The 144179-nt window shown below is 32.7% G+C and overlaps 13 protein-coding genes and 2 long non-coding RNA genes across 29 annotated transcripts in view; 13 read left to right on the top strand and 2 right to left on the bottom strand.

The window, feature by feature from the left end:
• The first annotated feature begins 10790 nt into the window (after positions 1–10790).
• LOC108471463 (protein CROWDED NUCLEI 2-like) lies at positions 10791–11615 on the top strand. The gene has a single exon (XM_017773077.1). It carries the CDS (start codon positions 10791–10793, stop codon positions 11613–11615), a length of 825 nt encoding a protein of 274 aa, XP_017628566.1.
• Positions 11616–13335: 1720 nt separating this feature from the next.
• Positions 13336–15882, top strand: LOC128283470 (uncharacterized). The gene is made up of 3 exons (XR_008273825.1): positions 13336–13442; positions 13915–14001; positions 15626–15882. It is a non-coding gene; the product is annotated as an uncharacterized LOC128283470 (long non-coding RNA).
• Positions 15883–22565: 6683 nt separating this feature from the next.
• LOC128283604 (uncharacterized) lies at positions 22566–25057 on the top strand. The gene is made up of 3 exons (XR_008273990.1): positions 22566–22618; positions 23090–23176; positions 24801–25057. It is a non-coding gene; the product is annotated as an uncharacterized LOC128283604 (long non-coding RNA).
• Positions 25058–45351: 20294 nt separating this feature from the next.
• LOC108473864 (uncharacterized) lies at positions 45352–49892 on the top strand. Of its 2 annotated transcripts, none has more exons than XM_017775658.2 (5): positions 45352–45966; positions 46385–46565; positions 47143–47539; positions 48522–48599; positions 49099–49892. In XM_017775658.2, the coding sequence occupies exons 1-5, from the start codon at positions 45874–45876 to the stop codon at positions 49598–49600; spliced, it is 1251 nt and encodes a 416-aa protein (XP_017631147.1). In that variant the 5' UTR covers positions 45352–45873; the 3' UTR covers positions 49601–49892. The 2 variants fall into 2 exon arrangements, with proteins under 2 accessions (XP_017631147.1, XP_052877527.1); XM_053021567.1 differs by having other exon boundaries at positions 46382–46565.
• Positions 49893–51170: 1278 nt separating this feature from the next.
• On the top strand, positions 51171–59175 carry LOC108470884 (E3 ubiquitin-protein ligase SP1-like). 10 transcript variants are annotated; one of them, XR_008274510.1, is made up of 14 exons: positions 51171–51492; positions 51692–51744; positions 52366–52490; positions 52584–52679; positions 52867–53004; positions 53090–53155; positions 54506–54618; positions 54719–54829; positions 54963–55006; positions 55097–55202; positions 56102–56278; positions 56419–56605; positions 56693–56772; positions 56900–59175. XR_008274510.1 is itself a non-coding variant. In XM_017772389.2 (11 exons), the coding sequence occupies exons 1-11, from the start codon at positions 51419–51421 to the stop codon at positions 56202–56204; spliced, it is 1029 nt and encodes a 342-aa protein (XP_017627878.1). In that variant the 5' UTR covers positions 51171–51418; the 3' UTR covers positions 56205–59175. The 10 variants fall into 10 exon arrangements, 1 of the variants encoding a protein (XP_017627878.1); XR_008274512.1 differs by having other exon boundaries at positions 56419–56598; positions 56900–57685; XR_008274511.1 differs by having other exon boundaries at positions 56102–56598.
• An 8961-nt stretch (positions 59176–68136) lies between these two features.
• LOC108470626 (RNA demethylase ALKBH10B-like) lies at positions 68137–73521 on the top strand. The gene is made up of 7 exons (XM_017771990.2): positions 68137–68921; positions 70769–70899; positions 71012–71129; positions 71585–71692; positions 71833–71948; positions 72081–72235; positions 72695–73521. The coding sequence occupies exons 1-7, from the start codon at positions 68369–68371 to the stop codon at positions 73185–73187; spliced, it is 1674 nt and encodes a 557-aa protein (XP_017627479.1). The 5' UTR covers positions 68137–68368; the 3' UTR covers positions 73188–73521.
• A 218-nt stretch (positions 73522–73739) lies between these two features.
• LOC108471462 (probable galacturonosyltransferase-like 4) lies at positions 73740–75353 on the bottom strand. The gene has a single exon (XM_017773076.2). It carries the CDS (start codon positions 75093–75095, stop codon positions 74049–74051), a length of 1047 nt encoding a protein of 348 aa, XP_017628565.1. The 5' UTR covers positions 75096–75353; the 3' UTR covers positions 73740–74048.
• Positions 75354–75833: 480 nt separating this feature from the next.
• On the top strand, positions 75834–93194 carry LOC108474267 (piezo-type mechanosensitive ion channel homolog). Its single transcript, XM_017776218.2, has 22 exons — positions 75834–76216; positions 76345–77215; positions 77986–78066; positions 78452–78611; positions 78702–78859; positions 79994–80150; positions 80270–80456; positions 81039–81154; positions 81808–81892; positions 82001–82216; positions 82320–82494; positions 82895–83023; positions 83148–83321; positions 83443–83676; positions 84175–85716; positions 86091–88573; positions 88720–89115; positions 90324–90482; positions 91402–91893; positions 92109–92265; positions 92350–92494; positions 92604–93194. The coding sequence occupies exons 2-22, from the start codon at positions 77167–77169 to the stop codon at positions 92737–92739; spliced, it is 7431 nt and encodes a 2476-aa protein (XP_017631707.1). The 5' UTR covers positions 75834–76216; positions 76345–77166; the 3' UTR covers positions 92740–93194.
• Positions 93195–99916: 6722 nt separating this feature from the next.
• LOC108471461 (uncharacterized) lies at positions 99917–103345 on the top strand. Its single transcript, XM_017773075.1, has 6 exons — positions 99917–100354; positions 100977–101079; positions 101712–101896; positions 102071–102344; positions 102396–102767; positions 103014–103345. Exons 1-6 carry the CDS (start codon positions 99917–99919, stop codon positions 103343–103345), a joined length of 1704 nt encoding a protein of 567 aa, XP_017628564.1.
• Positions 103346–113962: 10617 nt separating this feature from the next.
• Positions 113963–116188, top strand: LOC108473102 (putative E3 ubiquitin-protein ligase RF298). Its single transcript, XM_017774663.2, has 2 exons — positions 113963–114763; positions 115415–116188. The coding sequence occupies exons 1-2, from the start codon at positions 114554–114556 to the stop codon at positions 115583–115585; spliced, it is 381 nt and encodes a 126-aa protein (XP_017630152.1). The 5' UTR covers positions 113963–114553; the 3' UTR covers positions 115586–116188.
• Positions 116189–118757: 2569 nt separating this feature from the next.
• On the top strand, positions 118758–121830 carry LOC108472634 (uncharacterized). Of its 2 annotated transcripts, none has more exons than XM_017774183.2 (4): positions 118758–119960; positions 120821–121028; positions 121105–121234; positions 121340–121830. In XM_017774183.2, exons 1-4 carry the CDS (start codon positions 119002–119004, stop codon positions 121612–121614), a joined length of 1572 nt encoding a protein of 523 aa, XP_017629672.1. In that variant the 5' UTR covers positions 118758–119001; the 3' UTR covers positions 121615–121830. The 2 variants fall into 2 exon arrangements, with proteins under 2 accessions (XP_017629672.1, XP_017629673.1); XM_017774184.2 differs by having other exon boundaries at positions 121105–121241; positions 121340–121493.
• Positions 121831–123140: 1310 nt separating this feature from the next.
• On the bottom strand, positions 123141–125407 carry LOC108472705 (probable LRR receptor-like serine/threonine-protein kinase RKF3). The gene has a single exon (XM_017774260.2). The coding sequence runs from the start codon at positions 125333–125335 to the stop codon at positions 123428–123430; it is 1908 nt and encodes a 635-aa protein (XP_017629749.1). The 5' UTR covers positions 125336–125407; the 3' UTR covers positions 123141–123427.
• A 7190-nt stretch (positions 125408–132597) lies between these two features.
• LOC108474214 (receptor-like cytosolic serine/threonine-protein kinase RBK2) lies at positions 132598–135272 on the top strand. The gene is made up of 7 exons (XM_017776147.2): positions 132598–133423; positions 133504–133755; positions 133836–133990; positions 134084–134163; positions 134253–134388; positions 134466–134615; positions 134714–135272. Exons 1-7 carry the CDS (start codon positions 133054–133056, stop codon positions 134840–134842), a joined length of 1272 nt encoding a protein of 423 aa, XP_017631636.1. The 5' UTR covers positions 132598–133053; the 3' UTR covers positions 134843–135272.
• A 598-nt stretch (positions 135273–135870) lies between these two features.
• On the top strand, positions 135871–137061 carry LOC108474215 (uncharacterized). 4 transcript variants are annotated; one of them, XR_008274449.1, is made up of 4 exons: positions 135897–136087; positions 136424–136493; positions 136657–136714; positions 136797–137061. XR_008274449.1 is itself a non-coding variant. In XM_053021730.1 (3 exons), the coding sequence occupies exons 1-3, from the start codon at positions 135886–135888 to the stop codon at positions 136660–136662; spliced, it is 375 nt and encodes a 124-aa protein (XP_052877690.1). In that variant the 5' UTR covers positions 135871–135885; the 3' UTR covers positions 136663–136719. The 4 variants fall into 4 exon arrangements, 1 of the variants encoding a protein (XP_052877690.1); XR_008274450.1 differs by having other exon boundaries at positions 135903–136087; positions 136368–136493; positions 136802–137061; XR_001869877.2 differs by having other exon boundaries at positions 135914–136087; positions 136368–136493.
• A 5161-nt stretch (positions 137062–142222) lies between these two features.
• LOC108472456 (histidine-containing phosphotransfer protein 5-like) overlaps positions 142223–144179 on the top strand; it is a 2537-nt gene continuing 580 nt past the window's right edge. The window contains exons 1-4 of the mRNA XM_017773982.2: positions 142223–142495; positions 142858–142988; positions 143108–143179; positions 143362–143433. Coding sequence (XP_017629471.1) covers positions 142433–142495; positions 142858–142988; positions 143108–143179; positions 143362–143433 — 338 coding nt within the window. The 5' untranslated portion in view covers positions 142223–142432. The remainder of the gene's footprint in view (positions 142496–142857; positions 142989–143107; positions 143180–143361; positions 143434–144179) is intronic.

Here is a 144179-nt window from a genome sequence, read left to right as displayed (position 1 = left end):
CACCTATTTTTTTAGATAAGTTAGGAAAGAAGTTTCGTCCATAATTAACTATTCCTAAAAATTGTTGAAATTGTTTTTGATCTTTAATTTCTTCAGAAATTCTTTTATTTTTACTATAATATGATCTTGTAGTTTAAGACCGTCAGTAGATAAATTTAATCCTAAAATTATATTTCTGTTTTTCTAATTCTATTTTCTTAGGACTCAAAATAATTCCATGTTTTATGAATTATTGAGAGATAATATTTAAATATTTTCTATGTTTTTCGAGTTTCGAAAATATTAAAATATCATCTATATAAACTACACAAAATTTTTATATTTATTAAATATAGAATCCATCCATATTTAGAAGATTTGAGGTGCATTACATAACCCGAATGGCATTACTTTCCATTGATAATGACCATTAGGTGCACTAAAGGCTGTTAATGATTTAGATTCATCAGTTAGTATTATTTGTCAAAATCCTGATTTACAATCAAATTTACTAAAGTATTTTGCTTGTTTAGCTTGATTAATCAAAACATCTTTTCGTGGGATAAAGTATCCATCAAAAATAGTATTTTGATTTAGTCTTTTATAATTAATTACCATCCTAGCTTTTCCCCTTTTTATTTCTGCATGGTTTCTTACCATAAAAGCTGGGCTTGAATGTGGACTATTAGTTTTTTCTATTAATCCTTTTTCCAATAATTCCTTGATTTGTGTATCAAATTCATCTATATCTTGTTTAGTATAGATCATGGGTTTAATTCTAATAATTTTATTGGGATTTTTTAATTTTATTTCACAATATCTTGGACTATTTTCCCATAATTTTAATGGTTCTTCACTAAAATTATTTTCTAGAATTTTAAACAACCAATGATTTGTTTCTAGTTGTTTAATTTGTTCCTTTCTTATTGGTCTAAATCCTTTATTACATACAAATTTATAATTTTCTATTAAAGGTATGTCTATAGAAGTTTTTTCTGTTGACAATATTACTAAATTTTTATCTATAGAAAACGGTAAATGATGATATATAAAATTATTTCCTAATAATATGTCTCCATGCATTTCAGGAAAACACAATATTTTAAGAATTACAAATCTTACATTATTTATGTAAATTGGTATATTTTTAGCCTTAAATTGGATTATGGTTTCTTTACCATCTATTCCTATGGCTCTAATTGGGTTTTTCATTAATTCCCATTTTTCTACAGGGATGGCATTCTCTCTACAGCTACTCGTGGTAGCTCCAGTATCTAATAAGGCATGCAAAAAAATATGTTTTATATTCTCTAAATTGAAATGTAATTTCTATATATGTATAATATTTCCTAGGTTGGAAATTTGAAAATGTAATAATATCATTTTTTTCCCATTTTCATTTGTTGAATAATAGTAGTAGCTTATATTTCTTCCATTCTAGTATTTCTAGAATTTCTACTAGGTTCAGTGGGGAAAATAGGTATTTGAACTGTTTTCATACCTATTGGTGTTGTTGAATTTGTACTCATATTATCTTCTTCTTCCTCTATCTGAGAATTAGAGGGTAAAACTAAATTATCATTTGTATTTGTTATAGGATTATTTTTAAAATATAATCTATCTCCAGATGACATATATTCTATAGTACTTACTGGTTTTGAAGTACTAGCACCACTTATTCTATCAATCATCCAATCTTTTGGTATTGACAGATTTTTTAGATGTAATAATTTTGGTTGTATTTCTGTAGTAAAATTATTGGGTTCAAATAATTCAATTATTTTATTATTAATTTCTTTAATTTCTACTTCTGATGTGTTGGTATATTCATTAATAGAAGTCCAACTTATTGCTAGATCTTCTGCTAAATCACTAATTTCAGAATTTTTTGTCTGAATTCTTAAATATAAACATTCTTCTATTAGAGGATCTGTAATGGATATAAAATAGTTTGGTTTAACCTTAAATCCTATTACACTAGTATGTAAATTAGACTGAATACCACCAATAAGTGCTTTTATCGGGTTTTCAAATCTTTTATCTAATAAAACTACTATTATAGGTATATCATGTCCTTTTCTAAATAAGGCTCTTATTGTTATCATAATTATACCTAAATGTATATAGGGTATTTCTTTTAATTCTCTTAATTTTTTCTTTAGTAAATAATGGGATTTCATTAATCCTCCTCTAGTATCCTTAGCAACTATATTGCCACTAATTTTTCTATATGTCTTTGACTCCATATTTTAAACTTAGATATTTTATATATTTCTTCTTTAGAAATATGATTTTTATTTATTTTTCTATCATTTCATCATAAAAGTCTTTTTCTTCTTCAATCAAATTTCCTAATTTTATATCTTGTTGTTCAGACTTAGAGATTTCTTCTAATTGATTTTTAGAACTACTACCTACATTAAACATAAATATATATTCTTCTTCATTTGAATCGAATCTGCTTCGATATTAAGTCATATAATATTTATTCGTGATTTATTTCCTCTTCATAATGATTTCTAAATCTTATTCTTCAATACTTTTAATCATCTTTTAGCACTTTTTCCTTTATTAGGACAGTTTGGTGCTATATGACCTTCTTCATCACATATAAAACATTTACATATTTATTTTTAGATTTTTAGAAGTTTTCTTCTAACAAATTTTTCTTTTTCTTATTACCGTATATTTTTATTTCCTGTTTCCATCTAATAAATTTAAATTTTCTATTTTTCTTTCTATGTTTTTTATAAGTATTAGGACGTATTGTTTTACATCCAAATTCCCATTCATTTTCTAGAATTTTTGTACAATGACTATAACTTAATTTATTTTTTACTTGTTTAGCGACTTTAGTCTGTTAACAATGTAAAGTTATTCTTTCATTTGCAAAATTAATTCTATTTCCTATAGAATCTATATTTTCTTTTGCTATGCCTGCTTCTTTACTATGTTTATCTAAATAGGACACATATTTCTTTATACATATTTCGTCCTATGGTGGGGGTAATTTATGAAAGTATTGGTTTTTCCAAAATTCTATATTTTCATTTTTTAACTTTTGATATTCATGAAGAAATTTTTTAGAAAATTCTTTTAAATATCTTATATCACATAGTTTAATTTTTGAAAAAGTATAACTGGCTATACTATCTTGATCTTTTTTATCAAAATAGCCACAAAATTCTGTTTTTAGAATATTTTTTAATCCTTTTAAAAGATCTTTAGGAGTACCTATTTGATTAATTAGTTGTCCTTTTTGGACTTTTTCTACTTCTGATTCTTCCTATCGCCTTAAAAATTGTAAAACATCTCATTGAAAAGTTCCTACAAAATAATTTAAGAATTTTTCTTTTGACCAAGTACCGTTGTTGTTTACAATGATTGTCATTGACTGTGCCCAATCTTCTATAGTTTTTTTCATAGTCTGACATTGAAATATTAGTTAAGTCTAAATATATTCCACCTTGAGCCACATTTCTTTTATTTAAATCATCTATCCTATGTGGTATAGGTATAGTTTGACTTGATTGTTGATTAGAAGATTCTCCTGTATATTCGGTTTTAATTTCATTAGTAGCTATATTTTTGGTTTGATTACCAAAAATTCTAGTTGTATTTTCAACTGTCTCAAAGTCTTTGTTTAAAGCTCTCAGATAATCATCTGTTTGATCATCTGATTCTAGTTTTCTTTTACCATAAGGATCTGTTTGATCAGTATCCATTGGTTCTGGAACATTTATATTTTCATCCTCATCTGTTGAAGTATTTTCTTCATCAAATTTATAACTGGTTACATTTAAATCTTCTTGATTGTCTGAATTACTAGAACTATTACTTTCTGTAGTATCATAATTTAACATATAATAGTAATTAAACCGAGTAAATAGATCTTTATGTTTTTCATAAAGTTCTTCTATTAATTTTAAATATTCTATTCTTTTATTTTTATCAAGTACTTTTAGTAAATTTGATTTTCCAATGTTCTATTAATTCTTTATAAGATTGAAAATCATATTTTTATTGAGTTATTATTATATATTTATTATTTATTATTAAATAATAATAATTCAATAAAACTTTCAAAGATTTGGAGAGGGTGTACAATTCCTTTGCGCTACCGATTGTTGGATAAATTTGTCAATTTTAGGTTTTTAAACATCTTAGCATTCCTAATATTTGCAACAGAGTTTTGTACTCATCTAAACATTATTATGATATTTAATTCGATCTAATTAATCGTTGAGTCTAGTAAGATAAGTTTTGTTCTAGTTAAGATATCAACAATGATATTATCACAATAAAAGTATTATGAAGGTCTTTGTATTAGAGGATTCTATTTTACATCCTCTATTTAAAATGGGTCTCAGCATTAGATCAAAAAGTAAATTAGTCTTTCTATTAAAAATTTTATTATTTTTTATTGTTAAAACATGATCCCTACCTTGCCATATATCAACATAAGATACACATGGCATTGTCTAATTATTCTGGCATTCACACTAATTTTTAACACTATAAATAGATAAATTTTTTAATAAAAATGATCGAAGATTAATTTATCCAGAAAATTAACTCATAATATAGAGAGTTTGATGACACTTTTACCCATTATCTCCTATAAATTAACTACTGTTTAACATATTTATGTTTGAGTCAATGGGGGTATTAAAAATGCCAACGATCTCGTACTTTCATATCCAGAAAAAAGTAGAAAATTTATATTGGTTAGTTAGATATTGAATCTACTTATAAATGAGCTTGTCGTCAGTAGATATTGACTATTCAATTTTGTTGTAGCTTTTTTTCTTATCCTTTTGTATTTTGAAGATTGTATCATCAGTAGATGTTGACTGTTCAATGTTCATTTACTATGTTTCTTTTACATTGATATCATAAGCAAACTAGGTTTTTAAAAATGTTTTATGTTTTTATTTTATATTTTAAAAATTAAAATTATATTTGATATATAAAAATAAAATTTATGAGAAATAAAATTTAAAAATCACTACATTTATTAGATTTTAATGAGGTAAAAATTTAAAATTTAAAATTTAAAACTTGTTAGGAAAAATAAGTTAAAATAGGTCATATTATTTGAAAATTTAGAATTTAGTCATTGTATTTTTATTTTTCAAGAATTTAATATTTTATATTTCAACTTTTAAAATTTAGTTCTAATTGTTAATATTATTAATTTTTTCGTTAAATTTAAGTTCATTACAATGTTATCTTTTAATTACATAGCTACTAAGTGAATTTTTTCCTAAAATATCACACTAGCAAATTTAACAAAAATTTAACAGGGACTTAAATTTTAAAAGTTAAAATTTTTGTTTTCAAAAAATTTAACCATTTGTGTTTTCTTAGATATTAATAAAATGAAAGTTCCTCAACTTTTGAAATCAAGTGATTTTCAGTAATGACAACGTGTTTGATACTTATTTTCATTTTAGAAAAAAACAAATTTATTTTTTATTTTCTGAAAATATTTTTAAATTTATTTTCAAAAACAGTATTCATTTTCTATTTATTAAAATTGAAAAATAAATTTGTAAATAGATATAAAATATTGTTTTAAACAATTTTGATATCTATTTTCTATAATAAAAACATAATTAATGAAATAAATTACATATATATGAAATCGAACCAGAGTTAATATTTGAAAATTTATTAAAAAATATTTTACGTTGTCAATTCATTTAATTTCTATTTTACAAAGCATTTTATAGTGAAAATAAACGAAAACAACTTTTATTATTTTTTACTTTTCACATATTTTCACTTTTTAAATATCATTTTTAAAAATTCAACTAAATACATTTTCTTGAATGCTTTTCATTTTCATGAAAAAGAAAATAACATTTGCTTCTCGAGACCAAATAAAACTTAATTTCTTCTTCTTCTGTTTTTATTTTATTTTTTCTTTTGGCACACAAAACTTCCTTCTCATTCCTACAATATATTGATTACACTAAAACACATAAAAAAAATAGCAATATTGTTAGTCCTTAATAAATTATCTCCATGTTCAATTTTAATTTTTATTAAATTATGTTTTTACATAATTATTTATATAAGTCTAATTCAAAAAAATTAAATTATTTCTGCTATAATTTAAATTTCTAAAACTATTGAATAATTTGAGAAAACTCAAAATCGAAACTGAAATCAAACTTTTTTTTATTAAAAAGTAAGCTTAATCAAATGAAATAAATAAATAAACTAATTTTATCTTAAAAATCTGAAAATAAAATTCAAATAAAATAAAATAGAATTTTAAAGCTTGAGTTCTGAATTGAACTCAAACTTTATGCTACTTGTGCAAACTATTTTACGAGTGACAAGAAGAAAATATTAATAATCTTTCTATTTATCTTAACATATCTAGAAAGTATCAAGGTCTCGTATATAAATAGAAAGTTCCATTAATACAAGATAATATAATTATAAGTATAGGATGTAATATATATTGCAAGTATAAGAATCAATAAAAGTTCGATCAACTATAATAATATATAGAATCAACTAATACAATATACAATAAACGAAATTGTACACACAATCTCCTTTTTCTAAATAGAATGTTGAGAAAGAAATTGAAATAAATAATAATAATAATAACGACATCTTCATTTGTTTTAATGTTTGGAAAATATATTAATGAAAAGGAAAATTCAATTGTTAAAAAGAGAAATTGAAATTTTTTAATGTTTTATTATGAATGAAAACTAGAAAAGAGATATTTGCATATGAATATGCATGTGATGCCTATGGGTTTTGCACTTTTTTGTCCTAGTGTGATGTATTCAAGTTTTTATTGTAACTGTTAAGCCCAATTTCTGCCCGGGCCCAATCAAATCAGCCCAAATTAAACACCCCACTAAACCGACCACTACCTCCATCACCTTACTAAACCATCCACTACCTCCATTACCCCCCTAACTCCATCGCCCTACTTGTTATAAGTTGTAAAATTTGGCTATAAAAGCCATGGAAAAAACTATTGTAAAGGAGAGGATTTTTTTTGAGAGAATACACATATGAAATCAAAGAGAATACAAATCAGATTTTTAAGGTAACTTTTTATATTATTCAATTTTGTTTACTTTAGTGTTCACATTTTTTCTTTACACAAACGAAAGAAGGGAAAAGAGAAGGAGTTTACCTCTGATTTTATTTTCTTTCTGATTTGGCCCCAAAGTTTTTATTTTTAATTCAATTTAACCTATTTTTTATTTTTGTTATTTTATTGTTAAATTAATTAATTTGAGCTTTATTCGCATTATTTTTATATTTGTTTTTATTATTTTCTATTAATTTAATTAATTTGAGTTATGTTTCATATTATTATATTATTTATTTATTATTATATATTTATTATGTAAATATATATATATTTTAAGCTAAGTTAATTATTTTAAATATAAATTTCTATTATACATAGACTTATTATATTATTTTTTATACCATTGTTTATTATCAATTACCATTTTATATCAAATTATTATTATTTACTATTTCTCACTATTACTAATTTAACATTGTTATTCCAATTTTTTTATATTACTATTATTCCTCATATTTAATGTTATCGTCAACATATTTTTTGTTATTATCATCATGTTTTTAATATTATTATTAATACTATTAGCACAATGTTTATTACATTATTGTATTTATTATTACTGTTGTTTTATTAATCATTTCTATTAATTACTATTATTATTATTTTTATTATTTATATATGGTTAGCATTATTCTCATATTATTATTTTCATGTTGTCTATTATCATCATTTTCAAAAAAATCTATGTCCTTAATTCATTTATCCATTAATCTTCTCTCAAAATTTTTTAAAATAAAGGTAATGTTCGGTATTTAAAGAATTCGAAGAATCATGCCTAACGTACTGGGTTTCGCTTTCTTTGTTTGTCTTGAATATTCGAATATCCTCTTACCAGTTCACTTTAAAAAATTTTCAAAATAAAGGCAATGTTCGGTATTTAAAGAATTCGAAGAATCGTGCCCTAACGTACTGGGTTTCGCTTTCTTTGTTTGTTTTGAATATTCGAATATCCTTTTAAGGCTAAAACGCACGTTTTAAAGGCAAGCTCACAATTAAAGGTAAAAAATGTTGTGTCCAAACGTACTGGATGTAATGTTTTACCTTGAGGTGAGATGGTTTTTAATACACATTTGACTTACCTAAATGTTTTAAAAGCCAATAAAAGGAGGATCGCGTTTTGAACTCTGTCAAAATCTTTAATTTTCGACATTAAGACACTAAATAATCAATCAAGTACCAATTTTGGGCGTGTCGAGGGTGCTAATCCTTCCTTGTACGTAACTGACTCCCGAACCGGTTTTCTATTTTCGCAGACCAAAATCGTCATTTTGAAAATTTTATTTATTTATTAAAAACGACCGTGTTTTGAGGTGATCCAATCACACTCTATTAAAAACGATTGGTGGCGACTCCCAACTTTTCGTTTTCAAAAGTCGATTTCCCGTTTTCAAAAAAATGGTTTTGACAGCTTGGCGACTCCGCTGGGGACCAATAAGAGGGTCGACCTGTAAATTGATTTTTTTTTGTCTTATTGTCAAAAGTTAGAAATTCGGTTTTTCTAAAAATACACGATCCTCGCTTTGCATTTTCTGTCCTTGTTGAGTTTGTTTTTTCGTTGAATTTCTTTATATACTCTCGCATCATATCGCATGACTGTTGTGGTCACACCTTTTAAGTAGGAGTGAGAAACTATGCTTTCGTGAGGTTTTCACCTCCGCATGGGCTAAGGGATCGCTTCCGAAATACATCCGTACTTATGTCTTCGTGAGGTTTTCACCTCTGCACGGGCATAAGTAGAGTGATCATGGTTGGTTGCCTGCCCTACCAAGGCCCGCCTAAAAATAGGAGGGTTTGGGTAAAATATAGGCCCAAAAATGGGCTTGGGCAAAAAACGAGGCTCGTTTAAAAATGGGCCGACCTCGGTAGGAGTTTTTGGCCTGGGCCCTGCCCAATTATATATTAATATATTTTTATTTTATTTTTAATTATTTTAAATTTTAATATAACTATTTTTATTATATTGTTAATTTGTGTATTGTTTTAAGAATTATTTTAGTATTATTTTTATTTGTTTTAATATTTATTTTTATGTTTTTAAATATATTTGATTTATTATATTTTTAAATTTTTTTATTTAATGAAATAAGGAAAAAAATTAATATGGGCCGGGCTGGGCTTAGTAATTTTATTTCGAGCCGGGCTTGGACAAAATTTTAGGCCCATATTTCGGGTCGGGCCGGGCCTGGGCCTAGTAGACGGGCCTAAAATTTTATTTGGGCCCGGCCCGAACTCGGCCCGACCCGGCCCATGATCACCTCTAGGCATAAGGAAATGTATTCCCCTGAACTTAATTGATCCATATGAACCTATAATGGGCGAGGATCGAGGAATATGCTGGTTCAGGTACCTTTACTTTAGAACTAAACCACATATAGTAAGCTGTAGGAACCCGCCTTAGGTAGAATTACACCTAGCCCTAGTGGTTTCCCGAATAGGCGTTTGATAATTTCTTGATTGCTTTGATTTCTATTCTTATGCATAATTCTGACTTGTGTTTTACCTTCTTTCTTTAATAGTGATTGCATAACATTTTCATCATAAAAGGAAGTGTCGATATACGGTTCGGTTACTAATAGAAAGTTTTGCCATGAAGGATGAATTCCTTGATAAAGTGAAAGACAACGTGTTTGTCCAAAGATGGTCGAAAAATGCACAATTAGAGAAAGGTGACAGTTTGACAAAGGAGTACACGTCGGAGTTATGGGACTTTACCTGTATTAGTGTGGTTCAGAATGATCTTCAGGAATTGAAAGAATTATGGAGTCGCTGGGATGGGGAGATGAAGCAGCTACTCTACTGTAATTATGGTGATACTCCTTATCTCCTCGATGTTAAGGTAGATAGGTATTTGTTCCGCGCCATGGCTCAATTTTGGAATTCCGCCTACAGTTGTTTTTCTTTCGGAAAGGTGGATCTAGCATCTACTGTCGAAGAATATACAGCCTTGCTTCGTTGTCCGAGGTTTCAAGTTGATAAGATTTATTCTAGAGCTGTCAATACCCCAACCTTTGTAAAGAGGTTGATGAACATCACTGGGATAAGTGAACAGTGGGTTGCGGCTCGAGTCTAGCAGAAAGGCAATAGAAAGTGTATCCATTGGGAAAATTTGAGAGATTTGATCCTAACACACCCTGATATGAAGAAAAGAGTTGATGTCTTCGCCTTGAGCGTCTATAGTTTGGTTATTTTCCCTAAGGCTTTAAGGCATGTAGATGAAGCAGTCGCCGATCTATTTGACCGATTTGGTAAAGGAGTCACTCCTGTTCCTGCAATCTTGGCTGAGACTTTCAGATCTTTGAGTGCATGTCGGAGGGAAGGTGAAGGCAGATTTATTGTGTGTGCATAACTCTTGTTAGTATGGTTTTATAGCCACTTTTGGAAGGTAGAAAAGGCCTCTTACCGACCTTTTCTCGGAGATTACTCACCTTTGAAGGAGATAGTGACCATATCGAGAAGAGATGACATAACAGAGGAAAAATGGATGGCGATACTTCAAAATCTCCAAGAGGAGGATATCGAATAGAAAGCCCCTTGGATGGTTTCTGATGAGATTCTTTACCGATGTAGGAGTTATGATTGAGTCCCTTTGTTGGGGATTTGGGGAGCCATTGGATACGCCCCTCTGCTTGTATTGAGGCAATATAGATCGAGACAATATAGATCGAGACAATTTATACCGATGACGCATGGGCTAGCTCAGAGTGAGTTCTCGTATGGGGAGAAAGACTCTAAGAAAAAGAGCCGCGAGATTTATAATGCATGGAACCAAACCTGCCGGATAAAGGGAGTTGCTGTGAATCCAATGGTAACTCCTGAGTATAATGAATGGTGGAGTAGAAGGGTTAACGATAATATCCCGAGGCCAAATTTAGAAGAAGCTCGACCGATAGAGGAATATCTGCGAGTGGTCCCCTCCGAATTGGAAATTATAAAGCAAGACTTCGAAAAGAGGACCTCAGAGTTAGAAAAGAAAATAGAGCAGTTGGAGGAGGAAAAAGTGTACTTGAAGCTGGATGTTGATGTTCAAAAATCCGAGGCTGAGAATTTGAGAAAGAGAAAGAGAGAGGTTGAGGAAGACCTGGACAGTCTGAAGACTGATTACAAGCAGCTGCATAAGTCAATTAGAAATGCTGGCTTGGGTAAAACGTTTGAACAGTGGAGGCAAGAAATCCAAGAGGAAAAGGCTAGGGCTGATTGGTGGGAGAAAAAGTTTCATGATGCTCAAGCTCGAGAAGTCACTTGTAAAAAGAGTTTGGATGATAGCCAGAATGAAAAACAGATGTTAAGAGCTCGGGTGGCAGAGTTAGGAACAGCACTACAGCAACATCGGAGTCATAACTCAGTGATTGAATTAATGGCTAGCTTAAGTAAGATCGAGAATTTGAAGGAGAAAGGAGAAGAACTTGAGACTACACTTCAGAACTATGAGAATCAAATTAATTTATTAGAAGCAAATAATGAGCAACTAAGGGAGCAGCTTCACCGATCTCAGGATCAGGTCTGAGATAGGGATTACCTCATGGGCGAAGCTATAGCTCAGATACGAGAGGTGGCTGATTATTTGTAGACTTTGGCGGTCCAAGCAGATGTGCTAGGAGTTAAATATGAGTTAAAGTCAGATCGAGGGCGAGAGTTAGCCTGCCTTCTTAGGAAAATAAAAGTTTTGGGTGTTAGGGCAAGATCGTATATGTAATTCATTTTATGTAAAAGATTTTGTTTTTCAGTGAAGTTTTCTAAATGGAATTGAATTCGAATCGATGTCTCCTTTTTGCATCCATGTCATGCATTTGCATTGCATAGCATCATAAACATTAAGTTGCACAAAAGAACCCTATTAATTAGAGATTTTTAAGTTACCCTGGAACATTACTACTATACACGGAGGAAAACAAGGGATATGGATCAGAGGTTAGAGAAATTAGAACAAATGCAAAAAAAGATGCAGGAGCAACTACAAGCTCAGAAGCAAGAACAGCTGGCTAAGATCCAGCAAGAGATGAGGGATCAAATGCTGGAGTCCCAGAAAAACATGCTGGAGTCACAAAACAACATGATAAGCCAGCTGACACAGCTGCTGAAGGGAGGGTCTGACAAAGGAAAAGGCCCTATGGATGATACTGGGAATGACAACGGTGACTCTGCTTATCCTACAAGCTTTGCCCCAGTAAACATTCAAACACAGCCACCAAGGGTGTCTGTTAATGTTAAACCTCTGTATCAAGCCGACACTTTGGCACTGGTAAACTTCCCAACTGGCTCGTGCTTTAACCCTAGAGACAATATGGCAAATCCCACGATCCCTGACTTCGATGAGGTTGAAGAGGAAAAAGTAAGGGCGGAGCTCCCAAAGCAGCTCGAGGATCGGTGCAAATGGATAGAGGAGAAGTTCAAGGAGTTAGAAAGTGCTGAGCATTATTACGTAGTTGACGCAAAGGAACTCAGTTTGGTCCTGGACTTAGTACTTCCTCCGAAGTTCAAGATGCTAGAATTTGAAAGATATAATGGAACCAGCTGCCCTGAGGCTCACATTATAATGTTCTGTCGGAGAATGACGGGATATGTTAACAATGACCAATTGTTGATTCACTGTTTTCAGGATAGTTTGACTGGGGCCGCAGCCAAATGGTACAATCAATTGAGTCGGGCTCAGGTCAAATCATGGAAGGATTTAACGCAAGCCTTCATGAAACAGTATGGCTATGTGACCGATATAGCGCGTGACAAGATTACGTTACAGAACATGGAGAAAAGGTCAGGTGAAAGCTTCAAGAAATACACCCAGAGGTGGAGGGAAGTCGCTACGCAAGTCCAACCACCACTGCTGGAAAAAGAAACGACTATGCTGTTTATTAATACCTTGAATTTAACAGGCCGATTTTGGGCCTAGTCGGAATAGTAGTTTCGGGACCACTATTTCGAGGCCAGAAAAAATTATTTTAGTATTATTTTGTGTTATAATATAATTTTATAAGTGCATGTAAATTTTGGTAAGTTAATTTTAGCGATTTCTAGTCCAATTTCGAAAAAGGACTAAATCGCGTAAAAGGTAAAACTTGAGTTTTAATACCTAAAGGTGTTAAATTGCCTTGTATTTTAAATTGGGGGTCTTTAAAGTGAAATTAGGCCATTTAAAGAGTGATGGCCGGCCATGAGACAAGGAATGAAATGGCCAAACATGTTAGGTAAGTGTTGGATGACTTATTTGACAAATAAGTAATAAAATAAAGAAAAGAAAATATCATCTTTTCTTCATCTTCTCTCCACCGAAAAAAATGGCAGCAAAGAAAGGGTTTAGAAGCTGGAAACTTTCAGCAAAGAAACTCCCTTTATAGTAAGTGATTTTAATGCTTTTTCTTGATGATTTTTACATTTTTGGAACCCCTAAAGCATGAGCTTTCATATGAGGGGTCTATTTTGAAAAATTATGAAGAGTCTAGGGTTTTGCCATGAGAGTAAATGTGTTGTTTCCTGTGTTTTTATGGAAGATTATGAGTCCTAGTTGTCTAATAAACAACTTTTGTGAAAGAAATTGCATGAAAACACCTTAAAAAGGGCTAGATTGCTAAGTTGTAAAATAAGTTGTAAATGTGTGAAATAGTTGAAATTATGAGTTGCTATAGTTATGAAAATGGTTCATCTAGACTCAAGGAGTAAAGAAATATGATAAAAATTATTTTACGAGCCTAGGGGTAATTTGGTAATTTTGGCAAAATATAGGGGCAAAATTGTAAAAATTGCCCAAGTGTGTCAATGGACTAATTTGATCAGTACATTGCTTTAATAAGTTGAATGTGATATTTTAGATGATGAAAATCGAGATTTGGACCTAGAACGGAAAGAAATCGATTAAGGGATAATTACATCTTTTTTTTCACCTTTGTGATATCGAGGTAAGTTCATGTGTAAATAATGTAGCATAATTGTTATTTTTAAGTTATTGATGTTAAATATATGATATGCTGATTTTTATCAAGAAATATATGCTTTGTGGTTATTTTCGAATAAAATGCAAGTTATGTGTATTATCTGTTAAATATAAAGTGCTACCGAGTATTGGTTTCGGTATTTTACGGAAGATGGCAAGGATATGTGTTCGAGGAAAATCCCATTTGAACCTTAGGAATAGATTAGGATACAAGTGACATGTCACTAGGATGGTTGAGCATCCGAACTCGTTGAGTTGAGTCCGAGTTCACTTATGGATGCAAATGTTCGAACTCGTTGAGTTGAGTCCGAGTTCGTGAGATGTAACTAGGCATCCGAGCTCGTTGAGTTAAGTCCGAGTTCACTTATGGATGCGAACGCCCGAGCTTGTTGAGTTGAGTCCGAGTTCACTTATGGGCGGGTTACATGGTAGCTTGGCTACATATGTGGCACTTATGTGCAAACTTTCCATATATCCGAATTATATTCCGATGTGATCAACGGGTAAAATTCTACTCAAATGGAGGAATACTCGAGATGAAAGGGACGTATTGGTAAATGTTATGAAATGGATACTTTGAACAGGTATGTACTTAACCCTCGGATTGAAAACTCGACATAACAACAATATGGTAAGATGGTAAATGAAAATGTGATATGAATGTCTCGGTGATGATTATACAAATGATGTTGTATTAATTTTGTGAACAATGATCATGAATGAGTAATTTAGCCTTGACAGATTTGAGTTACTGCAGTAGTGTAACTTTGAAAATATACTAAAAATAGTGAAAAATGAGTTAGAGACAGAATAAAGTACGAGATTAAAGCTTAATGAGTCTATTTTCACATGAAAGAAACAGGGGAAGAAAAAGAATTCCATATTGTGTGATATTTGAATTCTTGTGAAACAGGGTCTGAATGAATTCGAGATCCCCTGTTCTGACTTTAGAAATTCACCAAAAATTGTACAAAAATTATTAAGAGTCATACCTTACATGCATGGATTCCTTATTGAGTCTATTTTTAGGTGAAAAAAAACGCAATGGTCGTTGGAATTTTGTACAGGGATAAATTCGGTTTGTAGTGCACAGGGGTCAGAGTGGTCATACCCTGAAACAGGGGAGACTTTAACTAATAAACTGTACTAATTGGCCCAACCAAAAATTCTAGGAAAAAATTAGTAAGTAGGCATATGAGTCTAATTTCAAGAGAAATAGACGAGAACATTATTCGAGTCTTGTACTATGAGATAATTGAACTTTAGTACAGAAGGGTCGGAACTGTCAGACAGTGAATCAGGGGTAACTTTGAGGAATAAACTGTACTATTTGGCTTAACCAAAAATTCTGAAAATTTTATGAAAGAAATTAAAATAAGTCTAGTTTCAGGGAAAATTAACGGAACTTAATTTGGAGTTTCTTACCTTCAGATATAAATAATTTAGTGACCGTTGCTCAGAAAGACAGCTTGTAGTGAACTTGAGAATATGTTGTAAACATTGATAAAACAAGTTAATGAGTGCTTATTGTTTTCATATGAACTTACTAAGCGAAAGCTTACCCCCCTCTTCTTTCCCATGTTTTCTAGAGTTTCCAGGTTAGCTCGGGTTGGAGGCCGTCAGAGATATTATCACACTGTCAAGCTAACGCTATTGGTGTAGTGATTTCAAGTACTTTGAGCCTATGACCTGTATAGGAGTTTAAATATTAGAGTATGTGATATGGCTTTAACCATATGTGTTGGCTTATTTTGATTATGGGGTTGTAAATCTATTTTAATTATGCATGCATGTGCTATGGTATTATGTGATGAGTTTATAATGATTATAGTATGAATGTGGTAAAGATGTGAGTAAAATCTATGGTATCTATTGCATGTGAAATTGCCATAATCATGACATGTTAGGAATGTTTAAGTACCTAATTTTGCCATGTTGTTTGCTATTGTATAAGTATGCATGTATCTATTGTGAGTGTAACAAAATGGCTTGGAAAATAGCCTTGTATTTGTCCAGGTTTTTGGACACGGGTTTGGGACACGGGCGTGTCCCTAGCAGACGGGCGTGTGCTCTATACCCACACGGGTGTATGAAGCCTTGATGCAAGAGATTTTCTAAGTTTTTCATGAGTTCTCGGTTGGGTCCCGAACCACTCCGGATGTATGTTTTGGGCCTCGTAAGCCCGTATATGGGACAGATTGTATGTGAAAATAAAAGTTTTTAATTATTTGAGATTTCATGGCCCTGTTTAGTATGGAAGTGCTAGTAAAAGTCAGGTAGCACCTCGAACCCCGTCTCGGCGTCGGATGTGGGCAAGGGGTGTTACATTTAGTGGTATCAGAGCATGGTTTAGTCGGTTCTCGGACTAACCTAGCGTAAGAGAGTCTAGCTATACATGCCATAGTATTACTCGTGATAGTGTGATATCTCTCGGCCTTAATAAAACTGTTGATTAAGACAGGAATGAGTTCCAACCGAGCAAATCTTGATAGAGGTAAGAGTAAAGTTGAGATTATTGAATCATGCTTATGATATGCTGAAAATTGGGAAAGGTATGAAAAGAAATCCATGTTTTTTTTATATGAACTAGTATTCATTATGTGATACTCTTGAGATAAAGAATATGAAATAGTGGAGTAAAACACAGTTTGTAACACTCTCTAACCCCAAACCGTCCCCGGAATAGGGTTACAGGGCATTACCGAAAACAGACAAACTTTATTATTACAAATCGAAAATAACCACAAAATTATACTCAAAATAAGGTTAATTACCCTTATCGAGGTTCTACGGACCTAATATGAACCTTTCGTGGGGTTAGGATTCGAATCCTAACTCTACAGGCCTCCCTGAAACACTAAACACAATTATACAAACCAATCCAATTCACTTCCACATAACATGTAACTATATACCATTCATTTCATAAACTTAGGAATCGTCCCTTTATACGTCAAACTCCTTAAAGTTTATACACCATCTTTTACATTCAAAACATTAAATATATACAAATGACCACCTAAAACCTAGTACATGCCACATTACCAAAAGATAAGATTTTTACCACAAAATGAGCTGGAGTCGGAGATGATTTTGAATGCAGAACCGGACTCTATTTTACCTAACTCACATACGGAAAACAACAATCAGACACTGAGTATTGAAAATACTCAGTGGTATTATCATAATTCAATTCATAACATCAAATCAAGTTCAAAACATAAATGCACAAGTAGTCAATTGAATATGCCAATTCATGTCATATTAATGTCATTCAAATGATTATAAAATTTTCACCGACATGTAAACACTTAATTCATAACACTTTCATGTATACATAATTCATAAACATAAAGTTCATGCTTTCAACTTCACAACACAATTTCTTTTCACATTTCATATCATCATTTTCTTCCACCTTTCATTCGATAATTCAGATAATCAGATTTAGATAATTTTGCTCATTTCACTTATAGGCCCTATTAACCTGACTCGGACCAAGGTGGATACTCGGATCCAACCAAACACACCAGAGTGGCGACCAACGCCTCATCGGATAGTTTGAAGTAAATCAGATCTATGGCACACCAAGTACCTCATCGGCCAAGCCGAAGCAATGTGGCTACCAAAGCCTCATCGAAACTATCCAAAGTAAATCTATGGCACACCTAGTGCCTCATCGACTCGAGGTCGAAGAATCCCTGAATACTTCCAATCCTATGGCATGTCAATTATATCCACTAAGCCCGACTAGTTAATAGGGTTTCGATCATATTTCCATTTCCGAAACATTTTCACATTTCAATCAATTCTCTTATATTTCTCAATGTAATCACAACTAATCATCAATTCACATTCAAGTCATTTTCACGCACATTCATATATATATATATATATATATTACAATTAAATATGCAATAATAAATACTTTGAATTATGATAATACAAACCGATTTTCCCCGAGCTATTCCTCGACTACTTTCTCTTTCCCCTTTGTATTGGATGCCTCGGTTCCTTTGTTTGCTACGAAAATTAGCATAATTATAATTAATTAATATAATACAATCCAATTTAATTCATGAGTATAAACATGCAAATTTGAACATTTTTTTTAAGATATATAATTTTACCAATAAGCTGTCTATTTGAGTCATTGTTACTAAATTATTTATATCTTGATCTACGAAACTCCAAATTAATATCCGTAAATTTTCCTTGAAACTAGACTCATATATATTCTCACCATTAAATTTTCAGAATTTTTGGTCTAGCCAATTAGTACAGTTTATTCATTAAATACTCCCCTGTTACTCCATTCGACGGTTCTGACCTCTCTCTACTAAAAATCAATTATCTCATTGTATAGAACTCGAATAAGGTTCTTATTTATTTATTTTAAAACTAGATTCATTAAGGAGTTCACACATTTAAATTATACTCCATAATAATTTTTTTACAATTTTTAATGGTTTTCCAAAGTCAAAACAGAGTGTCTCGAAATCACCCTGACCCAGTCTTACAAAATTTCAAATATCTCTTGATTCATAAATTCATTGCTTACACTGTTTCCACTATAAGAAACTAGACCCAATAAGATTTAATTTCATATCTTATTCATCCTATAATTCAATTCCTACAATTTTTAGTGAATTTTCAAAGTCAGACCATTGCTACTTCCCAAAACTGTTTTGATGTAAAATGCTAATAACCAAGTTTATAACACAAATTCACACCTTATTTCTATTCAATTTCCATCAAAATATTCATATAACTATCAAATTTTCATCATTTTTCTATAATTCCGAATTTCTTTCAATTTAATTCCTAAAACTCAAAACTTATGGCTTGTTTTACAATTAAGTCCTTAATTCAATTCAAATTCAAAATTTTATCAAATTAATCCCTAATTTCATCATTTCTTCAACATAAACCCTAATCAAACCTTCATTAATTTTCAATATTTTCTCACGAATTCAAGAAAATCTTTCTCTAAAGCTTCAAAAATACCAAAATTAGAAAGGAAAGGGCTTAATTAACTTACCAATTTAACTTTCAAGCTTCAATTCTCCAATTTTTCCCTTTTTTTTTTCTTCCTTTCCTTTCTTTCTCTGTTTCGTGAGCTTCTCTGTTCTTTTCTATCTTACTTTTTCTTTTATTTCCTTTTTATTTACTTTACTTTTAATAATAATAATTTAATATATATTTTAACACATAAAAATCTCACATTTTTATGGTTGTGCCGCCTCACTTAGGACAAATGACATAATTACCATTTTGGTCCTTTTTATTTTCTTTTAATCTATAATTTAACTTTCACACTTTATTCAATTTGGTCCTTTTACTTAGTCACTCTTAATTAAATTAAATTCACTTAATTAAACTCTAATTTAACTCATAATTATCCTCATAAATATTTTTAATAAATATTTACGGACTTAATTTCCTAAGACGGAGGCCCTACGACTTGTTTTTCCGGTGCCCGGAAATTTGGGTCATTACACAGTTAAGTTGTGAAAAATGCTTTTATGCATGTTAGTATTCATACGATGTTAAATGTCCAACTTGATTTGGCCAAGTGTTTAGGAAAAGAAAGAAATTTGCTTGAAATGATAGAATGTATGTATGAATGCTTTTATTGCATGATTAATAATCAGTATTTACATGAGGTTGACATTTATGTCTAGATTGATAAAGTCAAGATGCAGTAATGTTATGCTTTATAATCTCAGTTACAGAATCATAAATGTCACAATAGCATGAAAGTTGTAATGAAAGATCAAATTGGGTGGAACGCAGGGAATGAGTACGATCGTTCACTAATGAATTAACGGAAAAGACTATGGTTGGACCATAGCAATACATGAGATTTGTGTGCCAGTGTAAGACCATGTCTGGGACATGGCATCGGCATTGAGACGAGGGCTAGTGTAAGACATGTCTGGGACATGCATCAGCCATATTATGAGAGCCAGTGTAAGACATGTCTGGGACATGCATCGGCACGGTTACATGTGTCAGTGTAAGATCTGTCTGGGACACGGCATCGACACAGATAGACGAAAGCTAGTACAAGACCATAGTTGGACTATGGCATCAAGTAAACGATGTACTCAAAACCGTAAGACGTTCTCCAATTTGATAAATATTGGCAAGTGATTAAGATTAGATATGGAAACTTGATAAGACATTAAGGGTAATTTGAGAAAAAAGAAATGAAAGTTTGAGTTATGATAAATTCACTTATGTTTAGCTAATATTCACATGAAATAAAGTTACATGTATTACTGAGATATGTGAAAATGTGTTTATAACAAGTTGGAAATTTGAAATGTTTGAATCAATATGCGTAAAGCTATGCTGTTGTTGAATATGTATTTGCTTGAGAGTCAAAAGTTTAGAGGCTTTACAATCTTCGCCCCCTTACCAGAATAGAGTTATACGATGAGATTCTCGAGAGATATGTTGCATAAGCTTGCAAAAGTGAAACTGAAGAGTACAAAAATGGAATAGTATGAGATTAGCGAAGACAGAATTAGTTAGAGGAATAATGTCGGACTTGCACAGATGTCTGAGTATGACGAATTCAATTAAACAAAAGTGATGGTTATCTTTCTCTTTTGAGTATTCTATGTTTTCCTCTATTCTGGGGAATACGTATGGTTATCCCTTTCGAGTGGGAATTCTATTGTGTGAGGATGCTGGAGACTGTGATATTAGATGAAAAGTTCTATTGGTCCAGTTAGTTATGATCTACATTTCCCCATCTCTTCAGATTTTTATTCTGATATATTGGAATGAAGTTGACATTAAAAATCTATGTAAGATTATTCTGATGTTCTATTGATTATGGTTTATATATGCGAGAATTATATTATCTCAGTTACGAGAAATTCTAGAGCGTCTGCATGTAGTTTCTTACGGTTTTCTCCGAGGATTTTCTGGATCATCTTTATTATTTTCTTTTGGATTATATTCTCGAATTTCTGGTATAGTCTTTATATCTTGGAATTTCTTATATTGGCTTTTCTCTCGTTCTTGTTTCGAGAATTATCGAGCTTAGCTTATCTTTACGAGTAATCTTTGACTTGCGATATTAAAATCTATTATGATTATGCTTCTGACTCAACTATAAAAGTGTGGGGATTTCGGTTTAGAGATTTCTTTAAAATTCACAGGGTAAAGAATGGTTATTCGCAAAAGTAAATCTAAGTTATGTGCATTTAAGTTTATTTTACGGTTTGAGAATCTTTATTACGTGTTCTTTGGTAAGTAGTCGATCTGATCGAAATGATGGGGTTTTATTCTTGAAAGTATGTTATGGAAACATATTAGTTGGATTTCTCTTGTTCGAGAGATGTTATAAGTATAGTTATCCTGATTAATAAAGAGACTATATCTATGAAGTTGGAATCATTTGATTCATGTTAGTAAAGTTTCTAAACAGTTGATGATCAGAGTATAGAAATGTGGCTATAAGTGGTAAATTAAACAAGTACAGCATGATTCGACTTTTAATTTGGAATTGCAAGGAAGATTTGATTTCTGGTTTCTGTTACTATTATTTCAGAGTAAGATTAGTGTACTGAGAAATTTCAGGCTATGCAGAGAATTGTGTACAGAATTCACAGCAGTCTTTTGTTTATTCTTCCAAAGGATGTTAAATTGACTACCGGGTAAAGCCGATTATCAGATATATTCAAGATTATAATTGTCAGTTCTGACATTGAAAGAGAAAATTGAGAAATGATTAGTATGAATTTCGTATCGAGATGTCTCTCTTCTCCGGGAAATAAGAGATACCATATTGGATTTTGATAGATTGATGATAGTAGTCTTCATGACTATTCTGGTATATACAGAGGTATTGTTAGTTGGGTTTGGACAAGTTCTGCTTCTAAGCTTATAGTTCTTAAAATATCAGTTTTCAGTATTTCAAATTGAGCCGAGAATTTTATGGTAATTGTGGAAAGATTACGGAAATCATGAGTATGAGTTTCAGCTGAGTTGTTTTGTAAGTTCTGAGAGAAAAATATAAGTCACTCGTGAAAGTAGAGAGCAATTTTTTTTTCTGGTAAGATTTTCGGGGACGAAAATCCCTAAAGGGGGGAAGAAATGTAACAGGCCGATTTTGGGCCTAGTCAGAACAGTAGTTTCGGGACCACTATTCGAGGCCAGAGAAAATTATTTTAGTATTATTTTGTGTTATAATATAATTTTATAAGTGCATGTAAATTTTGGTAAGTTAATTTTAGCGATTTCTAGTCCAATTTCGAAAAAGGACTAGATCGCGTAAAAGGTAAAAGTTGAGTTTTAATACCTAAAGGTGTTAAATTGCCTTGTATTTTAAATTGAGGGTCTTTAAAGTGAAATTAGGCCATTTAAAGAGTGATGGCCGGCCATGAGATAAGGAATGAAATGGTCAAACATGTTAGGTAAGTGTTGGATGACTTATTTGACAAATAAGTAATAAAATAAGGAAAAGAAAATACCATCTTTTCTTCATCTTCTCTCCATCGAAAAAAAATCGCAGAAAAGAAAGGGTTTAGAAGCTGGAAACTTTCAGCAAAGAATCTCCCTTTATAGTAAGTGATTTTAATGCTTTTTCTTGATGATTTTTACATTTTTGAAACCCCTAAAGCATGAGCTTTCATATGAGGGGTCTATTTTGCAAAATGGTGAAGAGTCTAGGGTTTTGCCATGAGAGTAAATATGTTGTTTCCTGTGTTTTTATGGAAGATTATGAGTCCTAGTTGTCTAATAAACAACTTTTGTGAAAGAAATTGCATGAAAACACCTTAAAAAGGGCTAGATTGCTAAGTTGTAAAATGAGTTGTAAATGTGTGAAATAGTTGAAATTATGAGTTGCTATAGTTATGAAAATGGTTCATCTAGACTCAAGGAGTAAATAAATGTGATAAAAATTATTTTACGAGACTAGGGGTAATTTGGTAATTTTGGCAAAATATAGGGGCAAAATTGTAAAAATTGCCCAAGTGTTCAATGGACTAATTTGATCAGTACATTGTTTTAATAAGTTGAATGTGATATTTTAGATGATGAAAATCGAGATTTGGACCTAGAACAGAAAGAAATCGATTAAGGGATAATTACGTCTTTTTTTTCACCTTTGTGGTATCGAGGTTAGTTCATGTGTAAATAATGTAGCATAATTGTTATTTTTATGTTATTGATGTTAAATATATGATATGCTGATTTTTATCATGAAATATATGCTTTGTGGTTATTTTCGAATAAAATGCAAGTTATATGTATTATCTATTAAATATAAAGTGCTACCGAGTATTGGTTTCGGTATTTTACGGAAGATGGCAAGGATATGTGTTCGAGGAAAATCCCATTTGAACCTTAGGAATAGATTAGGATACAAGTGACATGTCACTAGGATGGTTGAGCATCCGAACTCGTTGAGTTTAGTCCGAGTTCACTTATGGATGCGAATGTTCGAACTCGTTGAGTTGAGTCCGAGTTCGTGAGATGTAACTAGGCATCCGAGCTCGTTGAGTTAAGTCTGAGTTCACTTATGGATGCGAACGCCCGAGCTTGTTGAGTTGAGTCCGAGTTTACTTATGGGCGGGTTACATGGTAGCTTGGCTACATATGTGGCACTTATGTGCAAACTTTCCATGTATCCGAATTATATTCCGATGTGTTCAACGGGTAAAATTCTACTCAAATGGAGGAATACTCGAGATGAAAGGGACGTATTGGTAAATGTTATGAAATGGATACTTTGAACAGGTATGTACTTAACCCTCGGGTTGAAAACTCGACATAACAACAATATGGTAAGATGGTAAATGAAAATGTGATATGAATGTCTCGGTGATGATTATACAAATGATGTTGTATTAATTTTGTGAACAATGATCATGAATGAGTAATTTAGCCTTGACAGATTTGAGTTACTGTAGTAATGTAACTTTGAAAATACACTAAAAATAGTGGAAAATGAGTCTGAGACAGAATAAAATATGAGATTAAAGCTTAATGAGTCTATTTTCACATGAAAGAATCAGGGGAAGAAAAAGAATTCCATATTGTGTGATATTTGAATTCTTGTGAAACAGGGTCTAAATGAATTTGAGATCCCCTGTTCTGACTTTAGAAATTCACGAAATATTGTAAAAAAATTATTAAGAGTCGTACCTTACATGCATGGATTCCTTATTTAGTCTATTTTTAGGTGAAAAAAAAGTCATGGTCGTTGGAATTTTGTACAGGGAGAAATTCGGTTTGTAGTGCACAGGGGTCAGAGTGGTCATACCCTGAAACATGGGAGACTTTAATTAATAAACTGTATTAATTGGCCCAACCAAAAATTCTAGAAAAAAATTATTAAGTAGACATATGATTCTAGTTTCAAGAGAAATAGACAAAAACATTATTGGAGTCTTGTACTATGAGATAATTGAACTTTAGTACAGAAGGGTCGGAACTGTCAGACAGTGAATCAGGGGTAACTTTGAGGAATAAACTGTACTATTTGGCTTAACCAAAAATTTTGAAAATTTTATGGAAGAAAGGGAAATAAGTCTAGTTTCAGGTAAAATTAGCGGAACTTAATTTGGAGTTTCTTAGCTCCAGATATAAATAATTTAGTGACTGTTGCTCAGAAAGACAGCTTGTAGTGAACTTGAGAATATGTTGTAAACATTGATAAAACAAGTTAATGAGTGCTTATTGTTTTCATATGAACTTACTAAGCGAAAGCTTACCCCCTCTCTTCTTTCCCATGTTTTCTAGAGTTTCCAGGTTAGCTCGAGTTGGAGGCCGTCAGAGATATTATCACACTGTCAAGCTAACGCTATTGGTGTAGTGATTTCAAGTACTTTGAGCCTATGGCCTGTATAGGAGTTTAAATATTAGAGTATGTGATATGGCTTTAACCATATGTGTTGGCCTATTTTTATTATGGGGTTGTAAATCTATTTTAATTATGCATGCATGTGCTATGGTATTATGTGATGAGTTTATAATGATTATAGTATGAATGTGGTAAAGATGTGAGTAAAATCTATGATATCTATTGCATGTGAAATTGCCATAATCATGACATGTTAGGAATGTTTGAGTACCTAATTTTTCCATGTTGTATGTTATTGTATAAGTATGCGTGTATCTATTGTGAGTGTGGCAAAATGGCTTGAAAAATAGCCTTGTATTTGTCCAGGTTTTTGGACACGGGTTTGGGACACGGGCGTATGCTCTATACCCACACGGGCGTATGAAGCCTTGATGCAAGAGATTTTCTAAGTTTTTTATGAGTTCTTGGTTGGGTCTCGAACCACTCCGGATGTATGTTTTGGGCCTCGTAAGCCCGTATATGGGACAGATTGTATGTGAAAATAAAAGTTTTTAATTATTTGAGATTTCATGGCCCTGTTTAGTATGGAAGTGTTAGTAAAAGTCAGGTAGCACATCGAACCCCGTCCCGGAGTCGGATGCGGGCGAGGGGTGTTACATTGAAGGCACCTTTCATTAATCATATGTTGGGGAGCGAGACTAAGTGTTTCGCAGACATAGTGATGTCTGGTGAAATGATAGAAAATGCAATAAGGTGCGGGAAGATAGAAACGGGGGAAAGCACGAGAAAGTCAGCCCCAAAGAAAAAGGAAAGTGAGGTAAGCAATGTGAGCTCAGGCTATTCAAAACCTGTCATCGTCAATCAATCGAGAACGGTAGTCACAGGCCAACAAGCTTCACCAAGGCAAGAGCCCAGCACCAGGAGAGATACGGAGAGGATACAGTTTACCCCTATCCCAGTGACATATAAAGAGCTATACAAAAGATTATTTGATGCTCATGTTGTAGCACCGTTATACTCAAAACCCGTGCAACCTCCATACCCTAAGTTGTACAATGAAAACGCCCAATGCGAATACCACGCGGAAATCACGGGGCAGTCGATAGAAAATTGCATCCCTTTTAAGAAGTTAGTCGAAAGGCTCGCTGAAATGGGTATTGTGAAGTTCGACAACAGGTCTGGCGTAGAAAATCTGTTACCCAACCATGCTGATGAGGGGGTAAACGCAATAATCGATGATGCGGAGAAAAGAATTTGACAGGCATTCACCTTTGCATACTTGGGAGTGTTTTAAACGATGGGACGGTGGAAGAGATCCCTGTATTTTTTTGGGCTAATCTAGAGTCATATTCAAAACACACTTGTTACTTTAAGCCTAGAGGCAATAAGAATCATTTTGTGAAATAGGCTTATGTCTAGCGTCTTTATTTCAATGAAATACATTCTTTTGTTTCTTATTTCAAACATCTGTTCTTTACCATTTCATTCATGATCATACCACACGAGTAAATATTCTTGGTTTCTCTTGTTCTTCAAATTTTCTTTTATCCTTATAACAGGTCTCCAGATATCAATGATATGAGTGACACTGTTGCTAACTTAGAATCTCCTTTTGAGCGAGATATGTGTTTAGTGGGACCTCAAGACTTTGAAGATGACTAGGATTGTAGCTTATCTCATGATCTGTTGATGACGGTGAACAAGATGAGAAGCAAACCTCATGTTGCAAAGAATCAGTGAAACCCATAATCTTCTTCTATATGGGGCATGTGTGCCGTCAGGCTGATTTCGCCAAAAGCCTCTGACGAGTATCGATTCTTTTTGTAGTCGTTGATTATGTTGCCAAGTGGACAGAAGCTGCCTCATATGTCAATGATGCGAGGTCAATAGCCAGCATTTTCTATGTTAGTATGGAGTACCGAAAGGGACCATATCTGACGATGTACTAAATTTAAATAGCAGTACGATATCTAAAGCATCCGGGCTGTTCAATATTAAATAGCATATCACCCGAAAATGAACGGTGCAAAAAAAAAAAAAGGATCATGGGAGCCTCTATCAGAACCTCCACCGGGGTAACGTTTTTCATTGATTTATGGAATGAATGCAATTTTGGCAAGGTCTCTTCTCCACAAGTTTCGTCAGAGTTGAGTAAATCCAATTCCGATGATCAAGTGAACTTGATTGAAAAAGGAGGTCGAAAATTATCCGTTACGGTCAAATGATACGAAGTGATGACGGAAAAATCATTCCAAAAAATTTCATTAAGGAAACTTAGTTTTGAGAAGGATCCTTCCTATAAAAAAGGATCTCAGTGAAAATGGATGTCAAATTGGGAATGACCTTATCCCTGGTGGGGGCATTGATGTTGATTAAGATAAATGAAAAGAACTTGCCTGACCATGTGAACTTGGATTTAATCGAAGAATACTTCACTTTCAAAAACAAAAAAAAAAAGAGAAAAAGGAAAGAGAAAAAAGGAAAAACAAAAAGAAGAGAAAAACAAAAAAGAGAAAGAAAAGAAAAGCAAATGAGAGGCCAAGGCGAAAACTCGCAAAGGACGCTTTGAGACCAAAGGGGATTTGAGTTGAAAACCTGAAAGGGCGGCTCAAATTTGGATCGAAAGTGGGGCTTACAGTAGTCTTACTATGCCTGAGTTAACAATGAGGAAGTATGCTACATCTTGGGGCATTGACAAAGTACTTCGGATCACCTAAACACATGTTGAGCTCAAATGGTCATCAAGAAGTTTGTACAGAGAAGCTCAGGCTGCGATATCTAGGGCACTTAATTTTCTATCTTACCCATGTTTACTATCATTGGTTGCCTTATTCTTTTCGAGATACGCCCCAATTATTTTTATTTTATTACCTTAGATATCTCCGATTACTTTAATTGTTGCGAGCTATGCTCTTAATTAATTTCATTCTTATCCCTTGCCATGATCTCTTTCAAGCATTTCGCATTGAAATATAGATTAAAATATTTCCACAAAGGAGATTTTGCTTATGACTCTAGAAGTTTCTAAATAATACGGGAATCTGAAACATGACTGTTGTTTAGAATTTACCGAGCCTAAGGGTTGGAATTGTCTAAGGGACTACCCCTTAAGATTTTCTGTCAAATATATCAGAGACAAATATTGCATCGAAGGTACAATCTTGACGAATAGCAAGCAATGTCAACCCAAGCTTTAAAAGGGGATCATTCTCGAGAGAAAGATGGTATTTTGCATCCATGCAAATATCGAGCATATACATCTGGTCATGACACCCAAGGAATGGTGTAGCAGACCAAATTAATGGAAGAAGAGTCAAATCATGTACCCTTAAAATTACAGGGGGAATGAATTGAAGAGGAATTAGATTATATTCCCTCGAGTTGCAGTAGGAGAGTTTGAAGATGGTGCAAGCCTTATATCCCATGAAGTACAGTGGACTGGACCTTGAAATTATAGTGGGGCAAACCAGTTGAAGAAAATGGATTGTTTCTATGAGTTTTCTATCGGAAAGTAGCAGCTGAACAAGAAAGACTCATGTCAGTGAAGCGATAGCCTTAACAGACAGCGAGTTATGGGAGCCCAAGCATTAAAATGGGATTATTTTCATGACATTCTGCATTCGTACAAATGTCATTCATAATACATTTAGTTAGGGGCATTTGATTCATATTGATCATAGCATCCTAATCATTTAGCATAAGCATAAACCACAGAAAATCACTTCTACAGATGGATTCCCCAGTGGACAGTGTAGCAAGATTGATTAAAATTACAGATTTCAGCAAGCCTTATCCCACTGAGCAGGAGTGGAACAGGCTAAATATAGCAGATCTCATCCTACTGGAAGGAGTGGAATAGATCAAATTTCGACAGATCTTATCTTCGCTGATTAGGAGCGGAGCAGATCAAATTTTGGCGAATCTTACCTCCATGTATCGGCAATGGAGCAGATTTCAGCCACCAGCCTTATCTTCACTGAGGAGTGAAGCAGGCTAAATAGAGCAGATCTCATCCCACTGGCTGGAGTGGAACAGATCAAATTTTGACAGATCTTATCTTCGCTAAGCAGGAGCGGAGCAGATCAAATTTTGGCGAATCTTATCTCCATGTATCGGTAATGGAGCAGATTTCAGCCACAAGCCTTATCCCACTGAGCAGGAGTGGAACAGGCTAAATATAGCAGATCTCATCCCACTGGCAGGAGTGGAACAGATCAAATTTCAGCGAATCTTGTCTCCATGTATCGGCAATAGAGCAGATTTCAGCCACCAGCCTTATCTTCACTGAGCAGGAGTGGAGCAGGCTAAACTCTAGATCTTATCTTCGCTGAGCAGGAGTGGAGCAGATCAAATTTTGACGAATCTTATCTCCATGTATCGGCAATGGAGCAGATTCAAACCACCAGCGTTATCCCACTGAGCAGGAGTGGAACAGGCTAAATATAGCAGATCTCATCCCACTGGCAGGAGTGGAACATATCAAATTTTAGCGGATCTTATCTCAATGTATCGGCAATAGAGCAGATTCAAACCACCAGTCTTAACCCCCTAAGCAGTAGGGTAACAGGCTAAAGTTTACAAACTTGGGCTCGCCGAGTAGTGGCAGAGCAGATCAAAGATACACGCCTTAACCCCCTAAGCAGTAGGGTAACAGGCTAAAATTTACAGATCTAGGCTCGCCGAGCAGTGGCGGAGCAGGTCGAAGACTCGCCTTAACCCCCTAAGCAGTAGGGTAACAGGCTAAAGTTTACAGACTCAGGCTCGCCGAGCAGTGGTGGAGCAGGTCAAAGACTCACTTTAGCCCCCTAAGCAATAGGGTAACAGGCTAAAATTTACAGATCCTAGCTCTCCGAGCAGTGGTGGAGCAGGTCGAAGACTCGCCTTAACCCCCTAAGCAGTAGGGTAACAGGCTAAAATTACAGATCTTATTTTCGTTGAGCAAGAGCGGATCAGATAAAGTTCCAACAAATCGTATCTTCATTTAGAAGCAATAGGATGCAGTGGGTTGCGATAAGGTTACACCAAGAAGCCAAGATCTAACAGGACCGGGCAAAATTGGCTTTTGTAATCTTTGCTTCGTTCCTATTACATGACAACAAGCAAAGAGGGGCAGCTGTTAAGCCCAATTTCTGCCCGGGCCCAATCAAACCAGCCCAAATTAAACACCCCACTAAACCGACCACTAACTCCATCACCCTACTAAACCATCCACTATCTCCATCACCCCCATACCTTACTAAACCATCCACTACCTCCATCACCCCACTAACTCCATCACCCTACTTGTTATAAGTTGTAAAATTTGGCTATAAAAGCCATGGAAAAAACTATTGTAAAGGGGAGGATTTTTTTGAGAGAATACACATATGAAATCAAAGAGAATACAAATCAGATTTTTAAGGTAACTTTTATATTATTCAATTTTGTTTACTTTATGCGTTCACATTTTTCTTTACACAAACGAAAGAAGGGAAAAGAGAGGAGTTTACCTCGACTTTATTTCCGATTCGATTTCGCCAAAGTTTTCATTTTAATTCAATTTAACCCTTTTTATTTTTGTTATTTTACTTATAAATTAATTAATTTGAGCTTTATTCGCATTAGTTTTATATTTGTTTTTATTATTTTCTATTAATTTAATTAATTTGAGTTATGTTTCATATTATTATATTATATTATTTATTATTATATATTTATTATGTAAATATATATATTTTAAGCTAAGTTAATTATTTTAAATATAAATTTCTATTATACATAGACTTATTATATTATATTTTTATACCATTGTTTATTATCGGTTACCATTTTTATATCAAATTATTATTATTTACTATTTCTCACTATTACTAATTTAACATTGTTATTCCAATTTTTTTATATTACTATTATCCCTCATATTTAATGTTATCGTCAACATATTTTTTGTTATTATCATCATGTTTTTAATATTATTATTAATACTATTAGCACAATGTTTATTACATTATTGTATTTATTATTACTGTTTTTTTATTAATTATTTCTATTAATTACTATTATTATTATTATTTTTATTATTTATATATGGTTAGCATTATTCTCATATTATTATTTTCATGTTGTCTATTATCATCATTTTCAAAAAAATCTATGTCCTTAATTCATTTATCCATTGATCTTCTCTCAAAATTTTTCAAAATAAAGGTAATGTTCGGTATTTAAAGAATTTGAAGAATCATGCCCTAAAGTACTGGGTTTCGCTTTCTTTGTTTGTCTTGAATATTCGAATATCTTCTTACCAGTTCACTCTCAAAATTTTTTAAAATAAAGGCAATGTTCGGTATTTAAAGAATTCGAAGAATCGTGCCCTAACGTACTGGGTTTCACTTTCTTTGTTTGTTTTGAATATTCGAATATACTCTTAAGGCTAAAACGCACGTTTTAAAGGCAAACTCACAATTGAGGTTCAAAAATGTTGTGTCCTAACGTACTGGATGTAATGTTTTACCTTGAGGTGAGATGGTCTTTAATACACATTTGACTTACCTAAATGTTTTAAAAGCCAATAAAAGGAGGATCGCGTTTCGAATTCTGTCCAAATATTTAATTTTCGATATTAAGACACTAAATAATCAATCAAGTACCAATTTTGGGCGTGTCGAGGGTGCTAATCCTTCCTTGTACGTAACTGACTCTCGAACCGGTTTTCTATTTTCGCAGACCAAAATTGTTGTTTTGAAAAATTTATTTATTTATCAAAAACGACCGTGTTTTGAGGTGATCCAATCACACCCTATTAAAAACGATTGGTGGCGACTCCCAACTTTTCATTTTCAAAAGTCGATTTCCCGTTTTCAAAAAAATGGTTTCGACAGTAACAGCCTAAAATTTCAGTGGTGTCGGAACAGTGATTCAAGATCACTAAATCCGACGACTGGATTAGAAAATTAAAATAAAATAAAATTTATAAGTGAGAGAGATGTTAGAAATATTTTAAATAGGTGAAATTAAAATTTAAAGAGAAATTATTAAATAAATTAAGTTGAAAATGAGGTATCGAGACCTCGATCTCTTAAAAACGAGCCAAAAATATTTTTATAAATATTTTTAGAGTGTTAGTAATATGATGTTAAAATTTTGTTAGAAAATTTTATCGTTTGGGTGGTTAATTAAATAAAAAGAACTAAATTGTAAAGGTGTAAAACTTGTGAAAGTGATTAAATAGCTTAAGTGTCTAATGAGGAAGGACCTAAAGAGAAAATTTGCCTAAGGGAGATATTTTGGCCGGCAATAGCTGAGAAAAAGTCAGGAAATTAGTGAAAAAAGGGAAAAATTGGAATATTGCCAAGACTAACTAAATAAAGTTAGGACTAAATTGAAATTATCTAGGTTTTTCTTTATTTTTCTTCTTTCTCATCAGCTAAAAACACCATAGGAGGCCTGGAATAAGCTGGCTTTTCAAATTTTTGCATCATGTGAGTTTAATTCTTGCTTTTTATTTGTAATTTTTGCGTTTTTAAGACTTTTACAACTAGGTCCTACTATTAAATTCATTTGTTTTTGATTCTATGAGTGAAATTGAAAATTTCCATGAATAATTTCTGTAATTTTATGATGATTTAGCATGGATTTGAAATTTTAATCTTATTATATGATGATTTTATTAAGCAATTTTAGTGGAAATTGATCTTTAGGACCTAATTGTGAAAAAGTTTAGAATTAAGGTCTAATGCTGAAATTATGATATAAAATGTTATGAAGTAGTTTAAAGTAATAGAATAAAGTGTTAATTGAAAAAATAGTTCAATTGGAGGGTTAATTGAGCGGGAACTAAATTGTAAAAAGTGTAAAATTTGGGGTAAAAGTGAAATTTCAAAAATTAAAGTGCTTAAGCTGTAAATTAGAGTATAATTTGAATAAATACTAATGAATAAATGGAGAAATTTTATATTATAGATCAAGTAATCGAAGATAAATGAGGAAAAGAGAAAATTTGAATATTTCTAAAATCTCTACAATCACGCAAATTGTTCCGGTAAGTTAAATGCAGTTAAATTATTAAATTTCAATATTATTTTATGAATGGTGATTAATATTTATGTATGTTAATTGTTGAAAATAGGTCAATTATGTACAAAAGTTACGTAATTGAACTGAGTATTTCGGAGGAACAGAACGTAGGTAATGAGTATGATCGTTCAGTGAAAAAGATGAATTGACGGTAAATTACCCAAGTAAATCGAGATTCAGCATTTGTTGCGAATTCTCGTGATTGCTTTCCGTTTAGCTCTTACGAGCTTCCATTAACTCATATGAGTTTCAGTTAACCCTTTTGGGGTTTAAGTTCAGCTCTGATGAGCTTCAGTTAGCATTCGGGCTTCCATTTAGCACTTGTGTGCTTCAGTTAGCCTTCGGGCTTCCGTTTAACACTTGTTTGCTTTAGTTAGACTTTGGGCTTCAGATCACGATGTACTCAAATCCGTAAGTTGTTCCTTGAATGGACAAGTTGGTAAGTCGTAAATGTAACGTGTGGAAAAAAAATGTAAGTAATGTTATCATTATTATTATTGAGCTCAATTAAGTAAATTTTTTTTAAATGAGATTATGACTTACAGGATGAAAGTAACTTACTTGAAATGTCCATATGATTTGAATTTTGGAAAACTAATATTTGGTAAGATTTATAGTTAAAGCCGACGAACTTACTAAGCTATAGTTAGCTTACTTGTAATGTTTATTGCTCTTTGTAGAGTAATGGGAGGGTCAGAGGATCAGATCATCAGGCTCAAGTCACACTATCTCGATTTTCCGGTAGATTTTGTTATAAATACTTTAAATGGTTTATATGGCATGTATTGGAGCTTATATGACTATGTTTTGTATTAACTCATGAATATATTAGTTAAACTAATATAAGTTAATATATGATATGAATGGAAATTCACTAAGATGGTTAAATACTACTTGAAAGTATGAATGGATATAATGTTAGATAAAATAAGGATTAGTGATATTGTTATGAAACGAATGCGATTTGGATGAAGATTGTATTTATTGAGTTGTTGTTTGTGTTGAATTGGTTGCAAATTTGAAATTGCTGGGAAGGTTAGATGTTTCTAAAGGGGTTATATTGAGTTTTTTTTCTAAATAATAATAATAATAAAAAAATAAATAAACACAAAAAAATAATAATAAAAGTAATTATATTACGAAAAAAAATTTCGGAGTACTTGAATAAGTTCCTATTCATTTATAATACGTGATTTAGGCCTCGAGGGTTCATAAAAGAGACTTAATGATTTAATTTTAATATGTTTGTTGTTTATTCATGAATTGTTCGTAAATTAACCAATATGTTCAGTAATGCCTCGAAACCCTATTCCAGCGACGGTTTGGGGTTAGGGGGTGTTACACTTATGAACTACTTGGTATGGTGTAGTTAACCTATGTATCTGGGTCTATTTTATTAGGGTTTCATTGAGCAAAACATTATAATTGAAATTGGAAACTTGAAAATATAATAAAATAAATTGATTGATCAATTAGATACAATATTGAAATTAATAATATGTAATTGGTGTAAACTTATAGATTGATAATAGAATGTGACACTGAAATGAAATAGGTGAAATTTGTATAATCTTATAAATTAATGATAGAATGAAATTAATATGAGTTATGTGGAAGTGGTATAAATCGATTATGTTTTTAGTTTTGTTTTGATGTTTAATGAGTATGAACACTTATGCTCACCTCGTTGCTATTTTAAGTGTCATGTTCTAGCCAAAATTTATGCTAAAACTATGGTAGCTAACATGCTTAGGTATGATCAAGGTAAACATACTATTTTTCATTTGAATCTACTAACCATTTGTATGCTTACTTTAGTTGCTTCTCCTATTTATAAATGATCGACTTGCAGAACTCTCAAAATCGGATCTTTACGAACATCACACTATCAACAAAACGGTATAAATATATTCATTTTCTTGTTCTTAATGTTGTGGCATGTATTTAGGATCATTTTTTCATGTAGATGGTCAATTTAATTCGTGTGCCAAAGATGTAATTTGTGACTAAGTTTGTGTCACTTAAAGAGCTTGGTATATGGTTGAATTGATGCTTAGTTTTATCATGCTAAATGCCATTTTAAACTTAATATTTTATGCTTACTTAGGCTTTATATGTCATAATTTTCTAAATGAGATGCCTTGGCTTGTTAATGTGGGAATATGACTTGGAATATCTAAGTTTGAGAATGTGGTTGTGTTTTGTGCTCCATGAATGAAAAAGTGCTATAATTAAGATTTGGCATAATTTGATATGATAGTATGCATCGGTAAAATGGGAAAATTGATGTTTGTTTAAAACAAGTAAGTGTACATGGTTGCACATATGTGTTTTATAGGGTAAAACTAAAGAAGGATTTGAGTTGATAGTGGACTATCGGTAAAGTCGCAACACTATCTTTTGGATGTTGCAACGCCAGCCTTAACGTCGCAACGTTGAAACCCTTGATGTCGTGACTTTAGATGAAAGATAGGATGAACCATAGTATATTATCTTTAGGGTCACAACACCACCACTTAATGTCACGACGCCAACCTTTGAAGTCGCTACATTCAACCCTAAGGTTACGACGTCCAATCGGTATAGTTTGGAAAACTTTGCAATTTGGTTCTCAATGAGTGAAGCTTGTTTAATGTCTTGGAGGTCGCGACATCAACCTTAAATCTTTTGAAAATGTTGCAATTTCGTCCTTAAATGGTCTAGGTTAACAAAAGAGATTTCGTAAGCTCATATAAACCTGATTTGGAATATGTATTGGAAAATATGTTTTGTTTAAATGAAGTTGCTCCAGCAATGAATGTAGCTGTAATGGCTCAATTTTTAATGGTACCAAAGCGATTTCGGAACCCTATTTTTATAAACCAAGTTCGTAAATATTAAATATTAATATTTACATGTAAAATATTAAAAATTGGTCTAGTATTTTTTCCCGTATTAATAGTTAATTAAGACTTAGAGACTAAATTGTAAAAGTTCAATCGTTATAAAGTTTTAATTGCCAAAAGGCTTGATGACTCAAATAGCAATTAACCAAAGATCCAAAATGGTAAATAAATTATTTTATAGCATAGGATAATGGATGATGATGTTATTTTCCACTAATAAGGTTACTGGTGATTAGTGTAAAATAGTTAAAGGTTTAGTTAATTAATTAAGGTTAATTAAAGTATAAAATGTTAAATTGGTGGGGAAAAATGTCATATTCCTCATTTCTTTTCTTCTTGTCGTCCATGGAAGGAAAAATCTAAGGAAATTCTACAAAATTTCGACCATTATTTGGTAAGCAAATTCAAGTCATTTTCTTGTGATCTTTATGAATTTGAAGTCATGAGAGCTTATATTTTGAAAAGAACTAGCTTGTAAAGTTAATTTAGCTTATTGTTAACCTTGTTATATTAGAGACCAAATTAAATAAATGTAAAACTTGACATGAAATTGTGTTAGAACTAGAAAGTATAAGGTCCTTAATGAAAATGTATGAAATCGGATTTTAATTTGAAGCTAGAAATCAAAAGCTAAGCTTATCCGAAGTTTAAGTACTAAATTGAATAAAATGAACATTTTGGAGGAAATTGAAAAGTAAATTTCTATAGGATCATGCATATCATAGTATAGTATAAGAATGTTTGGTATTGATTTGGGATATAAATAATTGTTTAGGTCAAAAATTGGATTGAAGTGGAGTTAGTTGGGGAAAAACTAAAATTGTGGATTCCTGAAGTATCTACTCTTTTCACATTTTGGACATGTAAATTCATATGAAACTTACTATCTTATTTTATATTACGTGCGAATTGTATTTGATTTCATTTATATATTTAGATATAATTAAAATTTAGTGAAATTTATATATGTGGCTTATATGGACTGAATTGAAAAATTATATGAATGTTAGCTATAATGAAATAGTACATGGTGCAAATGTGAATGCTCATTGATTACGGGACTTGTAAATGAAACACGTGTTGGAAAAAATCCGGTTTAAAAACGATTTTCTTACACAACGAAAAATTAAAATTTTGAAAATTGACCAGGTTTGTAATATTTATAGCAATAAACTTTAACTGAATTCATACATATGTTTTTAGATAAGCGAATCCTTGATGTTTTCTAGCTTTCAACTAAATAATATTTTTTGCTATTCTCGTTCAACAAACTGCTTCAAGTGTGGACTCGAACCAATTGAATCAAAACACAGAATTAAAAAAAGTTTTCCTTTTGGAGTGAAAACGAAAATTCTCTCTTGTATAATAGAAATCGGTAAAATTGTTATTTTGAAACATATATTTATAAGTTGAGAATAAATTTTCTTTATTTTTCGATAGAATAACAATCTCTCAAAAGTTGTGTAAATAACTCTACCTGTGTAACCGGTATCATCTATTTATAGGAAGAGTCGAAAATATTGTAAAGAAACCCAAATTAGAAGAGAACCTAAATTGGAATGGTTGTTGCGAAAAAAAAAAATAACGAATCAGAGAAACTAGGCATACACAATAACCATCATGATATATATCAGTGATATACAGAGGGAACGAACGTAACTCTATTTCTTCCCAATCATTAAAATGCATCAATGGTGATATTTGCTAGAACACTAGATAAACCTTTGCTAAATAATTTATTCATCTGAACCTCAATAGAATTTGAAATAACAACAATAATAATTAGTAAGATTAATGAAATATGACAATTTAAGGATTTAGCATATGCTTCAGACTCATGCTTGTAGAATTTGGGAAATCGAAATAATTATTTGGCTTGAAGTTCAAATGTAAAATGTCAAAATGCATACAGACCTAAATCGAAAGCAACACTGTATTCCTCCCACCAGTCATGGGTAGAAAATAATGATTACAGAATGAACTTGAAACATTCCCATTTCCCACACAACAAGTTAACTAACAATAACGATGTAAAGAATTAACAGAACAAGATGGCGTTGGTCAACAACATCGAGAACTAAATTCAATGAACTTAAAGGAAATCAAAAGGAGACCCTAACACGTAAAAATTACCTATGCCAGAAGTATGGATGGATTGACATCACACTTCTTGATTTGTCAAATGCTTTTATATACAGTGATAAATTTTTCTCTCGCCTTCGACAAAGTGACAAATGTTTTGCTTGTTTTCGACAGACACATCAGTAATAAGAAAAATCATAGGAATTGAACCTCGAATGTTTGATAGCATGTTAGTTGCTTGTTAATGACAACTTTTGTAACTTAAAAGCAAATAAATGTCTTTGTTCATTATTGTTTCTAAAGCTGCTGCAATACTTCCACACTTGGGGTTTTTTGGTCATGCTTTGAAATCTAAATAATTAAAAAATAAAACTAAAAATACCTAAACTTATTGAAAAATCTAAAAAAAAAAATAGATGTAAAATCTTCACAAACGACTTCTACATATAGTTGATAAAGTATCGACTTCCAAGTCATATTTGCTTTTGTCAAATGATCCACACACACCTTACAGACTACCAAAACTAGTGAAATTGGTTAATCTTGGCAGATAATGTCATTTCTTTTATTTCGTGAGTATTTATGCAAACCGATCCAATTTCAATGGTTTGGAATTGTATAGCGAACGAATTACTACCAGATTCCTCAAACAATACCAAAGTATTCTCACCGTCTTTAAGAAATGGTCGAGGAACATGATACCTATAAAACAACAAAATTATAATAATAATAAATACTAAAATATAAATTTATATATTTATATATGTAAGAAAATTAGTATTACCATCTTTGGGTAAGTTCACCACACTCAAAGACACATTTATTATCACTATATCTACCTCGATAATCACAAGTTCCAGTCTTACAAAGCTGCTTATCAACTATATAAGATGGCTAATATCTACCAAGGCTATGACCATTCACCCAAGCCATGCCCTTTCCTAAACCTAGTAAATCCACAACAGTTGGTTTATTCCCTAATGGAACTTTGAATGTTGTCTGCAATTTCGGAAAAACTAAACATAAATATTAATAATGTAACATTTATATACAAGTAAATGTATTGGTTTTAATTACCTTGTACCAAGTGAAGTCCTATCAATCAGAATAGGGTCTGAAACCCATTTGGATGATGATTTTGAAGCACAATCTATATCAAAAATCTTGTTCGAAATCCCATTCAAACCAAATTTATATGTTCATTTATTTGAAGACAAATCATTGACGACATTTTTATTCAAAACCAACTAAATTGGTGATATAATTCAAGCTCCAACCAAATCAAACAATGGACCATAGTTATGCATTATTTTGATTCAAATTCTATGTTAAAATTCTAGGGGGGTTTATTTGTTGTATGTATATATATACACCTCGAATCCAACAGTGACACTGAATAAAGTTTTTCTCAAAGGATAGTTTGATGTTCCTCTCGAAAACTTATCACATTGTTGCTATCATATTTTGACCATTGATAACCTACGAAAACAAATACATATACATTTAAATAAATATGTTTTGAATTCAATATAATATATATAAAATACATTTCATAATTACTAATATATTCTCCATTGAAAAGAATATGAAGAACATGACCAATATCACTGTTCCATTCAACATGGGATCATCTTTTGCAACATCAATACTGTCCAAAAATTTAATTAATTAATTAATTAATTGAAACATATATAATTTATATTAAATGAATTGAATATAATGTAATTTAAATAATTTACCTTGTCATATACCACTAATAATCATTAGCATCATTTGCCAGATCCTTTTTTATCAACAATCTTGTTAACAAAAACATCTCCCTTCCTTGAACAGAAGCCGATTCGATCAACTCGGGTCACCATGTCCATTTCAAAGAACTCAATTCATCTTCAGCTTTGTTCAATTTCTTAACCATCAATGAAGAAGTTTGAGCAGAAACCTAATTTATTTAAAAAAACACACATACACAAAAACCCATTTCTAATCATATCATATTTATTGTAATTAAAATAACTCGAAACACGAAAATAGAATCTAGCTTAACGGTATTGTATGCTTCTTCCTTGCAATTTGGAAGGATACTAATAGATCATGTTGGAACAAAATAATTAATGCCTCTTAATTTGACATTTGCATCTATTTTGGCATTTGTATTGCTCAAAAAGCAACTTGATTTCTCATTTGTTTGATAAAAGTAACCTAAATCATATATATAATCAATAACAATAATTAGAATAAAATGATAAATATTTATAATTTTTTCAAATAAATTTATATATAAATTAATTTTGTTACCATGACTAGATTGTTGAGTTTTTCATTTTTAACGTCCCCATTTGTAAGAGTATACTCAATAGAATGTAGAACATCATGAAGCTACTTCAAATGTCCTCATTTTGGTTGGTTCAAATTTCTTAATAAAATTAATAATTAATTAGAATAATTAAAATTTATAAAAATTATAAATATATATTCAAAGGCATGAAATTACCATATTCATCAAGAGGTACATTATAGTCATATGTAGTAGTAATACATGGACCAGTGGAAGTTTTACTAAAATTGGTACTACCATGATACTAAAAAATGAAAAAAGGTTAATTAATAAAATTAAATTATTATTTTATTAAATTTAAGAATTTAATTTCAAAAATTAAAAAATCATAGACCATATAATAATTTTGTAGTGTACCACCCTTTTTGGAAAAATCAAACAATAAAGTAAGCAAGATCTTCTGCTATTCTAAGAGAGTCTGCACCACCCCAACTCTTAAACCTAAAATAATGTAATATAAATATTATAAATTTAAATTAAATTAACAACAATTTTAAGATGAAAATAAAAGAAAAACTCACCAACCAGTCCAATTTTCAGTCCACATTTTAGTGGTATTAGGGTCTTTTGGTTTGCATTCATCACAATACCAACCATTGCATGTCTCCCGCTACCATTATAATTAAACAGAACAAAATCAAAATTCAATTATCATAAAAAAAATGTATTTCTAAATAAAATAATAGAGTAAAAAATAAATTAAGTACAATACTATAGGCTTTGGAGCAGTAGCTTGTTGAGTATTGACATATGGGACACCAATATCAGGAGAATTAACCATTTGAGCACACTAATTAATATATGATTTTCCATCATCTCTTTGATTAAGTCCCTGATTGTTCTCGAATTGATTTTTAAGCTTTGTAGGCTGGATATAAGGCCAATAATTGTTTATATACTATGAAATATGATCGGGTTTGAATATTTGATATTTAAATTAGTAAATGAATGGTTTTATGATGTAAATTGTTTCGATATGTGTCGTAATACTCCTTAACCCTAATTTTGTGACAGAGATGGGTTAGGGATGTTACATTTCACTTTTGTTTCTATCATATTTCCTTAGTTTTAGGTTAAGTTTAGGGTTAGGGGTTTTTTCTTATTCTTTTCATTCTTAGTTTAGTTTTTCTCTTTTCTTTTTACGTTAGATTTTAGTTTTATTGTTTACTTTCTTATTGTTAAAGATTTTGTAAACAATGATGGACAAATTCTTGGGCTCTAATGGAACTTCATCAATTGAATAAGCATTTTCTTAAACCCTTTGCTTTCATTTTATGCCTACAATATGTTTAATAAAATTCTTGTTTGGGATTTGAGTTTGAATATGTGTTAAATTTGTTGGATGGTTGATTGTTTGCTTGTTTGTTAGCTTAAGTTGATGTCTATTATTGATTGATTGATTATTCTATTATAGCAAAATGCTTAATACTTAATACGTTAGAATTGACGTCTCTAGTGGAAAACCTAGATAAACGAGACCGAGATGAGAGTTTATCCTTAGATAATTCGATATGATTGTGCTGAGTAATGAGACCCAGAGGTAACCTTAGGTGGTATCTTTTAGTCTAGGATGAGACCGAGAGGAGATTCTTAACTAAAAGTGGCAACCAATATAATTAGTATAGGTTCATTAGTTTAAACATCACTCAACTAATCAATCGACCATCGTTTAATCATTTACATTTTCTAAAACATTAGGAAGAAAGTTTAGCTTAGTTAGTTTAATCAATAGTTTAATTTTAGTTTATAAACAATTTTATTTGGACTTGTACTAATAATTTCCTACTTGATTAGATTAGTAATTGCTTAACTTGTAATTAACTTGATAAACGCATTTACCCACTTGGCAATCCTTTGGGTTCGACCCTTTGATATACTTAGTGTTCCATAGGAACTATAAATATTACAACTAACTTGTACACTTGCAGTAAAACTGCACCTTAAAATTACTTTATAAATCCGTTTGTTTTATGCGCATATGGTCAACTGCTATCACAGTGTCATCCTAAAGGACATTTTTCACATATAACATTGATGCTCAAACACTGAAGTGTCCCTTTTGCAAGGCTCAAAGCTTTACACATCACGGTTTTCTCCAACAACCCCAGATGGTAAAATCTTAATGGAATTCCAATTTCTCTATTCCTTTGCCCATTCCTCCATTATGTCATTCCTAACTTTGATACTCGAACACCATAGTGTCCCCTCTACAAGGCCCGGAGCGTCGCACATCACGGGTGCACTCAAGAACACCATATGACGGTATCTAGCAGAATCACACTTTTTCCAATCCTAACCCCATTTATCTCATCAATAATTTCCCCTACATCAGACATACAATACACAAGCATATCATGTAATTTATTATTTAACATACATCACACCAATTTACTTGTCATCAACTATCTTTCATTCCGGATGTAAGGTATAAAAACTCACCTTATTTCATTATCCTTAATAGCTTAGCTTTGTCCAAATGGCAGAGCCTCATTTGTCCTAACAACTAAGCATAACAATATTTTATCGGTTATCTTGAAGACATTCATACCTTAAAACCTAAAATTCATAATTATATCAAAGCTTATAGGATTATTACTCTACTCATTTTTTTCAATCCACAAGTTCAGAGGAACAAGGAAACTTACCAGTTCCCAATCTTTCTACTTTTAGACTCCAAATCATACGATGACTATAATATGCAGAGCTTCATTCAGCTACATCCTCTTTTTCTTCAAAGCGGTTAAGGAAGATTATGCTTAGAGAGAAAGATTTTGGGAAGTAGAACTGAGAGGAATTTTGTTTCCACACAGACAGATATGTATACTCCACCGACATGGTTTCCACAGACCATTACTGCCACAAATCATAATCATTTTATCTCTCATTAAAGAACCAGTCGGTTCTAATCTAACTAAACTAGGATTAAAATATAATCATTCCCAACAAGCTAATCAAGTTTCTAAATATCTCATTAGAGTCCACAAATTTCTGTTTCTAAATAATTGGCTGCTGGACTTTTCTTTAAGTTTGGGTCCTTAGGAGAATCGAGTGTGGCAGTCTCGGTATGGTAATACCTAGGCTCTAGTATCGCAATATCAAAGTAGTTGGCCTCAAATTTCCTCACTGTAACATTGTTAGGGGTATCACAAGTTTCATGTTTTGATATCGCGATATCCCCCTTCAAGTGATGTTTTCTTCAAGTTCAGGCCATTATTGACTCACTCAAGCACATTGTTAGGTTCTTCATGACACGTTTGGCCAACTTGGGTTTCAAAAGAGCATAAAACTCACAAAAAATATTTTATTAACAACAAAAACTAAAAATTGCCAAAAGCAAATAAAAGACACTTAAATTGCTTAAGAATAAGCTCTTAAAGTGTAATGGAGAGCTTAATTTAACGTATCAAATTATAGCAGATTAGTAAGACTCCTATGGAATAAATATAAGGTTACCAAATTATGTTTTCTATCTATCAGTAGAGCTAATTGTTCTTACATTTGAAGTTCTCTTATTAAAGCTTGGATTTTATTTCTTAATAATGTTTGTTGGAGTATAAGAGATGGGAGAACTGTTAGTTTCTTATGTGATAATTGGATTCCATGCTTGGGGCTGTTGATTAATCACGTGAAAGACATTTCAATTAATCTGATGGAACTCAAAGTTGTAGGTTTAGTAGATTAAGATGGTTAGTGGAATTGTAACCTTTTAAGCCAATACTTTGATAGGGAAATTTTGGAGTACATTGCAACGTGTCCTCCACCAAAAGGTGGTCTTGTAAAGGACAGGTGGGATTGAAGTACCAATGCATCAGACAAATTTTTAGTTAGAGAAGCTTATAAGATTTTGGTTCAACCAAACATCTCTTTAAATGCATTTTTATAGAAAGATGTTTGGGAGAATGAGTTGCCTTCAAGAATAAAGCATTTTTTATGGTTGGTCTTGAGACGACTATTGTTAACAAACCAAGAAAAAAACTAGGAGGGGGCTAATTGAAGATAGCGACTATTATATTTGTGGTGGGTGCCAAGAATCTATTATCCGTATCTTGCGAGATTGTCCATATACGACAGGTATGTGCTCAAAATTGATTTTTTTTATAGTTATTTATCTCAATTATTTGGCCTAGATCTAGAAGATTGGATGATTGTAAATATGAGGAATATGGTTGTTGTACATATTGAAAGAGTAGACAGGAGGTGTACTTTTTGCTGTTATATGTTGGTATTTATGGAAAAGCAGGAACAAAGCCATATTCCAACAAGACAACTTGAATTCGGACGAGATACTTGGAAAGGCTAAAAGTCTTGCTATCAATATATGCATCACAACAAGAATCGAGGGGTTTAAACTCGACCATTTGAAGTGTTCATGTAAAATGAAGTCCCCCAAGCCATGGTTGAGTTAAAATCAATACAAATAGGGTGTTTAGCGTGAACGGGAACTACTCCGCTATAGGAGCGGTACTACGTGATTCTTATGGTAAATTGATGACAGGTTTTCATAAATTTATTAGTAAAGTCTCAATTCTCATGGCTGAAGTACATGCAATCTTCCATGGCCTACAAGTAGCTTGCCATAGAAATTATTCTAAGTTAATTCTTGAATGTGATAGAAAGACTGCGATTGACATACTCAGTGATAATTCAGAGGAAATATTGTTTACATCTCTTGTTTGTAGAATTAAAGAAGAATGTCGACATTTCTCGACTATCAAATTCCAACATGTCATAGTAGTTCACTGGTTAGCCAAAAATTGTCCCACTAATGATCTTGAGCTAGTTAGTTTCGAATTCCCTTTATTTGTTATTAGGAAATTATTGTTAAAATATAAACAGGGAGAAACTCATGTAAAGACTATTAGATTCTAAGACTGCTGATTACCTTATTTATCTATAAAAAACTTAGAAAATATGTGTTTTAATTTCATTCTTAAATTAATTTTGATCTAATCGCGTAATGTCCTAACGTAAAATAAAAATATTTAATCACCAACCAACATGAAAAGAGGTCTTAAATTAAATACAACCGTAAAAATTCCTTCCCAACAATTTTATTTAATTAAAAAAAACCAGAAAGTCTCGGTTGATGGGATATAATCTTAACCACTCATTCAAATGACCTAACTTAGTCAATCCTTCTGAAGCGGGTTTTATGGTCCCCGGCAGATTTTTACAACGGCTGGGGTCTAGCGTAACGTATTCCACCACACGCTCTCTGATTAAAGAAAAATCATAACGCAAGAACATCTCATCAAACCCATCTCATTCCGATCGGACGGTCAAGAATAAAACTCAAAAGGGGGTGGTCTGACTCCGTGAATAATCCAATAAAAGACAGCTACATGTTTTTGTTGTACATTTCAGGGTCCCCTACCTGGATTCTCAAGGCTTCGCCTGCCACAGATACCAAACCTAGAAAAATTTCTCCAATCCTTACGATCAAATCACATAAATCTTGTTATCAAATCTTAATACTTTCTATTCGTTTTTTTAATTGTTACCGCTGAAGTGAAAGATTTGAATTGGGAGGAAAATCCAAGATTTTGAGGTTTTGAGATGGATAAGTGTTTGGTTCTGTGTTAAAAAATAGAGGTCAGAAAATAAGAGGAGAGAATTTTGGGGATTTAAGATCTTGGATTCTCTCCATAGATAGAAAAAATGTTGAAACTTTGTTTAATGGCTTCTCATGGGTACACTCCCAGCCCGGGACTTGTTTTTCACCGGGAAAAAGGTGTTAGCAGGATGATCAAGGTAATTTTTTTTTGGTTTGTTTTGTACAGTTTGATGATTTGGGTTTCTTGGTTACTATTTCGATTGTGAGCTACTACTGGCAGTCTATGATTGCTAATTCTATTTTGATTAATTGTTTGGGTGACATGAATATTATGGAGTTATTGGATTCTTCTCTAGCGCTTTAATGAAGACAAATCGATTTTTATTAGGATTTTGTGCCTGCATATATATATATATATATATATATATGTATATATTTTATAATTAAATTATATAAATTTTCGATATTTGATCATCAATAATCAGTAATTTGCAGCCCCCTCCCCCCTCTTATTTTTCTACTAGTACTTTTATTTATTAACTTTATTTAAAAATTATATTGCATATAATTTATGAGTTTTTTGTTATTGAATTTTTATTGTTTCCATAAAAGCAGGAATGTCAAACCTTGTTGCCAAGTAAAGCAATAAAAAATGACATGGTACAAACGGGTCCCTTTGATCTGAAGTGCAATGGAATCAAAGAGCAGCCAAAACCAGTTACCCTTCTTTGTGAGCCTAAACTGATTGTAGATGTCGATCCAAAAGCACAAAAGCCTATGGCTATTGATAAACCAGGTCTGCAACTTCTTGTTGCTTGTTCTTTGCATGTGCTAGTTATTTCTTTTGCTATGTACTTAGGGAAAGCGACTCAAACCAATTATTTTTCTTAGAATCTATAAAAATATATAATTCTCAAAACACCGTAAAGATTGGGTGTTTGTGGTATTAAGTTTAACTAACAATGCGATTAAATATTTTGTTTCTCCTTGGACAGAGGTTGTGTATTGGAATTTGGATGTAAACTCAAATCTTTGCTATAATTCTCTTTTACAATCCCATCCACACTTCTTGCCGCTCCCAACATGATTGAAAAGAGTAATGAGATATACTAAAATAAGTTATAGCATAGATATGAAAGGTGATTCTTGAAGGGATATAAAAGTGTTAGCAGCTAGATCAGGTTATTCCAATCGATAATGTATTACAACAATTTAGTAGCACACTTGAAGGCAGAAAACATATTTGTGGGTGATTATAGGTTAGACTATTCATTTGTGACGTCAATTTCTTTTATATTTCTTCCCAAGTCCCCTTGGTTAATCATTGTCTAATGGTTATTCTAATCCTGTTTTATTCGCTGTTGCTCATCTAGACACAGCTCTCTTTGGCTCTGGGATAGCTGAGAAGTGCACAAGACATGAAAAACTCTTAAAGTTTCTTGTGTCTGGATCAAAGGATGTGGATAAAGGGGAACTTGATTTATCATTGCTATCAGATTTGATTGAACCGTTGATGTTTGGTGTGCATCAGCAGCCTTATGCTTCTCTAATTTATCCAAGTAGTGAGTTTGATGACCAGAAGCCGCTTCCAGACATTGTAGGAGAGATGGTACAAGATTCAAAACTTATTGCTAATTCAGATGGTCTAGTTGTATTTACAAGTAGTGGGACCGAGATGAAAGACATTCTTTCAATCGTTGCTGAATTTCACTTATCAAGCAACTCAACTAAATGGAGAAGGCAGTCGGGACTGGTCCCATACTTCAACAGGTATGGATACTACTACTTACACCCCCTTGATTTGAATTAAAGGTTAAATACTCATTTGGCCCTTATACTATGGACATTTCTGTCACTTTGAGGGCTTAAAGAATTAAAATTCATATGAAGTACTTAAACTTATATTTTGTCAGCCATTTGACTCCAAAGCTAGGTCTGTTATAATTGTCTTGTCATCATATTGTCGCTGGTGAATCTACTGCCACGCCAACATGAAGGGTAAAATAAAATATTTCTTATGCTGATATGGTATTTACATGCTAAATGAGTCACCATTTTTTTGAGAAGTGGTAGATTTTTTTTGACTGTTTTTGTCATTTTAGCCAATTGACTTGCTGTGTTAGTCGAAAGGGTCAAAACATCTGTGGGTAACATGGTTGAGTATTCTATTGCAAATTTTTATTCTCTTAATACTAATGTGACAAAATTGTGATAGTTCAAGGCCACAATCTGTTTTCAAACTCTTAAATTAAATGAGAACCATGCAGCAAACAATCATATTGTGTTATGTACGGACCCTATTGTGGTGTTTTGACTGTTATTGAAAATTTGTTGCTAATAAACAATCATATAAGATGTAAAATGAATAGTAGATTTCATTGTTGTTTGAAAGTAATGTGACCATAAAGTCTTCTGATTAAACAGGACCCGGAACAAAAAAGTGCATGCTAGTACTAGGGGTCAAAACATCTGTGGGTAACATGGTTGAGTATTCTATTGCAAATTTTTATTCTCTGAATACTAATGTGACAAAATTGTCATAGTTCAAGGCCAAAATCTGTTTTTAAACTCTTAAATTAAATGAGAACCATGCAGCAAACAATCATATTGTGTTATGTACGGACCATATTGTGGTGTTTTGACTGTTATTGAAAATTTGTTGCTAATAAACAATCGTATAAGATGTAAAATGAATAGTAGATTTCATTGTTGTTTGAAAGGAATGTGACCATACAGTCTTCTGATTAAACAGGACCCGGAGCAAAAAAGTGCATGCTAGTACTAGTCTCGCTCCAAAATATGAAGTTGCGAGTGTTGCACCTCCAAAGAGGTCTGTGACTGATCATCTGTCTCATTGTGCCCTCTCTCTCTCTCTCTCTCTCTCTCTGTTTTCTTTTTTAATTTATAAATACCCTTGCCATTGCCATAATTCTTCTAGATGATATAATGGAAACTGTCAACTTGAAATAATTGGATTTACCTTGTTTAGGGATCTTGATATCTAGTCCTAGAATTTCTGTAACAAACCGATAATGATTTGTGAGTTGTAACACTTCATTTATGTTGATTGCATGTAAGACCGTAGTATGGAATGGACATAGATAGATATATTTATTAAATATTGTAAATATGGCAGGTAGGTTTAACCTATATTTTAATAAGGTTTCTTCCAACTTGGCTATTGTCCGCTGGATCTGGACCTAAAATATGGTCTGTTTTTATAGATACATGGTTAAAATATGAACTTCTGCAAAAAACTATAATTTTTGTTGCTTTCTTTCAACTGTTTTTGTTTAAAATGTGTTTTTTATGCAACTCGTTTTTGACAGTCCGGAGAAAATCAAGCCCAAGCCATCACCAAAAAGGAAGATGTCTAAGAAGTCAACCAGGGAGAGAAATCTTTACAAAGCAAATTATTTCCATGCATGTGAGAGTCTTCTTTCTTTGATGGTAAATAAGCACCGGCATGGCAAAATGGCAATTCTTTCCCTGAAGAAGTCTGGCCCTGAACTTCCTCAACTTTTGACCCAATTCTCTGCTGGCATTGCCGGGACTGGTCTTGCTGTTGTCTTGTCTGTTTTCTGTAAGGTAGCGTATGCGAGAGCCCCATTGTGTACATCTAACCTCTTTAGCACTAGCCTTGGTTTCGGGCTAGTTTGGCTCTCCTGGGCAGTTAACAGACTGAGGGACACGATCGAAAATATCAGCAAGAATACTGGCAAGTTGGATATGAAGGAAAAAGAGATGATTAAGAGAGTTGAGAAAAGTGTTGATGACATCTACATCAGAGCTGCAACGTTGATGGCTGCAGCGATGTTAAGGTTTGTATGAATTCTGAAGATATAACTCATTTGGATAACCATCTGGACTGGCTGAATATTTCAACAACAGAAAACATTGACATCTATGGTCTTGTGATGACCTTGAGCTCATATGAGCAGGACCTCAGCATCTGCCAGCTTGTATATATATAATAATCATTAAGCGCTATGAATGGAGAAGAGGGTGAAAACCTTTCATATATTTTAAAATACGAATTGTCATTGCCGGACATAAATGGGTGGGAGCGGATTAGTAGAACTGGTACTAATCATTAATATATTCTTCTTCATGCAAAGAAAAATGACTGGTTATGGTGTTCAGGTTCCAAGAGGGCTACAATTTTTAAATGTCTTGAAATGCTGTTCGATTGTGCTTTTTTATTTAGTTATGTACAAGGAATGAAAGGATATGCTGGCTAGTTATGCACCACTGGAAACCGAATAAAAAATAATTCAGTCCTTAAAATTCATCATTATCGCTCACTAACAATCTCTTTAATACTTGTGCAACTGATCGGTCCCCCATTTATCGATTCATTGCAGCCACCAACAAAGTTCTTTCTCTTACAGGTAAAAGATTACAAACCTTAAACCGACGTCCACATAACCATAACTTATTGTTGTTCAAATCCTAAAGAATTTGTTTGTCTTAGAGTCTCTTTGGTTGAGCGTTTACTTCTATTATTGTGTGTTTAGTTTGTTTTTTATTTTATATTATAATATTGCTATAATATCTAATTTTATTGTTATCATTGTTTTTACATTAACCGTAAATGCATCTCTCATCCAAAGGAACTCTTAATCTCTTACACTCATTGGTTGAATAATGAAGAAAGAAAAATATTTTAGCTCTACATGGTACTTTTTTTAAATTAGTTCATTTTTAATGTCTCTCGTCATAAATGCTTATCAAAATCGATAAATAATAAAACTACACATTAACTTTATTTTAATTTGTAATTCAATACATGAATTTTGATTTGATGCAATTATCTATATGAAACTTTGGCTGCGGTTTAAATGTACACGTTAAATTTTAATTTTGATTTAATTGTATACATTTAAAAAATAAATATATCTATTTATTTTCATGTTTGATTAATATAATTATTTGTACATGCAATATACACCCATAATAGTACTAGTGATTTGTAAAAATTGAATCAAAGTAATATTTTATGTATATAATTGTATAAAACTGAAGTTCATATATAGCATTAAGATATTATAAAAAAATGTATAGTATTATACATTGGACCAAAATTTGTGTATAATTTTTATATATATCTTTAATATTAAAGAAAATGTCACATCAATATATTAATGGAATTTTTTTGATACTCAATTATTTGGGTTGATTATTCCTTAATGATAATGGGATCGAATGTAATAATAATAAAAAAAAAAGAGGGTTTTTCTTAGTGGAATCAAAGCTTATTTAGATTTTGGGATAACATGGTTTGCTTTTTTGAAATGCAATAAAAACTTGGGATGATAAAATAACAATAAGATAATCGAAATGTGCCAGATAGGCAGACACTAATCTCTCATTTAGTGATAATAGAGGGACTAAAACCAGAAATGTACCTATTTCAATGTTAGAGTGGCAGTGAGTGATGAATCTTGCGTGCCTTGGATGATAAAAGCTCCTTTCCTTTCTAAATCCTAATGTCCTTCACTTGACTGCTGGCGTATCTAATTCGGTAATTCTAGAATCAAATTAGCTTCCGTTTCTCCTAAAATGTGATCCTTGTTTGCGAGGAATAAATGCTGTAACCCAAGGTGTTTAGAAGTAAGGGTTCGTTTGTTCCCAGTTTCTTACGTTAAGATGGTTCCATGGGGCGGTCTCAGTTGCTGCTTGAGTGCAGCCGCTCTCTATCTTCTTGGTAGGAGCAGTGGAAGGTTAGATTTCTATCAACTTTCTTACAAATAAGGGCTTCGCTGATGATTTGCTCATACTATCAATCCTTTGCAAAGCATTGGATGAAGATGTTATGATAGATAATAACCTTTAGTAAGATCCTGTAAATAAAGCTAATTTCTTCATTATTTGCCAGAAATAATTGTTAATCATGTTCTATGCTTAATAATGGTGGAACAGGGATGCAGAGGTTCTCAAGACAGTAACTCGAGTCAATCAGCTCAAAGAATTGGGTATATATTCCTAATTGTCAACTCCTTTTTTCCTTTTATGTGATACTGGACTCTTTTATAGCTTCTAGACATTTATAGTGTCGGGTATTGTTCCCCGTGCATTTTATAAAGCTTAGAAGATCATGTGAGAAACGTGCCGAGTACGATAGTTTAAGTTGTTGGCCTAGTCCAGCTTATAATTAATGCAAACTTATAGCATATCAACGTTGAAGAGGATTGCTTTTGCATTTGTTAATTATTTAAGAATTTATTGAGTATTTTGTAAATTAGTGGCACGGGAACATCCTAGGTAAATGTGAATTCGCTTGGTCTTTATTGTTGCAGCAAGGTTGTTCCAATGTTAATATTGAGGATAAGTTAGCATTTCATGTTAAAAAGTCTGATGCCATTGGGAAAAAAAAAAGTGTCCCATCCACCTTAAACATTTACTGATTAAAAATGGGTGTGGGTCTGTGGGACACAGTATTTGATTGGTGGCCTACATTTTCATTTTTTATGACTCTAAAATTGTTCAACATAAAATTAATGCTAGGTGATACACTTACTGGAGACTGATTTGATTAATCGGCATCATTAGCATGTGCTAAGACATATATCTTGATGATACCACATTTTTTTCAGCTCAATTGCTTGACCTTGAAAGTAAAATGATACCTATAATTGTTACAATCTCTGGAAGAGTTGGTTCCGAGACACCAATAAATTGTCAGCACAGTGGATTAAGAGGTGTCATAGTAGAGGAAACGGTAATATGTTTTTAATTAAACGAGCATTGACTGTGCTACTTATTTTATCCTTTTTCTACTTGCATATGTAAATTCTTGTTTATATTTCCTTAGGCGGAACAACATTTTCTAAAGCACAATGATGCCGGTTCTTGGATACAAGATTCTGCTTTGATGCTTTCTATGTGTAAAGAGGTCCCATGGTACCTGGTTAGAACTTATTTCTCGCTGCCCGTTTACTTTGACTTTTATGCTGAAATTATTTATGTATGATTGCTCAGGTTCTTAAGATGGTTGTATTTTGGGGTCATTCTTGAGGGATTATGTTGTACTGCACAAGAACTAAAGTAGTTAATATAGCAGATTTTCTGACAACATCTTTAATCGTTAATTATAGGATGATGGTACTGGTCGTGTATATGTAGTTGGTGCTCGTGGTGCAGCAGGTTTTGCACTAACAGTTGGAAGTGAAGTATTTGAAGAGTCAGGTCGGTCAATTGTACGTGGAACATTAGACTATCTCCAAGGTCTCAAGGTATATTTTCCCCGGCCTAGAAGTGTTTATTTTATGGTGGCATGTTTTCAGTTAAAGCTGATTTGATGGCCAAATTTCCTTTTAGATGCTTGGAGTCAAGCGAATTGAGCAGGTGCTTCCCACTGGTTCTTCTTTGACTGTTGTCGGAGAGGTACGTTTTTTATTAATGTTTTTAGCAAATCATGCAGAAAGATCAATGCAGAGTCAAATATACAGAAGTGTCATTATCAATATACTACAAAATATACTTGGTGTAGCTTGCTATATAATGTGCTCTGAAGTATCTTATGAATATTTTATGGTCGGAAATCCTTTTTTTTTTCTTTTGCTAGAATGTTCCCTAGTAAATTGGATTACTTAGGTTTCACTTATGGTCCTTCCTGGTGTGTAATCATAAACGGTCCTAAGCTAAGAGAAGGCTATATGTGTAAAGTCTTATGTTAAAACATGAAAAGCTGGGTGCTGAAGCAGCTTGTTTATAGTTTGAATGGATATGACCTGGTGCTAGTATTTGAAGGCCCAAGGTCTCATTTCTTGCCTATAAGTTTAAGCTGCAGCTCCTACAAAATACCAATAACTTTTTTATCAACAATTGTCAAAGCTTAAGCTGATCCGTGATGGCAGAAAGAATTTTGTTTTCTAATATTATTTCTTTCATCTTTAATACTACTTTCAAATTACAGATCTTCCATTGATCTGCCAGATTTCCATCAATACATTTTTCCATGGGCAACTTCAAGCAGGTTTTTTTTTTTAGCATGTTTAGGGTATCGAGCTTTCCTTTGAAGGTTTACCATTCCAGCTTTTAGTTCTTTCTTTCAAGAAGCATCCACCAAGATAGCAGGTTCTCTTAACTTGTGTAATATTCTCCCTTGTATCTTTGAAGGGGCAATTATGGACATCAAAAGAATAACGGATGCGAACATTGTTGGAGAATTAACAGATCTTGCATGCCTAAACCATCCAAATAATGAATTTAAGTAATGCATAGGGCGTCTTGAGTTAATGAATTCAGATAATGTATACAGAGCATTTTAATTCAAAGCTGTGTCATGCAGATGTGTTCTAACACCATGGCTTACATTTGACAAATCCCTCATGGCTTTGGATGAGTGCCTGACAGTTACCTTGTATCATTGAAAAATACATAACACAAGTTATTATTCAAAGGCTGTGCTGCACTTTAATATGTTTATAACAAAAGGAATTGCTTGCCGTCTTTGTATCTTTGCTTAATCACCATGGACCATTATGCCGCGCTAAATCTATAACTTGGCCCTGTACATCACTTCCCGTTGGAGTATTTCATTGGAAGCATCACATAATTAACAGTGTTATTCTTCTTTAATGTCTAAATATAATGGAATTTTTATTAGAACTTTTTGAGTTTGAGATGTTTTCATGGCTTAGAACGCTGCAGTTCTTAAGCTCACTATCCATATTTGGGTTACATTGTTGGTTTATTTACTATTTCTCATTCTCTCTCTCCTATACATGGCAGGCTGTCAAGGATGACATTGGAACAATTCGGATTCAGAAGCCACAAAAAGGGCCTTTTTATGTGTCCCCAAAATCTATTGATCAAGTCGTTTCCAACCTTGGGAAGTGGGCAAGGTTGTAAATATTTCAGTCGCAATTGTTCCTTTATATAACATGCATTAGTTTTGGTGATTATTTCAAAAAATGAAGAAAATAACATTGAGTTATTTATTAGGTGGTACAAGTATGCATCATTTGGACTGACCATCTTTGGTGTCTTTCTAATCACCAAGCATACAATCCATTATGTTTTGGAGAGAAGACGCCGTTGGGAATTGCGGCGAAGGTATGCTTGATGATTGTCTGTTGCGAAACATTATATAAATTGACCAAGCTCTTTGTAACAGGCATGTATTTATGTGTCCGCTTTTGTTATGTTCTGTAATAACAAACTGAATTGTGAAATTTTGTTCATTCAGGGTTCTTGCTGCTGCAGCTAAGAGAGCAGGATCAGATAATGAAGGTAATTCTCTAGCTTTCTAAACGTCTCCAAAATTTTGTTCTTTCATGGTTTTGTCTGTATAATGTGTTGGCATCTCAATAATTTCTGTAGATTCAACTTTGAAAGCTGAAAATGGAACAGAGACCAATCAAGACTGCGTAATGCCAGATCTATGTGTAATATGCCTTGAGCAAGAGTACAATGCTGTTTTCATACAGTAAGTCCACTATTTATATTTTCTTAATTAAAGCATACAAGTAGTTAAATTGCCTTCCTAGCCGTGATTTCTATGCTTGTTGGTTCCTTAGTACTAAATTTAATGGGATACTAGTTGCTGTGAGAATAAAGGCTGTTTGTCTGACTTTAGTTTATGCATCTGTGTCCATAATGAACCCTGTTAGCAATGCTTATGCTGACATTAGAAAAAAAAAGCTATTATCTACCAAATTAATTCTATCAATATCCACTCTACTACATGAACTAATACTGAACCAGTCGCTTCTTCTGCATAAGATTTGTGTTGCCTCTGTTTCATACTGTGAGTTGCAAGTAAGATGTTTACCTTGGTCTGGAACTAGATGGTCTTCTTGATTTTCTTAAAGTCTTATCAAGTAGAAAGCAGTAACATCTTTATTTTGCATAAATTCATAGTTATTCTTTCTCTACGAAGGATTGGTGTTTACTTCAATGTGAAATGCACAAATAATGTTGTTCCAACTCATCATCTTTACCATTCTTTTTCTTTTTCCCTCCCTTGTTTCTGGGTTGTGACTGGAATCAGCTAGGAGGGGCTCTGGTAACACTTGAATTCCCTTTTCCCCTTGCTCAAGCCCGAGCTTGAGGCATTATGCCAATGGCATTTGAAAGCTTTCTTGGGAATGTTAATATTTATATTGTGACCTATACATAAAGTGTTTGTAGATTCTTTCTTTCATCTTGTTTTAGCATGTGAGATAATAGACACTGTCAACATACAAATTTTGGCTTCTGAAGTTTTGTTTCTTCATTTCCAACTTTAAACTCAGACACATTACATACTTGGTTCTGTTTAAAGTTTCGCTCCTTTGGAATTGTTCACTCATAATGAATGAATGACCTATTGCTTATGATATGCAGGTGTGGTCACATGTGCTGTTGTATGGCATGCTCTTTACACTTAACCAACTGTCTGCTTTGCCGGAGACGAATTGAGCAGGTTGTAAAAGTCTTCCGCCATTGAAACTCTGCTTATGAAATTTATTTAAGTTGTGATCATACCAGCTGGGAAATCAGGGTATTCATTTTTGGTCAGAGGTAAGCTTTCAATAGTTCAGAATCCTATAAACTAGTAATCACTTCTTTCTGTAAAATAATAAGCTTAAGGCCCTTTCAAATATTTAGATTTATCATTCAAACATTATTTCAAATGATAAATGGTTGCAATTGAATGACAGATGCAGAGGGTTTATATTTTCCCAACCCTGAAATTTAAGTATAAATATTGTTTGTTACTCGTATTAAGGAGGAAATAGATGAGATCTGTATAAACTGTTCAGCTCCCTCAACTATTGTCCCTCTGGAGCTCTGTTGATCTTATTAGGGACAGCTCTCGGTCGTGCTTTCCTACATTAGAGGTTTGAGGTTTGGTTTCACGCATCAGGAAATTTCCATGAAACGTTGGAGGTAGAAGCTTAATTGAAACTTGAAAATTTGTATATTGTTTTCCAGATGCTGTGTGAAACTAGAAGCTTAAGCTGTCTTCCTTGGAATGAAGTGTTTAAAGGAATTGCAGGTGGAACAAGTCTGAGGTAGAAGCTGATTCAGTATTTAAGTTTCTTACAGGCAATGAACAATTATTGTCCAGCCTGAGAAATTTAGTTGAGGAGATTACAGTTCTGTCTTTTTACGTCTATTTGTTTTGATCATGTATTGCAGACCGGTAACAATCTGGTCCATCATCTTGCTTATTTCACTTCTCTTAGTACTGATGGTAAGATCTATCCGATTGTATTGCTCAATGGATTTGTAAGGAAAATGAGATTATGAAAGAATGAGCAGTTAGTGCTCTTTCTTTTTCACCCTTTGAAACTCCAACATGACTTTCCATTAATGATTTTTTTAATGAAGCATCTTCCATAAAAATAAAATAACCCAGTGAAGAAAGAGCTGATTAACACAGAACACGGGAAACATGAGATGCAGCGTGCAACGTGCAACGTGTGCCAGGTGCTGTGCTAGTTTTGGGAAACGAATAATGGAAGTTGCAAGAAGTCAAATTTTAACAAAGTCAAAAGGCTGTCCAAAATCCAACGTCACCAACACTCTTTCTTCCAATCCAAGGTAACTTTCACACTGTAATATTCCACTTTTTTCTAGAATTTTCCAGGAAAACAGAGTGGTTTCTGCTTGTGAAATGGACCAGTAGGTTTTGGGACGTAAGAAAGAAGAGCATGAGCAGCGTCACCCACTGGTGACGCCATTGCCCTGAATGTTGTTGTCAACCTCATCAATAGTTTTAACTCACATGTCCATTTTTCAATTTAAACCTAGATACTGAATCCGATACCCTCTCCATTTCTCATCACAAATTCATCAACCTTTTGTCTCTTTCTCACTTCTTTCATTGCATTGTCAAAAAGGAAGATACTCACTTCCTAAGTTGTACACATTTAGTTAGATTGTGGTTCATAGTTGGAGCTGAGAAATTGAAGCATAGAAAAAGAGGAGAATATGATCCCCTCATTTCCCATCTATCACATCAGTACCAAAATTTACGATAGCTAGTTAGCTTCCTAGATTTTGTTTTTACACCATGCAATAGTTTTATTGTTTTGGGGGTTTAATTATGCCCTCTATCCTTCTACTTTTCATGCTTTTGAAATTTATTCTCCTATTTGTCTTATTTAAAATTTAAAATCTAATTGATAAACACTATTAATCAACTTCTGTTAAATTTGAATATGTTGCATTTTAATATTCAAAGATGGGATTAAAAGTAAGTTCAATTGATGGCAGTCAAATTTAATAGAAGTCAATTAACAATGATATAAATTACTTTAATTTTTAAATCAAACAAGTAGATATTAAAATTTGGAATTAAAAGCAAAATGACTAAATTTCAAAAGTCTGAAAAGTATAGGGACTGAGGGCAAAATTAGACCTTGTTTTTTCACTTTGTAAATGTGTGATTCCTTAATCTCACTGGTCTCTATACAAGACCTTATTAGTAAGTATAAAACTGGTTTGTGGGTTGGCCATGTTAAGTAGATATCTGCCCTCCGGTACCTGCTTGTTCCTCCACCAAAAACAAAACTTATCCAATTTCCCTTTCAATTCATATTACCGTCAATGGATTCCTCCCCCGAGGGTGTGTGTGAGAAACTATTTAGAGCAATCACTTTGGGTCCTGCTTTCCGCACAACCCATCGTATCACAATCCCCCAACAACAATCAACCATCAGCCATGCTCGAACTCCACCATTACAAAACCCTGTCAAAACCCAAATGGCATCTCCACAATACCCAAAACCTACAACCACCGAAGAAGCAGCGGCGATTCCCATCAAGTTTGACTATACTTCTACTGAGAAACCAAAGCCAATAGCAACCACCTTGAATGCTTCAACCCGCCAATCACCACTTGGCCGGATGGGTCAACAGTTGGAAACACAAAAGCCCTCCACTCATAATGGTGAGCAGCCACGGAATAAGTCCAAGCCTAATAGGTCGCCAATCCAAATCCGAGATGAACAACATCAAACCACCAAGGTGGAGGGAGCCAAGAAACCAACCAAAAATTACAAAACTTTCGATGAATTTATCGAACAAACGAAGAAAAAGTTGTCATTTGTTGATGAGGAGGAGCAGGATTTGGGCAAGGTTGTGGTGGAATATGGTAAGAATCATCACTTTTCCGCTTAGAGTTACCTCAAGTATCGAGGATAGAAAAGTGATGATGAGTCCTTTATAAACAATGAATAAACTGGAGATTCTATACATACTTCTGCTTAATAGGTTCGATGAATAATTATGGATTTTTATTTTCTGCGGGCGTTTCGTATTCCATAATGTCGGGTGATGTCTATGTTGTCAAATATATTTGGAACATGCATATATATATATATATATATATATGTGTGTGTGTTTTCCAATAAACACTTAATATGCTTTTGTACTCTACCCATTATTGATTTAATAAATTTTTTATATAATGTTTTACCACTTTCTAACAAGCATAACCTAAAGAATTGTATACAACAATGGGAACTAAGAAAAGGAAATACTACATGCCTTTCGATCTGTGACAACAAAAGCAAGATAAGCTACAGAAAGCATATCTAACTTACAGAAACTAGCTCTCAAAATCAAATAGATGAATTCTCATATTAATAACAAAAAACATTATCAATTCATATATACTCGAAAGAAATCTCATTCTTAAACGTTATGTATGAAAGTAATAAACCCTAGGGACAATAGTTGACATTTTCATTAGCATAAAAGAGGCCTAAGCAACAACTAGTGTTTTATAGTCGCCTAAGCAACAACTAGTATTTTATAGTCAATCACTCGGGTGATGCTATCAAGTCAAACATTTTGTCTTCTGCAGAATTGTTCTCATATAATTGATAGAGTTTAATCCCTCAAGCAACAAAGTCATATCAAATAAACTAACTATAATTTATCACCTATCCACAAGATGCTTAAATAACCAATGTATCGTATCCTATAAGCAACTTGATGCAAATCTTTGCCAAATCATTTTACAATCTATCTCCGACCTAAAGGTCGAAATTGCCACACCAAAATATTAGTCATGATGGTTGTCAAACATCAATGAGGCCATCCTATGGTTAAAAATCAACCCACTATGTTAGGATATTTGGAGATCGAGAATAAATAAGAGATAGCCTTAGACTAAAGGGGTAAGATACAAGTATTATCCCTTCAGAGAGGGTTCTCTCTTCTTCTTCTTCTACTTCTTTTTATCTCATCTTCTTTCTTTACCATCATTTTTCTTTACAATCTTATTTCTCTTTTTTTTCAATTGCAAAAATCTTTGAATTAACTTAAGTATTGGAGAACATTTCGGAGCGCAAGTTTTAATCATCAAACTTACTTTCATCTTTTAAAAACTTAAAAGTATTTAAGTTCTTCTCTAAATCCGATCCATCATCAAATATGAATTAAAATTTATACATTTAACTGGAATGTCATCGAACTAGAAAAAATATAAAAATAAAGAAAAAAAAACAAGACTAGAAAACCAGTAAAAAAACCAATAAAGTAGGAGATGAGAAAATTTTGATTAACTCTTGAAGATTGGGATTTAAATTTAAATCAAAAATTAATGGTATATTTGAAATGTATTATGTGAAATAAGAAGATTTTGTAAGTGTTATCAATAAAGTGTAATAAAAGGTAGTTAAATAAAATATATTATAGCTGTATTTTTTGAACTATTAACTGATTCAACTGAGAATTTCAGTGTTACCGGTATTGTTGACTATCTAGTTTTAAAAATATTAAATTACATACCAAAATCATTACAATGAATTAGCAAAAGTAAGAGGCGGGAGGGAAAACAAAAACTGTGCGAGAGAAAGCCCACTAGCTTGGATTTGTCAACAGTCCTTTTGAGTACTCTCACACTATCTTGGCCCAAACTGCATTCAAGGCATTTATCCCTTGCTTGTTAAGCTCAAACCCCATCTTTTTTTTCCATTCATCAGCTCACCTGGGCTGTTCCTCTAACTGGTATATTAAGCATCTCATTAGCACATGACTTTTTCTCAAGGGGTAAACGGTAGTTGTGAGATTGAATCCCAGACTGTTTTGATTAAGTATTTGAACACAAATAATTTACAATTCCACTTGTGGTTCAGTCAACATTTTATGTGCTCTTTAATCTCAATGAAAACAGCTTCCAGCTTCATGAATATTGCAGGCAAGGAACAGTCAAGTAATTTTTAAAAGCATACAAGAAAAGACCTTTGGGTGGCCTGAGGGAGCAAAGTCCATGCGTTTGCCTTTGCCCTCTCACCACCCTTATCCCTATCTCTAATTAAAATAAGGTTTGACCTTCTTAAACAACTATGACGCAGCTCCTGACCCGACACTGCACCATTTTTTGTTTTTTTTTTTTCTCTCGGCCAAAACCTGAACAAAGTACATCTAAATCTAACATAATTCAACTACTGCTTAATCCAAAATTCATGATTAATGTGTAGGAAGCAGCTCTGATAACATGACACTAATAAATTAAGCTTTGATTAATATTATATATGTCAGTTGAAAAGGAATTAGTATTAATTATATAGGCTGAAATGAAACCCTGAATCGAAAGTCAGATGCTAGCAAACTAGATGTAGTTAATTATAAAGAAAGAAAAGTGCTGCCAAAACTGGTAATGCCGGTGGTCCTATACATGCAATTTTTCATTAATTATATAGAAAAAGGGTTCTATTTGCATATAACTTTTATAACCAAACATAAAGCTTTTTTTTCTTAAATATACATTAATTATTGGTTGAATCAAATATATATATATATATATATATATATATATACTTTCTGTTTTTTAAACAAAAAGTATGGTGCTGGCTGTTGTTGCAGCATAAATTATCTTTATTATAAATAATAGAAAACCACCCATTTTGTTGATTTTATTATCAATAGAAGTCAGGCCTCAGGCGTTTTTCTCTTTTTTGGTTTATTTAAATAAATGCGAATCGGTTAGTTGATGACATGTTACTGCATGCAACCCAGATTCTGCAATTTTCTTCTTCAATCTTCTCTTTTCTTTAAAAAAACAAAAGTGGTTAAAGCTTGCTTAAAGTCAAACATGTCAAACGTGGGTTTGAATGTAAAGTGTATTTAGTTGTGATTAGTGTAAAAATAGTACGATAAGATTAAATATTGTAATAATATTATAATGTGAAACAAAAATAAATTAAATGCACTGTACTAGACACAATTACTCATTTAAACTCATCTTAAGTAATTTAATAATTATATTCAATTTTGAATCGAATTTGCTTAGACTTTTAAACACATTTTTATTAAAAAAATTTAAATCCTAAATTTTATTTAAAACAACATAAATTATTACTCAAGTTTATTTTATATATATATATATATGGTTGGTGTCTGTGGGCCCTTTGCAAGTTCTAAAAGCTTCTTGTTTGGGAAAACAAGAATGGACCTTTAGGCAGCCCCCTTTAGGAAAACAAATAGTTATTATTTGTTCAAAAATTAAATTAGATGGTCCTTCATCAGATTTTCTTTCTTTCTTTCTTCTGCCCCTTTCTTGCTTCGACTCTGAAAATTAAAAGATTATAGATTTCTAGGAGTATGGAAATTGGAATCTTTTTTTCCCTTATAGAAATTTGTGCTATAACTGTAAATACTAAAAAAAAGACCCTAACTTGTAATGTTCGATACTGAAAATGTATGCCATAATTGTTGTATAATTATGTTCTAGAATTCACGTATGATGTGTGTGGGTTTAAGAGACATACCTGTTTTTTTCGTTGAAATAAATAAATTAATTTTTTATTACGGTTTAAACATGTTTTATTTTAGATTGATATGGTAAATTTGATTCCCTTTTTTTTCTATTAAAATGGAAAAAAATAGGGAGAATGGGAGGCAGGCAGCCATCCTTTTTTACTTACCACTCCATATTTGAATATTTTACTTTGTTTTTTTATTGGGGCTTCCAAAATTGAGCCATAAGTCCACAACCATTCTTTTAGTATTATTATTTCCCCGGGATTCTTGATGTAAACTGAGAATCTAATATAAAGCTGTAAAGAGGAGGAAATTCCCTTATAGGAAATAAATAAAAGATAGGTTTTGTCATGTTTAAAAACCAGCCACCCATTTATTCTTTTATTGCAAAAAAGAGTAAAGAAAGTGACATTACGGATAGATTCTGAGGAGGCTTCTCTTCCCCAATATGATATTCTTCTTTTAAAAGAGGAGGATTTCTACTAATTAGAAACGCATTTAATGGCATGGTTGTCCAGCTTAGTTGTACAAATAATGAAATTTGAGCTGTTAAATCTATAATTAAATCACGATATTGTGTGTTTTTGGAATGTTTAAGCCGATTTCATTATTTTTATATGTACAAATAATTGATATTTCGAGGTTTGGATTAATTGGTTTTTTTCTTTTATCAACCTAGCATAAAAACCATTAAATTGTAAATAATTTTAATTTAAAGTGTTAAATACTGACTCTTTCATAAATTTTAATGACATTATCTTTTCTTTTTCTTAAACATGACATGGGAAGACACGATATGTTTTATATTATATCAAATTACGTTGTAAACTTAGTCATACTACTCTAATTTAGTCACTTTTAGTTATTATAATTTTTGAATTTTAAAATATTAATCCTAATCCAAATGAAAATAGTTAAATCTGTAAGTTACAGCTTTTTTTAAGTATTAAATTAAAATAATAAAATTACATTATTAAGCATATAATAATATATTTATTACATAATATTTTAAAATATTTTAATTTAATTTAATAAATTTAATAACTACAATCACAATCGAGATTTTAAAACGTAAATAATACAACTATTAAAATTTAAATTTACAAACATACGGATGATATAAACAAAGTCCGTCAAAATAAAAGGAAAGTTGTGGGCCAAATCATCACGAAGAGAGACGCAAAGCCGGACGCTGAACAATGGGCAGTGGAAGAATCCGGCTCGTACACTTTTCCCTTCCGTCGAGTATTAAGGCAAGAACGGAATTGGAATGGAGGTTTCCCTTTGTCCAAGGACCAGGTCACCAAAAAACGAACCCTCCTCCTTTCCCTAGCTGGATGATGGAACTTGGTCCCACACACCGCTTGCCATCTTCTTTTGTCGTCCATGTCATTTGTTAGTATTTTGACTTCTATATAACCCCATATCATAATAATATATAACTTTGTAATTTAAAAATAAAGGATCAACAAAACAAACATAAACATAGTATAAATTTATTTGTCCATATGTAAAGAATTATTATTGGGTATAATATAAATTTTACCTATACAATTTGAAATTGAAAATTATGTTCCTCAAAAAGAAATTAAAGAAAAAAGTATGAAATGTATTTAAACTATATTTAAAAGAATAAACAAAAAGAATACCAGAACGTCATAAAAGATCAAGTTGAGATAAGGTTCAATATGGTTAGAATAGATAAAATGTGCAAACGGACAAATCAATCCTGAGACACCTTTGACCTCAAAATTAAAAAAAAATTATCACGAGAATGGACGAATAATAAGAGAGAGGTAAATATAAAAGACATATGAGTATTCTCTTGAATTTAATTTAATTTTTAAAATTATAAAGATATAAACTATTAAAATAATAAAATTATATTTTTATTATTATAAAAATTATAATTTAATTTTAGTCTCTAACTTTGCCTCTAACTTGAAGTACCAACTTGGATACCTCATACCCCACCTGTTTTTCCTTCTTGCAAGCTTTCTTGCTTCCACATTCCGAGCACAAGTCCCGAATTCACATGAATGAATTTGTGAAAAAATCTACCTTCAATTTTCTTGGCAAATTTTATGAAAGGCAATGAGGATTAAATTACATTTATTAACAATACCGAATATAATTGCTTGATTTATCAAAGTATTATTAATAATTAAGGTCATGCATTAGCCAGGGACCTCAACTCATGTTTTACCCATGCGTTTGTCTCCTTAGCCTTCACATTTACATTAAATTAATATTTACTTCATGATATGCATTTATTTAATAAGCTACCGCTTTTAGGGGGGAAAAATCAACCCACAATGAATTCCACTAACTTTTTTTTTTCATTTTTTAAAATTGACCCTTCAAATTTATATTATTATATAAATGCATCTTTCAAAACTTAGGGTGTTTTTTACTTCATATAGTAATTACAAGCAAGTGTAAAGAATTATTGTATAATTATAAGAAATTTTAATTTTTATGCGTGTTTGATTATCCACTAATTTTTCATATCATGTTTATTAATGCAAAATATATTTATACAATTGTATAACTAAAAATAAAAATAAAAAATTATTTTTCAGTTTAATTTCAAAATAATAAATTAAAAATAAATAAAATATATGCTATTTAGAATATCTTTTACATATGATAAATTAAAATAATCATTGCCGTTGCCTCCAAAATCTGGTTTAATTTGCAACGATTTGAAGGAGTTCCATTGTGAGAAAAAAAATTATGGAGGTCATTGTATTAGAACTTAGTTGCATGTTACCTTATTTATTCAAAAAAATAAGTAAATTATTCTTTGTACATTAGATTAAAGAAGATATTGATCTTTTTTATTAAAAATTTTATCAATTTCTATTATTAAAAATTGGTGTAGCTAACAAAACAATCAAACAGTTATATGTGGTATGCCATGTGTATCTCATTTTGACGTAAACAGATAAATTTTTAACAGTGAAAATGAATGAATTTTTTAACATGAAGATCAATTTACTTTTTGATCTAATATGTAAGGACTACTTTCTTCATTTTTTTAATAAAAATGACAAAATATAATCTAATTCCTAATACAATAATATTCATGGTACTTTTTGCTCTCCCTTGCGCTATTTTAGGTCATCGATGAAGCGTTACTAAAGAGTAGATGCAATGTATTGCTAAATTAGGAGAAACCACCACGAGCTTGGTGTAAGCTAAATGTTAATAGAAGTTGGGATCTGGCACATGAGATAGTTGGGGAAGATGGCGTAATTCGGGATTATTATATATGGAACCTGGATTATTAATTTTTGAATTAATATGTGGGGGAGGTAATTCAATATGGTAATTTGTATTTATTTAGTATCTAAATTTGGGAATTATAAATTAATTTAATATTTTTTTTGATATTTGATTAACACTGTCAAAATACGATGATATAGTATTAATGGCCAATAGTACTGTTTAAGTGGTGGCCTCACATCTAACTACATGACAAAAATAAGAATAAAAAATTAAATTATTTATCTTTTACAACGTGTCAAACCATGTGTCATTAAGGGTGTTCAAATGGTTAACCAAACTGAATTAGAATTAATCGATTTTTTTAATCTTTTAACCGTTAAATAAATCGAAATATTTCGATTAATCTGATCGGTTAACCGAATTTTATATAGTTTTATTTTTTAAGTTAAAATAAGTATAAAACATATAAAATAAATAAATTGATAATATTCATTTGACTGCATTAATTAAATTAAAACTAAATATAATTTGTATTATTAACTATTAAGTTCAGTTAATTCGGTTAATTACTTGATTTCAAACCGAATTAACCGATAACCGAACTTCTAAAAAATCATTAACCAACCTTTGATCGAATTGGATCGGTTAATCAACCGAGTAACCTAATTAGATTGGTTTGAACGGTTAATTTGATTTTAACCGAAATTTGAACATCCTTATGTGTCACCGTAATATTGGTCGGTAATGTCACATCAGCACGTCAATTTTTTGACGGTGTTAGACAGGTATCTAAAAAAATATCAATTTAACTTACTGTTTCTAAATTTAAATACCAGTTAAATCTAAAAAAAAATCAGATACGAAGTAGGTAACATTTAAGGATAGTCTTTCTTTAGATGATGTTGTTTGTATTAGAAGTACCTACCATAGGGTGTCATCATCTTGTAAATGGTTGATGTCGTTGGTATCACTTTTCTAGACTTGATATTAGTTAATATGAATGATTATTATACAAAATTAATTTTATTGTGTTATATATATATGTATAAGATTTTAGTATTTCCATAATTCATTTAAAGAAAAAAGGAAGATAATAAAACATATTCCTTAATAAAAAGGTTCATGTATTATCATTTAACATGAGTTTTCATGTTTCCATATAATTCGTTTGAAAAAAGTATATATTATTTTTATTTACACGTATTTATTATTTTAAATATTTCCATACGATTCATTTAAAAAATTCATACAATTAATAAACAAATTTATAGTCATACAATTGATACACAGCATTGAATTAATTAAATGATTATTGCATACAAAATAATTCCATATAAAGAAAACTATAAAGTAAACCAGTTAAATGTGAAAGTAAATAAATACATAAATTTTATTATATGCCATCATATAGGATTTTTTTTCTGAGAAGCTTTACTTTTAAATATTATATCTAAGATTAGTTTTCTTTATTTATAGTTTTTCGGGAATAATATGATTAACAAATTAAAACACAATAATATATACATTTAATTTTAAAATACTGATAATTAATATTAGAATAATTTTTATTCTATGATAATTTAATTTTTACCGAAATAATAACAAAAACAGATGAAAAAAATAAAACGATACATCATATATTTAAAATCTACAAATTATAAAAATAGTAAAAATTAGACATTATAAATGTAAATAAAAATAACTTTAATAGAATTAGTTTCAAAATAAAAAAATAATTCATTGCAAAATTAAATTAATTCTAAAATTAGATGAAAATATTATTTATAGCAATTAATAGTTACTGAAAGGTAAATAAAAAGTGTGTAAGTGAATCAAAATAAAGTATTTGTTGAGTGGTAAATTTAAAATTTTTCCAATGTGATTGATATATGTCTAAATCCCACAATACACATATTTTTATTCTAAGTAATATATCCTCTAATAATATAATTTATTTTAAATACATAAGGTTATTTTATAATTTTATAATTGAATTAATACCTGATTAACTCGTGACAAAATTCAATTAAAGAGTTTATTAATGGTACAAATAATATATTAGTGAAGTCATAAATTATTAAAAAGAAAATTGAAGCCTAACTTTAGAGTATTTCCCATTAAATACCTAAATTATTTTTGACCAAAAAGTGATCCTTAAATTTTAATTCCGATAATTAAAAAAACTTTTTTACTTTTTCTATAAAACTATTAATATTTCAATAAAATATTACATCATCGATTCATCGTATTAGGAAATCAAATAAAATGAATGAATTAACTAACTAATTAGCGTAAAACTTAACAAATTCGTTGATTTTGGTATGCCACGTCATCTGTTCACAGAGATCTCCACGTCACCCTTTCCCGTGGTCCCCATAAGTACGGACATGTCACTCTTGAAATTTCCAAACATGTTATAAACCAACCTCGGCTGCAACACCAACCAAACCAAAAGCCACCCCACCATTTTGCTTTTAAGCTCTTTTTTTTCTTCACTCTCTCAACGAAACAGCTGAAATATCGGTTGACTGGTAATTCTCCAAAAACCCAATAGTTCGGAGCATCCGAAACGAAAAAGAGTTGCGGGTTTTTCCCTATATTTGGTTAGAGTGGTGATTAGTTAAGCGGAAAGGGTAGAGTTAGTAGAAAAAAAAGTGAGAGATGCCAATGGCGGCGGGGCCAGCATCGCCGAGGGAACGGGCCCAAGCGGTGGGGTCTGCCATAGTGCCGCTGGTGCAAGCTGTGCCGGCGGTTTCTGACGTGTTGGCTAAGGACACCATCATTTCTTGGTTCCGAGGAGAATTCGCGGCGGCCAATGCCATCATCGATGCTCTTTGCGCTCACTTGGCGCTACTTCAAGGAGGTCGTGGTGGAGGGTCGGAGTACGAAGCGGTGTTCACGGCGATCCACAGGAGGAGGCTGAACTGGATCCCGGTGCTGCAGATGCAGAAGTACCACTCCATTGCTGATGTGGCGGAGGAGCTGAAAAAGGTGGCTGACAAAAAGACCGTAGGAGGGGACGGATTCGGCAAGGAGGACGTGAAACGTGGCGGTGGAGGAGGAGGAAAAGGAGAAGGAGAAGCAGAAGGAGAAGGCTGTTGTTTGGATGACGAGAAAGAGAAAGTTGCCCAGAAAATCATGGATAATGAAGGAAATGGAGAACTTGGCGGTGAAGAAGAAGAAGATTCCCCTGACAGTGATATTACTGATTCAGGTAAATTCATAATCAAAAGAAAAACAAATATCATTTCGATCGTAAAGGTTGATTCTTTTATATATATATTCATTACGTGTTCTTTGTCTGTCTGATTGTCAAGTTTGATCGTTAGGTAAAGCTTTTACCTTTCGTGCGCGTTTGTGTAATTTTGGAGTTGTCTTGTTGGAAATCGTGACGTAATTTCGGGCCGAGTTACTGGGATTTTTCTTATCACAGTCACTGTTCTAATTTTTTTTTACGAAAATAGCTTGATTTCCTTCAATAAATGCCATGCCACACAATCCGATCCGATCCGATCCTTCTCTATTTCATTACTTGAATTCTTGAAATTTCCTTCCTTTTTTTATCAAAAGATTACCTTTTTTTTTGGCATCTTCTCTGGCTACGTGAAAGGCAGAGAGGCCTCAGGCGTTGAATCTCGAATCTCATGTGTTTGGTAAAGCGAGAAAGTGAAAGCTTATGTTGGTATACAGCAAACGCATTCAACCTTATTTTTCCTCCATTTTCCGAGGAACCAAACAAAAACTCATATTTTTCCACGGATAAATTATTCAACGTTTCCAAAGCCTTTCCAAAATTTCCCCTGACTTTGAAATCAACGAAGGGGGTAGGTTAGAATTTAGAATTTTGTTTTATGTTGTTATTGGACGATTGGGGGTCCAATGATGATGATGGATGTCGTTTTACCCTATTCCATCTGCATAAAATTTGCCCCTTTAACAAAGGTTTTTCAAGCTCACGCTTTTCTTGAAAAGAAATGCCGTACCATTCACGAGCTCAATATATACAAGCATATAGTTCTAAACAAAGTTGAAATCTTTTATTAAAATTTTCGGCTTTTAGACGGTAGTAGTAATAATAGATGGGTATTTATGGTTGATATGTTTCCCGTGTGGTTTAAGTGGGGTTTTTGAGGATTTCGAGGTGAAGGCATGGAAAAAGAGAGAGATGAAAAAAAAAAAAGGTTCAGCTGCAGCAGCACTCCATGTTACAGTGTTATTCTCAGTACGTTGATCTTCGGAGGGTCGTTGCCTTAAGATGCGTGCAATGATTTTAATGGTAGGCGGCTTCTGATCCTAACCGTCCGATCTTTATGGTTGACATCACCGCTGCCGTTCGCTGATTTCACGTGGGCCTTGCTTGGGGTGGTGGCTGGGGTTGTTGTTGGGTCTCTTGCTTTTTTTTTTTTTTGTTTGACATTTTTGGTTGTAATAAAAGTAGCTGTAGAGTTTTCAGACAAGTCTATTCCCAATTCCCAAACTGAGTTTCTGAGTCCAGCTGAGTCAACTCATTTTTGGTGTGTCAGGGGAAACAAAAAAGACAACCAGTGGTGTTTGGATATCCGGTTCTGCTATCCGACATGGGGCAAGTTGGAGTTTCTGTCTTTACATGGTTGTTAGCTTAGCCTCTAAAAGACTAAAACTAGAGTGATAAAAATTAGAAACCAATATGGTAATAAAGATAACAACTCAGCTCCACCTCTGAAATGACAGATTAGGAGTTGCCAAGCTTACCTAATTTAATTGTTTCAATTATTGCCTAGTATAACATTAACTTGCCTTTCAAATATCATGCTGTTTAACAATTAACTTTTTGTTAATACTAGATTAATAATTTAGGTAGCAAGCTTTTATAGAAGGTTAGTTTATTGAAAAAGAATGAAAGAAGGGAAAATGTGGTTGGTCTTTTACTATGACAGAACAGGCTACTTTGTCTGAGAGATTGGTGTTTTTCATATGCTGTTTTGTCTATGATCTGACAAATGTGACAATAAATTCAAATTTGACCCTATCATTCCTTTCATTCTATAATTATAGTTGAATTCACTTATTCTGGCAATGCAGGATCTCAGGAAGTTCAACATGTTGAGGAAAACAATGACATTTGTTCTAACCATGAAGAATGCGATGCACGCCCGTCTCAGATCAAGTTGACGAAAGGTTTTTCTGCCAAGGAGCATGTAAAAGGCCACATGGTGAGTTCACCTTTCACAATATAGTGAAGAAACATAATTAGATTTAGAGGGAAAACATATATATAAAATGGATTCTGGTAGTTTTGCTTATCTATTAATTACTGCAATGCAGGTGAATGTTGTTAAAGGACTGAAGCTGTATGAGGAAGTGTTCACGGATATAGAGCTGGCTAAGCTCAGTGACTTCGTGAGTGAGCTTAGATCTGCCGGCCATAATGGGGAGCTGTCAGGTGCACAATCCCACTTTAAAGCCTTGCCGAATTGAGCCTGTTTTTGAATATTTAAATGAAGACTTGAAATAGTTAATCCCTTCTGTTGTAGCTTTGTTTCGGAAAGGTATAAGCTTTCATGTATCCTGCTTGATCAATTTAATAATTATCAGAAGTTATACAGGGAATTTGATGTTAATCAGTAGTACTGGTTGAAGAGTTTTCAGAAGGTATAATATAGGGGATTTAACAATCATCAGTTTTACCCTTTTTTTTTCATCAATTTGCAATTGTTTATCTCATCTGTAGTTTCCAGCATTACCTGCACCTTTTGATTGCCTTGACTTAGCATCTTTTTTTAAACTAATATTGAAGAATTTGTTTAGAAAATAAATGATGGCTACTGCAATTTGTTGGTCAAGTCCTTGTTTCCGAACTTCTTCCTGATTCGTTTTCGCTTTTCTGGATAACTGCAGGTGAGACTTTCATTTTATTCAACAAACAAATTAAAGGCAACAAGCGAGAGCTGATTCAGCTTGGTCTTCCAATTTTCAGACACGTTAGAGAGGAGTCCAATCCGACAAGTAAGACCTACCAGTATGAATTAATGATATGGTTTGCATTCTATAGTGTCTTCATTTTTTATCCTTAAGAGGAGATGACTGGCGCAATGAACCGCTCTCAGCTTGACTTTTTCTTTTTATTCTTTAAAATGTTTTTCCAGTCAATAGAGAACCAATCCCGGCTCTTCTGCAAGGTGTTATAAAACATCTGGTCCAGTGGCAACTTATACCTGAATATAAGAAACCAAATGGTTGCATCATTAACTTCTTTGACGAGGTATACTTTTTTGCTGCTTTATTCTTCCCATTTCCCCATCATTTGTTGTAGTAGATATGCCATCTTGGTTCTGGTCTTAAATTAAAATTGGAGTGAGGACAGAATTGATATAGTTATGTGTCTTTAATGCAGGGTGAATATTCACAGCCATTTCTTAAACCGCCACATTTGGACCAACCCATCTCCACTCTTCTCCTCTCTGAATCAGCAATGGCTTTTGGCCACACACTTGTGAGTGATAGTGAAGGGAAGTATAGGGGGGCACTCCAACTTCCATTGAAAGAAGGGTATGCTTTTATATTTGATTTGCACTGGTGGAAATAGTTTAAATATTTGTTTGATATGAAGTCATAATATCAGACTCAAAATGAAACCACCAATGGTAAACCATGATAAAAGATGATACTGATGAAACTGCTTAGGATTGCTGGAAGTTCTGTTTCAGAGCTCACTCCTTATTGAATATGGGGCAAACTTTGAGTGTCGGAGTGACATTGTGTTATTCTAGATTGGTTAGAGTGACGTTCCATTTCTGATTATATCTCTAGCTAGCATTAGACTTTGAAAAACTAACATTAAACGGAGCAGCTTCTCATTTATGTACGTTAGCACTTCCATGATGTTTTGATTGCAACAAAATCTTAGAATGATCATGTTTATCTTCAAAATGTGTTTCCGGCTCTCTGTATGTGTTCTTTATGGTAATAACTCTTACTTGACGAGCAAGTTTGTAACATATTCTGCAGATCCCTTTTAGTAATGAGAGGAAACAGTTCTGACATGGCAAGACATGTCATGTGCCCATCTCCACGCAAGAGGGTTAGCATTACATTCTTCAGAGTTCGGCCTGATACCAACCAAGGCCATTCACCACCAACTGTTCCCCAGGCTGGTGCAATGCCACTATGGCAACCAAGTGTGCCAGTTCCATATGAAATGTCCAACGGAGCTCTTAATGGCTATGAAGCATTGGATATGATGCCAAAACTGGGAGTTCTCCGAGGTCCTGTTGTCATGCTAACTCCTGTGAGTCCAATGGTAATGAGCCCCAAAAAACTTCCCCGTGGCGGTACTGGGGTCTTCTTGCCCTGGAATATGCGATCGAGAAAGCCTACCAAGCACCTTCCACCACGTGCCCAGAAAGGAAACATGTTTGCATTGCCTCCTGCTGAGACACATATAGCAGAATCAACTTCTGAACCAGGTATCAACATTGAAGGGAAATTCGGTATAAGTTAAGATTGAGACAGCCCTAAGGCGAAAGCAATATAACTTGTTGAATGCATTGTTCATGCGGCTGAAGTACTGTAAGAGTTGGTTTGTTTTTCCCCTCCATTTTTTCTTTTCACAGCAAACTTAGGGTCAATCAATTCGTGAAGAACTTGTTGAATGTCATGGTAGGGCTTTTCTAGAGGTAGCTAAGCTTTTTAAGTTGGAGTGTGAATTAGCTGGCATTAATTTTGTATTAAGTTATCAGTCATTTATAATTAATCTTGTTTTACAGATTCTGGTTATCTATTTTATATCTTGACCTGGATAGACAAATGCACATAAATGACTTGATTTTGACCAATCTGTCATTAACTTTTGCTAGAAATTGAAATGCCAGATTTTACTGAGATCCACCATATAACAAAATCCATGACAACCAGTGTTACTGACAAATAATGAAAATTGGTTTCTTAGTTGATTTCTAATAGATAATACAATGAAATGCTTAACAGATAAAAAGGAAAAAGAAAAAGAAAAAAGCAACAAATTGTTGAATTCGGAGATACATGGGAACTCTGGTAGAGGCTAAATCTAAAATGTATAATATTAACATTCATTCATGCACTATAATACAATAAACGCATTTGATTTTTTTAAGCATCTTTCAAGGAACCATGATGTTAAAACAATAAGTAAATAATATACAAATCCTCACTCACTCTTTCCCCCTCTCATTTTTATTTATTTATTTATTATCGAAACATAATCTTATCCCTTTCCTACTGAGACTTCAAAGTTATGGTTCTGGGAATATATGTAGAATGAAAAGTTAAAGGGCTTGTTGTGGCCATGGTTAAAAGCAGACTGGATTGGTGTACTCAGTTTCCCTTATTCCTCCAAAGAGTGATCTGATGAGCCATAAAGATCATAGGGTGCCCAAAGATGATCAACAACGCAGGGTTTCCTCGAGTCCAGCCTCAACCAAGGCTTCCCTTTACCACTCCAATGCAACAAACTAATAGGCCCGGGATGCAAACTCCTACACTTACCCTCAAGGTTGTCACCCCCTAGTCCATGTTGGTTCCACCTATGATGAACAGCTTTTATATTACCAGCTAACACCAACAAAAATGGTGGCAATGAACCCAAGGTGTATATCCTCTTCTGTTTTTGCAGCGCCATCCATTCCTCCACTTTCGGCGTATATCCGCCTTGTCTCCACTTATCAACATCTACCACCATGACTCCAGTGTTGAAATAACATGGCTTTCTTCCATTAAATGTACTAGACAACTCCTTGTCCGACCAGAACAAGTCCGTGAAATACTTGGTGAAATTGGCATGGCAATATTCTGGTGCCGCCAACACTTTGCCTTCCAAATCAACTTCCCAGAGTTTCACGATATCGTCCACCACGACAAGGTCGGAATCCAAGTATAAAACACGTTTAACATCTGGTGGTAACATGTCGGCAAGGTAAATCCTGGCGTAGTTCAAAGGCTGGTCCAATGCTTGGCGAATAGACCTTGATATCTTGCCACGAACACGGTTGGAGTCGAAGCGGTAAAGTCTGAAGTTGAGGTAAGGGAAGGTTGAATTGATGCTAACGAGCACCTCGGGCTCGTATTTTCCCCACAGGAAATGGAACTCCGTGTTTTCGGGGCAGGTTGAATGCATGAGGACGGAGAGAACAGCGGCCATGGTGCCCCTGAGGTAGTTTACATCCAATGTCATGGCAATGTGGATTCTTTCAGAAGCATTAGTCCCACAAACGTCCCCGTTGCGAAACTCAGGGGCCTCCCTAAAGTTTGGAACGCCCGAAGAAGGTTTCCGGATGATGCTGCCATGGTGGATTCCGATGGCAAAGGCAGTGGTTGTAGTGGTGGCAATGAGGAGGAGGAAAGACAGACGGCCGAGGAAAGGGAGAGCGACCATCCTGCCTTAGATGGATGGAGAGGGTGCGGTAGGGAAGGGAATCAGGGGCAAAGAGGGGAGAGAATATCAACCATTGTTGAATGTACGACAGCAATGAACTGATGTTTGAAAACCTGGTTTGTTTTTTTGTTTACATTTTAAGACATGGGAAGGAGGGAATTTGGTAGACAATGTGAGGAAAAGAAGAATCCTCGGACTCTATAGGAAACAACAGAGGTGTAAATCAAACCAAATAAATGATAAAATAAAATAAAACCCATTTTCTGATTTTTGTATTTCTTTGGTGGATAAAATTTTATAGTTGTTTGCATATTTTTCCTTAAAGTCACTTTATTCAAAACTAAAAAGCATTTTCCAAATAAGGAAAAATATAAATTAAGATCATATAAGATTATGCATATTATATACAGAAACAAAACATAAATATTAGTTTTATTAGGTGAAAATGTTTAAACAAATTAATAGAAACATCACCATAGCAAGCTAGGGTTGGCCTGTAATGAACTGGAAATGAGCATTATTATTTACATTTAAGAAAAAACCTATGTTCAAGACAATCAAATCATAGCTGAAACTCTACTCTTTTATTTTATTTTTACTTCTTTTCTTTCTAAAATGAGAACATGTTGCTACAATACTTTCAATCAAGAAACTTGTAATGTGATTTGAGTCTTACAGGAACGAAATATCTTTGTCAATAACATGCATAGAAGCTTTAAGTGATTTTTTACTAGGCAAAAGTCTGTTCATTTTATGCTTAATATAGAAAGAGAGAAAAAAGAAGAAGTTAATTATAATAGCAAATTGTCCGTATCATATTTAGTCACAATAAGCAATTATTAGGCCTAAATAAAGGAAGGTCATCTTTCTTTTCTTTGTCCTGTAAATTCTTCCACTGTTTTAGACATAGAACTTCAAAATTTAAATTAATTTTACGCAAGTCGATAGCTATGTATGTAAACTTGTATTACATGGTGTTTTATCCAACAACATAAGGTTTGCAGGGATTATTCTTTGAGAAAAATGTGAAAAGAAAAAGTAGAGTAAGATGTAAAATGTCCAGCAAGTGGTGACTGACGAGCCACAGGTGACCAAGCTGTCCAAGCCAGAACATTGCAGAGGTTAACCATTAGCTGTAGTTGGCTGCATTGTGGCCATGGTTGCATTCCATTTTCTCCTTCCACTTCCATTCTTTCGAGTGTTATTTACCACTGACATAGCTCCTCCTTTGTTTCTTTTTCAACCTTAGCATCAACGCATGTTATTGCGATTCTCTGATGTACTGTTTAGAGGTCAGTTTCTTCTGCACTCAAATATGAAACATCAACGTAAGCTGAAGCTACTCACTCAAATTCTAACAAAATCCTATGCAGCATAAATGATGTTCAGTTGATCATGTTCTTCTGATGTTTTAGTGAATTCTGTTTCATTTGATGTGTATTTGCTGAGGAAATTGGGGATTGTTGCTGTTTAAGAAATTGAAAGAAGAAGAGGATAAAGGGAACTTTGAAACGCCATGGGTGCAAAGAGGCGTTGACCTGGACGAGTACATCTTGAATGATCAACAATTTTCACTGAAAAATGCAGAAATTCTCAAACTGTTAAACGACATCGTTGGCTTTTGTACTGCATAGCTCTGACCAACCCGGCTCAGTTTGCCTTAAAACCCGCTTCAAACTACGTTATGTTTCCTCGTATGAATGCGAGATATTATTCTGTTAGGATCAGTAGTTGGCCGTTAGTAGTTTCCCATGTTTATGGAGCTTTAGGGCATAAGAAAATCATTTTTTTATATATTTATAAATATAAATATTTATATTTTTTTGGATGAGATTTTCACGTTTTGATTTTTACTCATAATGTTTGAAACTCAATTAACTAATTTCCGTTTCTTCACGCGACTTGAACTTTCTTGGGTGTCAATTCAAAAATCCAATTTTTCTTCCCGGAAAATTTTGATTTGGAGCGAAATGGGTTTTCGTAGATTTTAATGGAACTGCAAAACCCTTGAACGGATTTTGGCTTTGTTTTGATGTGATCTGGTATTGGTGGTATTAAAGAGAGAAATCTCATGGGAAATTTTCTTGCTGGGTTTCTCTTGCCTCTGCTGCTTCTAACGGGTATGTATGCTTTGTTACTTATTCTCATTACCTAAATTTCCTTTTTTTTCCTTTAGAATTGATTATCTTTATATCTAAGAGAATGAAAGTTTCTTTCTAATTTATTATATTTTTTCTCCTTTTAAGATCACTTCGTTTTTGAATGTTGTTTCCGTGTTGGAATCCATTATGTGTATGCATTTATGTGAGCTACTTCTATGAATTTGTGTCTATTGTTATAATTCAGTAACCTGGATAAGTTTCAAGTTTTGAGATCAGTGAAACCTTATGGATACTTGAACCCAGTCTAAAACTAGCTTGTGACCCAGCAAATCAACCAGTCTTCTTTTACAATTCCGCATATTATTTATCAGCTGATTTTCTTCACTAGAAACCTTAAAAGATGACAAGTGTAGAAGTGTTCTATTAGTTTAAAGTCACTCGAAAGTAATTACTTCATTGTTACTCTTGTTGCCAAGGTGCGGGTTGGTTATTAATGGGGTCTGAGACCTGGTTTTAAGCAAAGTTACCATATAGAGTTTACTTTAGTTGATAGAAGCTCAGAGAGCTGTAAATGGAGAACTTACTGATAAAAGGGTCTGCATAGAAGACTCACATGGAGAAAAATCTTAACCCACTGTTGAGTTTATCAATTGTAATCTTTTCTGAGTTTCTGTCTAGAAACTTCAATTTTTTTTAGCATAGGCCCATACAGATATATATATATATCTATATATGTGCTATGCCATCTAAGTAATTAATGGTTTTGACCTGTTTTTCCTTTCTTGAAGCTGCATTGAGCAATTGGAGTTTGATCTCTCTTGTTGATTTGGTAGCTTTCCTTCTCATTCAGTATACTGCACCCAAAATAGGTAACGATGGAAATTTGCTGTAAAGTTTTGCTTTATTGTTGCAGTTCCACTGTTCTAATAGTCCATAATTCAGCAGGGTCATACTTATTTGACATTTTTGCTTTAGATTTATATTTGGTTGGTGCTTTCGGTTTGCTGAAGTTTATTTCTAATGAACTTTTCAAAGGTCACAATTGAAGTTTCAGTGGCAACAATCTTCGATGCTAACGTAATCCCGAGACTTTATGATACATATTTTAAGAAAATTAGAAACTGGGTTTGAGATATTTTGTAGACTTCTTGCACTTTAAAAGCTTAGTTTCTGTTTCTGATCATTGTTCGTTTAATGCTTTATTTGAAGTTGTCATTGGTTCATAAAAAGTAACATGGGACTAATTTCTTGTAGGATTCCGTTTCCGGAGGCAATATTTGTTACTTTGGCCTGTTATCATCTTTTCCCTACTTGTTTTTTCCTCACAAGCTGTATATCTTGTTGTATGGGCGGTTGAAGGTTATAAACAGAGTGTAGGAGAGGCTTGGTGGATGAAACTAATTGGTTTTATGATGTAAGAATATATTTTGTTTTCTCTAACTCCTTTGTCCCTTCAATGCCTCTGCATATTTGTCAATTTGTCTCTTTGGGGATGCTTTTGCAGAATCCAATCTTGGAAATCTCCTACTGTGATTTATTTCTTGGCTGTACAACTGCTAGTGGTGATCGTTGCTGTGCTTGATATACATGATAACAGATTTGGTCTTGTCCAATGGCGGTGTTCTTGTTGGAGTCATTTCTTAACAGCTATCGAACGTTTAGGTTTGTAAGTATATCCTTACGTTTCTAATTGTTTTTCATGTAATTATATTGTTGCACTATGTACTCTCCCCACGCCAGAAAAGGATCCATTTAACCAATCCATATGCATGTTTTGTGATTCGCTTATCATGCAGAGGATGTTAGCAAGAGATGATTTTATTCACGTTGTTAGTGATTCAATCATGTTCAACACCCCTCCTCCCAATCACTCCCTTCTAAAGCAGCTGCAAAGTCTTGTTTTCATTATGGATCAATGGTAGTACATTTTTGTGACCTTAGGAATATATCTCTTTTGCCTTCTGGACTGGGGGTGAAATTATTGAGCTGTGTAGCCTACTTGAATGCTTATGAATTAGCTACTAGAACCTTTAAAACAACAATTTGTCTCATATGATAGTGTCAGATGTTAAGTTTTCATATGGTAATAAATACTATGTTGAGTTTCCCTTAAGCACAAATGCTTTGTATTTTATGCATTACAGCTCTGCTATATCTGAAAACAGATTTGAAAGAAACAATCCAGGATGTTTTTATTCACTGTGGCAGAATTACATTTATATAAGCTGGATGCTGACTTATGATAACAATCAAGACTGCTTTTTATTTAAAAAATAAATCTAATCCTAATATAAACAACCAAATAAGGAGAGTTTGAATATTTCTAATTAAGTCAAACTCTTCCAAACTGATTTGTCTGGATTAAATCATTTTTGTCTAATCTGCCAACAATATCTATGAGTTACATCCTTGAAAAATTGGTGATATCAATGTATTTTCAGAATGACCTAAATAATACATAAGGTGTCAGCCTGATAGGTGCTATTTCATGGGTTAGACAACTGAAATCATCTTCCTGCTTAGCTGAATTCAGTCAGCTTTATACTTCTTACATATAAATCTCAGTGCCCGTTAAGCCTTCTTTTTTGTAAAGGAATTGGTACTTGTGTGGGTCTCTTACAGTAAGGAAAAAGATAAAAAAGTTGAATTTAAATAATTTCTTTCCTAATGTTTTGTTTTCTCTTCAGTTTCTAAAAATCACAGTTGTAGTTGTTATTTTATTTTTGCTTATTACCCTACATATTTATATTTAAATTAGAACTGATAGAATTATTTCCGTGGTTTTCTTCTTGAAAGGTTCCCATCTTAGAGTTACTTCCTGTTTGCTTCTACCTCCTATTCAGCTGGTTGCGGGAATTAGCCATCCCTCTTGGATTTCTTTGCCTTTTTTTGTTAGTAGTTGTGTTGGGCTAGTGGATTGGTCTTTGACAAGCAATTTTCTAGGACTATTCAGGTGATTGCCTCATGACTACACTACCGACCAGTGTTCCATCTACTATCTTCTTCAATGAATTTGCTTTTACCATTTGTTAATACCTTAAGTAGCTTACGTTCTGGTAGTTTCTTCTCTAGGTTCTGGAAGGCTCTCCAGCTTTATGCAGGTTTCAACATCGTCTTGCTTTACGTGTATCAGATCCCTTTAGAGTTTTCAGATATGTTACAGAGGATTGCTGATTTTGTTGGTCTATTCAAAATATCTTCAACATCTGAGTGGCCTGAAATATGCTCTGCTGTTTCTCTTGTACTTTTTTACATCATGGTATGTGTGAGTTGTATTACTATAGATTTGATTCCGTAAGGTTCTATCTGAACCTTTAAATGAAGTGCAAAACACTCTTCCCTCTTCTTAGAATCTTGGATTCTGCAAGCTACTTCATTGTAGTCTATCTTGTGTCTGACATTTATCCTTATGGTATAGTATTTTCTTGATATTACAAATTTAATATGTTTTGAAGTGTTCTTTTTCCTTTTCCTTTAATTTCTCAATATACATATGAATTATGCATATATGTTGAAAACTGTTAAGCGGTTTTATCTCACATCTATTGAATATTGGGTTCTTAAAGCCAAGTCTTTCCATCTACCACCATTTGGTTAGGTTGGATGCTTAACATGGTATCAGAGCCTTGATGAGCTTTGGTGAGTTTGTCTACATTTAGGCCCTGTGAGCTACACGTGAAGGGAGAGTGTCACTTAAGTGGTGTTATCCCACATCTGCTAAGTTTTGGGTTTCCTATATGTGGTCTTACATTAAAAGTGTTGTTTAACTTTTATATATTTATTGACTGTTTTGGTCTGGGTGTATAATTCTTCTATTTAAGCATTCTGACTTGTAGTGCAGCTATCCTATGTCAAATATGATTTGGAGGAAATGGATTTTATCATGTCCATGCAAGAAAGTAACTTGACAGAGCAACTACTTCCGTCAAAGCATTCATTCTTCATTCGTCAATCAAGGTAACACACACATACAGAAATACATAAATATATATTATTTCTGATTATTCCTGTGTTATCTGCTTCGAATTCTTAAAAGGACAGAGAAAAGATTTATGCATACACCATAAATCTCAAACTCAAGGGTACTTCTTCTATTCATAGATTTATTCCTTTCTTGCATCTTTAATCTAGAAGTAGCTTTTTAATTCAAACAACCATTTGTACTGCTATATCTGTTCTGGAAATTCTCCTATCCTCAACCTAAAAGTGTATATCTATGCTTTACCATATTGAGCAAGCTTTTCTATGTTGAACAGAGTTGTCCCGAAAAGAAGATGCTGGCGTGAGTGATAGCATATCAAGAAAAGAAAAAGGACAACTTTTCTGTTTCAAAATTATGAATTGGATCACAATTATATTTGAGAAGCCATCATTTTGAATAATTTGAAATTTTGAATTTCCAGCATTCATTTAATTCCAATTTTCTTTTTGGCTAGCTTTATTTGCTGATTTTTTACCAACATCTGTGTTTTCATTTTGATAAACTACACCACACAAGATGTTCATGCACTGTTTGTGCTTCTGCTTCTTTGTTTTGAGAAAAAGGAAAAGTTCGTGCTCTAAACAGTCGGTTCTTTTGAGTTCTATAATGAGTATAGCTAATTCTCCAGATCTGGTGTACGGCATACCAATGTTTTACTACGAAAGGCAGCTTTCCGGACTTTCACCATCAACTTTTTCACTTATGGTTTTCCAGTATGATTGCTACCTTTTACTAGATGTTGCTAAACGCTCCTAGGTCTTTATTTGATTTTATCAATATTAAGGTTTATATGTAATTTGTCAGTGGAAAATATTTTACAGGTATCCTTGTTTGCCCTTTCCTTTTGGAGTTTTCATTTTGCAAGTATATGTGCTTTTGGGCTACTTGCATATGTTGGCTACATTCTGTATGCCCTTCCTTCACTGTTTCGTTTACACCGGTTAAATGGGCTCCTTCTTGTCTTCATTCTCTCGTGGGCTGTTAGTACCTATATATTCAATGTAGCATTTGCATTCTTGAATAGGAATTTTGGGAAGGTACTCCTCTCCTTTGGAGGTTTCCAAATTCTTCATTATCATACATTTAAATAGTTCAAATTTCATTTTTCTTATGTTTTTATCAATGTTTGGGCACATGCAGGATATGGGAATTTGGGAGATGGTTGGATTTTGGCATTATCCCATACCAGGGTTTTTCTTGCTTGCACAATTTTGTCTAGGAATTTTGGTTGCTTTGGGTAATCTTGTAAATAACTCTGTTTTCGTCTACTTATCTGATAAGGATGCACTATCATCAAACAACTCTCCTGGGGAAGGTATGAAGATCTATATTCTGAGTGCCATTGAATTCTGTTTTCGAGAATATTTGCATGAGAGGACCATTATTAGGTTGGCTTTAGGAATCCGAATATATCTTTAGAATTCTGAAGTTGTGCATTTACAGAGTGAGATTTCTATTTTACAACAGCGAGCTTGAAGAGTTGTTAATTTTTCTGTTAAGATATCATTCGAAAATTTTGTTTTCATGTCCTCACTTCCTGACAGCAGATAAAACTCATTATGTTCTAAGATTTTATTTAATTATGTCTAGTACTCTGGTATAGTCTTTAGACTGCGTCCTTCCTAATTCTTATCTATTTTGAGATTACTTATGGATACAAAAGGATGACAATTATATTTTAATCTATATAATCACTTCCTTATATCTCTTTTCAGTGGATGGAGAGACCAAGGTATTCATTGTGGCTACAATTGCATGGGGATTGCGAAAATGTTCTCGAGCTATCATGCTTGCTCTGATATTTATCATAGCAATGAAATCCGGATTTATCCATGCTATATATAGTATGTTTTATTAAACCTTGTCAGTTCTAGTTCTTAGTTAAGAATAATAATTTAGCACAAGGATTTTTTCCAATGTTCTTATAGGAGCTTTCTAATTGGTTTTATGTTCTTACCTCTGCTTCAGTAATTTTCTTTTTGATCTATCTTTTGAGCCACAACATCAGCAGAAATATACGCCGGTCTCTGATTCTTCTTTGTGAAGCTCACTTCGCATTATTGTACCTTCTTCAGATTGATTTGATCTCTAATGTTTTGGAGCAAAAATGCTCCTCAATTTTTGAAATCATGTCGCAGTTAGGTATGCTTTTGTTTAGGTCAGTTAATTTGATTATTGGCTATTAATTAGCTTTCTTCAGGGCATTTTGTTGTTGACCCAAGAAAGAGAAACGGACTAAACTATCTTCTCTAAATTGATGCAGGTGTCCTTAAACATCACAGCTCGTGGAACTTTCTGGAAATAGCTTTGCTCGGTTGCTTCTGTGCGATACATAACCATGGGTTTGAGGTGCTTTTTTCATTCTCAGCAATTGTGCAGCACACCCCTTGTCCTCCTGTTGGGTTCAGCATCTTGAGAGCTGGTTTAAACAAATCTGTCCTCTTGTCAGTATATGTATCCCCAAACACATCCTTCTGCTATGATAATCCTTCTTACGGTATAATCTCCTGTATGCTAAAAGAAATTTACCCAATAGTCCTTTGTTTTAGCTTATGTGAAATGAATATGTGAATGTTATGTTCATAATGTGTCAGAAACTTAGTAATAAGATTGACAATGTTATTTGCATATCTGTGATCATTCTCTGGATAAAGTACTTGGTAGATCGCATTATTGACAACATGCTCAAAGGTTATAGCAAAAGGAAACTAAAAGAAGTTGGTATGACCTAAGATTAGCAGGTTTTATGGATCTAAACATGATAGAGAATGTTTTTAGATTGCTCTGTAGCTGGTTCTTATCCTGATTTTGATATGACTGCTTTCTCATGAAATTGTACTTCTAGAAATCTTCAATAAGACTCTATCTAAGCCCTTTTATTTGTTTTAATGTGTTGGTGTTTTTACTGATTTGTAAACCAATATTTCCAGTACCCTTTTAGCACTACAGCTTTATTGACAGCATCGTGTATGTATTTTTTTTTATGTTATTTCAGAGAGAACGATAGCATCATTCCTTAGTGGAATTGGGCAGAAATTTTTATCAATATATCGATCATGTGGAACCTACATCGCTTTGCTGACTATTCTTCTTACAGTTTTCATGGTGACACCCAACTATATATCATTTGGATACATCTTCCTTCTTCTTGTTTGGATTATCGGAAGACAACTTGGTGAGAGAACAAAAAGGCACTTATGGTTTCCATTAAAAACATATGCTGTCATGGTGTTCATTTTTGTCTATAGCGTAAGCAGTTTTACCAGCTTTAGGATTTGGTTGTCTGGATTTATGGATCTGTACTTTTATTTGGGTTATGAATCTGAGGCTTCATTGTTGGATAATATTTGGCAATCTCTAGCAGTTTTAATTGTGATGCAACTTTATAGCTATGAAAGGAGGAAGAACAAGAACTACAGGACTAGTTTTTCCAATCCTTTAGATTCTGGGGTACTTGGCTTTGCCAAGCGATTTCTGATTTGGCACAGCCAGAAGATCCTGTTTGTCTCATTATTCTATGCGTCTTTGTCTCCAATTTGTGCTTTTGGATTCTTGTATCTACTTGGCCTTGTCATATGTTCAACTTTACCTAAGGCTTCTCGGATCCCATCCAAATCATGCTTAGTTTATACTGGATTTCTGGTCACAACAGAGTATCTTTTTCAGATGTGGGGTAAACAAGCTGGAATGTTTCCAGGGCAAAAACATTCTTATCTGTCACTCATTTTGGGTCTCCGAGTATATGAGCTGGGATTTTGGGGTGTAGAATCGGGCTTGAGGGGAAAGGTGCTGGTAATTACTGCATGTGTCCTTCAGTACAATGTCTTCTTTTGGTTGGATAATATGCCAACCTGTATTTCAAATAAAGGCAAGTGGGAAGAACCTTGTCCTTTATTTTTGTCAGCAGAGGATGCCTTCACCAATGGCTTCATGTCTAATGGGGAAGATAAACCATCTACTATTGGAACGGTACCTATAAGACAAGTCAGACCAGCAAACAGTTCATGGGCATCTTTGAGCCTTGCTTTATCTCAAGCGCTTCGTCCTGCATCCTCGAAAGCAGGAGGCTCTGAGGTTAGCAGCAGGAGAAAATTTTCATTTGGATATTTTTGGGGAAGTACCAAGGAGAGTCACAAGTGGAACAGGAAGAGGATCCTTGCACTAAGAGAAGAAAGATTCGAGACTCAGAAGGCTCTCTTAAAAATATATTTGAAATTCTGGATAGAAAACATGTTTAACCTTCTTGGTCTTGAGATTAATATGATTGCTTTGCTTCTTGCAAGTTTCGCTTTGTTGAATGCCATTTCTATGCTATATATTGCATTAGTTGCTGCTTGTGTTCTTTTGAATCGCTGGATAATACGTAAATTATGGCCAGTGCTTGTATTCTTGTTTGCTTCCATTCTCATCCTTGAGTATATCGCCATCTGGAAGAGTATGTTTCCTCCGAATCAACGGAGTCAGACTGAAATCCGCTGCCATGACTGCTGGAAAAACTCAGCTTCATATTTCCGGTATTGTAGGAGCTGTTGGCTGGGTATTGCTCTCTTAATCGATTTATAATTGCACCTTAAATGGGGTAGACAAGCAAAGAACAGTTTATACTTTTCTTTTTACTATTAGGAGAAAATTTGACTTGTTTTAATAATTTTGGTTTTATTATTATCCTATAATCTACTTGCTCATGTCTTAATCTTTTTTTTTTTTCTTTTTTTTTTTGGTCAGAAAGAAGTATGGTATATGTATTTCATGTGGGGTTTCTAAATTAGGTTTTTCACTTCTGCTTGGAAGAGGTGGTGTTATTCCTGTCAAGTGTCAATAATCCAAGTTTATCTATCAGTTTTAATTTTGGACTAATTGCACTTCAAATAAAGTTCTATCATCTGCTAATGATTTCCCCTTTACCTGTAGGACTGATCATTGATGATCCCCGAATGCTTATCAGCTACTTTTTGGTCTTTCTGCTGGCTAGTTTCAAACTTCATGCAGATCACTCATCCTATTTCTCTCAGTCAACCTATCAGAAAATGATGTCTCAGCATAAAAATTTATTTGTTTGGCGAGATCTCTCTTTTGAAATGAAAAGCATGTGGACTTTTCTTGACTACATAAGACTTTATTGTTATTGCCATCTATTGGACCTTGTCCTGGTACTGATTTTGATTACTGGAACTCTTGAGTATGATATTCTGCACCTTGGTTATCTTGCTTTTGCTCTTGTTTTTTTTCGGATGAGGCTTGAAATTCTCAAGAAGAAGAATAAAATGTTCAAGTTCTTGCGTATCTACAACTTCGTGGTCATTGTTCTTTCTCTTGCCTATCAATCTCCTTTTGTAGGGGAGTTTAGTTCTGGGAAGTGCAACTCTGTGAACTACATATACGATGTCATTGGATTTTATAAGTATGACTATGGGTTTCGAATTAATACCAGATCTGTACTCGTTGAGATTATCATTTTTATGTTGGTATCCCTTCAGTCATATATGTTTTCCTCCCAAGAGTCTGATTATGTGTCACGATATCTTGAAGCAGAGCAAATTGGTGCCATTGTACGCGAGCAAGAGAAAAAAGCTGCATGGAAAACTGCACAGTTACAACAGAGTCGTGAATCTGAGGAGAAGAAACATCAGCGCAACGTGCAAGTGGAGAAGATGAAATCTGAGATGCTTAACTTGCAAATACAGCTTCATAACATGAACTCAATTGCAAGTCTGAGTGATGTTTCTCCTGATGATGAAAGCCTACAGAGGAGTGTTTCTCTTACTTCAAATAGGGATATTGGGCCTCCTGACAAAGAGGAAAGCACTCTTTGGGAGCGAGAGCAAACAATTAAGGAGGATATTGTATCCCCTCCTGAAGCACATGCATGTGCTGCTTGTATTAAAGGAGAAAATCCTGAAGTAGTGGAATCTCCGAAGAATTCCATGGAACATAGGCCCTGTGAGATCACCGAAATTGAGCATGATGCTGATCATGCTATTTTTGATACAGAGAAAAGGGGGAAAAGCCAATCAAAGGACAATCCTTTAATTTCTGCTGTACACCTCTTAGGTGATGGTGTTTCTCAGGTACAGTCCATTGGAAATCAGGCTGTTAATAACCTTGTCAATTTCTTGAACATTAAACCTGATGATTCAGTTATGAATGAGCACTCGTCTGTCAAGGGTGAGGCATATGATGAGACTGAGAGCCAAAAGATGCAGAATATGAATTTGAATCGTTCTTCTTCTCTGCAATCTGATAAAATTTCCAATACTACAAGTTTGCAGCTGGGAAGGATCTTATGCCATATATGGTCCCAAATGCAGTCTAATAACAATGTTGTGTGCTACTGCCTATTCGTCGTTGTCTTTCTGTGGAACTTCGGTTTGCTTTCTATGGTGTATCTTGCAGCTCTTTTCTTGTATGCTCTATGTGTGAATAACGGACCAACTTATATCTTCTGGGTTATTATGCTCATTTACACTGAGGCTTACATTTTGTTTCAGTACATGTACCAAATTGCAATCCAGCATTGTGGTTTGAGTATTAATTCTGACCTACTTCGTAACATAGGATTTCCTACTTGTGAAATCAAGTCATCTTTTGTTGTGTGTTCGTTGCCTCTATTTCTTGTCTACTTATTTACCCTCATACAGAGCTCTATAAGTGCAAAAGATGGCGAATGGATGTTCTCTACTGACTTTAACTTCCATAGGAGGAGTTCTCATTATAGAAAAGAGGTTCTTGTGAACTACAGCTGGAGCAAAAGGGTGTCAAAGTTGCTCCAATATGTAATAAATAGGGTGAAACAGGTAACTAGAAGATTCTTCTGGTACTGGAAATCATTGATACAGGGGGCAGAAACTCCTCCTTATTTTGTTCAACTGTCAATGGATGTTCACTTATGGCCAGATGATGGGGTACAGCCAGAAAGGGTCGAGTCTGGTATAAACCGACTACTCGAGATAGTTCATGATGAAAGATGTACTAAAAAAATCTCTGGTCATTGTCCATTTGCTAGTAGGGTTCAGGTTCAAAGCATTAAAAGAAGTCAAGAAAACCAAAATGTAGCTTTGATTGTTTTTGAGGTGGTTTATGCATCTCGCTTGACAGGATGCACGTCAGCAGATTGGTACAAGTCTCTAACTCCAGCAGCTGATGTGGCAAAAGAAATTCGCAAGGCAAAGCATGCTGGGCTTGTTGAAGAGATGGGATTCCCTTACCAAATACTCTCTGCAGTTGGTGGTGGAAAACGGGAATTTGATCTCTACGCTTACATTTTTGTTGCTGATCTTACTGTTTTTTTCTTAGTCGCAATGTTCTACCAATCTCTCATAAAGAACAACAGTGAAATTTTAAATGTTTATCAGCTAGAAGATCAATTTCCTATAGAGTTCGTAATTATCTTAATGGTAAGTCTATTTCTTCTTTCTATACTTACCTGAATTACATTAGTATTTCTCATGGCTAATTTATCGTTTTCTTCGCATGCTCTCTTGGCTATTGTACCTAATATCTTGTGATCTAAATCCTAATTGGGTCAAATCCTTCCATGCAGATCATCTTTTTCTTGATCGTTGTTGATCGTGTACTTTATCTATGTTCATTCGCAGCAGGAAAAGTTATTTTCTACCTTTTCAACCTCGTTCTCTTCACATATTCGATTACAAGGTATGCTTGGCGGATGAAACCTTCAGACCAGCATGCTGGAAAACTAGCACTCCGTGCGATCTTTCTTGCTAAAGCAATTTCTTTAGCACTTCAGGGTGTACAAATTCGACATGGAATTCCTCAGAAAGCCACCTTGTATTGGCAGTTTTTGACCAGCAAGGTTTCAAGAATTAATTACTTGGGCTATAGGCTTTATCGGGCTCTACCATTTCTTTATGAATTACGATGTGTACTCGATTGGTCATGCACGACGACATCTTTGACCATGTATGACTGGCTCAAAGTAAGTCTGTAGCCTTTTTTTAAAGCTGTGTGCTAAAATTCAAGTTGATTTAGTTGCCTGCCCTTCTGGAAATTATACACCAACTGTAATATATCAGCTTAGAGTCGAGAAATTTAATTTTTTAGGGTAGGGAAAGGGCTAAGCTTTATAGACTAAAGGGGCAGAAACATACAGATTTAGGACCATTTTGGTTTCTGGAAACAGCGTTTTAGTTCCAGAAAATTCTAACAGTGATTATTTCTTAAGTATGTGCACTTTGGTTATTGACTCAATCTAGGTTTGTTTCTTGGGTTACAAAACTGGCTTTTGGAGGCTCCAAGGAGAAACAATTTTTTTGTTTTTTTTTTTTAAAAAAAGAAAATTATCAGAAGAAAATTGGTTTTAGTTGTGATTAATTTGAAGAATAATGAAGATGCCTGCTCACTTGTGTGTGTGAGAGAGAAAGATAGTTACTATGCCTTCAATAAACCAAAGGAGTCAGCAGGTTGTTTATTTAATCAAAATCCTAGAATTTTATTTTCTTGCAAGGACTATGACTCTCTACAAACAAGCTATTAACTTAGGTTGGATGCCTGACATATAATACGAAGCTAGGTCGTTGCCCCATTATTTATTTGCTATTCATTATTCTGTCACTTTGTTGCCCTGGTAGTTGGTACATTTGTTTCTGCTGTAATTTTTGTTACCCCACATCAGTTAAATGGGGGTTTGTCGTTGTGCCCTTATTTTCATGTTAAACCTCTAAACCATAGGCAGAATCCTTGACAGAAAAACTTTTAGACAAAACTAGAAAATATTGCCCAATTCTCCAAGGGCAGAGAACGTGAAGAAAGTTCGATTCTGCTCTTCAACAATACATACTGAACTTCCCAAAATAACAATTGCGGGACTAAGAAAAGAGCTTGTTGCATGGCTTCATTCAACTGAGTATGCTATTACTACCATAAACTGATTACTTTTCCTGGCCCAAAAATGAAACAGAAACAAATGAGTTAATGGACTCGGAAAAATATTCTGAAAACAAAGAAGTATCATTGTCAATTGCTATGACCTTATTGCAGCAATAATTATATATACTAGCTTTTACCTGAGAATGATTTTTGTTTTACTTACTTTTACAGAAAAGTTGTTTTGAGCTAAGCAAGCAACCTTTCATTGAATTGATTTCTTGCTGATATTTGCAAGCTGACATGTTGCTTTCTTCTTAGCTGGAAGACATAAATGCAAGTCTGTACCTTGCCAAATGCGATGCAGTGTTGAATAGAGCTACGCACAGACAAGGAGAGAAGCAAAAAAAAATGACCAAGTGCTGCAATGGGATCTGTCTGTTCTTTATATTAATTTGTGTTATCTGGACTCCTATGCTGGTAAGGGACTTCATAACTAGATATACTATTTACATAATATGCTTTTATGTGTAGTACCTCCTACCTTGAAACCATTTGAGAAACTTTCTTGGGAGGGGCTCCTTTTGTTTTTTAGCTTCTTAGTCCTTTACATTCCTGGTCTGCTAGAATCTGTTTTTTGTTTCTGAACCTTATGAATTTGCGTGCCCATATTCTCGGTGTCCGGCACCACTGAATATGTAAATCAAATACTTGACTTAACAATCTTCTGCTTGAAACCTTATAAACATTCCATGTTCTCAGATGTATTAGTTACTAATTTTCTTTAAAAGTGCACGTATTGTTGTGCCCGGAGAACCAAAGAGAAGCTTCAGTTTTTATATTTTATGGATGTGCTAATATAGAAATGAGGAAAATTTAATGTGAAGATATATTGTAAAGGATGTGAAGAACTTTTAATATATTGATTCGACCCATCACCAATAATTCATGCCCCCTTCTTTTAAAGAAAAAAAAAATCTAGATCATTACCTATTCCTTTCGTTTACATTTCTTCTTAGCTTGAATGTGTCATGCATACCTCATACGCTCACAGTTCTTTTTATCTTCACTTGGAAGTTTGTAGTTCTGTCAGAGCTGTTTTCTATTTGCTGTTTACTGTGGCCCGATGTGAATAAAGCATAGAATAAATCATAACTTTAAAATAGTAGAAAAATCTTGGGTGATATTACACTTATTAATATGATAATATAACACGTTGCAATTTTTTTGCTGAAAGTGATGACATTGATATTATACTAAGGTGCCTATGGGCATCAGTAAGCTGTTACTACAAGTCATACGACTATGAATGTCTAGGTCTATTGTTACTTATGATTAGACGGAAGTAGCATCTATATATTGATCAGTCAATAAGTTTTATTTTCGTCTGTTCGGCCAGATGTACAGCAGTGGTAATCCGACAAATATTGCAAATCCCATTAATGATGCAAGTTTTCAACTGGATATTAGTACTGGTGGTGGAAGGTTGACCTTGTATCAGACAACACTTTGTGAAAAGCTCCAATGGGATAATCTCAATTCTGATGTTAATTTTGATGCCTACAATAAGAATGATATACAATTGATATGCTGCCAAGCTGATGCAACTATTTTGTGGCTCGTCTCTGATGTAGTTCAGAGAAGGTTTATTGAGTTCCTTGACTGGGATATGGACATGGTTATAACTTCTACATGGCTGCTTACAAGAGAACGACCAAAGGGCAAGGAAGTCGTGAAATATGAGAAACCTGTTGATTCCAAGGATCTTCCAGAACCTTCAGATGTCCAAAAGGTCTTCAATGGTTCTACAATCAGCTTTAGGATATATAATCTTTATCCAAGATACTTCCGTGTCACTGGTTCCGGTGAAGTCAGATCTTTTGAGCAAGAGGTACAAAGGACTCTTCATTTGGTTTTCTTTTCCTGTTTTCCAGTGGTAACGTTTCTTCATTTTTAGTGACTTACTATTAAAATCGCTAGACACTATATTATTGCAACTTTTAAGATATTGATCTTTCAGTCAATGAGGAAAAAGGACCCTAAATCAATGGTAGTTGTAAAAGGTTTATAATCATGATTTTTTTTTGACACAACCAAAATTTACAGGTTACTTCAGGACCTATTTCAGTGAGTGCAGATCTTGTTATCAATCGCGCAGCTTCTGAGTGGTGGTCATTCCATGATCTCGATTCATCTCATATAAGGGGCTGCGGAGGTTTGACAGGACCTACAGCCGTCATAGTATCCGAAGAAACACCACCACGTTAAGTTCTGGAAAACCATTTTTTTTTATGTTCTATGACTATTCTAATAACATACTGATTAATATTGCATTGTATGACATCAGAGGGTATACTTGGAGACACGCTAAGCAAGTTCAGCATTTGGGGTCTCTACATTACTTTTGTGCTTGCTGTTGGCCGCTTTATCAGGCTTCAATGTTCCGATTTAAGAATGAGGATACCGTTTGAAAACCTGCCTTCCTGTGACAGGTAATGTTTCGTATTCTTACTTGTAGACAGGTAGAGAGGATGAAGACACGAAGTGCTATTTCACTCATTTCTTATTTCCTTGATATCCATTTATCTGGTTCTGGTTTAGGTTGATAGCCATCTGTGAAAATATATATGCTGCAAGAGCAGAAGGTGAGCTTGGAGTTGAAGAGGTCCTTTACTGGACCCTTGTGAAGATTTATAGGTCACCTCACATGCTGCTTGAGTATACCAAACCCGACTAGGTTGTTAATGTCGAATCCCTAGAGTTTTCTGTGAAACAAAATTTGACTATAACAGCCTGACGTACTGCAACAAATTGAAATGGTTGGTGAATCTTGTTTGTCAGCCACGAAAATCTCTGGTGGTCATAGTTTCTTTTGCCATGTTGATTGTTGAAGAAACGCAAAATGCTACACTACAAAACATGAAGAAACAGCCTTCTTGTGGGTTACCGACGATAATTCAGGGTCTTGCTATATGCCATTTTCTTACTTTCAAGTTTTTCTGGCCATGTACATAAATTGTACAGTATTAGATCCTCTTCTACAAATGTTGAATACAAGGAGGCCATTGCTTTACTAATGTTGAAAACCCTATCTTGTGTGGACAAATATTATTTTATAACTTTAGGCCTCATGGAAAATACCAAGAAAAATAAATGAAATCTTTTGAATTTCGCTTTTTGTGTTTGGTATAATCATTGTCCCCTTATTTTCTATTAAAAGAAAAGTGAGAAAATTTTACTCAATTCAAAATTTTAATCATTTGATTTGATATGGAAAATTAATTGTCAAATTTATTTAATTTAAACTCAAAATAACTTGAATATATAATTAAAATTATCCAAATTTAAATTAAATATAATTTTTAAAAATAAATTTAATTCTTATAATCTAAATTATTAATTTGTTTTAATTTGAAGCTTGCAAATTGTAATTATCATGGTCTATTGTCATAAAATATGCAATATCAACTTATATCATATGATCTTGATAACTAATTACAAATGTGGATTTTTTACCTAATAATATAAAAATAAAATAAAATACCAAAATAGATTGTTTCAAAGATTAAGTACCAAAATGGTACATTTTACTTGGTGGAGGGTGGGGCATAGGCGGCACCACCCTGAATTTCTGACCCAAAACAGTAAAAATAATAATAATGATGATGATTTAAAAGATTTAGGGACCTGTTATGTAATTTTTTCATTTTTGAATGGCTGCTGAAAAGGAAGGGAAAGGGGGCGCCTGTGTGGCTGCACCAAACTTTAAATTTAGATAATTACCTTGTAAGCCCTCCTTATTTATTATTTTCTTTTTATTCCCCTTCAACTCACTATATTGTGTTTAAACAAATCATTAACCTATTTTTGTAGTTAAATAAGCCCTTTACTTATGGTTTTTACTCCTAAAAGCCCTATATTTTAATATTAAATTAAATATATATTTTGAATTTCAAGCTCTTATCTTAATTTTTGTTGATGCAATAAAAATTATACATTTTAACGTCAACAAAAATCTAAAAAGTAATCAAAATTTTCAAAATAGTAGTTAAGAATATCATGTATACAAGCACTCTCAAGAAATTTAAAAATTTTATTATATTATTTAATAAATTATTCTCATCAAATTTACATCAACATAAGATGTGAATTAGTTTATATTTTTAAATAGTTTTACTTTGGGTAAAATATATTTACTTTAATATTAAAATATAGGGCTTTTATGAGTAAAAACCATAAGTAAAGGGCTTAATTAACTACAAAAATAGGTTAATGGTTTGTTTAAACACAATATAGTGAGTTGAAGAGGAATAAAAATAAAATAACAAATAAGGAGGGCTTACAAGGCAATTATCCAAATTTAACGTTTGGTGTCGCCACACTGCATGGTGGCAGTCTTTCCCTTCCTTTTCAGCAGCCATTCAAGAATGAAAAAATTCCATAACAGGTCCCTAAATCTTTTAAATTATTATTTTTTTACTTTTTTGGGTCAGAAATTCAAAGTGGTGCCTCCTATGCATCACCCTCCACCAAGTGAAATGTACCATTTTGGTACTTAATCTTTGAAACAACCTATTTTGGTATTTTATTTTATTTTTTATATTAGTAGGGTAAAAAAACCCTACAAATGTAATAAATACTTGATAAAAAAATTATTCATTATCCATAAATCCTTAGCATTGGTAGGGTCCTAGGGCTTTTGAGTATCCATGTTTGAATCCTACCATACACAATTGTTATGGGTGGGTCTCTAGTCATGCCATACATTGTTGTTATGTGTGAGCTTTAATCCTTGAGTCATTTTTAGTTCGAGTTATTTCAATTCTTAATTTATGTTTTGTATTGGTTTGATTTAACTTTATAGTTGATTGGACATGTATTTGTGATTGTTTTACGATATATTGTATTTATACTTGTAAATTCTCAAAAATAAAAAACATATATTATCTCTTTATTCGCAAATTAATTAGTAAATGAAGAGAAATTATCGAAATACAATGTAAAATCTCAAAAAAGATATTTATTTAATAAACTAAATAATAACTATTTTCATCAATTCCAAATTTTGTTATCATTATCATTATCATTATCATTATCATTATAAAAATAACAATATTGACCTAATAAAAGAGTAGGGAATTTTTAAAAAAAAATCTCATAAACATTAGATTTTAATGGGTCGATATTGTTATTCTTTAATAAAAAAATTTATAATTTATTTATATATTATAAATTTTGTTTATAATTTTTATGATTTTCAATAATTTTAAATTTTAAAAGGGTTTAATTGATTTTTTAAATTTGTTACTAAGGCTTTTTTTGCCTTTAGCTTTATTAATTTAAAAATTTCTAATTTACTTCTAATAGAAAAGTAGGGTTCAAATTGAATAAATGTGTAAAGGTTGAGGGTTAAATTTACTATTATACTTTATATACAAACACCAAAACAAATATTTAAGGAGAAAATTTTAATGGAGGGTTGTTTTGCTTACTTATCTAATGTACGAGATTAATTTATTATTTTTTTAATAAAAGGAGTTAAAATGTGTTATAGTTTTACAAACATTATCACTAATTGTTTATTTATTACCAAATTTTGATTCCTAATACCCCATAGATAGTTCGAACTCTATGAGAGTAATACTCAATTTTCGCTCCGATGGTTTGTAAAGGAACCCTACCTTCTTGGATCCATTCAACACGTGCGATTTCTTTTCCATCGATACGCCCTACAATTTGTATTTGAATTTCTTTTGTATCTGCTTGCTCAGTTAATTCAATAGCCTTTTTCATTGCCTTTCGAAATGAAACTCGATTCTTTAATTGTCCGGCTATAAATTCAACAAAAATATTAAGGTGCCCATAAGAATTTCAAATTCTTGTAATAGTAATGTTGAGTTTTCAGTTCATACAATTAAGTTCTTTTTGCACATTCATCGTCTTCCAATAAAATAACGTCAACAAATCTCATGTTAAAAATATTTGTTCCTTTTACTCTATATAAAAATCTTAACAGGTTGTTAATTGATCTTCAAAGTAATTTTTAAAGTTAATTTATTACTAATAACAGTATTTTGTTAATTTATTACTAATAACAGTATTTTGTTAATTTATTTATTATTTTTAAATTTAATTAAATCTGAAATTTTAAGGGTTTAATATAGGCATTAATCTCAAAATTATAGGGTTGAGTAAAATACAATTCAATTCAAAAAACTCGATAAAAAATTTACAATTTGAATTAATAGTTCGAGTTATTTGAGTTAATCAAGTTATTCAGATCAACTCGAATAAAAAATTAAGTTTTTTTTCGGTTTAACTTGAATATGAATTACACAATTCAAGTTATCGTTAAAAGTCAAAACCAGTAAATTAAAAGGTAAAATTATGTCGTTTTGATAAATGTTTACCTGTAAAGTTAAAAGGCAAAAGCATTATATTGTTTATGCAGTTAAATAATCTTGTATTTCGTCTACTAGTTAAATAATCGGTTCATATAAATGCAACATTGAGTATAAATAATAAGATTCGTTAACTTGACTCTACTTGATTCGAAATTTTTTGACTCGATTCGATTTAATTCGAAAAAATTCAAATTGAGTTCGGTTGCTAAAATAGGATTTGTCAACTCGACTAACTCAAAATTCTTTTACTCGATTCAACTCGATTCGACCGAATACTCACCCCTACAAAATTACTCATACTTTGATCTAATGTGTAATACTATATATAAACTTTGATTTGTATAGTTTTATACATTAAATTTTGATTTCATTTAATTTTCATAATCTATTAACACAATGATCAATATAGTACAATTTCAAGATTATCTATTATATATACAAATAATTATATTTATTTAATATAGAAATGAATTGATAAATAAATTTGATAAGTCCTTGACTATTTCCAAGTTTCTGATTCAGCCCCACTTTATTGACTGTGCTGCAAATTAGTATTTTTCTACTCGTTTTTTTCTTATAGCATCCCAATTACATTTCTGACAGGACTAAAACATAAAATCACTAATTTAGTAGGGATCAATTCAAGAATTAACTTATTTAAACAAAAAAAATATGCAAATTTAACATGTTATCAAATCCCCCTACTTAGCTCATGCTTGGCCCCAAGCATATTGTACTTTCATACATTAGAAATTATTCAATAACTTATTAGAAATCAAGCCCCATTTCTACTTCCATGATCAATGCAAACAATATAGGCAAAAAATAAATAAGTGCTCAAAATATCTAATTTGATCAACAAATGTCCATAAAATTGAAACATGTAAATTAAATCATTTCACTAAATTGAGTTTGAACCAAAATTTGCAAGGTAATATTCTCAATTAATCATGCAGTAATAAATTTTTTTATTTTATTTTGGACGTAGTCAAACCTTTTGCAACGACCCGAAATTTACGGTAATTGGAAAAGTGTATTTCCGGGTTATTGTTCTCATAAAACGGGTTCATAAATATTTATTTGTGAGGTTAATTAGGTTTTGACTGGGTGAATTAGCTTGAATTAATGTTAATTAAGTGTAAGGATTAAATTGAATAAAGTGTGAAAGTTTAATTGTAGAATAAAAAAAGATGAGGGACTAAATTAGCAATTAAGCTATAGGTGCCAAGTGTGTGGTAAAAATAAAATACATGTGTATTAAATAATAGAGATACATTTGTAATAAATACATGTATTTACTTATAATTTAAGAAATAATTATTAAGTTAATATAATATAATATAATATAATATAATAAAACATAAATTAAATAAAGAAATAAAGAAACAAAGTTAGAAAATAAATAGAATAGCCAAACGAAAAACAGGAAAGAAGAAAGAAAAGAAAAAAAGAAAGGGGAAATAGGGATTTCAAGGTTTAAAGCTTGATTGGTAAGTCAATTTAGTCTCTTTGTTTTTGAAATTCTAGAATAAAATACTACTTGATTTATGTTGAAATTTTAAAAGTTAGTTGATTTTTAGATAATGTTCATGTTGAAATAATTGAAGAATTATGGGTTAAATTGATAGAATTTCAAGTTAGAATTGAGAAAAGGATTGAATTGTAAAACAAATAATAAGTTTTATGTAGTAGGGACTAAATTGAAAGAAATTAAAAATTAGGGATTTATGGTGAAATTAGAGAGTTGAAATTGATTTTAAGTGGTAGTTGAATGAAAATAGAGAATAAATTGTAAAGAAAATTAAATTAGTTTTAGTTAGGGATTAAATTAGAATTTATTCAAAAGTTGAATAGAAATTGAAATAATTGATGTGAATTGTGTTGTATTGATAAATTTTAATTGTTTTAAATTTCCATAGCTAACGTTGAACCGGAGACATCGGCTAAAAAGGGGAAAGAGAAAGTCAACGACAAGTGACTCAGAAAAATACGATTTGTATTTCTATATTCCGAATTTAATTATTAATCGTTGAATTTTGATTATATGTGTATGAAAAGATATTAAGGTAAGTATTAGTGTTTTAATATTGAATTGAATGTATGTGAATTTGTAATTAATATGATATTTGAATATTGGATAATTGTGGTGCTGAATGAATAAAATGGAATTGAATTGAGTATTATTTGTTATTATATTGATATGGAATTGAGATTATGATGATTTGTGACTGTTGTGAAATTAATATTGAAATGTATAATTACTATGGATTGAGAAATGAATTGAATACCCTATTAACTATATCGGGCTGAGTTAGATATAGTTGGCATGCCATAGGATTGGAACTGTTCAGGGATACTTCGACCTCGAGTCGATGAGGCACTATATGTGTCGTAATATTGCTTCGGATAATTTCGATGAGACATTATGTGTCGTATTATTGCTCTGAATTAGATCCGATGAAGTACTAGGTACCAATTCACTTTGGCATGGCCGATGAGGCATTGAGTGTCGTACTCGTGTGTTTTGGTTGGATCCGCGTATCCATCCGAGTCTGAGTCATGTTAATAAGGGTGTACAATTGTATTGAACAATTGATTGCTATTGAAATGTATTGAATGATATTGAATATGGATTGGAATGAACAATGAAATGAAATATGCAATTGAAATGCATGAATTAGCATGAAACATCGATTCATGAAAAGGATATTGATATTGAAATTGAATTGAGTATCTTATTATGAAAAGTTATTGAATAGCAATTATGAGATTGATATAAAAAAGATGATAATTGAAAGTGTTATGAATGATATGTATAAGAAATTGATTAATTGTTTGAATGACTATGTTTGTGTTAATATATATATATAAACAATATAATTTTTTTGCTTAATACGTATTCGGATTATAGAAATACCACTGAGTTTATACTCAGCGTAAGGTTAGGTAAATTCATATTGTTGAATCAGCACCTAGAGCCGACCTCGAACTCAAAGTGGTGATGTACATTTCTTTTTGGTAAACAATATGTACCTAAGATGTTATACTTGTCATTTTGGATAATGTTTGTAAATGAAGTATAAGTTAATATTGGTACTTATATAAATATGTTTGGGTTATAGCTATTAAATGGTATATTTTAGTTGAAATTAGTATAATCTTATATTTGGTTCAAATGGTGGTTTTTGAATTAATTTGGATATTATGGTAAAAGTATTTATATAAATAAATAGGTTAGGTCATTAGATTGATTAATTTATGAAATGTATGTAATTTAATTGCGTAATGTCTATATTTGAACTGAAATGACTGGTAATACTTCATAACCCTGTTCCAGCGACGGATAAGGGTTTGGGGCTGTTAAATTTAGTGGTATTAGAGTTATTCAGGTTTAGCCGATTCTCGGACTAAATTGGGCTCGGAATTGAGTCTAGAGGTACATCCATAATTGAGTCGAAATTGAGTCGGGATTGGATGCTGATATTTGTTTGTTTCTGTTTTATAGTAAAAATGTTGGATGAGTACATAGATGATACTGATCAAGAAATGTATAGTGTGGATGATGAATCTCGGGAATTAGATGAAACTGAGTCAATAACACCGAGTGTAAATCCAATAGGAAATCAACCGCCTAATGTCAGAAGAGGTAATGTAGGAGAAAGAGATAATTCTGAATTACTTAGAGTGATAGCTAATGCTCTCCAACGAGTAGTAGAAACTGCCACTGCAACAACATCTGCTCCTACTACTCATCAAGCACCAATTAAAGAACTACATAAGTATAGTGCCATTGAATTTCAGGGTTTGAAAGGGGTTGATCCCTCCACTGCTGAAAATTGGATAGAATCAACAAAAAGGATTTTGAAACAACTTGAATGCACTCCACGGGAAAGGTTAATGTGTGTTGTTTCTTTGTTACAAAAGGAAGCTTATGTATGGTGGGAATCGGTAACCCGGCATGTGCTAGAAGAATAAGTAAACTGGGATTTCTTTCAAAAAGAATTTCAGAAGAAATATGTGGGTGAGCTATACATTGAAGACAGAAAACAGGAGTTCCTGATGCTTAAACAAGGTGAAATGTCAGAAGTGGAATTTGAATGAAAATTTTCAAGACTCAGCAGATATGTTGTAGAATATGTGCCAACTGAAGCCGATAGTTAAGAGATTTTTAAGAGGTTTACGTGATGAACTACGAGTGCAATTGGTGTTTCTTAAAATTACAGAATTTGCAGATCTAGTCGAGAGAGCCAAAAATGGTTGAACAAGTATTGGGTTTAAATAAAAAGCCTGAAATTACTCGCTTACTTGGGAAAAGTACTGGAACTACTAGTTCAACTTTGCAACCTAAAAGATCTAAAGAAGTATGTGGCAGCTGGAAACCGAGTTTTAGGACAGAAAAAAGTGATAAAAATCGTGGAAGGCAGATGATAGTTTCTACTGGTAGTATTTGAAGCCCATATCGGAATACACAACTTCCAAAATGTGAACACTGTGGAAATAGACATCGGGGTGAGTGCTGGAAATTGATTGGGGTTGTTTCCGTTGTGGGCTTACTGAGCATTTTGTAAAGGACTGTTCGAAGAATAAAAATGTTGTACCAGTTACATCACAGAGATCCGAATCTGCTTCCAAAGGTCGAGAATCAAGCCAAGGTGGATCAGTTATTAGAGGAGGTACTAGAAGGGGAAGTGATATTACTACTCAACAATCAGAAGCTAGAATACCAACATGAGCATATGTGGTACGGACTCGTGAAAAAGGGAATGCAAATGATATGGTAACAGGTATATTTTTATTGTATTCAAAACCTATTTATGTTTTAACAGGTCCGGGATCATCACACTCATATGTTAATACAAAACTGGTTGAATCGGGAAATTTAAAAACTGAAATGTCTAAAGTATCTATAGCAGTGTCTAGTCTATTGGGGCAAATTGTGTTAGTGAATCAAGTGTGTAAGAGATGCCTATTAATGATACATGATAAAAGTTTCTCTGTTGATTTGTTAATAATGCCATTTGGTGACTTTGATATAATCTTAGGAATGGATTGACTATTTGAGCATAGAGTGATTTTAGACTATTGTAAAAAGAAATTCACTGCTTAGAGTGAAAGTGGTGACAAGATTGAGGTGAAGGGTATTTGGACTAGTGGATTAGCTTGTATTATTTCAACAATTCAGGCTAATAAACTTCTTCATCAGGGTTGTGTAGCTTTTCTGGCTTATGTTATCAATTCAGATTCTATTATAAGTCAATTTGTAAAATCAGAACTGTTTGTGAATTTCTTGATGTTTTTCTTGAAGAATTACTGGAATTACCACCAGATCAGGAGGTTGAATTTGGAATTGAAGTGTACCCTATTACAGCTCCGATATCAATACCTCCATACTGCATGTCACCTAATGAGTTAAAAGAATTGAAAGTGCAGTTGCAAGACTTATTGGATCTAGGATTTATTCGTCCGAGTACTTCACCTTGGGGAGCTCCAGTACTATTTGTCAAGAAGAAAAACGGTTCAATGCAATTATGTATTGATTATTGACGACTAAAGAAGTTGCCAATCAAGAATAAATATCCGTTACCTCGTATTGATGATTTATTTGACCAGTTGAAATGAGCTTTTGTGCTTTCAAAGATTTATTTGAGATCGGGATATTGCCAGTTAAAGGTGAAAAAAAGTGATGTACCAAAGACAGCATTTCGTACAAGGTATGACCATTATGAATTCTTAGTTATGCCTTTCGAATTAACAAATGCTCCGACTACTTTTATGGATCTCATGAACCGTATTTTTCAACCGTACCTAGATCAGTTTGTAGTGGTTTTCATTGATGATATTCTAGTTTATTCGAAGTCTGAATCTGAACATGAGCAGCATCTCAGAATTGTTTTGCAAATATTACGAGAGAAACAGTTATACGAGAAGCTTAGCAAATGTGAATTTTGGTTATCAGATGTGGTATTTCTGGGACATGTTGTTTCGGTAGATGGAATTAGAGTTGATCCGAAGAAGATTGAAACCATTGTTCAGTGGAAAGCACTGAGAAATGTGTCTGATGTACATAGTTTTCTGGGTTTGGCTGGTTACTACCTAAGATTTGTGAATGGTTTTTCTAAGATAGCTCTACCAATGACAAAGTTGTTGCAAAAGAATGTTCCGTTCGTTTGGGATGATCAGTGTCAAGAAAGTTTTGAGAAATTGAAGCAAATGTTGACTAAGGCACTAGTTTTAACATTACCAGAGTCAGGAAAAGATTTTATCATTTATAGTGACGCTTCATTGAACGGTTTTAGATGTGTCTTGATGCAAAATGTAAAAGTGATAGCTTATGCTTCTCGCCAATTGAAACCGCATGAACGTAATTATCCGACATGATCAGGAGCTTGCTGCTGTGATTTTTGCATTGAAAATATAGAGACATTATCTGTATGGTGAAAATGTTACATTTATACAGATCATAAAAGTCTCAAATATCTTTTGTCACAGAATAAATTAAATTTGAGACAACGTCGGTGGATAGAACTCCTAAAAGATTATGACTGTGTCATTGACTATCACCCGGGTAAGGCTAATGTGGTAGCTGATGCATTAAGCTAAAAAGCAGCAATTGAAGTACGAGCAATGTTTGCACAACTCAGTATCAGTGATGATGGAAGTCTATTGGCTGAATTGAGAGTTAAACCAGCGATGTTTGATCAGATCTCGTCAGCACAACTAGAAGATAGCAAGTTGATGAAGATAAGAGAAATGGTTCAGAATAGCATGGCAGTGAATTTCAGTATTGATGATCATAATTGCTTGAGATTTTGTAATCGGATTTGTATTCCAGCTGTTTCAGAATTGAAAGAGTTGATACTTCGAGAAGCACATGATAGTCCTTTTGCAATGCATCCGGGAGGAACGAAAATGTACTGTAATCTACGGGAATCTTACTAGTGGTCAAGTATGAAAAGGGATATAGTTGAATATGTAGCTAAATGTTTGACTTGCCAGCGAATAAAAGTAGAGCATCAGGTTCCTACTGGACTACTTCAGCTTATTAACATTACTGAGTGGAAATGGGATTGTATTACGATGGATTTTGTAACGGGATTGCCATTTTCAGCAGGTAAGAAAAATACTATTTGGGTGATTGTTGATCGGCTTGCAAAGTCAGCTCATTTTATAGCAGTCAGGACTGATTGCCCACTTCAGAAACTTGCTGAAGTTTATATTCGAGAAATTGTGAGATTGCATGGTATTCCTGTATCGATAATCCCTGATCGGGATCCACTGTTCACATTGAGATTTTGGAGGCAGTTGCATGAATCTCTTGGAACTCGACTTAGCTTTATTACAGCTTTTCATCCACAGACTGACGGGCAATCTAAATTGGTTATTCAGATTTTAGAAGATATGCTTCGAGTTTGTGTCATTGACTTTGAATCATGTTGGGAGCATTACTTACCATTAGTTGAATTTGTGTATAATATTAGTTTCTAATCAAGTATTCAGATGGCTCCGTATGAAGCCTTATATGGTCGGAGATGTCGATCACCTGCATGTTGGATGGAATGGAGTGAAAGAAAAATGATTGGGCCGGAGTTGATTCAAGAAACTGAAGACACTGTCAAGAAGCTTCGAGATATTGAGTACTCAGTTAGAGATAAAGTATTTCTTAAAGTTTCGCCTTGAAAGAAAATATTAAGATTTGGTCGAAAGGGAAAATTGAGTCCTCGTTTTATTGGGCCGTATGAGGTTATAGAAAGAGTTGGGTCAGTTGCCTATCGTTTGGCTTTGCCTCCAGAATTGCAAAAGATTCATGGTGTTTTTCATGCTTCTATGCTTAGAAGATATAGATCGGATCCTTCTCATGTTATTTCGACAGAGGATATAGAAATTCAACTTGATTTATCGTATGAAGAAGAACCAGTTAAGATATTAGCTCGAGAAGTAAAAGAGTTACGTAATAAATGGGTTCCATTAGTGAAAGTGTTATGGCGAAGTTATAGTGTTGAAGAAGCGACTTGGGAACCGGAAGAAACTATAAGATCTCAGTACCCCCACCTCTTTTCAAGTAAATTTCGAGGATGAAATTTATTAAGGGGGAGAAATGTAACGACCTAAAATTTACGGTTATTGGAAAAGTGCATTTTCGGGTCATTATTCTCGTAATAAATATTTACAAAGTTAATTAGGTTTTGGCTAGGCAAATTAGCTTAAATTAAGGTTAATTTAGTGTAATGATTAAATTAACTAAAGTGTGAAAGTTTAATTGTAGAATAAAAAAAGATGAGGGATTAAATTAGCAATTAAGCCACAGGTGCCAAGTGTGTGGTAAAAATAAAATACATGTATTTACTTATAATTTAAGAAATAATTATTAAGTTAATATAATATAATATAATATAATAAAACACAAATTAAATAAAGAAATAAAGAAACAAAGTTAGAAAAGAAATAGAATAGCCAAACGAAAAATAGGGGAGAAGATAGAAAAGAAAGAAAAAAAAGGGGAAATAGGGATTTCAAGGTTCAAAGCTTGATTGGTAAGTCAATTTAGTCCATTTTCTTGTAATTTTGATGTTTTTGGAATCCTAGAACAAAATACTACTTGATTTATGTTGAAATTTTGAAAGTTAGTTGATTTTTAGATAATGTTCATGTTGAAATAATTGAAGAATTAGGGGTTAAATTGATAGAATTTCAAGTTAGAATTGAGAAAATGATCGAATTGTAAAACAAATCATAAGTTTTATGTAGTAGGGACTAAATTGAAAGAAATTCAAAATTAGGGATTTATGGTGAAATTAGAGAGTTGAAATTGATTTTAAGTGGTAGTTGAATGAAAAATAGAGAATAAATTGTAAAGAAAATTAAATTAGTTTTAGTTAGGGATTAAATTAGAATATATTCAAAAGTTGAATAGAAATTGAAATAATTGATGTGAATTGTGTTGTATTGATAAATTTTAATTGTTTTAAATTTCCATAGCTAACGTTGAACTGGAGACATCGACTAAACAGGGGAAAGAGAAAGTCAACGACGAGTGACTTTAAAAAATACGGTTTGTATTTCTATAATCCGAATTTAATTATTAATTGTTGAATTTTGATTATATGTGTATAAAAGATATTAAGGTAAGTATTAGTGTTTTGATATTGAATTGAATGTATGTGAATTTGTGATTAATATGATATTTGAATATTGGATAATTGTGGTGTTGAATGAATAAAATGGAATTGAATTGAGTATTATTTGTTATTATATTGATATTGAATTGAGATTATGATGATTTGTGACTATTGTGAAATTAATATTGAAATGTATAATTACTGTGGATTGAGAAATGAATTGAATACCCTATTAACTGTATCGGGCTGAGTCGGATATAGTTGGCATGCCATAGGATTGGAAGTGTTCAGGGATACTTCGACCTCGAGTCGATAAGGCACTATATGTGTCGTAATATTGCTTCGGATAATTTCGATGAGCACTATGTGTCATATTATTGCTCCGGATTAAATCCGATGAGGTACTAGGTACCGATTCACTTCGGCATGGCCGATGAGGCATTGAGTGTCGTACTGGTGTGTTTTGGTTGGATCCGCGTATCCATCCGAGTCTGAGTCATGTTAATAGGGGTGTACAACTGTATTGAACAATTGATTGTTATTGAAATGTATTGAATGATATTGAATATGGATTGGAATGAACAATGAAATGAAATATGCAATTGAAATGCATGAAATAGCATGAAACATCGATTCATGAAAAGGATATTAATATTGAAATTGAATTGAGTATCTTATTATGAAAAGTTATTGAATAGCAATTATGAGATTGATATAAAAGAGATGATAATTGAAAGTGTTATGAATGATATGTATAAGAAATTGATTAATTGTTTGAATGATTATGTTTGTGTTAATATATATATATATAAACAATATAAATTTTTGCTTAATACATATTCGGATTATAGAAATACCACTGAGTTTATACTCAGCGTAAGGTTAGTAAATTCAGATCGTTGAATCAACATCCAGAGCCGATCCCGAACTCAAAGTGGTGATGTACATTTCTTTTTGGTAAACAACATGTACCTAGGATGTTATACTTGTCATTTTGGATAATGTCTGAAAATAAAGTATAAGTTAATATTGGTACTTATATAAATATATTTGGGTTATAAGTATTAAATGGTATATTTTGGTTGAAATTAGTATAATCGTATATTTGGTTCAAATGGTGGTTTTGAATTAATTTGGATATTATGGTAAAAGTATTTATATAAATAAATAGGTTAGGTCATTAGATTGATTAATTTACTGAAATGTATGTTATTTAATTGCGTAATGTTTATATTTGAATTGAAATGACTGGTAATACTCCATAACCCTGTTTCGGAGATAGATAAGGGTTTAGGGCTGTTACACCTTTTTTCGCGAACTAGGATGACAACCAAAGCACCATATTCCGGTTACTTTGTTCAAACGGTCTTTTTTTTACATTTTATTTATTTATTTATTTACAAGTAAATATAATATTTTTTTTCAAACAATCAACTTTCATGGAAAATCTAATTACATATATCAACTTTAAATTACACATGTAGATTAATTTAGATATTTGAACACTTTAATTCAAAAATTACCCAATTGTCCAATTTAACTAAGTAATGAGATTAGAGACTCAATGTCAAACAAAGTATCGAATAAGTCCAGCATAAGATTGAACAAATGCAAAAAAGAAACATGCAGCAAAAGCCAATCAACCATGCATACTTACCATTTCAATCCCTCCCACTTAATCTATTCTTTTCCTCAAGCATGTTTTATATGCAATAAAGTATGGTAACTCAAACAACAAGCAAAGAAAAAGGTTAAGAATACTCCCCATGTGTTTCTAACAATGTTGTCGGCATTGGGGTTTTTTTTGGGTTAGGGATGTTAGGTTTCATTTGTAGGGAAATAAATGTCAGCACTTAACACCGTGCCCACACCACCATCGATATCCGATTTTCAGAAAATCTACAACCTTCATTACATCCTTGAAAATAACAAATTAACCTGATTAAATAATAATCTGGTTATTATTCATTTTATTTTTAATCCAAATTAAATTGAAATTTAAAAATTAAATAAATTAAAAATAAATTTGGGTTGCTTGTCAAAAAGCACTTTTGTTTAACGTTGTTAGCTCGACGACCTTAAATGTTATCCGTTTGGCTCATTGAGAATTAATTTTTACATCTCGTGCACTTGGATGTTCTTTTAGAAAGGTTTCGACCTTTGCCCATTGTCCTTGAAGCCCTTCCCGGATTCCCCTATCATTAGTGGATTGAGGCGTCTTTGAGCTTCTCCATTCAAGTTTGCATTTTCTTCTGTCGAAATCTTTATACATTTTGGAAACGATTTGAGCTCTAATTTCAAGGCTTTCATGTGAATGACAGCTTCATGAATTGGTTTGTTTATCATCGATAGTTTCTTTTGCTTAACATCAAGATCTACATTCCTACAATGCACGAATTGTAATTTATCACTGGAATGTCCTATATCTTCATAAACATTAAACCTAACCACATCATCGTCAAATTCCATGGTGAGTGTTCCACTCCAAACATCAATTTTCGTTTGCATGATACTCAATAATGGTCTCCCAAGAAGTATGTCAGACGAATTGGCCGAGTTGTAATCTTTCATGTTGATAATGTAGAAGTCTGCAGGAAATATCAGTTCGTTTACCTTAACAAGAACATCCTCCAGCAATCCTTTCGGATGCACTACAAATCTATCTGCAAGCTAAATAATTACACTTGTTTCTTTCAAAGGACTCACATTAAGTAGTTTATAAATTGACAAAGGCATAACATTAATTGATGCGCCTAAGTCACACATGGCTTTTTTAATACCAATACTACCTATTTTGCAATATATGGAAAACATACATTGATTATTACATTTAAGTGGTATTTTCCTTTGTAAAACGGGAAAGATATTTTCTCCGACACTCAACTTTCATTGTTCAAGAGCTTCCTTTTACTCGTGGAATTTGCTTAATTACATCAAGAAGATGTATGTTGATTTCTACCTTTCAAAAGGTATCGAGGATATCTTTCTCTTCTCTCTCCTTCTTACATTGGACAAGTCTTCTAGGAAACGGAGGTGGTACTGCAAATGATTTTTGTAGTACTGACTCCATTGGAGCCTTTGTGTCAAGTTTCTTCTCTTTTTGATTAGCATCGTGGGCACGACTCGGGCCAGGTATAGGTTTCAAAACCTTCCCACTCTTTAGCGTCATAGCACTTACATTGTGTCGAGGATTAAGCTCAATTTAGTATGGCAGCTTACATTTAGACTCCAAACGACTAACAGTAAGTGCAAGCATGCTCACTTGCTTATCTAACTCCTGCAAATACATGTCAATTTTTAGCTGAAACTTCTCAGTACTATTGGCTAGCCTTTCCACTATGGCTTCCAAAGATAACTTTGGGGGTGATAATTGTTGATTTGGAAGAAACTTTTGTTGGTAAGGTTGATTGAACTGAGGATTCGACCCATAACTTAGATTTGGGTGATCTTTCCAACCCACATTATATGAGTTTGAGTAGGGGTCATATCGTCTTTAGGGAGGTCCTAGAAAGTTCCCAACATCATTTGCTTATTCTATCGAATCCTCATGTAAAATTGGACATAAGTCTATCGGGTGGTTTAGCTTAGCGCAAATTCCATACAACCGTGCTGGGCTCGTTTTATCTGTAAGTAATTTTTGAAAAACGTTAGTCAGCTTATCAATTTTGTCTTTTTAAAATTAACCTGTAAACCCGTCTCGTGGGTTCTGTGGCCGGTCAGAATTGTTGAGAGTTAGTAGCTATTGTTGAAATCAACTCTTGTGCTCTTTGAGAAGTCATATTAACAAGTACCCCTCCACTTGCAGCATCTATCATTTTCATTTCCATCGAGAGCAACCCCTCATAGAAATACCGCAAGAGTGATTGTTCAGTCAGTCCATGGTGTGAGCAACTTGCACACTACTTTTTATACTGCTCTTAATAATTGTAGAGCGACTCAGTCTCATTCTAACAGATTTCTACAATGTCCCTCCTTAGTTCGACTGCTCGAGCTGCAGGAAAGAACCTATTAAGAAATAAACGAGACATGTCAAACCATGTATTAACAGATCCTAGAGGTAAATAAAATAGTCATTTTCTAGCAGAATCGGCTAATGAGAAAGGAAAAACACAAAGTTTAATTTGGTCTTCGGTTACTCCTTGAGGCTTCATGCTTGTGCACACCATATGAAATTTTTTGAAATGGATGTATGAATTTTCGTTCTGTAATCCACGAAAGGTGGGTAGTAAATGAATCAAACCCGACTTCAACTCGAACGACGTTCTTCCCACCGGATAGGTTATACATAAAGGTTGTTGTTCATCATGTGCTATTGCGAGTTAGCGTATAGTTTGCTCGACCATCTTGTCTAGTTCGTCGAACGAGAAAATGTCCTTGGTGTAAGATATGGTTTCGAATCCGGGATTTAGCTGTTTACCATGTCGAATGGCTTCTTTTCACAATTGTCAGGCCAATTTCTCAATTTTTGGTTCAAACTCTAAAGTTCCTGATTCTAATTTGATCATAAGGAAAACAAACAAAAATTAGAAAAATATCTTCAATCCCTAACAACAACGGCAAAATTTGATGGGTGTCGAAATTGTCAAAAATAATTCCTATAATGAAATAACTCTAAACAATAGTAAAGAGTAATAAGGTCAAGTCCACAGGGATTGGATATTATGATTAACTTCTGTGTTTTTCTTGTGAATAAAATTTCGATCGAGCCAAAAATCGTGGCAATAGTCGTGCCTATGACTCGAAAAGGACCTACTGAAAAATAAATTAAATAAATTAGGGGAGTTGAGAATGTCTAGAAATTAAATAATTAAGAGAGTAGAAATAAACAATTAAAGAGATCAAAAGTAAAATTAAATTAGAAAATGAATTTGAGTTTTGATAACAGAAAAAGTAAGCCTTAACTCTAGACTCGGTGAATTTCGATCTCTGAATCGATCCTCAAAAATTAGTCTTCTCCCCCAAACAATAAGCTGGTTATAGAGGCTAAGAACGTCCTAACCGTCAATTCTTCCTCTTATAGTTGGTCCTGATATGACCTGCAAACCAACCCTTATCTATTCAAGATTCTGGTAGTCTTGCGCTTTGAAGAACTCAACTTGGATTAACGGCCTCAACCGCTCGGGATGTTTAAACCTGATCACTATCACCTTTGATTTGTTCTCAGAGATCCAAATACAACACGATCGACTCATTTCCCCAACTGTCCGCAAACACGACTCCAACCTAACGCGCTTTTTGATTTGAAATCGAGTTAACTTTAAGGGATAAATTTGCCAATCCCAATATTTAAGAAAAATAATGAATACTGATTGGAATTTTTAGTACGAATTCGTATCTCACAATTCTTGATCGGAAAGAATACCGGCCTAAAGCTAAGTTAGAATTTAATGAAGCATGAAATTAATCATGTTTTGGTTGGTTATGGAGTGGATTTGAATGAAAAATGGTGAAAGTTAGAAATGAAAGAGATTTGAAAAACAATTAAACTAATTTGCAAAGAAACAAGCAAATGGAAATGAAATGGCAGTATCTAAACGCATAAATTGAAAGGAAAAAAAATGGTTTAATTTAATTTAATTGTTCAAACAAATTCAAGTGTGTTTTCAAGCTACCACAAATGTCTTATTTATGTATAAATGGTTTACTAAATTTGTAACATCCTCAAAACCCTCTTGGCCGTAAACAATATGAGATAAAATTTTAGTGAAATAAGGTATAAGATCAAAGAAAATGAAAGTTGCAAGATATCAAAAGAGAGTTGAATCAAGAAGCATGACATAATGTATAATTGATTTCTCGATAAAATGAGAAAATTATATAAAGATAATAAAAGAGAATATTGAATAGTATAAAATAATAATAATAATTAAGAAGTAGGTTTTAGTATATTGATTTAAAGTAAAGACTAAATCGTAAATATGTGAAAAGTTTTTGACTCAAGTGTAAATATTCAAAATTTAGGGGATCAAAGTGTAAAAATAAAAAAAATTGAAGGACCAAAAATGAAAATAATCTGATTTACTATGATATGGAATTAGCATGCAGGGACCAAATTAAATAGGTGAAGAATTATGAAGGACTAAATCGTAATTTTACCAAATTAAGTGATGATTCAATGATGGAATTTTAAAAGATCATAAAGGGCAAAATGGTCAATTAGAAAGAGAGAGAACTCTAGAGGGCAATGATGATGTTGGAGATATTTTGATGATATTTTATAATTATTTAATTAGATAAATATTACTTTATTAATATTTTAATGAGATATTTTACTAATATTTTATTATAAATAGCTAGTATAAAAGGAGAGGAAGATGAAAAAAAAAAGGGAGAGAGAATCCTCCCATCTTTCCAACGTGAGTGAGGGGAAGAGAGGAAGAAAATTTTGTTGTTTTTACAATTTGGTCCTTCCACTAAAAATCCAACATTTTCACCAATAATTTCAAGAAACTTTCATAATCACCAAGAGTGAAAAGTGATAAGGAGACTATGGAGAACAAGAAAATCACCTTGGATTCAAGAAAATAGAAGTTGGAGGAGAGAGAAAATCAAGTTAAAGATTGAAATCAATAGGACAAGGTAAGAACATCAAGATTTCAATAAACTTTTAAGTTTGATATTATTGAAAAAGCATGAAAATGATGTTAAAGTAGAGTTTTCTTATATAAGGTTTTATGTTCTTGATATGTTAGTGAAGGGAAATAAGAGGAAGTGATGGAAAATATTGTAGAGAAAGGAAAGGATGGTGTTATAAACTTGATTATCAACATTTTGCACTAAAACAATTTTGGACAGTAGTAGTAGTTTGACTTTGAAAATTTACCAAAAATTGTATAAATTGAATTAGAGGTTAATTAAATTATGAAATTAAATCCTATTGGATCTATTTTTACATAGAAGAAACGGTGTAAGCAAAAGAATTTCATATTATGATATATATGAATTTTTGTGAGACAATGTCAGATTGATTTCAGGATCCCCTATTCTGACTTTGGAAAATCATCAAAAATTGTAAAAAAAATAATTAGGGGTGTAAATTTATATATTAATGGGTCTATTTTCGAGAGAAACAAACAGAAACATCACCTAAACCCCATACTAAGAGATAATTAATTTTTAGTAAAGAAAGGTTGAAGCTAGCAAACAGCAGAACAGGGAAAAATTTGAAGATTTTAATATACTTATTGGTTAAATTATAAATTCTGAATTTTTTATGGTAAAAATATATTTGAGTCTAGTTTGAAAACATCAAGCGGATCTTAATTTAGAATTCTATAACTCAAGATATAAATAATTTAGTGACTATGACTTAAGTGCACAACTTTGATATGAACACATAAGTAAATAGTAGAATTATAGATAATGTTACATATAAGCATGTTATATACTAAAAGCTAAATATTTTAACAAATATATATATAAAGGATGTAGAATGGAAAGGAGGAAGAAGAAAATCTATGAATATATATATAGTAGATGAATTTGAAATGTTTTGAAATGGTTGTAGGTGATGGAATGATTGATACATATGAGTATGTTTAAACGAATTGATAATATAATAAGTGAATAATTGTTAAATGATGTGAATTCTTTGTTAAAATTTTATGAAGAATTAAATTGATTGGCGAATTTAAAAATAAATATGAAATATACATAAAGTGGGTAAACTAATTTTGCAAGTGTAAGTCCTCCAATGGTTTTATTTGTAAATTTTAATATTTGTGTTAATTTTATAAACTTTGTTATATTTAATTGAATATCATGTTTTTATGAGGACTTGAGATTAGAAATAGGTGTAAGTGAATGATATGTAAAATGAAATGGTAGTTATGATATTTGAATACGGTTCAGGTAATGATATAAAATAAATAAATAAAAATAAGGAAATGGAGACGATGTCATGATGACAAGTTTGTCATGTCACGACGTGAAAACCCCTAATGTCGTGATGACAAATCAAAAATTTTTATGAACTTTACAATTTAGCCTTTGATCAGTGTGGAAGTTTTAATGAGCTCATTTAACTCATAATTAGTTCTATCGTAAATTCAATTATTACTAAAATTAGTTAATGATCTATATTAATTAAATAATAAGATAAATTAATCTGAAATTTTCAATAGTTGCTTCGGCAACGAATGTGACATCCTGATGCATTGATTCTGTGATCAAGTCGAGTATGGGGTGTTACAAAATTTGGCTTAAGTACCCACTACACAAAATTAGAATTAAATAAAAATAAAATCAGATTTTTTGCTAGTTCTAGTTTTTACAAAGTTAAAAAACTCTGATAAGTCCTTGACTATTTCTAAGTTTCTGATTCGACCCCAATTTTTTAATTGTGCTGTAAATTAGTCATTTTCTGCTCGTTTGTTACTCATAACATCCCAATTGCATTGTTGACATGATTAATACATAAAATTACTAATTTAACAGAGAAAATTCAAGAATTAACCTATTTAAACGCCAAAAATCATCCCAATTTAACATGTAGGTTGTACCACAAATACTGCGCTTGCATCATCATATCTTCGGAAAATAAACCTGTTCCCAAATCTGAAGGCAGAATCTCAAAATCTTCTAAGACACCTGATCATGGTGTAGAAAAGAAACCTGCTCCCAAAGCCAAAGGCATCACTTGTATATCCTCTAGGTCAACTGATTACTTCGCTGGAATTCCATATGAAAAGTCATTGGGGAAATTCATCCCACAAGATGAGACGGACAAACTGATATTGAAGCTAGTTCCAAGGTTACAGGAACTGCAGAATGAGCTACATAGTTGGACTCAACGGACAAATCAGAAGGTTAAGCAGGCTATTTGTAGGCTTAACAAGGACCAAGGTGAAATTAAATCAGTGAGGCAAGAGAAGGAAGAAGCAGAACAGTTCAAAATGGAGAAGAAAATCATGGGGGAGAGCATCATGAAGAGGCTGTCTGAGATAGAGTTTTCCTTGAATAACACAACTAATCAGGTTCGGGATGCTAACTCTAAAGTTCAGAAGCTTGAGGTGGAGCATTCGTGCTGAAAATGGAGATTGAGGTTGCTAAATTGCAGGCTGCAGCATCAGCTTCAAGTTGTCAAGAAGCATTGGAAAGAGAACAGAAAGCACTTAAGGATGTTCAATCATGGGATACACAAAGGAGCTTGCTTTTAGAGGAGCTTGCATCAGAGAAGCAGAAGGCAGCTGAGCTGCAAAGGAAAGTGGGCAAGGCTAAAAGATCCTACAATCAAATTAAGGTATGTTTCTCCTTGAAGAAATTTACTTATTGACTTTTGCTAAATAAGCCTTGCTCAGCATATGGTTCTACCTTGTTAAGCCAGTATATGGCTCTTAACTAAATGGATTAGTAAGGTTCTAGAATGATATGGCTGAGGAGAAGATGGGTTATAAAATTAAAAGCCACCAAAAGAACATGATAAAGTATAAAGCTCTAACAGACCATAAAAATTGTAGAAATGTTTTGGACCAACCTTCACTCTTTCTTGCAAATCATCATGAAATTAGTTGAAGGGATGGCATTGCAAATACCTTGTCAGGTTGTCCATTCTCAAGTTTAAGCCTGTAAGACAATTTTCAACAGTATTAGGCTAAATCAGCAACCTAATCTCTAATGTGCTGAATGAACATATTTGCTTGGATTATGTTGGAAATCGACTGAATTTGAGGATTAGAGGAAAAATAAGTAGGAATAGAAAATATTGTTCATAATTACAAAATCAGATACCATCAATGCTCGTGGCAACTTCTCGTCTTAAAATTTTCCATCCCCGTTTATAGCAAAAAGGCATGAAGGTGCAAGAATAAGTGCACTTTGCTATTCATGCCTTGAAAGCAAATTTAACTCTATTCAACTTATATTTCTCATAAGAAACAACGAAATTTTGCAGATGCTATGGAAACGGGAGAGGGTGACAATGGAGAAATTTCTTGCACAGGCTGCCTCCATAAGGAAGGAAAGAGAATGCCGTGAAGCTGCAGGAAAAGTAGAGGAGGATAAGTTTAAACTGAATGCAGAAAAAGATATGCAGAAATGCGGACAGGAGATTTTAAAAAGCTGAAGAACAAGTTATCCGAGTTGAAGATGAAGTTGGATTCGTCAAAAATAGCTGTGCTTTGGAGAGACACTGATGTTGCCAGTGGTCAGTGCTCTTCTGTCAATGAGACTATGAGAGGAATCAGATTCCAGTTTTCTCTAAAGGGGTGGTTGACATCAACGATTATCCCGGGAGCAGAGGTTTGAAATGGGAGCGTGAGTGTGTCATGTGCTTATCAAAAGAGAAGATAGTGGTATTCCTTCCATGTGCTCATCAGGTCCTGTGTCAACGGCAATGAACTCCACCATAAACAAGGGATGAAGGATTGCCCCGTTTGTAGGGCCACAATTATTTTTCTGAGCCAATGGCCATATCTCCCTTAACCATTTTGCTAGACTACTACAGTAGCAAGAGCAGTGACTAAATAGATGGTTGAGAAGGTTCTCTATGGATGTCCACCCAAACTAACTGTACTTTTTGTTTGCTTTGGGGTCTTTAGGATTTATACCGATAGTTCAAAACTATGAAAAAGAGGTAAAGAGAAAGAGAGAAAAGTTTATAGCTCATAGCCATATTGTACAGTTGGTTCTTTTCCTTGAAGTAATCTAGTTGAGCTTGGCATTAAAACATTCTTCAAGTATTTGTTAATTTTTAGCCTCGAAGTCTCGATTTTGTTCGTATGATTAGATTACTTTCAGGTGAAATGTAGGCAACCAAACTGACCAAGCAAAATCATGGATGTGTAGAGTATCAAATACAAGAACTTAGAAAAATAAAATGAAAAGTCAGGGGCAACATGAATCTGTGACAAGTTAGTTACATGGGAAGATTGTCAAAGATTTTGATCCCTGTTCTGACAGGTTTGTTAGCAACAGTCTGTAAGGTTTCTTCTGTTCTGTTTTGTGTTAACTTTTTGATCCTTCATGCCCCACATAAAGACCGAACCTCAAATGAATGCAGCAGAACCATGTGATAATTCCAGCTGCATGCACCATAAATGTTCAGATAAGATTTGCAGCTTTGGACTACTTCAACTACCACCTGCAGGACAGGATATGGTGACCAACTGAACTTACATATATTCCAATATTCTGTAACTGCAATTATAAAAAACCTCACCCTTTCTTCTGTCTATCAAATTTTATTTGATTTATTGAGGATAAATAGGAAGGAAAATTTTTTAGGGGAGAGACAAGAGAAACAAAGTTTTACTGTCAGCTAAGGTACTTTCAAACTTAACAAATATCATGATAATAAGTTAATAAATATGTATTAATTGCTAATTTTTCCCCAACAAAGGGTCAAGATTATTTGAACCACAAGTTAAATGATATAAAAGTGTATATTCAAGTCTTCAATTAACAATTATTTCGAGTTTAATCCTTAAACAATTTCAAATCTTCGACTCATTAATAAATTTTAAATTATTACATGTTAAGCTCAACTTCTAAATTTTCTTGAGCAAGAATTAGAATTATGTTATTCTCAAGTGTGCTATTTGTTCACCGAAATTGTTTTTCAAATAAAAATATATAACAAAAATATGTTACTGTTTTATTTTCACTTCCGCACGAATTACATCCCTTAATCTTTGTCAAAAAAAAATTAAAATATTTACATATTAAAATAGAAACAATCAAATCTTTAACCAATAAAAATCACATATCAAAATTAAAATTCGAATCAAAATGATTAAGATTGAAATTCTAATTTTTAAATGTGACTGACATAAAAGTGAAATAAATTCAATTGGATGAATGGCACAGGCTGACTTATGCTGAAAAACAGATGCAATGGAATATCTTAGAAGGTAGATTTGGGTTTGGGGACTCTCAACCCCAACAGCAAGTTGACTTTGCTCTAATTATTCCATCTCCTCTTCCAATCAAATAATTAACTTTACTACATGATTGAACCATAATAATGTTTTAAAACTGTGAAACTTGCCATCAGAGTGAAGACCATAAAATGTAGCAGCCAAATATGATGTGAAGGGAATCATCTCCCAACAAAAGAAGGCCTTGTGGCAGAAGCTGTCAATGCGTTTTTTTTCTGGGATTTTAAAGTGAAATCCCTAAGAAACAAGGGAAGTGAAGCATGTCATGCATTTGGCGTCTTTCATGATAACAGCAAATCCCAGCTTTGCACCTCCTTAAATATATTTCTTCTTCACCTAAAACACTTAATTATTTATTAGATAGACATACTTTTCATGGATGCCACCTTTTTAAACTTCTGGGTCACAATATTTTTTTAAAAATATATCTATATGATACAGGCAGGCCTTACTGGATTGGGGATCTCTTATCAAACTAATAATACTATTGCTTGCTAGCTGGGTTATGTATTAAAAAATGTCTTTTTCAGGTTTCAATTCTGCATAATAATTATAAGAAAAAGATTAATTTTTTTCTTTATTTATAATAGTGAAAGGGAAAGTTTAAGGCTATAATACTGATGAGAAAGAAGCTGTTATTGGGAGGCATCAATCCAATTTCACAAGGCTTTAGGCTTCTCCATTTATGAATTGCATGCCGGCTTTCAAAATAAGATTTCTGGTTTGAAGTTAGTTGGCTTTGCCCTCTTTCCACTATTTGATGATCTCCCATAAATTTAGTTCTTTTTTGATAAATTTATGGTTTTAATTAGTTTTTTGCGTTTTAATTCACTAGTTTTATTATTATTAAGTTAATGTGAAATTTTAATTTTAGAATATTAATTTTAAGTCTATATTATTACATAAAATTTGTTTTAATTAATGTTTGATACTATTACAATTTATCTAAGTCGTTAATAAATTAGATAAAATGTATCATATCTAATTTATTTACCAACCATCAACTAAAAACCTCATGCATTTTTAACAAACGTGTGGTTGAAAAAATCTATTAAGTAGTCACACTATAATTCCAAATACATGGGCTTTTCTTGAATGATTGGACTTTTACGGGTGGTAAATTGATTTAATAACTAAATGATGTCATTAAAATAAATTTTACGCTTGATAAACATTTACGTAATTTTTATAATTTAAAAGAGAAAATTATTAAAAGGAGAATTAATGTGTGATAAAACAAACTTACTACTATAAGCAACTAAACTGTTTTAGCAATATTAATAATTAAATGATCTCATAATCTTTAAATCTTTAAAATTAAAAAACTCACACAAATTGCATTTGTTTATTTTCACTAGGGAGCAGTTGGAAATGTTCCCTTACCCTCCCTCTCACTGTCTCTCTCCCTGTCTTAAAAAAAGCTTGAAGTCACATTCAACCCTTGCCTTGCTGCCACGTGTCAGAAAATCCTTCCCGGAAGACTCTCCCTCTAATTCCACCCTCTGACAGAAGAAATCCGAGACACCAACTCATTTTATAAACTAATAATCATCTTTCCTACCATTTTTATGTAAACACCACTCTGCAACTCTGTTGTCGTCTCATGCAATCTTCAACTCCTTTAGAACCCATTTTGTTTACCGCTCACTTATCCACCATGCTCAAACTCCTTAACAAGAGAATCAAGCGCCTCTGTTCTCGCCTCCGGTGGCCGATTCGCCGCCGGTCTAGGTCTGTGGTTGTCATCAGAAGGCTTGGAAAATTAAACTCCAAGGCTCGTACTGATAGTATCACCAAGGATCCTGCTATTTTCGTCAATGGATCTTCAAAAGTTCACCAAGATGGCCATTTGGGTGGTTTAGTAAACTCGTCGAGACCTATACGTGTAGCGACTTTCAATGCTTCCCTGTTTTCTATGGCTCCTGCAATGCCTAAAGCAGATAAGTCTTCAAGTTTTGACTATGACAATGGTGGTTTTGTTGATGGTGGGCGCTCCATGGATCTTGGTTTACGCGCAAAGTCTACAAATGATCGCCCGAAAAGTATACTAAAGCAGTCTCCCCTGCATCCGAGTTCCATGAACAACAAAGAGAATCTCTCCCAGCAGAAAAAATTCGTGAAATCCAAGTTAAGAGTGTCTATCAATTTGCCAGATAATGAGATTTCTTTATTGCGAAATCGACAACTGAGCTTTGCGGAAATGGGAAAGGATGGCTCTTCGAGTGCTGCTGCGGGTAAAGCTTGGAGAGGTAAAGCCCCGTTGAGATCAGTAGTGAGTTTTCCGACGAATATGGGAAACGGAATAGAAGGTTGCGAGAGTTATAGAAGCAGAAAGACAGTGCTTGAAGTCTTGAGGGAGTTAGATGCTGATATATTAGCTCTGCAAGATGTGAAAGCTGAGGAAGAAAAAGCAATGAAGCCATTGTCTGATTTAGCTGCTGCTTTGGGGATGAACTACGTATTTGCTGAGAGTTGGGCACCTGAATATGGCAACGCCGTGCTCTCCAAGTGGCCCATTAAGCGCTGGAAAGTGCAGAAAATCTTTGATGATACAGATTTCAGGTCATTCTTCTATTTTGTTCTTCATTATACATAAAGCCCTTTTTTACTCAATTTTCCAGTTCTTGATCTAATCTTAATTGTATCATCTAAATTATTTTAGTTCAAAAAGACCCACAAATTTAATTCATCAAAGCTTCCTTCAACTCTGACCAATTCAAATATCAAACAGTTTTGAAGTCAAATACAATCACATGCTTACAAGAGTTCTCATACAACAAAGATCTGTAAGCATGTGATTTTGTAATCATTTCAGGTTTTCAGCTAAGTTGTTTTTTAGCTGCAGGTTATATTTTTCATTTTGCAAAATTTGCTTAGTTTTTTTTCTTCTTCACATATGAGATAACTTCCTAGCTATGATTGAGTAATGGAAAGTTTATCATTCCAAGTAACACTCAACCTTAATTACGTATGAACTAACTGGGGTGTAGTTAGGGTAGAGAGTAATGCATGTCACCAAACACACAGTTTTTGGTCATGTTTTTTCTAGTGGGAAAATGATCAAATTATGACAAAGATCAGTAGTTAAACTATAGCTGTTAGTATTTACTTAAAAGTGGAGAAGATATAGTGGTATATACTATTCTGCTTTATTTTTTGTTTGTTTCAGTGGAAAACAAAATCATGATTTGAAAGTATATTGAAGTTAGGTGAGATGATTAATGCTATATCTGCAATACCGGTAGGCTTTGTTAATAAATCATTACCTTATTGAGAAGGACTAATGAAACACAATGGAAAGAGACTCCTCTAAATGTATACAATTCTTAAACACGACCGAAATGTATGAATTTCCGTTTTTTATTAGTTATGAACAAAGCTTGGGATTCATTTTCTGACTTGCTTGGGATTTTCAATGACAGGAATGTGTTGAAGGCAACTATCGATGTACCCGAGACCGGAGAAGTTGACTTCCATTGCACACACCTTGATCATCTGGATGAAAACTGGCGCATGAAGCAGATAAATGCAATAATTCAATCAAATGATGGTCCACACATTTTAGCTGGTGGCCTCAATTCCTTGGAAGAAACCGATTACTCCAAAGAAAGGTGGACCGATATTATAAAGGTATACAGACGGTTTCCTGAAAATTATCTGTCAGGATTTTGAATTGCATGTTTCAATTGAACTTGTCTTTTTATAGTATTATGAAGAGATGGGGAAACCAATACCAAAAGTTGAAGTGATGAAGTTTTTGAGGAACGAACAATACACTGATGCTAAGGACTTTGCAGGGGAGTGTGAGCCTGTAGTTGTGATTGCCAAAGGCCAAAGTATAAAGTCAATTCTCCTTGAACTTCTCACTCCTAGCTGTTTACAGAAAATTCAATTAAATTCACTCATTGACATGACATGAAAATTGCTTCGATTCAATGCAGGTGTACAGGGAACATGTAAGTATGGAACTCGGGTAGACTACATACTGGCATCACCAAATTCACCATACAAGTTTGTTCCAGGGTCGTATTCGGTCCTGTCATCAAAAGGGACTTCAGATCATCATATAGTAAAAGTTGATATGATAAAAGTAAATGATAATTTTGAAGAAAATGTCAGTAGAAAGAGACGGCAACCAAAACAGAAACAGAAAGTTTTAAAGATTACAAATGGTTCTCCTTCTCCATTAAAATGCATGTGGAAAACACACACATGAGATGGGATACCTTCTTTTTTTCTTTTACCTTTTGTTATTGTTCAATATTAACTCTAGGGGACAGATGGTTTTGAATCTGCAGTCTTAATGTGCTTTGTATATCATTAACAGCTTAAAATAGAAACGAAAGAGTGATATCAAGTTTATTCATATAGTTACTGAAAAGACAATCAAATTAGTAAAAAGAAATTGAGTGCTTAGCCTATTGTTACTGAATTCTGATTACTATTTGTTCTTTATATACCTGGATACCAGACACTCTCGGCATGGTTATGATTATAGATCCAAATCAAATGGAAATATGAGAACCATTGAACTGACAATCCTATATAAGACAGCCAAAAGGCAGTAATTTAAGGAGCAAGGGCTGCACTAATTATTGAAACTTGATGCATTATTTCACATGGTGGTGGCCGAAAATGGAGTCAGTCGTTGCCATATCCTTAATGAGGGTTTTGGGGTGTCAAAGAAGTCATCAAAACCAGGTTATATCCATTGGATTTGGATGTTCTTCATCGATGGTTTCCACAGTTTCCAAGACTCCAAGAAGTATCGAGTGTAGTTTACTTCAGTGGTTTCTCTTATTTACCTTTCCAAGATTAAGCTCTCATTAAGAAACAAATCCTTTGGCTCTATACTCCATAATGTTGAGTATGTTTTACTTTAAATTTGACTGACAATTAAGAAATAGAAATGTTGACCCGATGAGGCCTTCCAACTTGCAAGATCTATTCTTAGCCTCGAAAATCGAGGTCCATCCAGTTAAAATTAAAACAAGGCCTCAAATTTAGACCCAAATTCAGGCCAGATCTCTGAGAATGAACTAGGCACACTTTACACCTATGACCCTAAGCAAATTAATACTTTCTTATAGACATGAGACATTTTAGCTCATGTTTAAGACAGTGAGCTTCACAAATATTGTTGATCTACTATGAGATGCCACATTGCAGAAGAACAACTACCACTTTATGGTCTTATGTGTTCATTTCACTTTCAGGCACAGCAGATTCAATTCAACCATCTTCAGTGATCATCAAGCTATGCCTCCTCGGTACATACGAAATGCAAGTCCTGGCAACTGCAATGGGTGCACTCTACTCACTCTCAAATCTCAAGAAGCACATTGCTGAATTGAAAAAGTATGTGCAAGACAAGCATCGCCCGTTTTCTTAACAGCTTGCACCAGCATGAGCTGCATAGTTCTGCGGCGTGCCACCCGTACTTTCTGTTGAAAATTGTGTGATTCGCTTTTGCAAATATGCAAACCTTCAACTGTTCACAAGAACAAATCTATAAAGAATAGAAGCCATCAAACAGATTTATTTGCATCAAATTCTATATACGCATCCTTTAGTAGTATAATAGTACTCAAAATTAAGTAAAAGCAACAGAGCTTGTAGAAAGCTACAAATGGACTAATGGAGCAACAAGGTCTAAAAATCAAATTCTTGCAATAGCCTTTGTTACATAAGTCCAAAACTCCATGCTACAGCACTTGGTAAAAACATTTTATACAAGAAGAATTTTCAAAAAAACACAGAACATCATTTAATTGATGTGCTAGAGAAAGTTGCTATACTGTACACCATTAAATACTTGCAAAACGTGGCACCATTTATATACATACATATATATATCCTATATCATTTGAATTCAAATGAACCTAGCTTGATTGTAAATCTATTGTATTTTTACAACAGCAGATGCACATTGAACTAGTGAAGCACCATTGGAGAGAATACCAATCAGGGAAGCACCATTGGCGAGCTAAATGATCCTATTATGTTAGATTGTGCTTATCAAAAACTTTCTATTCAAAAAAACCTGAACTTATCCCTTCCTCCTTACTGGTAGAATGATGACTACTTTCATAAGTAAACGTCCGATAACCAGCTGAACTTGAGAGCTGACTAGAGCCATTACTGCTTATAGATTTCTCAATGTCACTTCTATGAGCTACCAGAGGAATAGGCCGCTCAGGGATTGAGGGAACAGAAATGTCTGTTTCCAACATTTTAACAACCTGATCCATGGATGGCCGGCATAGTAACTCCGGATGAGAGCAAAGAACTGCTATCAACACATACTTCTCCAGAACTTCTGGTGGCCCCAACTCTGGCATGCCATCTTCAATAACATCTAAAGTTCTCCCATTCCTCACCAATGACCAGGCCCAATCAGCCACTAGAGAAGGTTGATTGTCATCACTCATAGTGAGCGCCTTCTTTCCACTCAACATCTCAAGAAGCACTACACCAAAGCTATACACGTCACTCCTCTCAGTCAATTGCCCATACAATGCATACTCAGGGGCGACATATCCCTTTGTTCCAGCTACCCTCGTGCTCAAATGTGTCATCCCCTCTGGTGTAAACTTTGCAAGACCAAAATCTGCTACCTTGGCCTCAAATTTCTCATCCAAAAGAATATTACTCGCTTTGATATCCCTATGAATGATTGCTGGTTGTGCCCCATAGTGCAAATAAGCCAGTCCTCTAGCTGTCCCTAGTGCAATCTTTTGACGAAGAGGCCAACTAAGTCTCCTTTCCATGGAATCAAACAGATGATCATGTAAACTGCCATTCTTCATTAAGTCACAAACAATGATCCTCTGATGACCCTCTAATGGGGTCGTGGGCGTAGCTGTACAGTATCCCCTTAAAGCAACAAGATTCACATGCCTAACACTAGCAATAACCTCAACTTCATGAGTAAAATTGGCATCACCAGCCGCAGAACAATTCTTGAACCTTTTGAAAGCAACCTCAGAACCATCAGGCAAGTAACCCTTGTACACATTCCCATAGCCTCCTTTCCCAATCATGTTATCTCTAGAGAAGTTCCTAGTAGCTTCCTTAATCTCATCGAACGTAAACTTAACCAAATGAGTACTTTCACTAAATGAAGCCAACCCTGAACTACCTAAACTACCCATCTCAAGGCTCCTGATCCTATCCCTCCCTTTCTGCCTCTTTGAATCCTGATATTTGCTATAAACAAACCAAGACCCACCAATCAAAACGACTAAACTGACACCGACCCCTATTAACACACCCAAAATCACACCTCTTTGCTTACTCTTACCTTTGCCACCATGATTATCACTGAGCTGAATTGAAAATATACAAGAGGCCGTACCTTCATCTGTTGGTCCCAAGTAGTTGGCAACAGCAGCTGCATAAATAGACGGGTAGGCCGAACAGTCAGAGACGTTTGCGGTCGAATTATCCGTCAAGTACAAAGTTTGCAAATTGGACAAGCTTGTAGTACAGGAAGCACAAGCGGAACCCTGCAAGGACTGGTTACAATTGGAAACGACGTCGTCTAACGTAGTGTTGGGGATCAAAGCTTCGAATTCAACCTTGGTGGTTAAGTTCATGCAACCTTGGGAAATCCAAGCAGTTTGGAAACCGCACGAGGAACGGATGTCGAAGTCGGGGACGAGGGACTGATAAGACTGCCAACACGACTCGGAGGTGTTCGCAGGCGGAAAGAAGTAGCCGGTGCGCCTGAGGTAGTCGGAGAGGAGGAGACGAAGACCCTGGCGGATGTGGTGGCACTCCATGGAAGAGCGGGGTCGGCTGGAGTCGGAGAAGACGGGGCGGAGGATGGATACGTTTAAGGGACATGATGAAACGTCGACGCTTTGAGCGAGGAGAGATGGGAAGGAAGGTAGGATGAAGAAGAGGAAGAAGAGAAGATGAAGGTTTAAGAACATTTGGCTGGGAGAGAGGTGTGTTATTCATTGAAGGAAAGAAAATACGAAAAAAAGTGGGAGTTGTTGGCTTTTTTGCCTTTGCTTTATTTATTTTAATGTTGACTTAAACCTTTGAATATTCGGGGTTTTTTACCCAATTAAATTAAAAAAAATTTAAATACCCAAACGATTATATACTAAAATCATATGTTTTTTTACGAGTCCCGCCTATTTGATATGTGTAACAACTTTTTTTTATATTAAAATATTATTATTTTATTTTTATTAAAAATATTTAAATTTATATACAATTAAAAATATAGTTAACGGGTCAAAATACGGGTAATAAATACTCGACACAGGTCGCGCCTGTCAGATAGGTGTGAATGGTCATGTCTGACAGATAGGCGTGACTAAAAATATTGTTTTAATTATTTTAAAATTAATTGTTAGTAATTTAGGATTATGTTATAAATTGTTGTGTTTGTAATTATTTTAAAATTAATTTATTAATAATTTAGGATTATGTTATAAATTGTTATGTTTAGTTTAGTATTTGGTGAGCTTAGTAATGTAAAATTATTTTGTTAAATATTTTATTAGTAATTTATTATAAATTATTGTGTTTTGTGAGTTTTAGTATCAGAATTTTTTTAAAAATAACTTTATAGTTATTTTGTTAGTAGTTTATTATTAGGTTATAAATTGTTAGTGTTTTGTGTTTTGTTATAATTATTTATTTTGTTAGTAATTTATGGGATTAGGTTACAAATTGTTAATGTTTAGTATAGGATTTTGTGATTTTTTAGTAATATATACTTTTTAAAATAATTTTATAGTTATTTTGTTAGTCATTTATGATTAGGTGTGTTTAGTTTAGTGTTTTGTGATTTTTAATGTAATTTTATTTTATTTTATTTATTTGATAATTTTTATTGATTTATTAAAATGTGGGTTTTTACTTAAATAAATTTTAAAAAAATTTAAATACCCAACTAGGGAAAAATAAAGCACCAGTCGCGCCTGTGGGCCCTATCAGTTGCGCTTATCTGACAGGCTCAACCAGTCACGCTTTGTCGATAAGGCCACTTGCCCATACCATTTTCGTATTTCTACACGGGTTATATATCGACTCAGGAAAAAAATATTTTACTATAAAAAAGACAAAAATAATATTTTATTTTAAAAATAAAAAAATATTTTAATATAAAAAGTTTTATGCCTATCGATAGGCACGGCTTAAAAAAATATTATTTTCGTATAGATTTAGAGTAATGGTACTGTTGACATTCAACTACTCATAGATTTAACCTCCATTTTCTAAATTCTAAATAAAATTAGGTTTATTATAATATTTATTATTTTGTAATAAAATAATAATTTTAAAATAAATTCAAATCTTACAATAAAATAATAATATAAATTAAAGTAGATAAAATTAGACGTGACTTCAATTGAAATGATAAAATTGAAATAATAAAAATCATGATGTACTTTTTAATTTTTATATAAAAATACTTTTAAAATAATATTTATTGTTTTGTAAAATATTGAGTCTTTAATAATTTCATAACTAAATTGAGATTAAGATAAGATTATAAAATTTGAGAAAGCAAAACTAAAAACTTTGCATTAAAGAAGTTTAAATTGAATTATTAATATTTTCAAAAGGAGTTAAAGAAATCAAAATCTTTTAATTTAGGGGAGGGCCCAAAAGGGAATTTGACCATTGGGGTGGGGGGCAAGGCGCCTGCCTGCCTCCTTACCTAGGCACCTGTTAGTAGGTGGTGAGTTAAGAGTATTGATTTTAGTTGAGAGAGCATTTTGACTTTGGAAGGGAAATAGGGAAGTGGGTTGGGTTGTTCAAATTTGGGTTCTCCTCTCAGTCCTCCATTATTTTCAAAATCCCACCAATCATTTTGTCTTTTCTTGGAAGAAATCACATGAGCCAGTTGCCGTCATTATTTTACAAGTAAGGTCAAAGATGAAGTTGGACTCAGAAAGGGATTACAGAGTTGAAGTGATGTGTATCCTACTGGTTTCAAGACGCATGCTATGATGCAACACATACAAACCACCAACACGTAACGTGGTGAAAATACTTAGCGACTCCCTTTCCATGGGAATTCCATTATAACATATAATGTTTTAAATAATTGTTTTTTATAAAAATAAAATAAATCTCAACTTATTTTAAAAAATTTGCCTGTCATATGACACGTGTTATACTTCAAAATTTAAAGTTGAATTGAATTGTTTTTATTATCATCTTGTGAAAACTTCATGTTAAATAACAGTTTTTCATGAATTTGATAAGTGACAATTCAACTTATCATTTTTAAATAGAGAAATTTTAAACTGTGACATATGTATATATAATAAAATGTAAAAAGGGCATTTACTCCCATGGTTTCAAGAATGCCCATTTATTTCATAAAATTTAAAGAAAATTTACTAATAATAAATTTGTGTGAATTTCAAGTTGATTGGTAAGAAGTTTAAAGTTCAATACTTAAATTTAAAAATCTTAAATTTATATTTAATTTATTTATATATTAATGTTAAGATGAACTCATTAAATTATCTTTATGTGAAAATTAGTCACTATTATTTAAAAGATTGTAATGAAAAATGAATTGGTTCAGATGTAAAACAAAATTTTAAAGAAAACGAGATGGATATAAGTTATGTAAGCAATTTATGTTATGTGGACATGTAATTTAATCTAAATAATCCCCACTTTTGTGTGTTTGTTAGTTAGAATTAAGTATCTCTTATCCTTAATGCTATTGGTAAGTTAAACCGTATGCATAAAGTTATATGGTTGTTTATTGATAAAATAAATAATTTCAATGAATTTCCTTTTATAGTGATCAACAATGTACAACGTCAACAACTATAACTAATTTATTAAAAAAAACTAAAATTATCTTTACATCGATGATCAAACTCAATAATCAAAACTAAAATTTTACCTTTGCCTAGACTCTCACTATATTAATTTTATTATATTTTATTTTGCAATCTCTTTTTACATATTTTTAAACTTAATTCTAGTTTTTATTTTAGAACCAGTTCTTTTTTTTTATTTTAGGGTTTGTATTTAGTACACTAGTAATATAATTCTTTTATTCCACAAACAACCTTAAAAATTGACATATATCTCTTTTTTAAAATATTATATACAAAATTTATATTTTTGAGTAGAAATTTATTTTTGTAGGTCTCAACAATTATACACTGAGCATTGATTGTCAATTCAATAATAAGTTCAATAATAAATAAAATATTTTAAAATTTATAAATCAGTTCAACTATATATTTTTGTCTTTATTTTTATTTTTATTTTTACTAATTTTGAATCATTTCTTTTAACATTGGTATATTGATGGATTTTCCAATAGGTAGAGGAACACAGACTTTCATAGGAAAATCAGGCTTGGGTGAGTTGAGGTGCGGCAGACACACAAACCAACCCATCTCAATATATTACGTCATTATTTTCCAATGTTATAAGGTCCAAGGTAATGTTGGACTCACAGTATACAAAGTTGAATATGTGATACATCGAAACAAGGGTTTTCTTTTTCTTATTTTTCAAATTATAATAATTTTTGGCTATGTAAGCACCTACACATCACGTCAATTTTTTGATTTATATAATTCTCCAAATTTACATAAAAGTTATCTCAATCCTTTATTTATTTTTGTCTTTTTAATTTTTAAATTTATAAAAAATTATAAAATATTAATTTTGCTGATATGAATATCCATGTGACTATTATATGAATATAACGCTGTATAAGTAATTAATTAATTTTATAATTTTATTAAAAATTTAATTAATTGTTAATTTTTTTATTTTAAAATAATTTTACAAAAAATGATAAATTTAAAAATTAAAATAATTTTTCCATAAAATTGAAAAGCTAAATAACTCCTCTTTTCTTTCATGACCTTTATTTTCATTAAAATCTCTTTCAATTATTTTCTTTTCTTAAAACCACCATTGATTTAGTCTGAAACTAGCTTTGACCTCTTTTTTTTTTTCTAAATTAAGTAAATTCATTAATTAAAGACAAACTAGTTTTGACTTTTCTTGAAAATGAACAATCACATTATCAGCCATCAAAGAAAGAACAAATTATTGGAGCATTGGAGCTATAATTAAATCTCTAAAGAAAAGAAATATTGGGGAAAAAACCATAAATCCATGACTGATTTATTTTGAGAATATATATTTTTAAATATCTCAGCATGAAAGAAAAAATTGTTAACCAACCACCATACAATCCACTGATAAATAAGCATGTATTTTATTATTTAAATTAATAATCGATTTAGTATTATAAGTTAATTAGATATCAATTCAATTAAATAAATTATAAAATGTCTTTTATATTTAAAATAAAATATTTTAAATTTATTTAGAAAAAATAATTTGCATATGGCGATAAACATTTGGATTGATAAAACTTTAACTTTATCTCAACTATTGTTTTATCATAAAATATTTTTGTACATTTTAATTTTATTACACACATTTTATTACTTCCATCAATTATATACATTAATTTAAAATTGACGACAACACTGTTATAAATAATTATAGTGCATTTAATATACTTAATCTAATGTATTTTTTGTTTAGATTTTTACGCACAATTTAATTTTTTTTTATTTATATATCTTACATGTGTTATTATTAATTAATTTTAAACTGTATATTTTATTATTACATGTGTTACATGTGTTATTACAATTTAATTTTAAAATGTGACATCAACAATTGATAAAAAAAATAGCGATGTCAACAATTGGACTTGATTTTCAAGTTTGAAAAGTAAAGAGACTAAATTCTTGAAAATAAAAGTACAAAGACTAAATTATAAATCATGAAGTGTACATAAACTTATAACATATTTTAACCTTTATACTACAAAACATTTATTATTAGTATATTTATAATTATAATAAATATTTATTATTAAAATATTAATATTGAATATTTTAATAATATGTGAATAATATTATTTAAAATTATTTTTTAAATTAAAATTGAAATATTAAATAATTTATTAAAATAGTAAATTATATTATTATATGACTAAATATAAATAATTAAATATGTATGTTTAATAATATTAAAAAATAATATTTTAAATATTTTAAAAATAAAAATAAAATTTATTATCAATATAATAATATTAAATTTGATTTAAGTTAATTTTATATAAAAATAAAATTATTTATATATGAGTTCTTTTCTAAAAATAACTTACGCTTTTCAAAATGGTAAGTCATTTTACAGGAAAAATAAATTATTTTCTGTTAATCAAACTATTTTCTGTAAAACAAATATAAAAAATACAAAAAATATTTTTCGTAAAACTTTTTATATGTAAACAAACCTGGCCTTACTTCAAAAACATTTGAATTTATACCATTGTCTTAAAGTGGGTAGACAAATTTCCATTCTATATATAATGCCAATTCCACCCAAAGGCACAGAAGTGGAGTCCGCAAAATTCATGTAGAGACCAAGGAAGTGAAAGAATCTCTAATCAGAGTTTTGATCAACACCCACCTCAATGAAAGATGTCAGTCAACAGACTAGTCATCCCTTTGAAGTTGAAATGGTTTGAAGTAAGCATTCTAAAACTGTACCCATGATGATGGTTCATCGGTTTAATCAATTTGGATGATTTAATTAAATAAATTATTAAAAATAAAAATTAGTTTAATTATTAATTTAATTAATTTATATTAATTTTGAATTCAATTGATTTAAAGATTAATTTTGAATTCAACCAATGTTACCTAATCGATATCATTAAAATATTGAATGATAAGTTTAGATTGACAGTACATTTATCTGTGATAAGTATAAAAATAGCGATGATAATAAAATTAAATATTATAATAATATTATAGTGTCGATAAAAATAAACTACATACACAACACAACACGGTATTGTCTATCTAAACACACACCAAAAGAGTTTACATATTCATTTTTTTCTCAATCATCGCGCTGGTTTTGCTAAGGCGTTTGCCAACCCATTTGCATTTTGCTGTTTCAAAGTTTAATTATAATTAGGGAATAGGAAACCTCAATTCAAAAAATAAAGATTATTTAACACATCATTGTATATATTACATTCATCTGTTAAGTTGGAATATAAAATTTTGTTTAGTTCTTGAGATATAAAATTACTTAAAATAACATTTTACTAAATTCTCATTATTATAAAAATTTAATTATTTTATCATGTATAAATAAAAAAGTTGAAATAATTAAAAAATTCATCATATATAATTTTTAAACTACGATAATTTTTTGTTATAAAATCGATATTAGTTTTATAATCTTTCATTATTTAAGGAATATATGGTAATCAAAATACCCCAATACTATTGGAAATGTAAAATTAATATTTAAAATCCAAATAAGAGAACATTACCATTAAAAATGCAAAATTTTGTGAGCCAAAGATGTAAAATTTTCACAAATTAATATGGTACCATTTATTTATTTATTTATAAAACTTTAAAATATACTTGAAGAAATTTTTATCATAATGTTATTTGAGTTTTAGCTCGATTGGCATAGACATTATTATCAATATAGGAGGACGTGGATTTGAATATACTATATTTCTATTATTATGGATAATTTTAAGTATTATAATAAAAAAAAGATATTTTGTACCCACAAAATAGCATAGTAGTTGACACACCAAAATCTAATGCTTAATCTCTTAATCAAATAAGCTGTTTAAACGTAGGAGCCAACAACCAAAGTATGATTGTATCTTAATCAAAACCACTTTCCAAAGTGACTTTAATTTATAAACTAATACTATTATACTCTCCTTGCCGTTATCATAACTCTTACAAAACAAGCAAAAAGAAAAGGGATATTTTCCTTACCAACGCAGGGAGGAAATGATGTAGTTGTAGTTGTAATAATCTCTTCATTTGGAGGTAAAGATGTCCCCATAGCTAATCATTTTTTCCATCTAATTAAGTCTTTTTTAATTCATGAATGAATAATGGAATTACACACACAATTTCTTTTATTAGTTGTTGGCTTGTTGTAATGAAAATTTTGATTGTTATTAAGACAATTCGGTGTTATTATCACCTACATTTTTATCCGAGATAACGAAACTTCAGCAACATGACAAGTTCACAACGTTGTCCATTTCAAAAAAAAAACAAATCTTAAACTAACCAAAATTTTCTTGTTTAGATTGTGATTTTCTCGTCTAGATTTTAGTACCAAAATTCGGAAATGCTAACAATATTTACAATAATAAAAAAATAAAAAATTATTTTTTATTATTTTTCTTCCAGAAAGAAGGAATCATTAGAAATAATATTGTTACGAGAAGCAAGTGATCATAACTCATAAAAGCTTTAGAGTGACTGCAAATTTATGTGCACCTCTTTTCTTTCTCCCTCAGCTTCTTCTTAATGGCATGTCCATTGTCTTTGCTTCTTTTTTGTCCTCTCTTTTTCCTGGGTTTTCTCGTCTTTATGTGGTTCTAGTGTCTTGTTCTGTTTTTTGCTTCCCTTCTATATCAGTTTTCTCTTTCATGGGTTGCTTTCTTTTCAACCAAAAAAAACACCATTGTTACATAATATATAAAACAGAGTGCTCTGTTATTTCCAATGGTTTCATTTCATTGATGCTGCAAAAAATTGGATTTTGGTTATAGTTTTCCTCTTTAGATATGGAGAAGAAAGTGGATACATGTTCACCAACAGGGGTTCTTGAGGATTTCTTCAGGACTGAAGAATTCGAAACCAGTTGTTCTTCTAAACCGTCCACCGCAGACTCGGCCAATAAGGGAAGCTCGAAACAAAGCTCTCGATGGCGTGAATTCGCACAATTATTTGGTTATAAATTGAAGAAACCATTACCCAATTTCCGTCCCCTTGGATCTTTTAAGCTCTCATTGAGGAGGAGCAGTAGTATGAGAGACAACGTCACCGTTTCCCCGGATTTTCTTGCCAACAGCACCAATTCATATAATCTCAAGTCTCCAGGGAAGGTTTTCACTCTTTCGGAGCTTCAAATTGCCACCAAAAACTTCAGCAGTGGTCAGTTACTTCCTTTAGCATTTCGAATTTGGTTTTTACACCTTATGTTACTGAATTTGATTTGCTTCTTTTTTGGGCAGAAAATCTTATTGGAAAGGGGGGTTATGCTGAAGTTTACAAAGGGAGTTTACAAAACGGGCAGTTGGTTGCCATTAAACGTCTAACAAAGGGCACACCCGATGATATAATAGGGGATTTCTTGGCAGAGCTTGGGGTTATGGCTCATGTGAACCATCCCAACACAGCTAAGTTAATCGGCTATGGAATTGAAGGTGGAATGCATCTTGTCCTCGACTTGTCTCCAAATGGGAGCTTAGCTTCTCTTCTTTATGGTCAGTTCATGGTGTCCCTACAATACATGATTATGTACATTGAATAACCAGGTTCCAAATCTAAGTAAACATACTTGCAGGTTCAAAGGAGAAACTGAAATGGGACATCAGGTTTAAAATAGCTCAAGGCGCAGCTGAAGGCTTAAGATATCTTCATGAGGGTTGTAAGAGAAAAATCATCCACAGAGATATCAAGGCTGCAAATATTTTGCTCACCAAGGACTTTGAACCTCAGGTACCCTATAGAACCAGATGCTGCAATTTTATGAAGAAATTAGAAATATCTAAATCTAATTCTTCAATTAGTAAAATTTACATTTTTGTTCAGATTTGTGACTTTGGGCTTGCAAAATGGCTACCAGAGAATTGGACTCACCATACAGTTTCCAAATTCGAAGGCACATTTGGGTTTGTAATGCCTTTACACTAGTAACCACCCTTCTTTTCTGTTATCCATTAGAGACTCTAAATTACCTTCTTCTTTTTTTTCTTTGCAGCTATCTGGCTCCTGAGTACTTAATGCATGGCATAGTGGATGAAAAAACTGATGTTTTTGCCTTTGGTGTACTGTTGCTTGAACTAGTCTCTGGACGCCGAGCTTTGGATTACTCTCAGCAAAGCCTTGTGTTGTGGGTACGTTTTTCTCAACATCTAAGGCGGCAGATAAAGGATTTGGATTTTGTCATGCGTTTATATTTTCTTTTTTACAGGCAAAACCGTTGCTGAAAAAGAATGATATTAGAGAGCTAATCGATCCTGCCATCGGGGAAGAATACAATTTGCGACAAATGAACCTTGTCCTCTTGGCTGCTTCTTTATGCATTCATCGCTCTTCGATTCGACGCCCTCGAATGAATCAGGTTATGTTAAACAAGTCCGAAATCGAACCGTGTTCGATATAGCAGATTTCTATAAAGTTCAAGTCTAACAATTACTTTGAATATGTAATGTCATGCAGGTTGTACAGCTTCTTAATGGCAACCTCAATAGCTTAAAGAGCATGAGAAAATGTCGGATCCCGTTCTTCAGAAAAGCATTCCCTGAAGAGGCATTGAATACAGAAGAAATAAGCTCAGCCAAGACTTGAGATTAATTTCGATCTAAAAGCTTAATACCCTTTTGGAAGATCAAGGTTTGTGGTCCAACCAAATGGCCCTAGAAACAAGTTATTACATCAGAAAACAGAGCAAGTTCAATAAATGACAAATGCTTCAGAGAAGACATGAAATAACCAAAAACGAAAACCAAAAACAGTCCGAAGGGACAAAAGTAAAGACTGTCGGTGTCTTTGAAGACATGTACATAAAGAAAAGAATCTCAGGGAACAAAAGATAAGAATATCCAATGATTTAGTCAATTTTGTAGCAGACAGAAATGTAAGAACTGTTGTTTTCTTTTCCTCTTTTGAAGTAAGTTTATGACAAATGTCCTTTAGGATACCTCTACACAACATCAAATGAATCATTTAGTTTATCATGTGAGATTGGCCATATAAATCTATGTTTTGTTGAGATAAATCTTCTAAGATTAGATTGGTGACAACATTTTCTTAAAAGAAACATAACTAGATTCGTTCACCCATGTTTTTTTTATTTGGATATAATTTATTTTTATTATTTTGTATTTTAGTTTTCTTCAAAAGTTTTTTTTTTTAATTTGTTCTTTGTTGGTATCAAGTTTCACAATAAGTGCTGGATAGTATGTGCGAAATTTATTGTCCAATCATTTGTTGATAATGAAAAGACATAATGATGAGCTCAATGCCTACAAGTGTCAAAGTCTTAGACTACAATTTTTGAGGATTCCTCTCAAGAATAATGTTCTTTGTTGTCAGGTCTTATCTTGACATTTTTGAAACTCTAGGCGGAACAATAAAATGAGATTTTTTTTTATGTTAAATGATCGGGTATTTTATTAGAAGAAAATAAAAACTTGAGGCCCAAAAAGATAATTGGACCCAAGCCCGTTACAACCATAACTAAAGAAGCAAACAACTGGCCCTACAATCTGACTAAAAAAGTGCAATCCTCCTAACCAGCACTAAAACAAAACTGAACGGATAGCTAGAAGAGTAAAAAAGTAAAAAACAAAACAAAAAAGGAACCTAAAGAAAATATCTACCCCAGTCAAATGCTAAACAGCTGGACACCATTAATTCTCCTGAGTTGTCATTTCAAAGTCCAATCTATTCTATCAACAGCAGGTTTTAATGATAAAACTTTCCTGCTTCCCTCCTTTGAAAATCAGTTTCCCTCAAATCTCTTCAATCTGGGTTCCTTGGCTGGCATCTCTCTAAAGCAAAGACATGCCCATCCAGTTCTTCTCCCATCAGGTAAGCAGACTCCCTTCTAACAAGAGCATCTTTTGCGGTTCTATGTGCTTGTGAGTTCTTCGATCTGTGCGTGTGCTGAAAAATAATCTCTTGAAAACACCGTTTTTTGTTATGTATATCGTTGATAATGGCTCCAATCACTGATTTGTCTGGTAAAGTCACTTGACACTTCTTAATCACTGTTTTAGAGTCTCCCATAATCTTAATTGATTGTAAACCCAACGAGATCCTAACTTTAGGCCCTCTAAACATGCATGTGCTTCTGCTGCAAATGGGGAAGGAATATTGTTGTAAATGGTTGACTTTACGGCTAAAAGGTTTTTGGTCAAATCCCAGACCACCAGACCAGTCGCAAATGTGGAACTGCTACTATCGAACGCTGCGTCGAAATAGACCGCCGTTCTTGGTACGTCTTCTTGGGCTCTAAAATACTTATTCATAATTACAGGTCTCTTCATTTCCCTTACTGCTTCATATTCTGCCATAGACCGCCGTATGTTTTGCGCTAACTCTCTACCGTTTATATTGTTCCTTTCATGCACGAACTGGTTTCTGGATAACCATATTAGCCATAAGGCATAACTGAAACATCGACATTGGGCATCGTTACCTCTCTTGAGAACCCAGGTTAGCCACTCCCATAGACTTTGGTTCATATTATTAACAACCCAAGGTAAGTGTACTAATCCCCAGACTTCGGTCGTTGCAGGGCAGTCATGAAAGATATGGAGGTTGTATTCTTCCCAGGAACAACATCGGGGGCATCTATCATCTGATATTATTCTTTTGAATCGGAGATTAACAAAGTTTGGAATAAAATCCCAGGAGATTCTCCAGATAATGATTATAATTTTAGGGGGTAGCTGTAGCCCCCATAGTTTCTTGTAGAATTCTTTCATTTCGGTCTGTATTAAAAAATTCCTAAGATCCAGGCTAGCATTATGTAATAGTTTATAAGCACTACGTACCGAGAACTCGCCTGATAGCTCTCCCTTCCATACAAGCATATCCTCGTGGTCAGTCTCTGAGAGAGGGATCTCTAAAATTTCTGAGCAACTCCTTCTTGGAAGGTACAATTAACCAAACCTGTTCTCCACTGGAGTTCCCCATTGTTTTGTCTACTATGTCTATCAACTGTGTCAATCCCCGGGATACAACTATCCCCCCAAATAGAGATCTGGTCTCCTCTGCCCACTCTCTAGCCCAATCCTTTTTGGAGCAGTCTCTTTGCTTCCCAAATACTCTTCCAGGTAAGAGAAGGTAAATATCCCAACTCGGCACTTAAAAAGTTTGAATTCGGAAAGTATTTAGCTTTTAGAACTTTAGCTAACAAAGAATTTGGATACGGAAGAATGCGCCAGCCCTGTTTTATATTAAACTGCCCAAAATTTCTAAAATCTAAACCACCGTTTTCTTTTAAATCACAAAGGTTTTTCCATGTACACCAATGAATACCCTTTTTGCCATGGCTCTTCTGCCACTAGAATCGTGCAATGATACTATCAAACTCATAACACAGATTTAGGAAGTAAAAAACAATTTATCGTGTAAATTGGTACTGCCTGTAGAATGGCCTTCATAAAAACTTCCTTCACCCCTTGAGATAAAAACCGGTTGCTCCAATTATCAATACATTTTCGAATACGGTCCTTCAAATTCTGAAAAGATTCCTTTTTCCTCCTACCCACCATACTCAGCAGTCTTAGGTAACGCTCTGGTTTGTTCGAACTGCGGAACCTCCAAGAGATTGTTGGCTAATCCCCTATCTTCTTCCGAGGTATTCTTACTGAAATAAACTGTTGACTTGTCAAAATTGACACACTGTCCAGAGCAAAGCTTATATTCCTGCAGGATTTCCTTGAATAGACTTGTGCCCCTACTTGTTGCCTCCCCGAATAGAATACAATCATCAGCAAACAAAAGGTGTGAAACCTGTGGCCCATTTAAAAAACCTTCTATTCATTGCGAGTCGCAATGAACTCGATAGACCCTCCCCACATAAAAGAAATAAAAACGGACTGAACGGATCAACTTGTCTAAGACCTCTGGTTGGGAAAAATTTATCCCCAGTATGCCCATTTATAACCACTGAATAAGACAGTCGAGACACATTTCATAAGAGCTGCTACCTGCTACCGAATTCGTATCAAACCCCATCTTTAGCATAATCTCCTTTATAAAAGTCCATTCAACTCAATCGTAGCCCTTGCTCATGTCCAGTTTTACGGCCATATATCCTTTCTTCCCCGCTCTCATCGTGATTAACTTATGTAGTATTTCGTATGCTAACATCACATTATCTGATATTAATCTTCCGGCACAAAAGCACTCTGCGCGTCGTCTATACATTTTCCAATGACTCCTCGTAAACGATTTGCTAATACCTTGGCCAAAACTTTGTAGAGCACATTATACAAGCTAATTGGTCGAAACCATGTCATATTTGTGGGACTGACAACTTTTGGAATAAGTACTATATTAGTAGAATTCACAGCACTAACCTCCATATCCCCATTAAGAATTCGTAAGCAAAAAGAGGTGACGTCTTCTCCAACAATATGCCAACATTCTTGATAAAAGAGGGCTGGAAGACCGTCCTCCCCTGCTGCCTTCGTGGGCCTCATGTCAAAAACTGCTGCTGCAATCTAATAAAATGAGATATTAGATTACTTAAAATTTGGTAAAAAAAAAATTGGGTTTTTAAAAGCTAAAAACTTTTTTTGGGCTCCATAGAAACAAGAAAACAATATTTTGGGCCCTGGGCAGGCACACCTCCAAACGACCCTAAGGTCGAGCCTATTTGTTGTTTTATATAGGGATTTGAGGTGTGAAATGGAAACTCTACTTGTGAAGGTGTTGACTTCAAACATTTTATGACTTATAGAGATTGACACCTTTTTTTGAATTTAAATAAACTTAAGATACTTAATCCCCTTTCCCTCTCCTATATATTCTATAATTTTTTAGTAAAAAAAAAAACTTTCAAAATCATCTCACCTTTAATCCTTTCAAAATGAATCAAACTATTCACAAAAGTTCCTATAATTCAGTTAATTAGTTAAGTATCTTTTTCTTCATAATTTATGAATGAGTGGTACGAAAGTTAGTCTTTAATTTTGTAGTTAATAGTATTTTCTCGTTGTGTTTGCAAATGTTGATAATAAATTTGTAAGTATTTTTGGAGTTAATATTATGTTATGTTTATTGTTACAATTGTTGATTATGTTGTATGTGGATGGTATAAGAAAATTTTGTTATTTTTATGGTTGTGATTGTAGTAAATACTAATTTTGTTGAATCATTTATTTTATGAATTATTCAAATCGTTAGAATTGTTAAGTTATTATTGTTACATTCGTTGAACAAGAAATGATTTATTGTTTTTGCTTTCAATTAAAGTAAATTAATGTTAATTTTGTTGGATTCTTTTGAATAAATAATTACTGAAATCGTTAAAAGTGGTGGTAATGTTTAAATTTAACATATGATAGTATCAAGATAACAAATCGATTTATAAAACAAATTCATTTGAATGGATATATGATTTTGGCTGATGTTGAAGTCATAATCCAATCAAATACGACTTTGAAGAATGATATTTCATTGGGCAACATGAAACGGAAGATCAAGAGGAAAATCCAAGTTGGAAATAATATAGTACATAATCAATGTGAAGTATAGCATTCTAAGGTCTAGCAAAAGGAGGTGTAAATACATTGTGGTGGATTTATGATAATGAAAATGTTAGTACAATAGTGTGTGTTTTGGCATCAGAAATACACAAATGTCAGTGGAGGTCAAAGACATACCTAAAATTGAGTATGAGATTTTGAATTATGCACTATCTTGATTACTATAATAGATTCTTAATGCCTATTCGGAGTATTGTAATAAAAAATTCCCGACATATCAAATATTTATAATTTGTACGATATGATACTAGTTGTATCACTATACAAATAACCTTCAACCATCAAATTACATTAACAAGTAACTCATAAAAGATAAATTGTTCAAAATCAAATCAAAACTGTTTGTGGAACCAACAACATTTGGGTTGGCTTCAACTACCTTGTCTTCATTATATCAAAACCTTATCTCTACATAAAATTGTGGAAACCGTTATCCAATAACATTGGAATTGGATTGAACGTCCAAGATAGAACATTCGCTCTTCATGTTTTTTCTTATCTTTTTAAGACAATCAACGTGGGCACTTCGGTTTTTTTTTAATTATATCCATGATTATTTTAATATTTTGGTCATTCTAATTTTTTTCAATTAATTATTCTAATTAAAATAATTAGTTGAATTAATCACTACTTTTAAAATTTCCATTAATCCCCTGATAGACTGTTTATGTCACACATTAAACATTTTTTTAATTTTTAACTAAAATTATAGATGTCTCCATGATTAGTCCAAAAAAATTTTCCTCCCTCTCCCCTTGTGGCATGCACCCTCCTTATTTTCTTTTGTTTTTCTTTTCCATACGATCTTTTTCTTTAAGCACCAATAGCTAGAGAGAAACATTTGTATCTTGAACGGACCTCAAAATTCAGAGATGGGAAGACAGCAAGGAAAGGAGACGGGTTGGACACTCGGGAAATTTGGTCAACAAAGTTATAGATGAGAACAAGCCGATCACCTGCAAAACAGAAGAACAACTACGATTCACTTGGTAGAAATACACGAGCGAGCAAGTCCATAGGACGGACTTGGAGAAACTTGATACCTTTAGGCTCATATTCATGCCCTTCCAGACATTCATATATACTCCTACTAAAAGCTAAATTTTGCTGCCAAAGTATCCAAACAAATAAGTGTCACCGACTTCTCTAAAAGCTTTAATTTGGAATAAGAGTGCAGAAGTCAGTAACAGAACAAATGTACAGCACAAGATATGAATATATTCGACTCGGCACACACAATGAAATAGGGCATGTATAATGATTCTAATGAAAGTGGGCTTCGACATTGGAACAACAACAGAGAGTTTCAAGATGGCGCTGAGATGAACATAAACGTAGCAACTCAATATCAACATATTCACACCATTGGTTAAAGCATTTTCTCACCAGATGAAGAAAGCAAAATCATAGATGCGGGAGAGTTCGGAAAACTCCACCTATAAGAAACCATAATATGTCAAACATTTGTGTGTAAAACACGATATCAGGACATAAAATCAATGTACCAATAATGAAGAACTTCAATGAAGAGGTATGTCGCCATCAAGTCTAATTGCAATGAGTTTGAGAAGTTTATCGAACACTGTATTTAAAAAAAGATTGTATGAAAAAAGAAGCAAAAGAAAAAGAAGCAGGGTTCAAATTATAAGTGTTCATGGGTCGAGCTCAACTCATGTAAAGTATTTATATAAAATTTTTATGTATAGTTCTGGCTCAAAAAATAAGTTTATTTTTTTTGTCCAAATTCAATCTAATTTAAGAAAAGTAAATTCGAATCTGATCCGGCCCATCCATATTTTATTTTATTTTTAGATTAGTTCTTATTTAGAAATAATTTTTAAAATAGAATAAATTAAATGCACTAAAATAAGCTAAAATAAACCCATTAAAAATACATTAAAAAATATTTATATTAAAAACACTATCACAAATATAATAAATATTTATTATATTAAATTTTTTTAAAATTTTATATTTTGATTGGGTTATTTAGTTGGGTAAATTCTTTTAGGTTTTGGATGATAGATTTAATTGTTATTAGGTTAGTGATTTAATATAAATATAAAAATATATAATTATTATAATATTTTTACATAACATAAGATATTCGGATCAGCTCTAGCAAAAAAAATATTACTCAAGCCTCAATCCATATAAAAAAGGGTCTTAATTTTACCCAAATTTATTTTTCAGTTTTAATTTTAGTTAAAAGTAAAAATATTTATATCGATCACTTAATGTATTAATGTGTCATATTAATAATCTATTAATTTAATTTATTTTAATGAATTATAATAATACTATAAAACCCAAACAATAAACAACACTAATACAATTTAAACCTAGGCCACCTAAAGTGATGAACACCTTGAGTTTCTATTAATTTAATTTTAATTAGAACCCTTCTTTTTTTTTTTTTCTAACATAAATTTAACGTACCGCAATAAATTAAAAAAATCGGATTAGGTAATAATTAATTAATAATACAAAAGTCGGTTATCTTATGATTTTATTAGCTTGTCTGTCTATTGCTTCTTTTTTTGGTCTGTATATTCAATGCTATAAATCCTTTGCTTTTAATGTCTGTTTTCAAGTGATTACTATTATTATTGAAATAGCTTAAAAGAAAGAAAACAGGGGAGGCTTGGTCACCATGGATGTTGTGAATCAGTTGCAGAGACAGTTCATTGACTACTCTGCATCACTCCACCGTGAGGTCCAAATAGTTTTTTTTCTTTTTTCTTTTTTCTTTTTTTTTTTTGCGTTATTGCTTAGATTTGACCAAAATATTTATCTTTTCATTAAAATCTGTACATGGGTTTTGGGTTTTCATTCCTATGATTGTTTCTATTGAGATTATTTCCAACAAAAAAAAGGGTAAAAGAATCGTTATAAAAAGCCAAATCTAGTGGGGACTTGTCATATTTTGTTTTCCCCGAGATTATAAATCAGTTTACCTGAAAAGGAAAAAACTTTTTTGGTTCTTATTCTTATTTTTGTATCCATTAACTGCGCTTTTATTTGTTTTTTCTCCTGGAGTTGTTTTTGGAGGCTTCCTAATAATGGGTTATTGAACAGGGATTTTTGGATGATCAGTTTACTCAGCTCCAAAAACTGCAAGATGATAACAGCCCTGATTTTGTGGTTGAGGTGGCTTCTCTTTTCTTTGAAGATTGTGAGAAGCTTATTAACAACATGGCCAGAGCTTTGTGAGTGTTTTATTGTTTTTGTCTTGCTTTCTCTTGTTTTATTCTTAGAATAACTCCCCTTTTGGGTTTTGTTGGATAAACTGAAACTAATTGGTAAACTGTGATATTATTACTATCAGAGAGCAACAACAAGGGGTTGATTTCAGGCAAGTGGATGCTAGTGTCCATCAGCTAAAGGGCAGTAGTTCCAGGTATTCATAAATACTTAAACCCTTGATTTTTCTACTTGACTTTGCTATCTTATTTAATTGGGATTTTGCAATGATCATTGTACAAAATCAGATGGTTGTTTCATTACTTCTTGTAGAGATTAGAATGTATTTTAATTGTGTTTGAAAGTTTGTTATGAGTGTTTGTGTGTTTATGGTAATAGCATAGGTGCAATGAGGGTTAAAGATGTATGCGTCGCCTTCAGAAGCTTTTGTGAAGCCCAAAATCGAGAAGGGTGAGCTTTGCTTTCCATTCACATCTTTTCTCATCATTAGTTTCTTTATATGATCGCATGAAATGCTGAATTAGAATGTTGACCTGATTAGCGTATTCGCATGCTATTGTAACCTGTATGATGCTTTTTTGAAGGTTTTTGGATGTTTTTCCTAGATTCCATGAGAAAAATGGCAGTAAGTCATAATGGGATACAGTGCATTCATCCATGAACGCATCACTTGGTTAGGAAGCATAATATAGATTAAAAGAGGGATATGTGAAATGCCATTTGATTCAGCCATGAGAGCTGAGTTACTGCTCTCTTCAACTCAGCTCAAGAAAAATAGAATGACAAGCTAACATTTAGTCATCCATAGAGAAGAGATTATGTTGAGCTTATCTATTCACATCACCTTATCAGTTAAATGGGAAGATTAGATACAAGTTGGTCAGTAGGCATCATGTTCAACAGTCTCAAGTGCAAATAGTGTTTCCGTTTTGCTTAACCAAGTAATTTAAGCTAATATGAATATATGATAATTTAGTTTTTCTAGATTGTTGGTCTGACCAGATGTCGATCCAGGAAACTCTCCAATTGAGTGTGCATGCAATGAAAACTTCATGTATTTGTAAATATTTGCTTTTTGGTACCTGTATCAATTAAATACAATTTTTCCAGTTGAAACGTCTTCTTATATCTGATCTGTAAGTTTTTTGCTTCGCACTCCCTTGAATCATACAATGAAGTGACTGGTTAACTTGATA

This window comes from Gossypium arboreum, chromosome 11, assembly GCF_025698485.1.
Source record: "Gossypium arboreum isolate Shixiya-1 chromosome 11, ASM2569848v2, whole genome shotgun sequence".
Classification (NCBI taxonomy): Eukaryota; Viridiplantae; Streptophyta; class Magnoliopsida; order Malvales; family Malvaceae; genus Gossypium; species Gossypium arboreum.
Note: the sequence above shows the minus strand (reverse complement) of the source record. Positions and strands in the feature narration are given on the sequence as shown.

Coding starts and splice junctions, on each gene's coding strand:
- LOC108471463 (XM_017773077.1), top strand. CDS start 10,791: ATGACGCATGGGCTAGCTCAGAGTGAGTTCTCGTATGGGGAGAAAGAC.
- LOC108473864 (XM_053021567.1), top strand. CDS start 45,874: ATGTTGAAACTTTGTTTAATGGCTTCTCATGGGTACACTCCCAGCCCG. Junction 45,967..46,381: donor GTGTTAGCAGGATGATCAAG/GTAATTTTTTTT, acceptor TTTCCATAAAAG/CAGGAATGTCAAACCTTGTT. Junction 46,566..47,142: donor TATGGCTATTGATAAACCAG/GTCTGCAACTTC, acceptor TTGCTCATCTAG/ACACAGCTCTCTTTGGCTCT.
- LOC108470884 (XM_017772389.2), top strand. CDS start 51,419: ATGGTTCCATGGGGCGGTCTCAGTTGCTGCTTGAGTGCAGCCGCTCTC. Junction 51,745..52,365: donor CAATCAGCTCAAAGAATTGG/GTATATATTCCT, acceptor CATTTTTTTCAG/CTCAATTGCTTGACCTTGAA. Junction 53,156..54,505: donor CTTTGACTGTTGTCGGAGAG/GTACGTTTTTTA, acceptor TATACATGGCAG/GCTGTCAAGGATGACATTGG.
- LOC108470626 (XM_017771990.2), top strand. CDS start 68,369: ATGCCAATGGCGGCGGGGCCAGCATCGCCGAGGGAACGGGCCCAAGCG. Junction 70,900..71,011: donor AGCATGTAAAAGGCCACATG/GTGAGTTCACCT, acceptor ACTGCAATGCAG/GTGAATGTTGTTAAAGGACT. Junction 71,130..71,584: donor CCATAATGGGGAGCTGTCAG/GTGCACAATCCC, acceptor GGATAACTGCAG/GTGAGACTTTCATTTTATTC.
- LOC108471462 (XM_017773076.2), bottom strand. CDS start 75,095: ATGGTCGCTCTCCCTTTCCTCGGCCGTCTGTCTTTCCTCCTCCTCATT.
- LOC108474267 (XM_017776218.2), top strand. CDS start 77,167: ATGGGAAATTTTCTTGCTGGGTTTCTCTTGCCTCTGCTGCTTCTAACG. Junction 83,322..83,442: donor TGAAATCATGTCGCAGTTAG/GTATGCTTTTGT, acceptor AAATTGATGCAG/GTGTCCTTAAACATCACAGC. Junction 89,116..90,323: donor CCATGTATGACTGGCTCAAA/GTAAGTCTGTAG, acceptor CTTTCTTCTTAG/CTGGAAGACATAAATGCAAG.
- LOC108471461 (XM_017773075.1), top strand. CDS start 99,917: ATGTTGGATGAGTACATAGATGATACTGATCAAGAAATGTATAGTGTG. Junction 100,355..100,976: donor CTTATGTATGGTGGGAATCG/GTAACCCGGCAT, acceptor CATTTTGTAAAG/GACTGTTCGAAGAATAAAAA. Junction 101,897..102,070: donor CTTCACCTTGGGGAGCTCCA/GTACTATTTGTC, acceptor GGATATTGCCAG/TTAAAGGTGAAAAAAAGTGA.
- LOC108473102 (XM_017774663.2), top strand. CDS start 114,554: ATGGAGATTGAGGTTGCTAAATTGCAGGCTGCAGCATCAGCTTCAAGT. Junction 114,764..115,414: donor GATCCTACAATCAAATTAAG/GTATGTTTCTCC, acceptor GAAATTTTGCAG/ATGCTATGGAAACGGGAGAG.
- LOC108472634 (XM_017774183.2), top strand. CDS start 119,002: ATGCAATCTTCAACTCCTTTAGAACCCATTTTGTTTACCGCTCACTTA. Junction 119,961..120,820: donor TTTGATGATACAGATTTCAG/GTCATTCTTCTA, acceptor TTTCAATGACAG/GAATGTGTTGAAGGCAACTA. Junction 121,235..121,339: donor TGTGATTGCCAAAGGCCAAA/GTATAAAGTCAA, acceptor GATTCAATGCAG/GTGTACAGGGAACATGTAAG.
- LOC108472705 (XM_017774260.2), bottom strand. CDS start 125,335: ATGTTCTTAAACCTTCATCTTCTCTTCTTCCTCTTCTTCATCCTACCT.
- LOC108474214 (XM_017776147.2), top strand. CDS start 133,054: ATGGAGAAGAAAGTGGATACATGTTCACCAACAGGGGTTCTTGAGGAT. Junction 133,756..133,835: donor CTTAGCTTCTCTTCTTTATG/GTCAGTTCATGG, acceptor ACATACTTGCAG/GTTCAAAGGAGAAACTGAAA. Junction 134,616..134,713: donor GACGCCCTCGAATGAATCAG/GTTATGTTAAAC, acceptor AATGTCATGCAG/GTTGTACAGCTTCTTAATGG.
- LOC108474215 (XM_053021730.1), top strand. CDS start 135,886: ATGCTAAACAGCTGGACACCATTAATTCTCCTGAGTTGTCATTTCAAA. Junction 136,088..136,326: donor TCCAGTTCTTCTCCCATCAG/GTAAGCAGACTC, acceptor TCCTAACTTTAG/GCCCTCTAAACATGCATGTG.